This window comes from Pleurodeles waltl, chromosome 3_1 (genome assembly GCF_031143425.1).
Source record: "Pleurodeles waltl isolate 20211129_DDA chromosome 3_1, aPleWal1.hap1.20221129, whole genome shotgun sequence".
Taxonomy (NCBI): domain Eukaryota; kingdom Metazoa; phylum Chordata; class Amphibia; order Caudata; family Salamandridae; genus Pleurodeles; species Pleurodeles waltl.
This window is the reverse complement of record NC_090440.1, coordinates 1437145954-1437285320: the sequence shown is the minus strand read 5'-3', so window position 1 is coordinate 1437285320 and position 139367 is coordinate 1437145954. Positions and strand designations below refer to the sequence as shown.

The window sequence follows — 139367 nt, the reverse complement described above, 5'->3', positions numbered from 1 at the left end:
GAGCTCTGCAGGATATCTATTATCCAGACCAACTGAGTCCTGAATTACGATTTCTACGCAGTGACTACAAGCAAACATTGTTTACTTTCATAACCTTTTTGTAACTCAAAATGGCCTCAAACGTACGTTTGCTAGGTCACCATTTCCTGCTTAATTGCGTTGTTTTTTCATGGTAAATGCAGTTATTGTCAGATTTAATTGTTTTTTTGTGTCATGCCGGAAAATATTGTTCAGCTTTTCCAGGGTAGCATCGTTTGATCTACAGTAATGCTGTGAACAGCACCTGACACACTTCAAATCAGGTTTTTAATATGCGTTTTAGGCTGTTGTTAAGGCAAAACATGCTGTGTTGGTGGCCGAAATGGTTTGTTGGTGTAACAAATCTTATGTCACAGGGACATCTCCTTTCTCTGAAATGTGAGTGGAATTTTGTTGAGTGTAATATCTGCCAAAAAACTTTCACACTGCAACTGCAGAGCTTGGGGGGGGGGGGGGGGGGGGCGGGGCGCTACTGGCTGTTTTGGAGCTGTTTCAGAAATATATTCCCTCGCCTGTGTTCCTAAAATAAGTTTGTTTTTTGTACAGCCAAACTGTACGCTAAATAGCCATCCGGCCTTCTGTTGAACTAAGCATGTTGATGTAATACTCTTATGTAAAGTCTATATCCAAAGCACAAGGGAGAACATCGCCTCCCAAACCTGCGCTGGTTTGTGTTCACAGGGATCTACTGATATTGTGTTTATTCATTTCTTGGTCTCTAATAAAATAATTACTGCAAACGTCATACCAGTTTTAGACAAGAAAAAAAGTTGTTTAAAGGGGTGAAACGTCTGTGAAACAAGTACCTACAGCAGAGGTTCTTACCCTTTTGACTTGTGGGACCCCCAAGGGATGACTACTGGACGCTGGGGACCCCTATGTATTCAGTTTCTAGTATTTGAACCTCAAAACAATGTGCAAAACTACTGAAACAAGTATACATTAAATAAAATACACTATGAAATATTATGTTCAGTACACAGGCAAAGGTTATACAAAAATCAAATTAGAATTTTAATGGGAAGGTTTGAGTGTTCCAAAATTTGGATTTATTTCTAAAAGACAAAGCAATATAATAGGCTCTAGTATATTCCTTTGTCTTTTTTGCACCTAATGTATGCTTTCTGTCGGTACATATTAGTGCTTTAATTGAGCTCAGCAATTGTCCTTCCTACGGTACGCAGTATTTGGACTTCTCCCACGATTTCAGTTAAGGATACCAAATTAATATTTAGCTTCCAATTTCAAGTTCCTTCACATTTACAGAATGTTTTAAAATGTTCAGTTTTTTTATGTAGATATACTTTATTAATCACTAATATGATTTGGATTTTATAAAAAGTTTAAGATCCCCTTAATCGGTCTCACGTACCTATTTGAATAGGTGTTGCGGACCCCTAAGGGTCCACGGCCATCAGAACAACTGATCTGCAGGGAAAAACAAAAGAACAGCTGGGGGATTGAGATGAGATAAACAGAGTGAGTCTCAGGAAGGAGAGAGAGAACTTTTGCCACAAAAAATTACAGTGGGCAATTGTGTTATCACATTTGAAAAGCAATTCTCAACCCTTTCACAGGGGTCTAATTTTTTATATTCTTAAACTATACTTCGACGTAGAAGCATGTGGTTTTTAGTATAAAATTTTAAATTACAATATTTCCACAGTGTCAGAAGCTCACTCTTTTGCCATCCATATGTAATTATGTTCAGTACTCTTACATTGCGATTTAAGAAAGCATTTTATGGTTTGTGCATGATTTTCAGACCTGGAAGCAAAAAGGAGTGCAAACTGTGTTGGCTGAAATCACAACAGGCCGTTGGGTAAAAATTGTCTGCGATATTTACAGTGTGTGCAGATTTTACACTTCATCTGGAATTGAGGGCTAAAGAGTGCGCATGCTGAGCGCATGTGACCATATCTCTAATTCACAAAGGGATGCTCTTACAGATCCACCAACTTCAGACTACCTTTTACTTATGATGTTTCCCTCAAATCTCCAGGTAGAGCTCATTTAAAATGTTAAGATTTCTGTGAGTGTAGGAAATGTGTATCAAGACAGGAGACGCATGAATGTTATACTGTAAAAAAAACATTTTTTATCTTGGTATGACTAGTTTATTACAAGAAACTCCCCTCATCAGTACAAAACTGAGACATCAGTAAACTCATATTCAAACATAAACAATCTACTAGAGTATGCAAAGCAAGACTGCATACATGTCCTTTATTTTCTAAATTTTCTGCTATTGGAACTTAGGATAGCACTTAATTAAGAGAATTTTTAAAGAATATTGAGTAGCAGAATACGCATAAATATTGACATACCCTTGACAACCAAACTGGAAAGCTGCAGTCTAGTCATTCAGCAGAAGTAGGCCTCATCATTCGAAACCAGGTGGTCGCTCTCAACTGCTCCCAACATGTTATGGTCCTTTGAGATAAAATGGCTTCTGCTAGGGTTTGCCCTACATTCCAGCCATTAACAATGTGAGGTTCAATTCATGGAGCTACTAAAAAGTCCAGCTTTCATGCGCACACTGAAATCTGTCTTAGACTGGTATCTTAGGCTGAATATATCTGGATCAAACTGAAGTCAGCATGATTTATAAATATTTCCCTTGACTTTGTAAACGTATGTGTCTTCACTTCTTCTTCTGCTCCTTTCAAGGAAGTATGCCTACCAGTAACCAATCTGAAGTTTCACTCTGGTGGCCCCACGCCATACCAACACACATAGTGTACATTTGAAGACTGAATTTCTGTTGATTCACAGTGGGAGTACTGCACCTTTGGCTCACTTGTCCTCTGGGCGATGCAGGATGAGAGAGAAGGGTGGAAGTGTTGGAAGAAATAGGGTGAAATCAGATTAGATGTGTCTGCAAATTGAGGGCGGTAAGCACTGAGTGAGACAGGGAAGTAGGGAAGGAGTGATAAAAAGGGAAAAAGCAGAATAGTGAGAGGAAACAGGGGAAGATGAAAGAGGGAGGAGGAGAAAGGAAGAGAGCAAAAAATAGATTGATAAAAGGGTAGAGCAGATTGTTGGAGACAGAAAATTGGATGCACTAGGGATGTGGCAGTAATGAGAGACTGAAATAAGCAGAAAGAGAGAGCAAGATAATAGAAGAACAAGAGAAAAAATGTGGGACACAGAAAGTGAGAGAGAAAGTCAGAGAAAACTAGCAAAGACCAAGAAGATCAGAAGAGAAAGAGGATACAATAAAAGACAGCAGTGGTGGGGGGGAGATCGCAGAGCAGTTGAGAGAGTAAATGACTGATCTTAATGTTTAGAGAAGGCGGATAAAGTGTTTGCATTTGCTCTCGTGCTCTTCGTTAGACAATTTTTATATGTGCACATATTTTGTTTTTTGACTTAATAAGGATATACATAAATTAAAAATTATATTTAAGTAATAAACCTAAAATAGGGATCTGTATATTACAAAATCAGTGTGTATTAATCTGAAGTATTTACATCTATGATAAGTTGGTTGTCACTTTATTTTTACAGGATTAAGACATTGATATCACAATGTCTGTTTCATTTTCTGGATGGCAAAATATTTACGAACGCAAGCTAAAGAAGCACGATGAGCCTAAAAGAGGTGGTCAGTACATGATGTATCACGGGACACATAAGTCTAATGCAGTATCCATCATCACTAATGGCTTCCGACCATCCTCTGATGGACTTCTTGGGGCGGGGATTTACATCAGTCGGAATAAGCAAAAAGCAATGTGCTACCCATTGAACACCAGTGACAATGACCGAGTAGTCTTCAAGCTTAGGGTCAGAGTAGGCAAGGTAAAGAAGATCGACTGCAACAACCACCAGATGCAGAAGACTTGGCACCAAAATGGATATGATACTGCTTGGGTGCCACCTAACAGCAACATCTCAACTATTAAAAGTGGTCGGGAGGAGGACTGTGTCTGGGACCCCAAACGAATCACTGTTCTTGGGATCAGCCACTGCGATGATGAGCAGCTGAAGACTGAACTGAAAGGCCTGATTGCGAAGAAGAAGCGTGCCTCCAGCAGGGGGAAGTTCAAAAGAAGACCTTGTAAGGTCTGTCTGAAAGAAATGAAGGGCACCCATATTTTGCTGGAGTGCTGGCACTGCAAGAAGGCCATCTGTCCTTTCCTCTCTGTGCATAAGTGCAATGGAAAATAAATACCCCTTGTTTACTGATGACATCTGACCTCCATACTTTCACAATCAAAGTGTGGATAAAGATGAGGGAGGCAGAATGTTATGTCACACATTTATAAGGCATCTATTTACATGGAAACTGTTAGTCAAGTGTGTATGTGAGAGCCCTTCAAAACAATTTATCAGTTTGTAAATGTCATGCCCCTTTGGGCAGCACAATTTAGTGACAAAAATCAATTCCACCCTATGGACTAAATGTTAACTGCCACAAATATATGACTCAGTATTAATTGTTTTAGGGAGTAGGGTTGTTCATTCTGTTACTTTCAGCCATCCAGCTCCTGTAACAACCATAGTCTTGCTAAGGGCTTGGGTAGCCTACCATTCATTGATTTTGCTTCCCTGGACAGTGTGTTCTCCTAAATATCAATGCAACACAATTTCAACAAGGATGTCTTAAATTATAAATCTGTCCATATCATTTCACAAGATTTATAATTTTGCAGGCCATTACACGTTCTTTTAAGCTTCTTTAGAAATTCTGTTTTTGTGTGCAAAATATTTTGTTGAATGTAATATTTCAAAAAACAAATTAATGGGTTTAATTTAATTTGAAAACCAATATTTGAAGACTTATGTTAAACTAAAATGGAAAGTTTGCAAATCTCATGAGATTTATGATGTATTTTCATAGAACATAATGAATTTGGCAGGAATGAAGTGCTTCAATTTCCTTTCAGTCCTAATCTGTGAGTCCTGGGTACTTTTATAACTACACAGAGACTGTAATAAACTATTTCATAGACTCAGATGTCAAATATATGCCGCCATAGATTTTTATGTTCACTATGTCTTATTTTGCAGCTCGTATTTTATATGGGAAAATCAGTACAGACTCACTCTTAAACCTTTCTGTACGTTTATTCAAATTGACAGGCACCTCTGTCTGCAATTTACTTATTAAGATCCCCAGAATCACAACGAGCAGATTTATATGACTACAGATAGGACTCTATGGAAAAGAACATATGTCAGTTGGGTGTAGCTGTGGGTGAGCGGCAGGAAAATAAGTGTTCTCATGAAAGTCATAGCATAGTTGGCACTGCCAATGTGGTGAACACCTACAAATTGATGTGTTTGAGAGATTTACATACATTCCCTCTTCCTTTTCTTCACACTCTTTGAAATTCTAAACTATCTGCACTAGGTGGCCATGGTGCACAGTAATGTGGAAGTGACCAAAATACCCACCCAATAAAAGGTTCCAATAAGAAACACAGTACATATAGGCCTAAAAACATGAACTTGTAAAATATCACTCAAACATGAATCTGTCCCTAGATAAACATTGATCTATTTAAATTCCTAAATATGGCGACATTTATAGTAAAGATGTCACATGTATAAGCAATCTGTTTGCAATGCTGAGATTGGATCATCTATGTTTCTGGGCAGGTTTGTATGCATTGATGGCACAACAGTACTATTTTATAGGCCCAACCAATATTCTAGAGCCCATTAAGATACATTTGCCAAATGTCATTGTATGATAGCTCACATATCTCATACATGTATTTTAATGTTTGCCTTCGATAAGGAGAAACGCACCAGAACCAATCAAAATTTTGCCAAAACTATCTTATCTATGCAAAAAATGTGGCTGTATATGCACAATCTTCTGTGGAATGTTCATATCACATGTACTGTTGAATTAGTATGTGTCTGAGTGTGTCGAATTCTGTACGATCTTTATTTCATGTGAGCGTTGAGACGCTACAGATCTACATCTGTGTTTCACAGACATGCCTAACTAAGGCAGTGGGCAGGGTGCATTTGACTTAAAATAAGCATGCCCTATAAAAGCCCACGAGAGCAGAATCCATGCCAGCTTTTCAGGTTAAACAATAAGTATGTCAAAGATTTCAACTTGATGCAATGAGGTTATATTTTTAGCCAGGAATCAGCATACAAGAATGTCATAGTATCTCCTGTTATTTCTCGCATCATGTATGTATGATAAACTTAAATACAGTATTTGTACTCCTTGCCGTAATTTTGACAATCTCTGTAGTTCTACTTTAGCAACCAATATTGCAAGTTGGAGGGGCTTTCTATGTTTAAGATTTGATGATTGTGTAAAGATTTAGGACCTCATTATGAACACAGAAGTTTTCACCGCCATGTTCAGGCCGGCGGTCATTCTACTGACCGCCAGCCCCCCTGGGATCCTGCCGGCTGTATAATAAACATTCTGCTGGACCGGCAGGTGGAAACATTGTTTCCGCCTGCCGGCCCAGCAGAATGCCTGGCCGGGACATTGCTGGCGGCTCAACATGGAGCCGCCGTCAATGCCTCTGTGCGGTGGGTACAGCTGCACCCGTCGCGCAGATCACTGCCCGTAAATCAGGCAGTGACCTGCGTGATGGGGCACTGCACTGCCCATACCAAGTGCATGGGCAGTGTAGGGGCCCCCAGGGGGGCTCCGGAGCACCCCTTCCACCAGCCTTTCTCTGGCATGGAAACCTGCCAGGGAAAGGCTGTAGGAAATGGGATCATTATCCGAGGTGCAGCAGCGCTGCCCTGTCGGATAATGATGCCGTCCACCGTCAGGCTAGCTGTCGGAGGCAGCCTGGCGGTGGGTGAGGGCCGATATGGTGGGCTGAAGCGCCGGGGTTCGTAATGACCCCCTTAGTGTTGTTTGATGCTCCAACACATAAATTAAATCAGTAAATAAAAGCATTTCTCCATTAATTTCGCCAATTTTAGTTGGTGTCATAGATTAGCTGTCAAAACACTCATACGTTCATGAATTGTGTTGGTGCTCTTAGTAAAGCTGTCCTGCTCTGAGAGTTATGAAGTGTGAGGGTGGCTAGTGCAAAGGAATTTATTAAAATTATAGTGGGTAGGAACAATGAGCAAACAACAGAAGTATACCATAAATAAAACTGTTGATAATTCACAAACCCTTTTTCCCAAGTTGATCTAGCGCAGATTGGCAAAAAATGCATTTTGAAAATGCAAAAATTGACAAAGTGAACCTGTGCGTATATGTTATAAATGGGGTCCCTGGTTGGCAGTCAGTTTGCACTCTGTCGAAGCAGGGACCCTCACTCTGGTCAGGGCAACTGAGAAACACCCTTAGATAACCCCTGCGGTAATTACCCCCTTGGTAACTTGGCACAAGCAGTCAGGCTTATCTCAGAAGCAGTGTGTAAAGTATTTGTACCAAAATACACAGTAACACAATGAAAGCACTACAAAATGGACACCACACCAGTTTAGAAAAATAGGAAATATTTATATAAATCAAACGACAAACATCCAACGTACACAATTCAGGATATGAATTTTCAAAAGAATAAGAGTCTTACTCCATAGAAAACAATGGAAACGTTGATTTTACACAAGGTACCTGGTTTGCTACAAAAATAAATCCGAACAGGTGAGCATGCGTCGGAAAAGTCAGCAATACATTGATTCTTTACTCGCAAGTGAGGCCGTGCGTTGTTTCTTCTTTGGTCGGCTAGGCGATGTGTCGATTTTCTCCCTCGCAAGAGAGCAATGTGTTGATTTCCGGAGAGGGTACCTCGGATCCACGCAGGTTCACAATGACTTTGACGCCCAGGGATGATGTGTGAGAAATCCAGTTGCACGGTGTTAGAAAATCGCGCTGCATGGGGTTTGCAATGTTATCAGCAGCCGCAAGTGGGTGTTGCATCATTTCTCCAGCCACTATGCGTCGATCTCCCACCCGCGATGCAGGCGGACAGACAATTTTAGCCGCAAAGTGGGTGGCACGTTGTTTTATCCGCGTTGCAGGTGGTGCGTCAAAATTTACTCGCACAGCATTCTGTGCGTGGATTTCAGCTCTTGTTCTGCCAACTTCACCTTTCAAGGGCCCAGGGACTGGATAGAGCACCATTTTGCAGGGCAGGAGTCTCAGAAGGGAGTGCAGGTGCTGGCAGAGGAAGTTTGTGATGGCCCTGAGACTTCAAAACAGGAGGCAAGCTGAGTTCAAGCCCTTGGAGATTCTTCTTCAAGCAGGAATGCACAACAAAGTCCAGTCTTTGTCCCCTTTCACAGGCAGAAGCAGCAACTGCAGGATAGCCCAACAAAGCACAGTCACAGGCAGGAGCAGCACTTCTCTTCAGCTCTTCTCCTGGCAGGAGTTCCTCTTGGTTCCAGAAGTGATCTGAAGTCTCAAGTTTTGGGTCCACTACTTATACCCCTTTCTGCCTTTGAAGTAGGTAAACTTCAAAGGAAAGTCTCTATTGTTCACAAGATCCTGCCTTGCCCAAGCCAGGACCCAGACACAGACACACACCAGGGGGTTGGAGACTGCATTGTGAGAGGGCAGGCACAGCCCATTCAGGTGTAAGTGACCACTCCTCCCTCCACTCCAGCTCAGATGGCTCATCAGGATATGCAGGCTACACCTCAGCTCCCTTTGTGCCACAATCTAGAGAAGATTCACAAACAACACAACTGTCAGTCTGACCCAGACAGGGAATCCTCAAATAGGCAGAGTCACAGAATGGTTAAAACAAAAAAATGACTACAACAGGAAATGGACGGAATGCAGAACAAATCAAACATCCTCCCCCAGTCACAGACCTGGGCTTAATCCATCAGTTTTTTTGTTTGCCATTCCAGTTCAGACCCAGCCATATGCAAATCAGTCTTGACTCTGTTCCCCATGGGAACAGTCCAGCCCGAACTGCCAGGTCAGTTCCTCCCTGGACCAGAAACAAGCATCCTGGGACCGGTTTCAGGGTATCACCCTTCATCAGCCAGGCTATCTTAAATCTGGTGACATAGCAGGCACAGGACCCATGTCTGGCCATACCCTTCCCACTGGGGGCGACAAATGCAAAAACAACAGGAGATGGCGGAATGCAGAACAAATCAAACATTCTCCCCCAGTCAATGATCTGTGTTTAATCCATCAGTTTATTTGCTTGCCATGCCATTCCAGTTCAGACCCAGCCATATCCAAATCAGTTTTGACCCTGTTCCCCATGGGAACAGTCCAGCCCGAACTGCCAGGCCAGGTTCTCCCTAGACCAAAAACAAGCATCCTGGGACCGGTTTCAGGGTATCACCGTTCATCAGCCAGGCTAGCTTAAACCTGGTGGCATAGCAAGCACGGAACCCACGTCTGGGCATACCTTTCCCACTTGGTGCGACAAATGCAAAAACAACAGGAGATGGACGAAATGCAGAACAAATTAAACATTCACCCCCAGTCACAGATCTGGGTTTCATCCATCAGTTTTTTTGCTTGCCATGCCATTCCAGTTCAGACCCAGCCATATGCAAATCAGTCTAGTCCCTGTTCCCCATGCAAACAATCCACCCCGGACCCAGAAACTGGTCCCAGGAGGCTTGTTTCCAGACCAGGGAGGACTGGACTGTTCCCATAGGGAACAGGGTCAGGACTGATTTGCATATGACTGGGTCCAAACTGGAGTGGCATGGTGAGCAAAAGAATTGATGGATTAAACCCAGATCTGTGACTGAGGTGAATGTTTGATTGGTTCCGCATTCTGTCCATCATTTGTGTTTCTTTGCTTTTGTTGCCATAAGTGCGCCGGGTATGCCCAGGCATGGGTCCCGGGCTCACTGTGCCACTGGATTCAAGCTAGCCTGGCTGATGAAGGGTGATACCCAGAAACCGTTCCCAGGATGCTTGTTTCCGGTCCAGGGAGGACCTGGCCTGGCAGTTCAGACTGGACTGTTTCCATGGGGAACAGGGTCAAGACTGATTTGCATATGGCTGGGTCCAAACTGGGGTGGCATGGTGAGCAAAAGAATTGATGGATTAAACCCAGATCTGTGACTGGGAGTGAATGTTTGATTGGTTCTGCATTCCGTCCATCATTTGTGTTTCTTTACTTTCTAAAAGTGCCATTTTCAAACAAACAATCTAAAATCCAACATCACTAAAAGATGTATTTTAAAATCGTGAGTTCAGAGACACCAAACTCCATATTTCTATCTGTTCTCAAAGGGAATCTGCACTTTAAGAATATTTAAAGCAGCCCCCATGAGAGAGATTGGCCTTGCAACAGTGAAGACCGAATTGGGCAATATTTCACTGTTAGGACATGAAAAACAAATCAGTACATGCCCCTCCTTTGACATACACTGCACCCTGCCCATGGGACTACCTAGGGCCTACTTAGGGGTGCCTTACAGGTATAAAAAGGGAAGGTTTGGGCCTAGCATGTGGGTACACTTGCCAGGTCGAATTGGCAGTTTAAAACTGCTCACACTGCAGTGGCAGGTCTGAGTCATGTTTACAGGGCTACTCATGTGGGTGGCACAACCAGTGCTGCAGGCCCATGAGTAGCATTTGATTTACAGGCCCTGGGCACCCATAATGCACTTTACTAGGGACTTGCTAGTACATCAAATTTGCCAATCATGGAAAGGCCAATTACACATACATTTTACACAGGAGCACTTGCACTTTAGCACTGGTCAGCAGTGGTAATGTGCCAAGAGAACCAAAACCAGCAAAAACAGAGTCCAGCACACAGTCAGAACATGGGAAGCAGAGGCTAAAAAGACTGGGGAGACCACACCAAGGATGCCAGGTCTAACAGTATATGTACTGCATGTGCAGATATTACTGTGTGGAGACAGTAACATCTCCGTTCTGCAATGTAGACCATGTGTACTCCACCTGTACTGAAATCTTGGAGCACTGCAGTAAAGACGTTCTACCACTAAGGAGTTTATATGTAATTTTTAGGTCTGACATTAACAAAGACCTTTTGATTTTACTAAAATCTACAAATATATATTATAACTACACACCTAAACACACACATATATAGATAGATATACATAAACATCAAAACAAAACCTGTTCAGGGTTAGAGTGATTCATAAATTATGCAAAAAAGGAAGAGAGAACACTGCGCAGTTCTCAGGTTTGGGTGGAGAGCAGCTTGAGAAAGTAGCACCCTAGAACATCAGCAAAACTCATTTGCTCATCGAAAATGTCTGTTTTTTTTTAGCAAAGTTTTTAAGCATAGGATTAGAACTGCGCTATCCATTCCGAGATCCAAAGGCACATAGATCCTCATTATGAGTGTGGCAGTAGGAGTACTGCCACACTCACGGTGACGGTCAGACAGCCGCACTCCAGGTGGCCTGACTGCCACATTACAACCCTGGCGAGCAGACCCGCCAGGGGACTGCCATCTCAACAGGGAACCTGGTTCTTGACGGGTGACTGCATTCTGTTCTCAGCCAGGACGGCACTGAGTTCATTGCTGTCTGGCTGATTACAACTCAGCTTTCCACAAGCCTTCTCATGGCGGGGTCTCTGCCATGAGAAGGCTGGCAGAAAGCCAGTGCCACGGACCACAATGGGGCCCCTGCACTGCCCATGCACATGGCATGGGCAGTGCAGGGGCGCACCTGCCCATCATCGTCGGAATGTGCACTATCTGCTTTGCACATTCCGAGGGTGCTGTGTGCTATTATATCGGCCTCGGCTCCTTTAAAGGAGCTGAAGCCAATATCATGCAAAAACAACAGATGATGGACGGAATGCAGAGCAAATCAAACATTCACCATCAGTCACAGATCTGGGTTTAATTTATCGTTTTTTTTGCTTGCCCAGATCTGTAAATGGGGGAGAATGCTTGATTGGTTCCGCATTCCGTCCATCATTTTTGTTTGTTTGCTTTTGAAGCCAATATCATAGCACCGGTCCCGCCGGTCAACCTGACAGGAACGTGTATTGCAAAGTTCCTGCCTGTCAGCCCGGTGGGAACATTGACATATCCTTGTGGGAGGACGGCATGGTAGTGGCGTCCTCGCTGAGAATTTGGCAGCCCGGCAGTGGGACAGTCAACCTCATAATTAGGCACAAAGGGGGTTATTACAACTTTGGAGGAGGTGTTAATCTGTCCCAAAAGTGACGGTAAAGTGACGGATATACCACCAGCCGTATTACGAGTCCATTATATCCTATGGAACTCGTAATACGGCTGGTGGTATATCCGTCACTTTTGGGACGGATCAACACCTCCTCCAAAGTTGTAATAACCCCCAAAGTCTTTTGCCATTTGTATAGCAAAATAATTAAGTATCGGATTGGCACAGTGCCATCATCGCTGAGCTGAAAAATGACAAAACCCTTTCACCACTCAAGGCACAGTATTACAGTATTGAATTGTTACAAAAAACATCCAACCCAACCTGGAATGAGCAAAAGCATTTGTTATTTTATAGCTCAGAGACGATGGCACTGTGCCAATCCTACTCTTAAAGATTGCAAGGGGATAGGGTCCCCGGGACTGAATACAGTTAAAGGAGGTGGGCCATGTGCCCCTCCCATAAATAATTAAATTGGACCCCATGGAAGGAGCCCCCAGGGCCGAAAACCGCTTTTGGGGGGGACTGCTTGCCCCCTCCCTTTTAACATAAAATGCTGCCCTGGGTGAAGGGTCCGTGAGGCCCTAATTCAGCTGGGGAGAGGAGCCCTACTTACAATCCCTTCCCTTCCCTATATATATAAAAAATATAACATTTTTTTTGCTGTGATTCAGCTGGAATCATGTGAGATTGTGGCAAAATTTACCTCTTTTTTTATTTTGACCCCTGGGGGTCCCATTGAGTCTCCCCTATGGGGCAGGGTATACCTATGCTGCTCCCTTATATTATTATGTTTTTTTAAAGTTAAGCACAGAGGACTAAGCCCCAGAGTCCTGTAATGCCTTCCAGCATTATTTTTCCCATGTTACTGGCAGACAATCAGAGCGTGCACTCCTGCAGAAGTCAGCGAGATGGCCCAAGGGAAAACAATGTCCCTGTCCCAATCAAAATGCTGTATTTTTAAATTGGCTCTCCAATGAGACTCGAGAGAGAAAGACTCTTGCAGGCCCAACTGTCCAGATGTACCTTAATTTTTCAAAACTACTGAACCAATGTACACCAAATCATGAAAAGCACAATCTGCGGACAAAGGACTAGCTTTTTGCCAAATTTGGTGTAATTTTGTTCAACAGTTTTGGTGGTCGCAATTCTTAAAGAATTCTATAGAACGTGCAGGGGAATTTTGCATTTTGTGCATTTTGGGTCCCCACTTCATTTGGGCCCCTGCTTGACTGATCACCATAAAACTTTCCATGCACAAAGTAGGCAAAAAGAGCTCTTTTTTGGAAAGTTTTCAGAAGATTTTTCAAATGGTGCTAAAGTAATTAGCAACATAAAAAATGCATTTCCTATGGAAATGCTGACCTAACTACAACTACCCAGTGGCGACTGACACTAGGTCCCCACAGGGTAGTTATAGTTAGTATTGTGTTGCCATAGGAAATGCATTTTTTGTGTTGCTAATAAATTTGGCTGCATTTGTCGAATCTCCACAAAACTTTCAAAAGGAGTGCTACTTTCTGACTAGTTTACGCATGGAAAGTTTCCAGATGATGCATCAAGCAGGGGTCGGTAAAAAAGGGTGAATACAAATAATTTGTCCTCATTAATTTTTCCATAGAAACTTTAGACACCGCTACAGCCCAAACCACTGTACGGATTTACACTAAATTTGACAGAAAGCTAGATCTTGGTTCAGAAAGAGTGTTTTTCTTTTGTTTTTTAGTCTAAATGTGTTTAGTAGTTTTGGAGAAATAAAAGTAAAAAAATGCTGCAGAGGATTTGAGGAGCCAACCGATCGCACAATGAGGTCTGATTGGCTACCTCCACCTCAACCAGGAAATGGTGGCAGCCATCTTAGGACTCTGGACTTAGTCCTGAGTCCTATGAAAAGGCAAACAAAAAAACATAAGGGGGCAGGAAAGGCATACTCTGAGCCCCTAGGTCTGATGGTGGGTCTGGGCGAAACATGTATTTTTTTTTTTTATGTTGCTGCAACTTTGCAGAAGATCCATGAATCTGATACAAAATAAAAAAAAGAAGCATGATCTCTCCTGCATTTCTTTTTTAAACCCCCAAGGGTAGACCAGGGCTTGGGGGGGGGGGGAGATGCAACGCTATTTATTATTTTGGAGAGTAGGGCACTGTTAGAAATGGGGTCTCTAGTTGGCAGAGTTATACACCCTCGCCCAAGTAGGGACCACAATCCTAGTCAGGGTAGGTCACAACACAATCCAGGTTATCCTGTGCCCACCCTCTGGTAGCTTGGCACTGAGCAGTCAGGTTTAACTTAGAAGACAATGTGCAAAGTATTTGTGCAATAAATCATACCGTAATACAGTGAAGACACCACAAAAATACACCACACAGGTTTAGAAAAATAGATAAGATTTACCTGAACAAAATAAGGTCAAAACAACAAAGATCCAATAAACACAAGTTGAAATATCACTTTTTGAAATGTTTAAAAGAGTCTCAATCCTTGGAAATAAACAGTTGTCTCTTTGTTACACACAGTACTTGGTATTGGTCATAAATAACAACGCACAGAGACCGCAGATGAGAAGATGCGTAGATAATTGGGTGTTGCATAGAATTTTCCGATGCAGCACAGACGATGCGTCATTTCTTTCCATGCTGCAAGGAGTTTGCATAATTTTTCTGTGCGCAGTCTTGGATCCTCACTGTGATGCAGGGACATTTTGACGCCCATGGATGATGTGTTGAAAATCCTTGACGCGTTGGAAGAAGGCGTGGACGCTGCTTCGATCCGGTAGGTGATGCGTCTAATTTTTCATTGCAAGGCAGGCGCTGCATCGAATTTCCAGTTAGTAAGTCAGGGCTGCGTCGTTCCAGTCGACTGTGCAGTGATTTCCTGTTGATTTCTGCAGGCGTTGCATCGATTTTCAATGCACAAGGAATTTCTTGGAGAGGTGAAGTCTTTGTTGGCCCTGAGACTTCATAAAACGGGAGGCAAGCTCAATCCAAGACCATGGAAAACATTTTTGGGATAGGCAGAGTCCTTCTCAGCAAAGCCAGATACCAGCAGGACAGCAGTCCAGATGAGTCCTTTGGGCAGCCAGGCAGCTCCTCTGACATGGTGCAGGTGTGGGTCCAGAAGTGTCTGGTTTGGTGGGGCCAGAGACCCAGTTTATATACCCAACAATGCCTTTGAAGTGGGGGAGACTTCAAAGAGTGGTTTTGAAGTGCACAAGTTCCCCTTTCATCCCAGTCCTGTCTGCCAGGGTCCCAGTGGGGGGTTTATCAGTCCATTGTGTAAGGGCAGGCCACTGGCCTTTAAAATGTAAGTGTCAGGCCCTCCACCCTTCCAGCCCAGGAAGACCCATTTAATATGCAGATGACTGCAGATGTGACTGAGTGTCCTGCGTCTGTGGTTGTTTGAGTGAAATGCACAAGAGAGCTGTTAGCCAGCACAGCCGAGATGTTGATTGGTGACAGGCTGTAAGGCACAGATGGTTTTAAGTGCAGAGAAATGCTCACTTTCTAAAAATTCCATTTCTAAAATATTAATATTAAATCCAACTTCATCAATAAGCAGGATTTTCTATTACCATTCTGGCCATTCTAAATATGGCCTGTTTACCGCTTTCAGATCAGAATCTACCATTCAAAGGGTATATGAGGGCAGTCCTAAAGCTAGTCTATGAAAGGAGCAGGCCTCACAGTAGTGGAAAATTACTTTAAAACTTTTTCACTATCAGGACATATAAAACACATATGCACATGTCCTGCCTTTTACTTACATAGTACCCTGCCCTATGGGTTACCTAGGGCCTACATTAGCGGATTTTAAGGCTTGGCAAGTACTTTTAAATGCCAAGTCGAAGTGGCAGTGAAACTCCACACACAGGCCTTGCAATGGCAGGCCTGAGACATGGTTAAGGCACTACTTATGTGGGTGGCACAATCAGTGCTGCAGGCCCCCTAGTAGCATTTAATTTACAGGCCCTGGGCACATGTAGTGCACTTTACTAGGGACTTAAAAGTAAATCAAATATGCCAATTGGGAATGAACCAATGTTACCATGTTTAAAAAAGAGAACTTATGTACTTTAGCACTGGTTAGCAGTGGTAAAGGGTGCAGAGTCCTAAACCCAGCAAAAACAATATCAGAAAAGTGAAGGGAGGCAGGCACAAAGTTGGGGGATGACCACCCTAAGGCTGTCAGGTCTAACAGGCACATGTGGCCCCCTCCTCTGGCTGTTTTTGGCCCCTTGTACCCCATCCCCTGGGGTCCAACATATTTTAGGGGGAAGTGGGTACATGCCCCCCCCTCTCCAGACCATTTTCAGTCCCAGGTACCCCATCCCCTGAGGCCCAAAATATGTTTTCAGGGGAGGGGGCTCGCAGCCCCTCTGCCCAGCCTATATTGCGCTCCACGGACCCCATCCTGTGGGCCCCCATGTATTTTTTCAATGAAGGGGGGCCCAAGCCACCCCCCACACAAGCCTATAAGGGCTCCAGGGGCCACTAAACTATTTAAAAGGGCAGTGTAGTTTATGGAGAGGACGTTATTGGACACAGTTTGGTTTTCGTTACATCCTAATGGTGCATACAAAAATAGCATGCAGCCTGCATCTCTAATCTGGAATGTCATATTAGATTCTAGATGTCAGCAGTTGCTGCTGAGCTGTGGGTGCTGTTGGGCATCAAACTGAAGCTGGAAGAAAACCTTATTCACTTACCAGTGTTCGGAGTTTTTAAAGGTTTTGCTTGTTAGGATAAAGAGACCTGACATACCCAGACTCTTGACAGCCACGAAAAGGAGATGGTGGAAGTGCTCAGTTAGACCCAAGTTTAGGTGGCTCACATGGAATGTTAGTGGCATCCTTCATAAGGTCAAGAAGAGGGCAGTATTGAAAGAAGTGAAACAATATGTTACAGAAGGTATGATGCTGCAGGAAACATCTGCTTGGAAAAACTACATTTCTAAGTAGATTTAGATTCAAGACAGTGTTTCGTATAGGCTTTTAAAGATACTCTAAAGGGGTAGCAATACTTTTTATCTGACACTAACCATGTAAGGTTCATTGTGTCTGGGAAACAAATTGGCCGCTGCATGATGGAATTATGGACCCTATATGGTGAGACCATGATATTCCTGAATTTTTGTGCCCCTCATTCACTAGTAATAACCTTCCTCCAGGGATCAGAAGAAGCTTGGCTGGAGGCACCACCAGGGCTCACAATACTTGGGGGGGGACTTCACTGGGGAGATGGATAGAGAGGGAGAGAGCATCCGAAAAGAGAACGAGAAACATATTTACCCACATTTGCACGTACCCATCATTTTTGTAACACATGGAAGTGACACAACCTGGAACCCTTACCTACTTCTCTGAGGCTCATACGTCCCACTATTGCATAGATTACTTTTACAAATAAGCATTGAGGCAGATAGGGTGACAGAAACACAGACCTATTGAAAGGGCAGATGTTGTGTACTACTATAAGTGACCATTGAGGCAGACTGAAGAGATGACAGAGTTGTGCAGGTTAAAGACCTGGAGGCTCACATATGAAAAGCCATCAGAGACAAATTAGAGCAATATTTTTGAATAAACGTGGGATCTGTGGACTCCCCAACCACCCTCTGCGGACACTTAAGCCTACGGTGCAGGATACAAGCTTGGAACACATTACAAAAATCAAACAAATAAAGAAAGCAGTCACAAAAATGGAATCAACCATATTGATCCTGATAGGCAAATTCTGTGAGGATCCTTTGGAGGATCTACTGTTCCAAGTAGGCAATGCTAAACTCCAGTACCAACACAAATTATTGGGGAAATAAGAGGAATTTGGATGGCTGGCCAGAGCATGCTTTATGAGCAAGGAAGTTAGAAAGGATAGTTATTTCATTGACTTAGCCAACAGGAAAAGGTGGGTAAACATAAGGGGTGGGGGCAAGGAAAACTGAAGGGGCGTTAGTGGGGCAAATAGGGGTAGTGGCTGAAGCATTCTGCCATCTTATGATACAGTATGGCCCTAGAGAGGTATCTCCCCAGTGGAATTACATACATTCTTCAACAACCATCCATTTCTCAGGCTTGCCTGTGGAGAGGAACACTTAGAACAAGCCTTATAAATCGAACAACTTGTGTTAATAATGCCTCACATGTAACAAGGGAAAACTCCGGAGGCGAAGGAATTTCCAGAGGAATTCTTCAAGTACTTTATAGGATTGTTGACACAATAGCCCTGACGGCGAGAGATGCCTGGAGGTGAAAGGAGTTGGGGGAAGCAATTATCAGTAGCTCAGTCCAGAAGCCAGGGTGGCCAGCTACGTACTGTAGCTCCTACAGACCAATTCCATTCAAAACATTTTAGGTGAAAATCCTGGCCAGGGTTCTAGTGACAGAGGGCCTGATTTAGAGTTTGGCGGACAGGTTACTCCGTCACAAACGTGACAGACATCCTGTCCATCATGTTACGATCTCCATAGGTTATTTTGAGATTGTAATATGGCGGACGGGATATCCGTCACGTTTGTGGCGGAGTAACCCCCTCTGCCAAACTCTAAATCAGGCCCCTAGTTGCTAACGATGATCCATATGCTCATCCACCCTGATCAAAACAGATTTATGCTGCAGAAGTTCAACTGGTTCAGTAGAAAACAATTGTTTAATGATTCGGCACTGGGCAAATGTATCCACAGTACCTTGATAGTCTTGTTTCTAGACTTTGCGAAAGCCTTTCATAATAAAGATTAGAAATACTTGCTCCCCATTTTAAGATGGAAGAAAGTAAGTCCACACTTCTTAGGTAGGTCCTACTTATTCTTGCTGTAGAAAGACCATGGCCCTGGGGATGAGAGAAGCCAGGAGGTGAAAGAAGTCGGGGGAAGCAGTTATCGACTCAGTCCAGGAGCCAGGGTGGCCAGCAAAGTACTGTGGCTTTTACAGACCAAATTCACTCATAATTGTTTAGGTGAAAATCTTGACCAAGGTTTTAGTGTCTTAGGGCCCAACTCACAAAAGGCCTCTGCAATTGCAGCGGAGGCCTGCAGTTTTCAGGGGAGAGGGGGTCCTGCTCTTATGGCAAGACCTCTGCAATGAGAAACTTCAGTATGAAGGTCCCGCCATAACTACAAGTCCGCCGCAACAAACTGCGGGCCCTGCACCGCGACTGTGGAGGCCCTTTTTGAATCAGACCCCTTAGTTGCTAACGATGATCCCTGTGCTTATTCACCCCGACCAACACAGGTTTGTGCTGCAGAAGTTCAATTTGACTTAATCTAAAAAAAAACATTTAACGATTTAACTTTGGCAAAACGTATCCAAAGTTCCCTGATGGTCTTGTCTATAGACTTTGCTAAAGCCTTTGATAATAAAGATTGGGAATACTTGCTCCTCATTTTAAGATGGAAGAATGTACGTTCCCACTTGTTGGCTTACAGATGCTTGCTGTAGAGAGACCATACAGCAGGGATCTGCATAATGGTGTGTTATCCAAACCCTTTGCAATCGAATGAGGCACTTGAGAAGGCTGTGCCTTGTTGCCTCAGTTCTTTGAGCTAGCCTTCTTGACCTTGGCCTTCCAGTTGCACAGGGACAATTGATTACCTGATGCTTGTCAAAGAGCAAAAGCCCCTATCTGCTGACGACTTGTTACTGTATCTCAGCCACCCTACTAGATCAGGCTTGAGGGCTGTACAGATGCCTAAACATTTCAGTACTTACTTAAGTCTTGGGTGGAAGTAATCCAAGACAGTCGTGTTCCCTAGCACTTGAATGAATATTTTTGAGGAAAGGGTTGGCCTGTCAACATTGAAGGTTGAAATAGAAGGCTTTCATCAATAATGATGCATATAGTGATACAGGAGAACAATGATACATCCATGCTGCATAAACCTAAGAGGGACTTCCTCCAACGGGACCCTAAGCCGTGGTCACTGATGGAACAAGTAGCACTTGTTAAGATGGTAGCACTAACCAGGATTGTAGATATTCTCCAAAATGTTCACAAATAATATCCCTAACGTATATTCTTCAAACATGCAGTATTACTGATCTACACCTCCCTCTAGAGGAATGGGAAACCGAGAGTCTGACCCATTGAATGTTGTAAGTCTACTTTCAAGGGGGTCTGGGTGTGGCAAACTTTACATCATGCAACCAGGCTGCAAAATCATGATCAATGGCTGGATATTTGGTCTTATCAGGGACTCAGCATAGTGAAGTGGTCTGTTGGCAATGGGATCCTAGGAGGCTCTTCATTTCTTCACTTCCTTCTGCCTGGCGACAGCTATTATCCTGCCCTTTAGAATAACTTTGTAGATAGAGAGAATCACACTCCCAAATTAGCTTGAAGGCGCAAACACCTGGGCAAGCCTGCTTGTTGATTGGTAGGTGGCTCCCTCAGTGGTCGGTCAGGAGGTGTTTTAGAGCTGGGACAGAATGGAAATAATGATGGAAAATGTGGTTACCCAAAGTCACAGGAAATGTTATGGATTTTAGGGTGGCTACAGATCCAATTCTCCTGTTACCTATAGTGGAGGTATGCAATGTCTCCATACCTGTCAAACATATAGGAGTCACCAAGTTTAGCTCCTTGAAACCAAAGCTCAAAATATCAAAACTACCTTAAAAGAAATTCTCCCAGAGTCTATAATTATTTAATAATGAACATCCCAGATACATTTTATATGCTTAGGCAAGCCTATGAGAGAGACTTGGTAGAGATAGAAGAGGAGCATTGGCAGCCTGCATTGAAGGCAGTACACGAGGTTGCCATGTCAACACGCTACAGACTGATTCAGTTTAACTACCTGGATCACATTTACTTTACTAGGGTTAGATTATGGCAGACGAGAAAATACTCTTCTCCCACATTCCCCAGATGCATAGTGACTGAGTGTGAGTTCTCTCACAAGGTATGGAGTTGCAGAGTGATTCAGAGACTTTGGGACAAAGTGACACAAGTGATACGTTGTTTATGGTGCAAGGCCAACAGATGGAGCTTGCTCCCTGACCGGTACTTCTGACAATGCTAAACAACTTAGGGTACAGCAGCTACCAATGGATCTTTCTTGGGATGGGAATGATATTGGCCAAGAGAATTATTGCTCAGAACTGTAGACCAGCAGAAGACCCCAATCTTGGAAGGAAGGTCCAACCCACCATTGTATCCTCACTCACCTGATCTATGAAATCTACGTTGAGAAACACAAGAATATTTGGAAGAAAAAGATGTGCTACTAAGGAGACAAAGATTGGGTGGATGCAGACTGTGAGGATGGGGTCAGCTTGTTACAATGTTAACACAAACTCACAACATATGTGAAGTCAGTCTAGGCCGATACTAATGTAGCCCACATTTCCCAAGTTACAGGAAAAACTACAAGTCACAAAATGCAATGTGCTGTTGACGAACCTACCAGGACAGGCTGAAGGTGTTGCACAAGACATGGGTAGCTTGGCAGCTCTGAACATATTATCAACATGTTGCTGGCAGACCTGTCACTGAACGTGCAACCTAAGAGTGTTTTCGGTGTGAGCTTTTATTAAAAACGAGGGGGGATCAATTGGTGTGAATTTATTTGAGGCCGTTAGCAAGGTACAGGAGTGAAGAGGGACATTCCATCAGGATGAGGTTTCCTAGTCCACCCCTGTCATGAATTCATGCACACATGACTGTGGGACATAGCAAATAACAGGGAGCCTTACCTCACAGGAGACGTATTTGATGCCACTGGATGCTGAACCATTAATTGTAAGCAGCGAAGGGGCTCAGCCACCTGTGGCCATGACGTGGGTACATGGGCAACTCAGATGTCCTATTGATGGTGCTCAACTTATCGACTCCTTAAACCTTTTGTCCAACGTGAGGACGAATGCTGATAACACAGCAAAGAACAAACGTTATACTACTGAATTTGGATTACCAGCTGTGCACAAGGGCCTCAGGAACACCCTGCATAAAGGCCTGCTGCCTGAGGTGGTGTACTGGATTCTAAACATTTGTGCTTCATGAGAAATAAATAATCAGACAGCCCTCAAAGAACTAATCGGAAACAGTCATTGTGGGTGTTGCTTTCACTGTTGCATGAGATTAGAAAGCAGTACTGTGAAGCTGCAGTGCCTTTAGATTGTTGTCCTGTCAAGTAAGATGGCAGTGTAGACTTTGTCTAACGTTGACCATAGCCCTCTTATCCCCTGAAAGCAGTGAACATTTGCTATGCTATATCATGCGATGCTGTGCTATAGTACCTTATGCTGTCCTATGCCTCGGTTTTCTGTTGTGCTACTATGTTGCAATTAGGTGTATGTCATGACATGTATGTTGTGCTTCTTCATATCATAGTATGGTGTGCTATGACATGCAATCTTTTCTTATGACATATAGAGCCAGATTTACAAGAAAATGAAGGTGTGTGGCGCTGTGCCAAATTTGGCAGCGCCGCACACCGTCATTTTCAAATCACGTGGATCACTGTATTTACTAAAATATGGTGCACCCCTGTGTATCCCCCTTCGCTAAATTTATTGCTGCGCGTCAACGCAGCCACCCTTGCACCATGGTGCAAGGGTGGCTGCGTTGCAGGGGAGATTGTTTTTATGCAGGAAGGGACACCTTCTTGCACAAAAACAATACTAAAAGGCGATTTTCTATTTCAATGTGTGCTGCAGAATGCAGCACACATAGAAAGAGCAAAAAACGAGGAGAAATTAAAGCATTTCTTCTCCTTGAGCCATGCTAATGCCACCCTTGGGGTAGCGTTAGATTTTAGCACTGCCTCAGGCTTACAAAACCTCGTAAATCTGAGGCAGTGTCAAAATGCAATGGTGTTGCTGTGGCACATCCACAGCAACACCCATTTGCCCATATTTAGCGAAAAATGACAGAGTGCGACGCTACCCCAAAATTAGCATCGCCACGCTCCGTCACAATGCAGGAATGCGCCTTATTTAATTGAATACAGCGCACCCCTGTGTTGTCCCCTGTGCTGGAGCTAAATTGAGCTGCCTAGCGCCAATGCAGGCATCCTTGTACCATTGTGCAAGGATGTCTGCGTTGAGGGGTTTGATTGTTTATGTGTGGGAAGGTGTCCCTTCCTGCACATAAACAATCACTAATGGTGATTTGGTACTACTGTGTGTGCTGCACAATGCAGCACACACAGAAGTGCCAAAGCGTAATTTTGAAATGATTGTTTAGGTGCAGGAAGGGGCACCTTCCCACACATAAACAATCATGTCTGGCATTTTCTATGTGTGCTGCAGAATGCAGCACACATGGAAAAAGCAAAAAAACGAGGAGGAATAAAAGTATTCTTCCTCATTGCGCCTTGCTAAAGCCACCCCTAGGGTGGCGTTAGATTTTGGCGCTACCTCAGGTTTATGAAAACTTGTAAATCTGAGGCAGGGTCAAAATGCATTGGGTGTTGCTTTGGCATGCCCACAGCAATACCCATTGCACGCCCCTTCCACGCAAAGAGCTGCGTGTGAAGGGGCCGTATTTACAAGGTGGCGTTAAGCCACAAAAAGTGATGTGCCGGTGGCGATAGGGCCTTGAAAATCTGGCCCATAGTTCTATAATATATAAATGATTACTTTTTATGCAGTTATCTTGAGCATAAGTCACCGTTGCCAGTGGTCTTTATATTGTGGAAAGACACCCCTGTACAGTGCTTAATTTGAAAATAAAAAGGTGCCGGTGCCCAAAGCCCTTCTCTTAAACATGCGGCCTCTGCATTAAATGTGTGAACATGGAATACTGAGGCAGCTTAATCCTGAAGCCATCTCGGGTCTCTTCCAGCCATATAAAGCCACTCCCTGCACCTTCTGCTCACTCTTGCAGCTTTCTTTTTTCTCCCTTTTTGACGTTTTTTTGTTTTTCCCTTTATCCGTTTTTCCCATATATGTCTTTTGCTCGCTGCAATGGCTTGAGGCAGAAGAATAAGCCCCGGCCCTCAAAAATAAGTGCCGGTGCTCAGCACTGGAAACAACAAGCCCAAATTAAGCACCGCCCCTGTAAATGTATGACAGGGTGGGCACTAAACTTTGGCTAAGCGAAGCATTTTAATATGCCCCTGGGGAACACACATACATACCATGCTGAGAAACACTACTGGGATTTTGGTGAAATAAAACCGAGTGGTCCTGGTCTACTCCATTACAGGCCATCAGAAACATCTATCTTGTCACTTATGCAGTGGTGGCTGGTGACTGAAAGCAGTGGTGGGGCACAAATACAAGACGGAATTGCACCTTGTGAGAGAGCCTCACTACCCACGTATTTCCATTCACTTACTCACCCACTGCCTTTGGTCACCTACCCATTTACTCATCCACATTGTCATCCACTGCCATTCACACAACTCTTATACACAGACACCCACATTTTCTCAGCCACTCTGTCAAGCCCTGCAAACACATTCAAACAAACACACATTGCCTCACCCATCTAGTATCCAGCAGTTTCAGTGATAAAAGGTACACATTTATTTGAGCTGCAGATTACATGTTTAATATGACATATCACGTCATTAGCCTGCAGAAGAAATAAAACAATAACTAGCCATGATAAATTACTGGAACCATTACTGCCTTTGAGAGACGAAATCACCTACAGAGGCAGTGAAAAGAGAGGAGAGCTGAGAGAACAGATTCTTTTCTTATTGTCTGTAAAAAAGATAGAGCTCCAACTTAGTTGTGTGCAGGGTTATCTGGCATATTTATGACTTGAGGTTCTCAGGTCACACTCCTGTCTCCCAGAGAGCCCTGGATGGAGTTATTTATTGTTTTTATTCAATTTCTCTGCCAATGACTGGGGATTTTCTTTGTGCAATGCCACATTCTTTTAATAAAATGTGACCTCTGGTACGTAGACCCTTCTGATCACACCCCACCATTTGAGTAAATAGGAAAGGGTGGAGAATAATATCGGAGTGGCATGAAGTTTTCAGAAACCCGGGCTGAAAAACAAACGCTCCAGGCTGTTTACAATCAGGGCTTCTGGTGGAGGAGGAGATAAGCCAGGGACGTCGCTGTGTTCTGAGAAAACGTAAGGGTTTTGCGTGGGCAAGCCCTGTCAGCCCTACTGTGCAGCTTTCAGCCACATACTGACGCAGGCGCAGTGGGGCTTTTCAAAGTGCACAACTTTCACTCCGAAAATGTTGTGCAGAAAATGTTTTACTTAAATCATGTAATTAAATTTATGCTTCACTAGAGAGGCCAGAAAAGGCTAGGGGCGCAGCCCCTTAGCCCTTGAACACCAGCCGCCACTGCACTTATGTACCGACTGGGAGTGAGTATAGGGAATAGACCAACGGCCTCCGTGAAAAGGAAAGACGGTGTTTTCTGGTTATGGGTCTGATTATGAGCAAGCCCTGCAGGTGTTCGGAATGCAATATTTATCGCATTGTCAGAGTTTTTGGAGAATAATTAGCATGTGGGGTTTGGTGCTTAGTGCACTGAAATGATTTGAAATGAGTGAAATCTGCATATGCCGGTCAACTTTGCCCCTTTCTGCCTATTATATCTCATCTGCTGACATTTAACGAAGGCTGCAACCTTTACCACTTCTTGTAATTACTGGGTGTGACAATCATGGCACAGCGTGTAACTGCGATCCCTGATCGAAATGGGAGACCAAACTTGTCCTGATAAATGTAAAGTTAGAAACCTTGTGAAATGATAATAAGGTGACTTGTGAACATCTATAGAGGATGCTGGAATTCAGTGGCGAAGCGGTCCCAAGGCACGAGACGGTGAGCCTGCCTGATCAGGGGAAGTGGAAAATGGCACCGGCTGTCTTTGGTCACCAAAAAGAGTAAGAGAAAAGCATGGGCGTTTGAGAGGCAAGTAAGCAAAGGGATAGTTAGGAAGACGTGGGTGGGAGAAAGAATGGAGGAGAGTGCAACACGGCAACCTTACTAGTCTCTTTCTCTCGCTTGCTATTACTCGCGTAGTTTCTGAATCCAATAAACTGACGATAGAACAAATATTTGTGTTCCTTTTCAAACTCTGGCCGAAGCAATCACCCTCCATGGACCAGCTTTCTCACGTGAAACTTGCAGCCGAGACCAGACTAGAGTGGATCTCTGTCGCAGTGGAACCTTGGGGCATATTTATACTTGTTTTATGCCGAATTTGCGTAATTTTTTTGCGTCAATGAGATGCAAAGTAGGTGTTCCCATGCAAAAAATGACTCTATGGCCTTAGTGTCATATTTATCCCTCCGAGCTAAAATCACGCACGGGGAGGAGGGGTCAAAAAATGGTGCAAAGCTTGCTTTGCACCATTTTTTAACGCCTGGGTCAAGGCAGGCGTTAGGGGACCTGTGGGCCTAGTTCCATGGTGGAACACCATGGAATAATCCCTCAGGTGCCCTCCCCAGGCCCCAGGGACACCCACACCATAGGGACAGTGGAGGATGGGGGCCCCCATCCCAGGTAAGTATAGGTAAGTACTGGTAAGTATATTATTTATTTTTTTAAGTGCCATTGGGGGCCCTGAAATGGACCCCCATACATGGCACTGGGTGCAATGGCCATGCCCAGGGGACCCTGGTCCCCTGTGCTGGCCATTGGGGTGGTGGGCATGACTCCTGTCTTTTCTAAGACAGGAGTCATGTGGTATGAATGGTTTTGCATCAGAATATGATGCTAGGCAGGTTAGAGTAATTTGTTTTTACTCTAACCTGCCTAACGTCATTTTTTGGTGCAAACCCCCCTTCTTCCCTACCGCCAGCCCCAACCGGCTTTCATCATTTTTTTAATGCTAGCCTACCCTTTGCACCGGCTTGCACCATTCCTTAAATATGGTGCCTGGCTGATGCACAGAAACTGTGCAAGCTGGTGCTAAACTTTTTGGTGCAAAACTGCATTGGAGCAGTTTTGCACCAAAAAGTATACATCAGGGCCTTTGTGTGTGGCTGGCTTTAATAATCATTTTTAGACCCCCTTTCATAAACATTCGTTAATGCATACCGCAGCTCCCTCATTAGATGGCACGTTTAGGGACAATAGGGTGCAGAGACCATCCCCAGTGCTGTCTCACACGCAGTGAATTCCAGCCTTCCAACGAGAGGTTTGAGAGTCAACACAGCGTGCAGACCCTACATAGAACCATGCAGCTTGAGAAGAGGCGTGGGCCCCATTGTGCCAGAATCATTCCTCGCCAGTTACACAGCAGAGTGAGCGTACGCAGCCAAAAGCAGGCCTTCTTGTTTTTCCTCCTAAATATTAGTAGATTAGTTTTCAATACATGCACATCTAAAGAATTTTCCAAACAATGTTTCCCTAGATCATCCAAAAGTTGTTGCAGATCAATGATGATCCTATCAAGGAAGTCTATGTCATTTGTATATTGCAGTATAGACTAAGTCTTTCCTTAGAGTTTTGGTGGATATGTTTTTATCACCCAGGACTTCCCCTATGTGTATGTAATATACAGAAAAAAAGCAGGGACACAAGTGTGGCTAATTGTTTTAGAGACTGCTGTTTTACCTCATTGTACTCTCACCAATATGTAGAATTGTTGGTTGGCTTGCAAATGTTTTGCAAGAATATCTCAATGTGATAACATTGTTCTAAGGTATGATTTCCAATGAAAGGTAGTGGGCAAATTAATGTCTGTGGCAAGGTGCAGCGTTTGTTTCTCTTGGGGCAGTTCTGGGCCCCATCTGGCCCGCTCTCTAGATGCCTCTGCTCGTACTATTCATACATCTTCAACATGTCTAAAGTAATGTCCAATCCTGAAACAACGAAAAAGTATCAAAGTATCTCAGTACCTTCAAGCAATATTTCTGGGACTGATAAATCTGTGGTGATTCCATCACCAGCAACAAAGCACAATCAAATTTTAATCTCTTAGGGCCTGATTTAGAGTTTGTTGCAGGGGTTTACTATGTCACAAACATGGCAGATATCCCGTCTGCCGTATTTCATTTCCATTATTATGGAACTTGTAATATGGCGGACGAGATATCCGCCACGTTTGTGACAGAGAAACCCCTCTGCCAAACTCTAAATCAGGCCCTAAGTCCCTTAGCCTACTGCACCATTGTAACCATCCTTGTCTTCTTTAAAACCCATGTGTTGGACCTGGCCCTTTCTACAGGTACATCCCCAGACTTGTTGCCCTCCTCCTCCTATTTTGCTGAATTCGTTATTGTTGGCCCTAGGACTCTACACACTTTACCACTGCTAACCAGGGCTTAAGTGCTTGTGCTCTCTCCTTAAAACATCTTAGAATTGGCTTATACCAAATTGCCATACTTAATTTACTTGTAAGTCCCTAATAAAGTGGCACTACGTATGCCCAGGGTCTATAAATTAAATGCTATTAGTGGGCCTGCAGCACTGATAATGCCATCCACTAAAGTGGCCGTCCGACTGGCAATTGGAGAGCCTGTGTGCAGTTTTAAACTGCCATCTCTGCCATCTCAATTTGACAAAATAAACATTTTGCCATGCCCAAACCTTCCTTTTTAATACATAGACGTCACCCCTAGGGCAGGTCATGCACAGCACCAAGGGCAGAGTTCAGTGCATTTAAAAAGTTAGAAATGTATTTTAAGTTTCACTTATCGTGGAAGTGAAAAACTCTTAAATTCATTTCTCACTACTGCAAGGCCTATCTCCCGCACAGGATGACACTCAAGTTGTCTTATTACATTTTACAAGTGTAATTTCCAAATGGGAAGGAATGTTTAGTGTTTCTTGAATCACAATTTAACAGCTTAACTTTTTAGTGAAGTAGGATTTTAAATTGCTATTCTGAAAATACCACTTTTAGAAAGTTTGCATTTTCTTGCGTTAGCCATTTCTTGCATGTAGCCTGCCTTTAGGTCACATGACTCAGTGTAGCTGACGGTTGAGCATTGTGTATTCCTCTTCGACAGCCACACACAATGGGAGCATAGGTGTGACTTGAAGGGCCTTCACTGACAAAATGGGAGGGAGGAGCTGGGCACAGCCCCACATACACTTGAATAGGCTGTGCCTTGCCTTTATGCAAAGGGCTGCAAAGCCCCTGTAGTTAGTCTGGAGCCAGGGCAGGGAAGGCAGGGCATCTGTCCACCTCAAAGATATGCCTCTAGAAGCTTCCGCCCAACTCAAAGGCACAACTGTGTATAAAAGAAGGACCTCAGACACCACTACTACAGTACACTTCTGGACCTGTGGATACTCTGCCAGGAAGTAATACTGCTGTGCTGCTACAATGGGTGCCACTCTGCTGGACTGATGATCGGAAGGATCTGCTGTGCTGACCTGCTTCCTGCTGCTCTCTTGCCTGGGGAACAATAACTGGGCCTGCAACTTCATCCTGAACCTAGGACCCCAGAGTGACTCAAAGGGCTAGTCTGCTGGCCTCCTGATCTGAGCCTCAGGGATCCTCAACCAGCTCCTGAGCCCAACTGCAGCGAGTTCCTAACCCTCAATTGGTGCCTATCAGCTCCTGGACCTCTCGAGTGGCTCATGGGCTCTTTAAATCAAGCTGTTTAGGTTCTTTGTGATCGCAAACAGGCCAGTTTGCACCGGAATTGCACTGCTCACACCAAAATTTTGCGCAAGCTGCCACCAGCCCATCTCTTCACACAGCAAATATCGATCGCTCGTGGATGATCACCACCGCGAAGCACCAGCCCCCCCTTCTGCGATGCCAGGAGTGCTCTTTGCGTCACACCCACCACTGTCCACAACACTGTCTTTGCTTCCTGCGATCCTCTCTAATGTAAACTGGACTCTCGGCACAAAACTTGTAAAGGTAAACCTTCAGCAGACATAACTGGGTACTGTATCTGACCCAAATTGCAGTCGGCCTGAACTTTTTACTTTGACCTGGTACACCATGGGTAGATAGCCACAGTTGCTACTTTATGCTTTTAGGTGCTATATTGCACTTTCTTTTTTTTAAATTCTAAACTCCAGCCTTACTGATTACATTTTTGTCATTTTGGTCTTGTTTTATTTATTAAATTGAGCTCTTTATTTCTAACCTTGTGTTGGATCTTTTTGTGTGGTGTTTTCACTGATTCATTGTTTAAGTGTTGCACAAATACTTTACACATTGCCTCTATGTTAATCCTGGCTGCTCTGTGCCAAACTACCAGGGGGTTAAGCACAGGTTAATTTGAGTTTGCTTGTGCCTTACATTGACAAGGAGTGTGGTTACTGCTTGATCAGAGCACACACCCTAGTCAACCAGTAACCCAATTTCTAACCATGCCCGAAAAGGAAGTTACATATTAGGCCAAGACAATCAAAGCCTAAAATCTCCATAGGAAACATGGCCCAGTGATTTTCTTGAAGAAAGTTTCCTGTCCACTGCAGAGGCCGTTACAATTTCAAAGAATGGTCCTCTTTTAAGTGGTGCAATCCATGACTCCATGAAACATACCATTATTCCTTTCTTAAGACATCCATGGTCTACCTTCAGCGATTTTCCAATTACTAAACAATGTCAACCTTTCCTTTTCAAAGAAAGTCTTTTAAAACTGAGTCAGCACACAACTTGAAAGTATATGGAAAGGAACTTTATTTTGAATGGTAGAGTAGTTCTAGACTGTTGCGGGGAACAGCATCAGCACCAGTAAATATCATGAACTTCTTATCATGTTAGATGAAAGCCAGCAAATTCCTCTGCTTCTCCTAGACCTCTCTGCTGTCTCTGAAACGGTCAACTACACCATCCTTATGAGCAGGTTCAAATAATGGGCTTTGCTATTAGGGACGGCTCTTCAATGGATTTTCTGTTCAATTCATAACCATTTGAGTCAATAGGTATGCATAGGATCATCTGACTCTTCAGGCTGTAAAGTGTGTTGCGTATTCCCAAACTGATCCCCGCTCTCCTTGTCTCTCTTGAACATCGACAGGCTGCCTTTGACTTAAGGTCTATACCAACTTCATGTATCATTCCATGTCTACTTTTGGAAAAAAAGACCTACCTTTGCCTCAATGGATCTAAGAGGTAAAGCCTAAATGTAGCAGGGCTGGGTGCAAAGTCACCTTCTTTCAACTGCCTTTCAATCTGCCCAGCCTCCATACCTGATCACAGCAGGACAAATTCTGGTGATCGTTTTTGACTCTGACCTGTATATCACTCCACATATGAATGCATTGGTCAAAGGGACTAGCTTCACACTTTCCCACCTTTGAAAAATCCCCACAGTTCCCCACACTGACCAATAAATAGAGCACACACATGTAATGGCAAATCATAAAAAAATGGTGTACATTGGTCTCCCAACAAACGTGATTATCAGGTTACAAGGAGTGCCAAAGGAAGCAGTCTGAATGTCCTGCACATACAGAAACAAGTACAGATTAAATCACATTAAGAGCTTTGGCTCTCAGTTTACTTCAAGCTCAAGTTCAAAATAGTGTACCACGTGCACAAAGCATACTAAACAAATGTTCTGGGCACCTTCAGAACCTAAAGATAAATACAAAAAGGAGGCAGTAGTATATGGGTTGGTTACAGCACTTTCATAACCTTAATTTATATTTACCAAAAAGATAAAGCCATCAGGAAAAAGGTGAAGTAGGAGTATTAATCATCTCACCCCATTTTTAACCTTATCAGAAGACCCCAATAATAAAGATATCAATGAGGGGGGGAGCTATTGGGTAATTTGAATCCTAAATTGCTTCACTAGATTCCTTGAACATTATCCAGAGCTTCCTCTTATGTTGAGCCCATATGGATGAAGGACTCAATGATGAAGCATCCCACAAAAATTATAAGGGTGTGAGTCTTTTTAAAGACACATCATCATCTGAATCCAGGAACCTGTGATCCTCCTCATCCACTTGATTCAAAAATATTCCTTAAGGGCCCAATTTTGACTCTTGCGATGGCCCACTGTAACAAAATGGGTTCTGTCCACGTAATCCGGCTGGCTTTTTTGCTTTTTATTCAGCTGCTTTTTGGCCTTTTTACTGTTGGTGAGCTTCACAACTGGTGGCTCACCAATGGTAAACACATGGTAAATAGATTGCGTGTGTATACCACTAGTGCCCACCCTTTCAGTTAAGACTGCTGTGACGCAGCTGGACTAAGAGAAGACACTTGTCTGGTTACACAGGAACATGTGTGCACACACATGTGTACTGGTGTGAAGACTGCACATGTGAGACTACCATCATGTGCAGCCCAGTAACTGTGCACAGGTAGCCTAGGTCAGAGGGGGCTCTGCAGGATGTGATATTGATTGGAGTAGACCTTATAATGCTAGTGTGCACTCACAGAGATAGTCAGTGGTCAGTGTGGTTTGCTGTGATATTTTATTAACAACATAGGAGGAAATTTGCCCTAGAGTGCAATTTCGCTTCCCATTGGCCTACAAGGTTCAGTGACATATCAAAAGGGGGAGGAACTTGTGTGCTAGATCAAAGCTGTGAGTTCCAAGAAGGTATCTGTACATCTTATGAGTCATCTAGAAGTGTCATATTTCTCGGGTTCAGCTCAGGATCAGAGCCCAGGCCTTTTGTCACCTGCTGGGCTAAGTTAACTACATTGCTCTCCAGCAGCAGGAACAAAGGCCTCCCAAAACAAAGGGAGCAATTAACAATGCTTCACTCAGCTCCTGAGTATGACGGGTGGGGACAATCTGTATCCATCAATGGGCTGTCACACTGTACCAGGAATGGGACAGCCCAAGCCCACTGAACAAAGGAAGGAGCCCAGACTTCTTGAGCTAATGCAGGAGGGGGCTTCTCTTTGAAGTTTTGGTGGGAAAGACTCTGACAGTGACGTCAGCGAGGGGTGGAGCTGAGGCCTCCCAGAGGAAATGTGACCAGTAACTCCATTGTGATGCCATCTTGAATTGTCCCAGCATGCTTTGCAGGAGGGTTGGAACAGGGTCGAAAGGTGATGTGGCACCTTAGGACTGGCCAAAGGTGCCTGGCTTTTAGAAATCTCCACCCCCACTTAAAATGTCTTGCATAAGAGGGAGATGGTGTTTTTTGTTGCGGCTGGACATTGGGACTCGAGGTGGCAGCCATGGATGACTGGAAGGAGGAACCCTCCCTGATGCCTACCTAGTCTAAGGACTTTGACTACAGTTTACCCCAACACCAGTGGGTCCCTCCCCAGAACCAGGGAAGGTGGTCTCCTTACACCCCCTAAGGAGTAGTTGGGGGAAGAACTGGACTTCTGCACCCAGGAGGAGAGAAGCACCAGAGGAGAAAAAGTAGAAATTGTGCAGGGAGCAAGTAGAACTAGTTCCCTGCAAACTGTGCCAACTAAGAGGCCAAGAGGCCTAAGGAAAAGGCAACGGGTGGCTAGAGCTAGCCACCAGACGCGAAATGAGCTGAAGATCATACAAAATGGCTCACAGTGCCAACAAAGGAAGAACGATTTGACTTTTGAACCCCAGCGAGATCCCTGTGCATGTTGAACTTTGCTGCCCATGGTCTCTAAACCCTGGAGTGGGCCAGGGCTTTGCAAAGGACTACAATTAATTTTTATCCCTGGGAGGAGGGTGGGGGGAGAGAGAGAGTGAGCGAGAGGTGGGGGGAGTGAGGTGGGTGTGTGTGTGTCCCCAAGAGGCAAGAGTGGGGCCGGGAATCCCAATTCTAGGCCTTGGCAAAGAAATGGAGAGGGGATGGGGGGGCGCAGCCGCGCTCCTGCTAGCAGTGACAGTGCCTAGGGTAAGCAGGCAGCCACCACAGGAAGCACACCCTGCCCACAGGAGCAGGCAATGGATAATAGCTATCTGCTCCTGCGCCGGCAGCAAAGAAGACTGCTGGCTCGAGCAGCTGTGGGTGGGCTCCCTGGGGTGACCTCAGTGCTCAGAGGCATGCAGGGTACCCAGGTGGGACAAGCACCCCCAAGGGGAAAAATAGCCTGAAGATAGTTGAAAAATTACAAAGATTCAAGGTTTATGTTCAAATAATGCTTCATTGGAAAGTGTTATTTACAATGGTTTCAACAATGGTTTATTTAAAAGTATTATTCACATGGTTTTAAGCAAATATGTTATTTACACCCCTTATTTAAAGGCACTGTTGTTGCTGAGAGTAATACTATTACAAAAAAATTGCAATGCCTTATTAATGATAATGTGAGCAAATTATTGTAATGCTTGAGCACTCATAATAAGTGCCAATGGATTATGGTCACTGAAGTTAGTGAAGGAATTAGTTATTTTGACATGACTCTGGTTTTTAAGTGTGGTAATACTGACCTGATGTAAAGTGCCACCTCCCTCCCCTTATGTGGTTATGTGCTGTATTTTACTTGGGGAAGAGTACTGTAATTTTTTCGGTCATGATCATTTATGGGTCAAATGTAATGTTGCCAGATGTATTTCCACCAGCCTTATATGTATTTGTTAAGTTACTGTGTAGTTTTAAGTAGTGTGTGCATAATAATTGTACTTTTCCTTTTCTAAATAAAGGACAGAGACTGGACATTCATTTGAGTCTATTTAGTGTGTGCCCATGAGTGCTGATTACTAGCCTTGGAAAGGCCTTGAACTGCTCTGCTTTACTACCCTGAGAAAGTCAAGCACTACAATGGGGCGTTTGATTCCCAATGAAAGGATGAATGTGGACCCATTACTTGTGAAGACCACATAACTAATGGGTGTTTCCTTTCACCCAAAATCCATCCTTCGTCAGGGTGTGGTGATCTCTGTCCCTTCAGTAACAGACCCTTTGTGTTTGGGTACACCAACTTCAGAAAGATGACGGTCCACCTGAGTCATAACTAAGTGGGCAAAGTAAGGGTTTGATAGGCGAGGTACAGTGTCACGTTTGTGACTGAGAACTCTGTATGCAAAACTCTCAATCTGGCCCTAAATTATGGTGGGAGACCCATGTTGTTGTTAGGGTCAAAACTGTGGAACAGCCTCAGATCTCGACTGTTCACTTGATTCTGCTGAGAAGCTCCTAAAACAAACTTTTCAACAGTAATATTCCTAAAACCCCTGCATGAAAAGAAGCCCTGACTTAAAACTTCATTGTCGACTCTCCTTAATCGTTATTCATATAATATAATATTGCATAACAAACCAGCCATGGCAATGCCACATCATTCTTGCAAAACAGATGTGGCCGTTGGTCTCCCTCTAGCACCACCTTGTGGCTTTCGCAGTATCGGCTGGACTCTTTCTTGTTCCGAAAGAGACTTCCAAACTTTCTAAAAGCAAACATTTCATCAAAAATGTTTGATTTTTAAGAGTCTGCCCTGAACGAATATGGGCAATGGGTAAATAAGATTGTTTAAGTATCTTTTTAATACTTTAAGCGTCTGGCACTTGCTGTCCATGGAGCAACAGCCGTCAGTTTCTGTGAACAGGAAGTAAATATTGAATAGAAACCGAAAGGGAATTGGGAGTAAAAGGGCGCTTTCTGACGTTTTTGAACGGCGACGTAATTCTTTGCGAGGAACACAAGTGTATTCAAACGGTGAGTAATTCTACTGAATTCCAGTTGTGCAAAGGATGAAAACCAGAGCTGGAGGTGTCCGTGTTTTGTTAAATAAAGTGCTCAGATCTCAGGGGAGCTGTTTCTCTTCTTCGTTCGCTGATAAAACAGTCAGATCTCCTCACCCCTCTGTACACTCCTTTCTGATCCAGAACTCTTAAACCTCCTTCCCAGGTCTATGTGAGAGTAACTTCCCCAGTACAAAGCTTAAACTTTACATTGTCGGGGCCTGTAGTTTTCATTTTTTAACGGAACAAGCGGGATTAACATTCCCATAATGCAAAGCAAAAACCTGGTCTGGGTGAGGGACTCTAACATGGACTTGATAAACATGAGCTTTCTGTTGCCCTTGTAGCATCCCGTAGCAGTACGGTGCAGTACAAGTTATGTTATAGACATGATTTACATACAACTTTCAGATCTCTCAGGATTCCCAGTTCGAAACGTTTGCAGCTCTCCTAGTCTGTGTTTTTTCAATTTGCGTTGAGATTTGTAGTCTAGGCGCCTCCATTATAAAATCAGGACTTCGAGTCCCAAATTGCAAAGTAAAGCCCTGATTGAATGAGCTGCTGACACACGCCTAACTAGGAAACGTAGAGCTGCGCAGAGAGCAATTGGTATGTCCTGGAGGTGGTTCTCGTATCCCTGTGGTGACTTTCTCGGCGGTTCTCGTATCCCTGTGGTGACTTTCTCGGCGGTTCTGAGGCTGACGTCACAGACCGGTTCAGCTTATAAAGACGTGCCTCAAGTTGTATGAAAGGGTATTTATATCTGTGTGTGTGTGTGTGAATGTTCCATCTTTGGTGAGTAGTGGGTGAATATTTTGGGAGTTTGATGGCAAATACTGGAGTGCTGTGCCAAACCACTTCTCCATTCTGCTAAAAAATAATTGGCATGCCCGGCAGAAGGAAACAGAGTTACAACGAGAGGGGCAGGGCATGGGCCTGCCTGTGTTGCCGAAAGATCCACTAAAATACATAGTTTGATCTTCCCAGTACATATATATTAGGTCAGTAAACTTTCCACATGGAAAGATTTTACTGCCTACTCAAAATCCAACCCTCCCACTGACCCCCCAAAAATGTACAAAAAGGCAACCTTTTAAAATATATATTTTACTTCTGTCCTCAAACTTTTCATTATTGTGCAGACATTTTTTTATTCGTCAGGATGTACTTTTGCATTCTTTAATTTTTGTTAAAACATTTTATAATAACTAAGGGCAAGTTTTACATATTGGGGGTATGCACACTGCATCAGAACGGGGACGGAGTAGACATATTGCCAATATGATGGTCTGCACGCCCGATTTAAATTCAAGTGGACCTTCGTTTTGGCAACGGCAGACTACTTAGTCTACTACGGCCAAACTTCTCCCATGGTCCTGGGGAGTAAGGCTGTCACAAAAATGGCTACATGTCCACCCTCCCGATTTAGATGGGTGGACATATATTAAATATTTTTTACTGTCTCTCACCGACAGGTAAAGCCTGGCGGTAATAAACAATAAAATACATAAAAAGCACCACCTGCTATGGAAGAAGCCTTCCATGGTGAGGGGAACATTACTTTCTTTCTTTAAAAAAATAATACTGTTTGCTACAGGGCCAGGACCTTCGACAGTAAAATGCATTGATAAGAACTGCTGTGACAGCGGTTCCTGCCAATGCCTTTATAAATGATCGCCTGCTTGGCAGTCTTTTATAAATTAGGCGGGTGACCTCCCCCCACCCCCTATGGGGATGGGTAATTTACTACATTCCCATGGCGGACCTACAGACCATCTGCCTAAAAGTAAATCAGCCCCAACGTTTCTGAAGTTAGAAACTGGAACTCCAGCTCTTGACAAGAGACAAAATGATTCTGGTCCAGTCACATTATAGCCCTGTGTGTCAGACTGAAAACATTCAGAATTATGGTATCTAAAAAAACAGCTGGTTCCTTGTAACCTGACACCGCATTACATACTGCTCTACGTAAAACCAGTACTTCATGGTTGAAATGCTTCTGCTATTACAAAAAGGTTCTTTCTAGAGGATTGCTCGCAAGTGGCCGCATCCATGCAGGATAACCTCAACCAGTCCTTGCTTTTCGTGCTGGGATTTTTGAACCCATACTGGAAATGATAGAAGTAAAGCCACACGTCTTTGAATCTAGCGTACTCTCGGCTAAAAAGTGAGAACTTCTCCATAGTCCCAGCCGTTGATTAGGGTTGCATCTCATCTAGGGTGGCCACCTCACTTCAAGTCATCAAGGACATTGTATTATAAGGACTGAACTTTTCGCTTACAAATCATTTCACTCAAGTGTGTTCGTTTAATTAGGTAGCCGACAAACCACAAATATGTGGATTTAGCTTCATAGATGGTTCAGGAACCTCTGAAGCTCAGATGAAAGGTAGGTGAGCTAAGGTTGTGGTTTTTCTTCTGTTCCGTCTCTTACCTTTTTCCCTGTGGTGGGGGAGTGTACTCCACTCATGCAGCCATGCCTCAATTCTACCCTAGTGTGTCCTTGCTCACTCCATTCCTGCTGCACAATTCAAGTGGTGCCCAGTGTTTCGACCCATCACATTTACAAGGCCCTAATGCCAAGCCCTACTTATCGTCTATCTTGAGAAATAATATCTCCCCTTTTCATTTCAAAATTCTTCCTCTACCACTCGAAGATGATTCCCTTTCTTCTGGTCAGGGAAGTGGTGCTCACTGTCCAAGACAAAGATGAACAGAGAAATGACCTTCTTGGAGAAGTGTCCAGGGTAAAGATGAACAGAGAGGTGTAAGACGTGCCAATATTTCCTTCTGGGCATCCAGACTGCCAGCAACTCCAAAAGTGCATTCGATTATCACATGAAAGCCCAAGAGTGTGTTCAAAGTGGCTGTGATGACTTAGATAAAAGTGAACACCTTATTTTCATCAGGCCCATCCCTCCTTGTCATAATATGGTATGCACCACCATTCCTTTATCAGTTGCCCTGACCAGCCCGATCTATTGCCACATCAATGTTGAATGTATCAACAATATTGCAAGAGCACTGTGCTTGACGATGCAGTCAATATTACCACATAGAAGCTAGGGTGCAAACTTTTAATTACAGTTTATGTCCCATTTGAAGGTATTGTGTGTCTGTGATAGGCAGTTAGTATAACATACACGTAGCACTGTTGCACAGCCTTCACGATTCCACGTATTACAGGTTTTATACGTTTCACTACCATTTTACCTCATGTTTGTGTAACAAGACGGCACCATCACATCAGGACACTGTGTATGGAGTACTGGGTTTTCCTCCTATATATCGTTATCAGAGGTGTTCTGTGGACTCAGTTGAAAGGATTCCAGAATGTAGTTCCCAGAATATACTTGTTTGTGAAATGAGATAGACTATAAATGTATGATGTGCTACCCAGCATCGAGTTTGTCACATTGTGCTATCACCCCTTCGTACAGTCGTCACTTTCAGTATCCGGATCCAATTCAGCCTCCCCAAAAAGATTGACTGGTTCTACTTTCCAAAGTAATCATTCAAGCAATATTGTCAGCCACCTTCCTCAAACAGTTATCCAAAAGCACGTTTCGTTCTGGGTTTTGCAGTTTTGCCTAAAACACTAAAAACCATAACATAGACACTGCTGTAGGGTAAGTAGTAAGAGGTGGCTTGAGGTGTCACACATGACATGGACTATTGCACAAAACAGGACAACCTAATATCCCCAGGTGTATCTCTCTAACTAAAGAAAATCCGAAAAAGAGAAATTCCTCATGTTTTGTAACCTTTCTTGAGCTGGGGCCTCTAGCACACATATTCCATAGACTTTTTTTTATTATAAATACACTGCACACAGCCCTCTGTTTTTTTTTGTTTTGTTTTTTTGATAAAGAACTTTTTATTGATTTTGCACGAAAACAGTAATAAATACAAATCAACATGATGCCAACGGGCATTTAAACAATGATGGTCGAATCCTAGGTCCCCCCCACACTTTGTTGATACATACCATATACAATCCTAAAACCTAAAAGCTAAAAGCCTGCCGTGCCCTCCCACCTCCCCCATATCTTGTTATGTTTATTCAAACAACCTCTGGCCTCATATATAAGTTTCTCACGCTGCGCACACCAATCCACCCCCGTCTCCATTTAATCAGTGTCGGCGCATTCTTTGCCTTCCACTCTGTCATTATATCCCTCTTGGCCACCAGGCATGCCATCCCCAAAAAGGTCCGGTCTGATCTTCGCAGCCCAGTGTCACCCATGACCCCCAGGAGGAGGGGCACTGGCAACCTCTCCACCTCCTCTTGTAAGACCCCAGAAATCTCCTGCACAACCGCACCCCAGTAGGCCGCTATTATCGGGCATGCCCATACCATGTGGAAGAAGTCAGCTGTGGGGCTCCCACAACGTGTGCATTCCGCCGAGGAGCAGAGGCCCGCTCTGTGTAGTTTGTCGGGCGTGAGATACGCGTCATGCAGAAAGTAGGTTTGTATTAACCGGAGGCGAGTGGCCATTGTAAGAGAGCGCGGGGCCATCAGTGCTTCTGTCCAATCCGTGTCCTCCATGGGACCCACCCAATCCTCCCACCTCCTGCGAAGTCCTCCCAGGGGGCCCGCCGCGACGGTAGTTAGGGTGCGATATATCTGGGAAACCCCTCCTCTGCCCAGGTTTCCCATCAGAGCTTTGGCTTCCATGGGGCTATGCTCGGGGATGATGTCTCCAGTCTGTATGTGGACTAGTAGGGCATGGCGCAACTGAAGGTATCGGTAGAACTGTGTCTTGTTCAAGGCGTATTGTTTCTGGAGGTCCTGAAAGGACCGCATATGTGACCCTTCCCAGATATCACCCAGAGTGGAGATACCTATGTTGTCCCAGGTCTGAAGGCCATCTAGGCCTGCCACATGTTCCAACTGCCTCCCGTGCCATAGCGGGGTCTGTTGGGTAAGGCGTCCCCACCACCCCGTCACTTTCTGAGCTGTCCGCCATCCCTGTAGCACCACTTTGGTTACATCTGGGGTATCTCGAGGGATCGGATTCCCATAAAGGGTGCCGAAGATCTGTGGGTAGCCCATTGTTTGTAGTTCTAGTTTATATGCGGGGTCTGACAAACCACCTACCACCCAGTCATTAATTACAAGTGTGTGCATCGCTAGATAGTAGTATTGGATATTAGACATGCCTAAGCCCCCCTCGTATATGTCTCTCTGACATGTTTTAAGTGACAATCGTGCGCGAGTTCCGCCCCATATGAATTGGCGCGCTAAGGAATCCATCTCTCTGAACCATTTCCTGGGGACGGGAAGTGGGAAGTTCTGTAGGAGGTATAGGAGCCTGGGGAGGATCATCATCTTGTACAGCGCTATTCTGCCAAGTAGATTCAGGGGAAGCACCTTCCAGCGCAGGAGGTCGAGCTTGATTTTCTTTGTTAGTGGCGTGATATTAAGTTCCCATGCTAACTCAGGAAGAAGTGAGATATGTATTCCTAGGTATTTGAAGCTGTTTCTCCGAACTGGGATGTTTCGTTGCCAGTCTATACAGTCGCGAGAGCGGTGTAGGGGGACTAGCAGGGACTTGGCTGGGTTCAGGATCAATCCTGAGGCTTCTGCGAAAAGTCTCAGGATTTCTAGGACGCGCGGGCCGCTTTTGGGTGGGTTGGAGACATACAGAAGAACATCGTCTGCGTATAATGCCACTCGGTCTTCCGAACCGATGGGCCAGTGCCAGCCCTCAATCAATGGGTCGTTTCTCAGTAGTATCGCCAAGGGTTCTATTACTAGTGCAAAAAGTAGAGGGGATAGCGGGCATCCCTGTCGCGTTCCACGGCCAATGGGGAACGGGTCGGAGACTACTCCGTTCACCCGGACTCGGGCAGTCGGATTAGAGTATAGGAGTTTCACTAGTCCTCTGAATTTCGGTCCGAGCCCATTTTTATGCAGGACCTGTTCGAGGTAAGACCAATCCACCGTATCAAAGGCCTTTTCAAAATCAAGTAGAAGTAGTGCCAAGTATTTGTGTGACAGAGTTTGGCGGTGAGCCAAAGCCAGATGTAACCGCCTGATGCAGTGCCTGGTACTACGGGTAGGCATGAAGCCACATTGGTCAGGGTGAACCAGAGTGGGCATTACCTCCTTTAGTCTGGAGGCAAGGATCGAGGAGAGTACCTTAATTTCGACATTTAGGAGCGAGATGGGCCGGTACGCTGAGCAGTGTCGTGAAGGGGGCTGGGTTTTGGGGATCACCACAATTGTCGCTTGGTCAATCTCAGTGGGGAAGCGGCCTTGGTTTTCAGCTTCGTGGTACATATTAAGTAGGTGGGGACCCAGGATGTCCCTGCATTTACTATATAGTTCTGCTGGGAAGCCGTCCGGGCCTGGGGTTTTGCCCGTTGCCAGGCTAGATATTGCACTGCCAATCTCAGCAAGGGTAATGGCCTCCTCCATTCTATTTCTCGCCTCTGGGGACACCCTTGGAAGGGTAATATCGTTTAGTAGTGGGGTCTCTCTCTCAATGGGGGGGCGTGGGTGCTTGGCATATAGACGCGTATAGTAGGAGGCGAAGCTCTGTGCAATTTCTGCAGATGTTTTAACAAGGGAGCCCGAGTCCTCTAGGATCTCGGGTATAATTCTGCCAGCCATGGGGCGGGTGGCTAGCCAGTGCAGCAGTTTCCCGTTTTTATCCCCCCATCCATATATTCGGGCTGCTGAGGCTCTCCACATGTGTTTGGCCGACTCCAGCATCATATGCTTGATATCCTCTCTCACCCTAGTCAGTAGCCTCATGGTAGAGGCCGAGGCCGAGTTTACATGCTGGCGTTCCAGTCTTAGAGCCTCGGTTTCCATTACAGAGATCTGGGAGTTCTGGTCCCGCTCACGGGACCGAAGAATGTGTTTGGCGTGCCCTCTAAGAGTAGCCTTACAAGCGGCCCATATTATTCCCGGGGATTGAACCGAACCTACGTTAAGTTCAAAATATTGACTGAGGTGATTCCTGAGCTCCTGCATGTAATCTTTATCCTGCAGGTGCCAAGCGTTCAGGCGCCACATAGGCCGTTTGGTGGGGTCTACTCCGCCTAGTCGGATACTTATCGGCGCATGGTCCGAGACCCCTCGGGGGAGAATCTCTGCCCCGGTGATGTCTAAGAAGTCCAGAGCGGGCATAAACACAAGGTCTATTCTGGATTGCGTCTGGTGGGCCGCGGACATGTGCGTGTACTGGCGCTCTCTGGGGTGCCAGGTGCGCCACACCTCGCACAGGCCGAGGCTTTCCGCCCAATTGCTTAGGGCTGAAGCCCTCTGAGATCTATTGGTGGTGATTTCCCCAGATATGTCCAGAGTTGGATCAAGGACCGCATTGAAGTCGCCCCCCAGTAGGGTGGTCCCTTGGGGAAGTCCTGAGGTCACTCGGTGGAGCGAAAGTAGGAAGGTGTCAAGCCCCGCTGGAGGGGCGTAGGCACATACAAGGTTTAACGGGTGTCCCTGAAGAGTCCCTGTGGCTACTACGAATCTACCCTGTGGGTCGGACTGCGTGGCTGTGATCACCATGGGTAAAGATCGGTGCAGTAGGATAGCCACCCCTCTAGAACCTCTGGAGAACCCTGCGTGGTATACTCTATCATATCCTCCTTGCGCGAGCATAGGGCATCTGGATCCCAGGAGGTGGGTCTCCTGGAGGAGGACCACGGAGGGGGAATATCTACGGAGAGTGTGGAATACTGCTGATCTCTTGATCTTGTCCAATAGGCCATTTACATTCCAGGAAAGGACTTGGGTCATCAAGGGCCAAGCGTGAGGTGTGTAGGTGTTACGCAAGATTTAGTGTGTGGGTGTAAACCCAGGGACGACCATTTCAAACAATTAGGCGAAATCTTAAAGTTACAAACCAGGCTGACTAACTCGTAGCCCTTTAAACCCAACTCAAACTCCCCCCCCCCTGGGACTCCCCCCCTCCCCATACTCCCACCCCGGAAGCATCTGTCGCCCAAAAACCCAACCAAAACCAGACAGCCAGCATTGCTGTCGTTGGGGTGGAGTGGTGGACCCCTCCTTTCTTTCGGATCAGTTGCAATTAGCGGTCGCAAAACGAGCATTCAACACCATATTTTAAAAGGTCTCTGGTGTCGACAACAGCAGTCCCACTGGGGCCTGCCCGAGCACATCAGGCGCGGCCAGTCTCTTCCCGCGTCCAACAAGGGGGCCGCACACGACTTGTCAGCCGAGCACCGGAGATTGACTCAGGCGACCATCTTCTGTCACTAGGGCCGGTGTCTGAGGCCCCGGAAGAGCGTCCGCCGTGATCTCAGTCTGTGAGCCTGAGTCTTGGGCCGTCTCACCGTCCGCAGGAGTGTTCAGGTCTTTCCGTCTACCTCTTCGAGATCTGGTGCGTCGCCTGCTCCTCCGAGGTCCTTCTGAAGAGGGGGTTATGACACAAGGGGTTTTCCCGGCAGCCCCCGATGGACCCCTCCGGGCCCCGACGCCCTCCTCCGTCAGCCAGTCCCACGCCTCCTCAGGTGATTCGAAGAAGTATGCTTTCCCAGCCATGAGAACTTTGAGGCGAGCAGGGAAGAGGAGCATGTATGAAAGTTGCATTGCCCTGAGTTTTTGCTTAACTTGCTCATACGACCTGCGGCGGGTTTGGACCTCTCTGGTGTAGTCCGGAAAAATTAGGATTTTGTGGCTTTCCCATTGAAGATCTTCCAACCTCCTCGCTTCTTTAAGGATGTTGTCTCTATCTTTAAAATTAAAAATACGTGCGATCATTGGGCGCTTCGGGCCGCCCGGGGGGGGGCGAGGTGCGAGTGCCCTGTGGGCTCGTTCAACTGCGAACAGGGGCGAGAGGGATTGGTCCGGCATCCACGTTTTGATCCATCTCTCTAGGAACTCGGAGGCCCTGTCATCTTCTATACCCTCGGGGAAGCCGATAAAGCGTAGGTTGTTGCGTCTTGCCCGGTTTTCAGCATCCTCTGCACGGCGGTGAAGCTCGTTGGTTCGGGTCTGCAGTTGGGCCACTTTGATTTTGAGGTCAGACAAATCAGTATCATTCTGGGAAACTCGGGATTCCACCTCAGTGATTCGGTTTACTGCGTTTCTAAGGTCTTGTCTGATGAGGCCCATATCCACTCGTACTTCTCCGATTTTGGTTTCTACGGCTACCTGCGATGACTAAATAGCTTGGAGAATGGCGCTCACTCCGTCCAGGGTCGGGCCCCCGGTGGCTGCGTCTCCCCCTCCCCGCTGGCCCGCCGTCGTCGTGAACTGATCGATTTTTTGTTGGGAGGGTGGAGGCTGTTTGTTTGCCTTGTCTTTTCCCATCGTGGTGTCCGGGGCGGGAGCCGGGTGTGTCCCACTCCCTGTATTTATGTTTTCAAGCCCAGGTTTTCAATTTGTTTTCCGGTGTCTTGGACCAGGGAAGGTACCGCCGCGTCGCTCCGCGCAGGGATGGCGGGGTGTCACTGTCTCAGGGGCGTTGTCTGGACTAATTTACTCTTTCTTGGGCTCTATGGAAGCATCTTTTGCCGGTATCGTTGAAAGATCTAATCGTTGGCTCCCATCCGGTAGCTCCCCTCCTCTCACCCTCTTCCCAGGCGAAAGGGACTCACTATAGTTCCGGGCTCAAAGCCTCACCACACCCAGGATCTGGTGTTTCCGTAAAGGGCCCCGTTTCGCCACACGCTGGCCTCCACTTCTCAGATCTGTCTCTACAAGGGTCAATTGTCCATAACTCGAGGCCTTGGAGTTCAGGCTGTTTCAGGGTGTGTGTCTCCACTCCTCGGAACCTGGTCTGCTACCAGCTCTTGGCGTGGTCCTTGGCCAATCCCCTCTTGACGGAGATCTGAATGGGATTCGGAGGTGGGCCACCGCCTGTCCCCCTCACCGTAGCAATGACAGGGGAGGGGGGGTTCTTCTGACTCGTCGACCCCCTCTCCTTCCTTCTCCTCCACTCCCGGGCCCTGGGTAGCGTCTCCGTCCCCCCGGGCGGACCCGCCCGACCTCCAGTCGAGACCCGACCCTATTACGTACCAGGAGGGGGCCGCGGGGGGAACAAGCACCGGCGGCGGTCTTCTCGTCCAGGCCCGGCCGCTTCACTTCCGTCTCGCGGCCAGGCAGGATGGATGGGGGGTCCCAGGCCTCCCGGCCTGCACCCGCAGGTCAGTGCACAGGGCGGGGCCGCTCACCTGGTGCCTTCTTCCTCGGCCGCCCGGCAACAGGGATCCGCCGCCGGGGCCCGGTCCAGGCCCCCCAGGGACTCTCTCCGGTCTTTCAGCCTGCCACGCACGTCATCAGCTCAGCTATCGGCCTGGCCTCGGCCCGGCCCGGCCGGGCGCGTCGCGATCGCCATCTTGTTTTCCCTCCCGGGATCGGCCCGATCTCCGCGCGGGCATAGAATGCAGGGTCTCCGTTTTTTTTCGGCGTGCGCGACCCCCGCGAGACCCAGGGTCACAGGGGTGTCCGAATCGGTGTCTTTCAGCTCCCTTGGACTGTGCTAATTATGGGCGGATGACGGAGGGGTCCAGAGCACTCTCAGAGTGCGACCGCCATCTTGACGCCCGAAGCCACGCCCGTCCACAGCCCTCTGTTAAGCCCTGCATACAATGTAGTGCCCCCTGCTGGCTCCTGGTTGATAGTGGGGAGGCGTCCTAGTTAGGAAAGTTATGGTGCAGCCAGCAGACATGGGGTTTTTCCTGAAGAACAGGTGTTTTTTTCCTTTGATGGTACGTGGGGGTGATCAAAAGTGGAAGGCCAGACCAGAGAATGTTCTTATTTCAAATCTGGTTTGTTGAACTGTTTGGCAGAGGGAACAGAGGCCTCTCTGGAGTGCCCTCTGTTGCTTTTAGCCACTTCTGGTGTATTTGCCCACCTGTGCCCAGAATGGGAAAGGTGACTACAAGTATCAGCATATTCATCGTAATTGGCTGAAAATCCAGAACTGGCTAAATGCATTTTTCATGATATGGGGCGAGATGACACATATGTAGTGGGTGTGACCTAACATCAGAAACATAAACAATATATGGCCCCTGCCCCTGGTAGAATTTCCAGTTGACCAGTTATAAAGGGATTTTATGGGATCCAATAAGAAGTTGTTCAGTTTTTTACATATTATGGTTTTTGGTGCCTAACAGTGTCTGTTGGTTTTTTGTTTCTATTTGTTTCAAACCAATAAAACCATTGTTGTTGCTACTGGAACAGTGTAGTTCAATAGCCCAAAATAGACAGGCTGCAACTCTATCGAGAAAAAGCACTTGCAACTGAAATGTCTACCAAGGTTTGCTACTATAGACAACTTTCTAAAAGCCCACTTTACCATTCAGCATGAGTTCAAGATATTTTGATGTTGGTTAATCTAGTCAGGATGTATGTCATGCCTCTGCCAAATTAACTCCCATTTTTTCTTTTCAGTAACATTCATATTGACTCGTTCTACTGATGAGAAATCTACCGAGCTAGAAATCAGACAAAGCGGTTCAGCAGATGAAAGACTAATGGAATGTGAAGGGATATCGAGGATTTGCGATACTACGAACTGTAAACCAGTGGGGACGCGATCACATCACCAGAACAGAGATGAACAGACAATTAGCCATAGTAATTCTCCCTTCTGGGTGAGTAGTAGGTGGTGTTGGAGTCTCAAAGTTTTCCCCTTGTGAACATTTGGACGTTTTCCTTAAAATTGTGCATGCTTCACAAAGTTTGCAAAGTTTAAAAAAAAAATTTAAGGAAGAATATCCAGTGGAATTACAGTTGCAGAAATAAATATCAGGCAAGAAGGTTTCTACAGGAAATTTCTATAATGTGTGGATTTTCATTTATTGGCTTCATGCACAAAACATGCTGAACAGTATGAAGGAGTAATAAGGGAAAGGAGATGGAATGCCATCAATGAAACGTCATCCAGCTAATAGCAATGTATCCATTTTGACTGCTATTTGAAGCAAAATAAGGATTATTCTTGGCTAATTGTCAGTGGTAGCAGTTTCCATAGTTGGATATTTAAAAATAGGTGTTCCTACCTAGGAACAATAGAGAATGCAGGGAAAATGTCCTCTGTCTTCAACAAAGATTCAAATACTCTGTGCATTTACAATTATCTCCCTATCGCTCTTCCTCTTCCAAATCTTTACTTCATGAATATTTTGTCCACCTTGAGCCAGGTTACCCAATAGATATAGTTTGAAAGAAGTTTCTTTTTCCATACTAACAATGTGTTTCCTGCCAGTTCACCTTCATAACTCCCTTCTTTATCCAGGACATCACCTTGTTAAGAGCTGAAAGAACAAGCCCTGCCTTAAAGTTTATTCTGAAAAAGATAAGAAAGGGAAGAAGATTGTGGTTAAGAAGACTAGGACTAATAAAGGTTACCAGTATGTAAACTCGATGCAAGTCTGTGTTTCTGAGGTCAAAAGGATACATAAAAAAGGTGCGATTAATAATGGCCCCCAAGATCCTACCCGACGCACCCAGGCTTGTTGTTGGGAATGTTCTCGAAGGGTTTAGGTGATTCACCATTGCACCTGATGGTTGCTAAATTAATGATATTATATTCCGAGAGCTAGAGAGGGAGTGTGGTTACTTTTTTAAAGGACATTGAAGTGTAGTGTGGATCCTCACAGGATTAAAACACATAGGACTTGTATAACATACTTACTATGTCAAAACTATTAAAGATTAAATGTTTGGGAACCACAGTCTAGGAATCCAAGAGTGAGTACCTCCGATTTCCACCAAATTTACATTTTGTTCATAGCTTACTGAGCAAGATTTGTGTAAAGGAATGTGGAGACCTGAGAGGGCATTACCAAACGGAATTTCTTTGCCACATAAACTGGTCCAAGCCCTAGTAAACGTTTGAATGACTATTTTATAAAGAGCTCTGGCCTGCAAGGAAAGCAAGTATAAGGATCTCCTAAGGTGAGAGATAGAATCCTATTTCCTGAGCCTAAAAATTAACCCGTGGCTGCATTCTGGTGATGCTGTAGCCTCTGTGTTTGAGGATGAGTGACGCTGGTGCAAAGAGGTTGAAATCTAGGGTAGCTCGCACCACCACCTTGTGTGATTTCATTCGGCAGGAAATGAAGAACCCTGTGAAGTTTTCCAAAGCTTGAATTGAACCATCACTCAACGACAACAGTATCTGTTGAAGGATATGACTCATGTCAGTTCCATACAAACCCAAGCTCTTTCCTAGTGTCCCTATAATTAGTTGCGTACCTAATAAAAGTAAAATATTTTTTGCAGGTGTTGTGACCACAGATGACATTTTGCAAAGTTCCAATGCTTTATAGAGGAATAAAAATTTGGCCCACCCTGACTGAGAATGGGGTACTTGGACGATGCTTTTTAAAAATTCCTCAGGATGGTGAACAATAGGCTGTCAGGGTCTCTCTTGCTCCCTGTGAAAAGGACGCAATATGTATTTAAGGCTTAAGTCAATAATATTGAAAGAATCCTGAACTAGAAATGCAAATTAACAGGAAGGGGGTTGGGAGCACACTCCCTCACGTCCCAGCACAGTTAGCCCCTTTGCATCCTGGTAAATGCAGTTCACAGTTAGCGCTTACTTGAAAATTATCTGTAGTTTTTCACCAAAGTTGGTGCAGACATTGCTGTATATCTCTAGACTTGTGTTTCATAGAGTAGAGAACAAAGAAAATTCATCTGGGGTTGCTGGAAATGCTGCCAAAATCCTCTCAGGTCAAGGACCACTCACAGGCACACATGTGCATCTCCAAAGCTCATCAGCTCATTGGCTTAAGGGAGCCTTTTATACAGGAAGGGGGTTGGGAGCACACTGCCTCACATCCCAGCACAGTTCGCCCCTTTGCATCCTGGTAAATGCAGTTCACAGTTAGCGCTTACTTGAAAATTGTCTGTAGTTTTTCATCAAAGTTGGTGCAGACATTGCTGTATATCTCTAGACACGTGTTTCTGGGTTTAGCCCTTCATGAGTAGAGAACAAAGAAAATTAATCTGGGGTTGCTGGAAATGCTGCCAAAATCCTATCCGGTCAAGTACCACTCACAGGCACACATGTGCATTTCCAAAGCTCGTCATCTCACTGGCTCAAGGGAGCCTTTTAAACAGGAAGGGGGTTGGGAGCACACTGCCTTACATCCCAGCACAGTTCGCCCCTTTGCATCCTGGTAAATGCAGTACCCAGTTAGCGCTTACTTGAAAATTATCTTTAGTTTTTAACCAAAGTTGGTCCTTCCTGTTTAAAAGGCTCCCCTGCACCAATGAGCTGACGAGCTTTAGAGATGCACCTGCAATTTATTGTAAACGAGTCACTATTTCATGGCAATAAAATGGAGATGACTCTATTTCTCTACAATCAGAAGTAGTGTCAAAAAAATGCTCAGTATGTGTAATATCATGTTACTCATTAGTGTAGACCATCCTGAATTAACAGAGATATTATCCAAGCAGTTGCTTTATTGTATTTTAATATTATTTAGATTATTTAGTGATGTAATGAAAATGTGAATTGTTATTATCATCATCATTATTGTTTTATTATGATTAATAATAAGAATACAAATGTCATCTTTAACCACTCTTGTTGTCTCATGCAAAAGGGACATTTTTGTTTTTAGTGGTTGCATTTAGTGTATTACGTGGGGGATCAAAGTTTACCACATGACCTACGAGCAAAAAAGAATTGTTCATGAACCCCTGCAAAGGAGGCAAGGTGTAAATCATTGTTTGACAATACTGATTGTTGGTGTACAGACCCTGTACTAAGAAATAACAACTTAACATCTGCATATTGGAACTTTAGTTATTTTACTTGAGGGCCTGCTCATATTCTAATCGGCTCCACCTCCTTCCAGTGTTCTCTAAGCTGTTACAACTCCTGCTCTCTTCTTCAGGAAAGCAGGAAAGTAAGCAGCCACGCCTTGAGGTTTCGAGAAGTGTAACAGAAAAAGACGTGTTGTAGTGATGATAGGTAACAGTGACATGCTCATTTTAGGGAAATGTACATTTTCAATAAAATAGGTATTCTGGATATTAGATTAATTGTTTTCAATGTTTATAAAATCTGCAGTATCCGACTGCACAGCCTTGACAGCTATTTATCCTATATTTACATTGCTTATTTTGCCAGGTGGCTTGGCAGTTATAGCTATTTCTTTTCTAGCAGAGACCTCTTAGGTTCCTTAAGGTGGAGTAGTGAGACCACCCAATCACAGCAGGTAGTGTATGTACTTCATCATTGACAACCTCTCCCTACCCTGGTAGGACAGTGCCACCAGGGTGGACTTGACTTCCTGACGGACCCTGACAGGAGGGAGTTCTTATATAAAAACAATAACAAATCTAGTCTAATCGCTGAGTTATATCTCTTCGTACCAGTGGCTGAAAGTGGTCTCACTCAGGTGAAAATGCAGAGTGGGTCTTTTGACGAATGTGTGACTATAAAGGACATCGTTCCCCTCCCAGACAAGGAGCCAGTATCCTCTAAAATCTAGGGTTAATATACCTAAATCTACGCTCGGGTATGACTCGCCTGTTTTTTCTTTGGATTTTTTGGTTAGTAAAAGATATAACTCAGCAATTAGACTGCCTGAGTAAGTTGGGGATCCACAGCCCTGAAGAATGCCCCATACCTATTAAGGCACGTAGTAGGGCAGAAACATGTTGGCTAAGAGAGACGGGTTGAGCCACTGACCTCAAAAATACTGTCCCAACACAGTTTTTAGATATACCTGAGGTCTCCACTGTTAAAGATAACACACCAGGGCACCTCAAGGAATTTTAATCAATCTGAATCCCGCCTCTCTCCAGTAGTTTTTCTAATATAAGAATTCCCTCCTGTTGAGGCCTGTCAGGAGGTTGAGTCCACCCGGGAGACACTCCCAGCAGGGTGGGGAGAGGTTGCCGATAATGAAGCATGACACAAATATTTGTGTGAGGATTCCTCTTCCATAAGAATGATCTTCCCTTGTGTTTTGACAGTAGTCCTGTGACGTCCCCACAGACCTGTTTACCCAAATAGGGAAACAGTCAACTGACTTGGCTCAGTAGCTACTGTACCTGTTGTGATTGAGTGTGCTTAACTAGAGAGGATGTAAGGTCGCTATACCTCCCTCTCTCATGTGTGGGTATCTTCTGTGTCTGTCTGTTTGTGTCTGTCACTGCCTATGTCTCTGTCGGGGAGATAGTCCAAAACCGGAGTTGGGAGGTGATATGAGCTTGAGTATCCCAAATGAAATTATATGTATGTGAATTATATCCTATGGCACTTGTAATACGGCGGACCCGTTATCCGTCATGTTTCTGATGGGGTATTCCATCTGCCAGATTCTAAATTAGGCCATGTGAATCAGTCCTAGTTGGCTATAGCTGGGATCATAATAGAGAAGGAGGATCCCCCCTTCACCACATTCCTGTTGCTGTGCTCAGTGTCAGTGATAATTTCTACAGCTTTACCTTACATATTAAAAAAGAAACATTTTGAAGTGAAGGCAAGCCTAAAGCGACATCCTTGCAGCATAAAATCTCAAAGCCCCATCATATTTTACCGAGGATTTATGTTGTTTGAAACAGAAATGTAAAGTGGCGCAACACATGAAGCAGTACGTGTAACACAATGTTTCCTGGTCCTGCTGTGACTTCTAGTTGCAGAAAAAAATTGCTAACTGTACCATCTTATAAATTGCCAGAAAAGTGTTTCTAAAATACAAGTATTGGCAAAACCTTTAGCCTTCCTGCACAGCATCTCAAATGCTGTGTAGTTTGGCTAAAGAATTTTAAAAAAGTATTTGATACATACAGTCATGCCATTTTGTAGGTACATGTGTGCGCCTACAAAACGATGCAGCAGTGTTTTATTAAAAAATATATTTTTAGTTACTGGTTTATTTGTATCAGTAACAAAAAAATGTGTGATAGTGTTTTTTTGAGTGGGTGAGATGAGCAAAATGGGTGAAGAGAAGGAGGCGACACATGGGTCCAGAGGCAACATGAGGGACACAGATGGTTGGTGGTAGCAACATGGGGAGTGCGGGTGGGTACAGCTGTGCAGATAGCAAAGTGGGTGTTGGGGGGATTAGACAGTTGAGAGAGAGTAGACAGCTGAGAGAGAGCAATGTGGAGCTGGCTGGAAGAAGGACAGAGGTGAGAAATGTAGGGATAGTGGTGGAGGACCATGCTGGCAAGACACAGGAATACTGAGCGTTGCAGGTCAGGATGAAGTACACGAGGGAGAGAGCTGGAAAACTCATGTGGTTTGAAGGGGAAAAAAGCAGTGCCTGAAAAGCATACAGTAGACAGATACAGGTAATGTGTCCACGCCTTTTGTTCCTGCTATACAGCATGGGCATTGTCCTCTTTGGCTACAGGCATTGATTTGTAACCATGCTGGATAGCAGCATGACTAAAGATAGTAATAAAAACTAACTGATGCATCCAACGATAATGCACTTTTAGTTTGAAAAATGTGCATGAGCCCTACCACTTTTTAAAATTAGGTTTAGCAACATTGCAAAGCAACTGTTGTGCTGTACAGCCTGGCTACAAAACATTGCCAAGAGCTCTCTTGAGAGACCTATTGGTAATGCCAATACGTCTCGTCTGTGTGAGATCTATTGGCTTTTGTGTTGTAGAGTGGCATTGTGTGGTGTGGAGTGGAGCGCATTGTGTGTAGTGGAGAAGAGTGACAATTTGGTGTGGTGTGAAGTAGATATGTGCTGCGGGTACAGCTGTGCAGAAAGCAAGGCAGGAGATGGGGGGGGCAAATATTCAAGAGAGGGAGCAGCCGGTAAAGCGAGAGCAATGTAGTGCTTGCTGGAAGAAGCACATAGGTGATAAAGCAATGTAGGGGTAGCGGTGGAGTACTATGCAGGCAAGAGAGAGAGGAACACTGAGTGTTGCAGGGTGGGATGAAGTACACAAAAGTGGACAGCTGGAAACATAAATATGCTCTGAAGAAATTTCTTTAGAACAAAGCAATGCTTGAAAAGTGTACAGTAGATGGACACAAGTAATGTGTCTATGCTCCAGAGAAGGGAAAACACAAAAAGAGGAAGAACAGCAAACCTATGCTATTAAATAAGTTGCAAGCAAAGGAATGGCAATAAAGCCAATCAATGAGCAGGCTCGAAGTCCACTGTAAATTAACAATGTCTTGCAGCAGACAGTGCATACTCTGTCTAGCAGGTGAGCCATAAAAAGAAACATGGTATCAGCAATTAATGTTTGAAAAGGCCACAATGTAGCAGGAAAGAGGCGGCTGACTATGTCAGGTTTAGTTTAGCTTGTTTTATTTTTACTTCAAGCCATACCATGACCTTGAGTGGCATTACACTGTGTACCATAGCCATGATTAAAAGCCTTATTAGGAGTTTGGCGGTCCCACTGCAGTACTGCCAAACTTACGGGGAGGACACTACCACCATGGGGGTGGTGCCCCCCCACCGTTCAAGCGTATGAAAATGTTCCTGCTGGGCTGACCGGTGAGAACAGTGCTACGGTATTGGCCTTGGCTCCCTTTGGGGAGGCAAGGCCAATACTGTAGTACATCGCACCCTTGGCATGAGTACTGTCTGCAGTGCCGACAGTGCGCCTTCCGAAGGTGCTGGGCAGGTGGGCCCATCTATATTAAGGAACCTCTGCCATGCAGCTGGGAGTTCTTCAGCTTGATACACTTGAACAGGCATATCAAACTTTAATCATCTATCCAATGAGCCTTTGAGGCAATTTTTACACTACTAATAACCTATGATTGTTAAGGTCAGATGTACATTTTTGAAGAGGAATACCATTCTCTCCAGATCGTATAATAACAACAAAGTTATGAAAACTCTTTAAGTATGAGAATAACTCCAAAGTTATGGAAGATCTCATAACAATGGAAAAAACATTTTTTTGCCAGTGATGTTTTTCTCAGCAGAATAGTATTTAGTCTATGCCTCTCTGGCACAAAATGTTAGACGTTTCTGTAGAAAGCTTTGGGAAGGAAAATGTCCCTTGCATGGCTCTGAAGAGTGTTCACCCTTACCTCAATTTCCCATTAGCACGTAAGTTTGTGTTTGTTTTTTGCCTCACAATACAAGTAAGTGTGTGTGCTGATAGATCCACGGCACAGTGTGAGAACAAAAAAGGTGGCTAAGTAGGGAAGGCCATCTCGTGCTCTTGATATGGCTCTCCGCTAACAGCAGTCTCTCAACACCACCCACCGTCCTGCTGACATTGTGAGACAATGAATATGGCTGAACCAGTCTGGGAGGTACATGCAAAATCAGGGACTTTCAAACCTCCCTCACAAAGTACTCGAACTGTCTGCAAACTCGGCACAAGTATGGATCAGAAAAGACAGCACTTCGGTTCTCCAAAGTTGGAGTTGCTGACTGCAAACTCCTTTAATGTTGTCATCAGGAGTATAGAAGTTCTTCAAAATGCTAGGAAGATCTGCCTTCGCCCTGCTTCAGGGAAGGAGCTAACAGACCGCTGAGGAGAGGTGCTGAATGCTTCCTTGCAGGAACAAGACACTACTTAGACAAGCATTGCCAAAGCCACAGGTTTGCACCTTTTGAGACTATTGCCTCTGGCAATGCCTTTTGTTCCTGCTTTACAGCATGGGCACTGTCGACTTAGGCATCGGTTTGTAGCCATGCTTCATAGCAGCATGACTAAAAATAATAATAATAATAACTATGACATATCCAGCAGCGGTGCACGTTTAATTTGAAAAAAGCGCATTAGCCCTAGCACTTTCTGAAATTAGTTTTAGCAACACTGCAAAGCACCTATGCTGCTGTACAACATGGCTACAAAACATTCCCAAGGCCAAAAGCTCTTTCATGAGAGACCTACCGGCAATGCCAATAGGTCTTGCATATGCAAGATCTGTTGGCTTGTTTGTTGTAGCATGGCATTGTGTGTAGTGGAGTGGAGTGGCGTGTGCAGGGAAGATTGACATTGTGGAGTGGAGTGGAGTGGAAATATGTGTCAAGGTGTGGAAATATGTGCCATGCTGTGGAATTGTGTGGAGTGAAATTGTACTGCATGGAACTGTGCGGTTTGGAATTATGTGGAGTTGAGTGGAATAGTGTGGAGTGAAGTGGTAATATATAGAGTGGAATGATGTGCATGGACTGGAATTCTGTGGCATGGAGTGGAATTGTGAGATGTGGAAATGTGTGGTGTGGACTACAATTGTGTGGAGTTCAGTTATGTGGCATGGTGTGGAATTAGTTGGTATGACACAGACCTATGTGACATGGAGTGGAATTATGTGATGTGACATGTAATTATGAAGTTAGACATAGAATTTATGTGGGGGGAATTGTGTTGGGTTGCGTGGACTGAGATTATGTGGTGTGAATTGGAGTGTAATTATGTGGAGTGGAATTATGCTGCGCAGTGTGGAATCAACTGACATGACGTGGTATTCAGTAGCGTTGAAATGTGTGACTGAGTGGAGTGAAATTGTGGCGTGGAGGGAAAATATATGGAGTGGAATTATGTGGCGTGGAGTGGATTCGTGGTGTGGAATTGTGTTGCGTGAAGTAGAATAGAGAGACTTGGAATTGTGTTGCGTAGGGTGCACTTGTGATGCAGAGTGCAATTGTCTGGAGTTATGTGAGAAGTGGAACTTTATGGCATGGAGTGTAATTATGTGGTGTGGAATTGTGTTGAATTGAATGTAATAGTGTGGTGTGGAATTGTGTGGCGTGTAGTTATGTTGAGTGGAATTATGTGGAGTAGAGTGGAATTGCGTGGTATGTTGTAGAATTATGTGCCACTGAGGAAGTATATGGTACATGGTGTAGAGTGGAATTGTGGGGGAGTGGATTGATGTGTAATGGAGTGGAATAATATGGCATGGAATTACATGCTGTGGAGTGGAATTATTGTGTGGTGTTGAGTGGAATTGTGATATGTGGAACTGCGTGGTGTTGAATGCCATTGTGTGGAGTGGAATTATCTGGGGTGGGTTGGAGTTATGTGACATGGTGTGGCGTGGAATTGTGTTGCATTGAATAGAGTGTAATTATATGATGTGGATTGAAGTGGAATTATGTGGAGGACAATTTTGTAGCATGGAGTGTAGTGGAATTATGTGATGCAGAGTGAAATTATTTGCCATGGGGTGGAATTATGTGGAGTGGAGTTATGTGCCATGGACTTTCGTGTAATTGTGTGGGGTGGATGGAATTGTGAGACATGGAATTGCGTGGCGTGTTGTGGAATTGTTTGATGTGGTGTGGAATTTATGGAGTGAAATTGTATGGCATGGAATGTTGTGGAGTGGAACGTGGAAATAGTTTTCAAAACTTTGGGGGAAGCAAGACTAGGAAAGAGAGGATGAAGGCAATAAATATAAGTGATGGGAAGAAGAGAGTGGGTTTGTAAAGAAAATGTGTTTGTGGAAACTTGCGTCATGGACAAAGGATGTTTGTGACAATGACTGGAGGGATGATCTGAAATGAATGTGTCTGCGATGGAATGTGGCTTCAACATTTTGGAAACCCAGACAGTGGCACATGTGTGGAATATGCTTGTGTGTTAAGTAAATGAAAGAAGGCATAGGTTTACATAAAGGTATCCTGGCTGTTACAACTGAGAAGAGAAACTAGGGCAGCGTTGGAATTTGTCAAAGTGTCCGTGCAAGTACGTTTCTTGCAATCGGGTAACAGTTGTAGAAATTAGTCACACGGCCAGTTGAAAGTGAGACTGCTAATTTTTTTAATAAAGACGGTGCCGTGGGTGGGTTGCAGAGACAGTGGGCAGCAACACGGAAAAGTGGTGGGTCTAAGAAACAGTAGCTGGATAACGCGCGAGCGCAGACCCACTCTAATTGCAATCAGTCAATCTGTGCTCGGTCCTAGCCTCACACAAAGAAAAGGAAATGACAACTGGTGCGTTCTGGCCAGTTATGAGGCAGTAATGAAGAGTGGCAATAAAGCCAACGAATGACATGCACTGGGTGAATTGCAAGCCCCTTGTTGTGCACAGTAGTCTTGAAGAGACAGTACATGTGCTGTCTAGCTGAGACCTAAAAAGGAGCACTGTGAGGAGCTGAGGTGGGAAGAGAGTAACAATACCTACGTCCCTGGGAAAGATCTGCGCTACCGGCTGTGGTGAGGCCTTGAGACAGTGCAGCGTGTCCTGAAGTTGAAGTGACTGCCTGTGACTGCTTCCTCTCATGGAGATCGCAATCACATCTCAAGGTCTCCAAATCATGAGGCTGAGAGTCTGAACAACTATGTCCCTGGTTTGGGTTTCCTATGATCAAAAGCCAAGGCACATGGACCAGGTTGACACATACCACAATCTGTGGTTCCAGGGTCATCCTTTGAACACTTGCTGCAACCCAGGTGGGCTCTTCTTTTTTTTGGGCACTGGATTTGTGTTTGTGCCCAAAGAAGAACTATCCATGAAGATCCATCTGATCCAACTATCACTCTACAGTGCGGCCTCACTCTCCGTCCTGTGTCTGCGCACCGGATTCGAGGCTGCAGACACCTGCGTCTGTGCAGGGCCGAAGTAGCGCAGTTGTTCTTGGTGAGCGCTGCAGGACTGCAAAACAACGGGACATCATCATTGCCTTTAACCAATAGAAGTGAGTCTAAGATTTCTACATTTTGAATAACCAAAGGTATAATGCAAAATAGTGACTTTGTAGGGAGCGCTAAGGACTTTTGGGACCATTTTATGCACTGCCAGGCTGTAACCCTGACTAACCTTGTGCAAGGGTGGCGGGAACCTAGATGGGCATTGAGAGAATCATTCATTCCCCAGAGGGTGGTGTGCCCAGTCAGTCCTCTACTGACTTTATTTTGATCCAATACTTTGCCATTAGGGTAGCAGTCTGAGATAATCCAGGCGACTCCCTTCAGTTAGATGTGGTGCACTGTATTTCCGCTATGGGAATTCTTTGTGTACTTTTATTGTATTGTGCGTTAGAAGTAAAGTCCTTTTCCTTGCATGTGTAAGCACTGGCTGCAACCGCACTAACTCGATTATATGTTTCATGAAGTTTTGGGTTTCTACTCCACGCCACCTCCATATAAATTCAATATACCTTCCACAGGCGAGCCCTTTACTCACATGTATATATGTGTCCTTGACCCACTTATCAGTGTCATGAGCTCTTCTGTGCATGGCGATTACAGGGTGGAATGTAGTCTTCCTAGTATATGTCCCTCCCTATGACAGAAAGAGGTTAACGTCTGTCATATGATCCCCTAGGCACAGGAGCCCTCGTGCCACTTAAAAACGTGGATCAGGTTTGCACAAATAGTTATTGGCACATAGTACATTGTATCATATATAACAATGCACGTCTGTGGTTGAGTTGTGTTCGTGGCCAATCAGTGTGTCGCTTGAATGTCGAAATCCTGTGGTACTGACATAATTGTACTTTTGTTTTCATAGGATACTCACATCTGTGTTACACATTTTCTCTGTGATCATGGACGGGGCTGTAGATATTTGCCAAAGATTAAGAACAAACCAGGAACCTGAAAGCGGCAGAGAATATACTATGTACCACGGAACTCACAAGAGTAAAGCCCGGGGCATCATCACAGCTGGTTTCGAACGATCTCTAGATGGGCTCCTGGGCCCAGGAATCTACGTGAGCCGGGACAAGAAGAAGGCCCTGTGTTACCCCCTGAATGCCAGCGACCATGACCGAGTGGTGCTCACGCTTAGGGTAAAGGTCGGCAAAGTCAAGAAGATCGACTGTGACAACCACCCGATGCAGAAGACTTGGCATCTGAACGGGTATGACACTGCCTGGGTACCTCCAAATAGCAACATTACAACGATAAGGAGCGGCCGGGAGGAAGACTGTGTTTGGGACCCTGCGAGGATAACCATAATTGATGTTAGCCACTGTGAAGACCCGGAAACACGGGAGCGCCTAAGAGACCTTATCACAGAAGTCAATCAACGATCTAGACTCGGAAGGCCCGACATTATGCCACGAGGCACAGTCATCAACATTCCTCATTTCCCAACAGTTTATACTTTATTCAAGTTTATTTTGACTGTCATGCCCTTCTATTTACGTGACTGTGCTTATGCACTGTACATTTCCTTTTCTATCTTAGATTTGTTTTTCCAGTTCATCTGCGCAGAGCACGGCGTTCACCTGAAAGTGCTTTTGCTAAATCTACTGGCCATTTACTTTTGGATGTGGATTATTTTAAACAACACATTTTTTCTCATGTTTCTTTGCCTGGTTGTTTTTGTGGTTGTCCGCTTGAAGATATTTAACTTTCTTTAAAATCTTTAGAGGTTTATTAAACTGTTTTGCCATCTTTACGTTTTACAGCATACTTATTTTTTGTGATAATAATTATCCACATGGCTTCGGTTCTTTGGCGGTCTCTTCTCTATTCATATATGTGTAAGGTGCTATACTCTATATGTGGCTTGGTCAAAGTTGCTATTTCTTGATTCCCTATACACGTCTTACTTTTTAGGGTTGCGCCTGAGGTAGCATGCACTAGCACATGCATATCACTTGCGAGACACTGTTGTATTTAGAAAAGGAACTGGCAGTCCGCCTGTTGCTTATCACTTGTTGGCTTGCGTAGCACTCTTCTTTGCAGTCTCACAGTTTGTCACTGCTGGCATATCATCATTTCTGTTCCTGGACGTGGAGCAGGGGCCAAGCACTGATTGATTCAACGTAATTAGTGCCTGTCTGCTACTCCCGACATAATTGAGGAACTATTTTGCTTTTTTTAAAACTTCTAGTGCCCTGCAAACAGAAGGTGTATACCTGGCAAAAACATGCTCAGTAGGACAAACAAAATTGCAAAGTTGTTATTTTCTATAGTTAACGTTCAATCTACCCCCTATTCCAGTCCAATCTACCCCACACCACCTTAATCCATCCCACTCCAGTCCAGTCCATTCCACACCAGTCTAATCCACCCACTCCATTCCAGTTAATCCCACCCCAGTCCAATCCACTCCACCCCAATCCACTCAGTCCAATCCACCTCACTCGCTTCCTGTCCACTCCACTCAATCCAGTTCACCCCACTCCAGTCCAGTCCACTCAATCCAGTTCACCCCACTCCAGTCCACCCACCTCAATGCATTGCACCCTACTCCAGTCCACCCTACCACATCCCACTCCAGTACAGTCCACCCTATTCCAATCCACCCCACCCCACCCCAGTCCACTCCAGTCCAGTTCGCCTTAACCCACCCACTCCAGTCCAGTACACCTTAATACACCCCACTCCTGTCCAATCCACTCCACTCCAAACCACCTTAATACACTCCAACCCACACCAATCGAGTCCAACCAGCATCAGTCCACCCCACCCTGCCCCACTCCGATCCAGTCCACTCCACCCTGCCTCAATCCAGTCAACTCCACCCTAGTCCACCCCACTCACTCCACTCTAGTACAAACCCCTCCACCTCAGTTGAATCACCCATCTCCAATCTATTCATACCACTCCAATCCATCCAGCCCCTATCCATCCACCCCACTCCAATCTATCCACTCCAGTCCACCACACCCCAATTCGCCCCTCAAAACCACCCCAGTCCTGTCACTTCAGTCAAATCCACCCACCCCATTCCAACCCATCTCACCCCATTTCAAACCACCCCTCTAGCTTAATCCCCCACCACACCTCAATCCACTCAAACTTGTTCCACTCCACACCACTCTGCCACTGAACTCTGCCACCTCCACTCAACAACACTCTACTTCCTCGACTACTACTCTACAACATTCTACTCCACTGTACGACACTTCATGCCACTAACCTTTAGCCATGCTGAACAGCAGCCACACTTATGTATAACATGGCAAAACACATATCCAAAGCCAATAGCTCTTGTATAGGTGAGACCTATTGGCTTTGCCAGTGCTCGTTTTGTATTGGGTTTCCCTTGATGTTTTCCATACATTCAGCTTCCTGTGCACGCACATTGGTGGAAATTGTACAACCATCTGGGTCTTTGTATACTTTTTCACGATCCGTGATTACACTGCTGTTTATTCAGTGTTAATTCTCCTTTGACCAGGAATAAATATGATGTTGCTCTGGTGTAGCAGCACTGTTCTACATAAATAAAGGACGACCATGTCCAGTTCAGAGACTACTGATGTCAAACCCTGCCTTGCACATTTGGACTGTCACATTTACCGCCTTTAAGACTACCCTAGCTCATACTCCAGGTTGATGCCCTTTGCAAAGTTCCCTAATCATTAGGCATCTCATGTTTTTTTTTTTTTAAATATGTTTTTATTGTTTTATCAGCCAAATGGCAACATTCAAGTGAGATTAGGCATCTCATGTTAGTGTTAAGTCATGACTGTATTTCTTGTTCAGTCATCAATTGTTAATTATGCTCCTTTGTCAATAGCCAAATTAATTATAATGTTAACAAGTCATCTTCAAGCCTACCAACATGTGTTTCGCGAATGTGATGACTTCCACAAGGCAGATTTGTAATATGTATTGCATTGTAAAGATAATTTATTTAAAATACTTAAACATTCACAGAATTTGGTGATTAATTTTTATATTATTTTAAAGGAAAGCACGACATGGTTATCCCTTTCAGACCAGCTTGAAGATGACTTTTTGAAGATTGAATCCATTTGCTATTGATAGAATAGAATCAAAAATCCGTACAAAAGAAAAGGGCATAAACACGTCAATACAGAGTTGCCAACGATCCAGTGAGAGTTGCGCACTTTCTCCCTTGAATTAGATTTCCAAAGGGCTGCCTCGCAGTGGCTTCCCTCGATCCTAATAATCGTAGTACCAACCCTGGTTTCTCTTGCTGCTGTTCTCCCAGACTTCATCACAAAACTAACTGAACAAAACATTGCTCGCTATTAAACAAATACTTCTTACACAGGAACTGGTTGATTTCTCCTATGAATTAGTACTTATTTCCCAAGTTTTTTTTTCACTGGTGCAGAAATACTCTAATCGGTTTGTTACAAAGGTGCAAGGATGTTGTTTATCAGACCTCAAACTCTCTAATTTTGCAGAGTGTAGGACTCCTTTCTTTGGTGAACTCCATGTACTTGTGGTTATAATTGGACCAGTTGTGCGTCTTGTTTTCAGATGCATATGAACAAGGCAAGGGAACTGCGTCTGCAGGTGGTTCGTGCTACAGTAATTTGGGGAAATATCTTTGATGATGGGAAGATTTTCTGATTTTGTGCATTTAAATTGACTGTTTTGTTCCACATTATCACAACTCTCTTATTGTCCCCTCGACCCCCGATCATGGTGTCTGCTGCTGTCAAAATGGTTCTATACTGATTTTCATATATCTGGTATGGCAGTTTTGGTACATGAGCCAATATCTGATGAATGATCCTAAATCCATCCCTGTGGCACACACTTGAGTGTATTTTCTTCTGGGCTGAACCCACTTAAAATATTTATGTGAATTGCAAACGCTGAGATTGAGATAATCCTCGATTGAATGAAGTGCCACTTGAAAAAAGTAAACCACACATTCTTAACTTGTTTTTAATGTAAAAAAAAATGCAACTACATGCTTGCAAAACAATGCGTAGAAAATGCATTGATCTGCCAGGTCCGGTAGAGCTAAATTAATGTATTGTGGAAGTGGTGTTGAAGGATCTTCCCACTTCATATGCACATGGGCCCTTAGAACACTGAAGTGCAGAACAACCTATTGCTTTCTACAATTTTTAGCAGAGACTAATTAAGAGCTAAATGTGCCATCTACAACCAGAAAGGCCATTTCTTGAATTCTCCAAGGTGGGAGGAGGAAAGAGCAAGTCATTAGCATATCCCTGTGAGGCTTCGCTCTTTGTTCATCAGTAATTTCTAATATACAAAGGGCCAGATTTACAAGGCCCTAGCTCCACTGGAGCATCACTTCTTGTGACACTCTGGTGGAGCTGTGCAGTGCACCACATTTACAAGGCAGCTCTAAACCACTTTTTGGACCCTCCAATGCAGTTTTCTGCATCAGAGGGGCATGCAATGGGTGGTGCTGTGGGCGTTCCACCGCAACACCCATTGCTTTTGACGCTGCCCCAGATTTACTTAGAAGGAGTAAATCTTTGGCAGCGCCAAAAACTAACACCACCACAGGGGCAAGGGGCGCCTTCCTGCACATAAACAATCAATCCCCTCAATGTATACACCATTGCACTATGGTGCAAGGCTTCCTACGTTGGCAGTGACAGCAAAATTCAGTGCCGGGGAAACACAAGGGTGCGCCGTATTTTAGTAAATACAGCGTATCCCTGCATTTTTAAAGTGACGCAGCGCAGTGCTGATAATTTTGGCGCAGCACTGCGCTACGTCACTTTTTTTTTAACCTATTGATTTGCCAAATACTCCATGACATAGAGGATACATCCATTACACGTTTAATATAGAAATTGTATAATCTACACATCCATACGTCACCAGGCGAACATTAATAGGCAATACCTGTAATTAGAACTCCCACTCCCTCCCCTGAACGTGTGCATCTGTGGTATCTGGCAAGTATGTAGGTGAACATGTGTCAGAGCAGTTTATAGAGAGGGGTCCAGTAGATGGGGCCGTCAGTAGGACACTCGGGAAGTCTAGCTTCCATGGATGGTCAGCCATCCAATTCCAGGTTTGGTTGCAGAATCTCCAGATTATGGTTGAGATCATATAACATTGTTGCCCGCGCTCAGATTGTCCTCTATTTTATTGTCCGTGCGAACCCGCTTCATAAAGAACTCCTCCGCTACAGCCCATTTATTGACGTATTTGAGCTATGTGGCGTTTTGCCAGTGTCAAACAAAGGAGAATTAACTTTCTACTGAGTTTCTTTTTTCAAGACTAGGAATGAGGCCCACACTGCACCCCCCTGTAAATGTGGCCGTAAACATGTTAATTTTAACTAAATATTGAAACGAGACAATTGTTATATTCTACTCACTCAAGGAAATTCATCATACTGTGCAGTGACCCTACAGAGAGGGAATTCTTTTAAATCATTTCCATTATAGGGGTGTGTGGCTGCAGCAGACATTGCATTGGAATCAGCCAGGTACATATATTGTGCAGATTACAAGATGTTTATAATAGTACTGCAACTGTAGTTAATCCGACACTTTGTTTTATTTCACAAAGGTTAGGTTACAATTTTATAAGGCAACCAGAACGCTCTTTAATTTTAAAATGTTATGTACACCTCATAAAATAAAGCTACATACCTTTAAGAAGATGGTGCCGGAACAACCATTGAAACACAAATTAAAAAATAAAAAATAAAAAAATAAAAAACTCAGACTGCCAATGCGAACTTTCTGGAATAGCTGCTGAATACCGAAGGTACTAGTTTGATTATATACTTTTTGTGCAAAGTAGACCTATATACCTTTTTCCAAACTACCCTAGACCGAACAGAATATGCCAATGCTGAAATGTCTTTTGAGCAACAAGCTGCCCATCAGACTAGTCTTTCAGTAGTTGAGCATTGAGCAGTTCAAAGGCCTAGCCCGATATAAAAAAAAAGATTCTGTCTATATGTAAAGCGAAACAAGAAAAATAACAGCTTCCAGACCTGATCTGCTGAATGTGAACCTTTCCTTTCATACTACTGAAAGGGTACGCACGCCTTCTTTAAACTTCTCCTCTGCTCCTTTTGGTCGAGAAACTGAAAAGCCACACTCACTTAATTCAGCAACAGAAGTCGGTTTGCTAACTGAACACTCACCCCATCAGATGCATAGTAAATCTTCATCAAATCACTTCTAATCCTCTGACGTCTGTACAGTTTAGCTCAATGACTATCTAAAGTCATATTCGATCAATTTCAAAGTGTGTTGGACTATGTAGCCAAGTGGTTTTAACCATAACCAGTTTTACATTGCACTTAGCAGTTCCCGAATTATTTTATTACCTGCTTGTTGAATGCTTAGACTTTTCAAATGATTGACTAATTTTGCAACAAACTGAAATAATGTTGACAGTTCATGGTGTTAGGAAGCGGAGTTGTAAGAAAGAGGGGAACAGCTAGTTCGGTTTATGAATTTGGATTTGAAACAACATTCAGGCATTGGCGTTAAAAAGATCATAGGAACTCAAGAATATTTTACATAAAATCAAATAAGTGAGAAATGGTAAAGTAAAAAAAAAAATACTGCAGATGTAAATATTGTTTTTTTTTGTTTTTTTTTTACATAGCTCAGTTTCAAAGGCGAGCTCATACCAGTTTGCAAAATATATTTGTTGTGTGCGGTTTCTCAAAGATACATTTTTTGATTTTTAGATTTGAATACGTTTTTTAACATTTTTTCACCGCATTCAATTATCCTGTGTACCTCACATGCAGATTAGATAAACTTAGTAATGAACAACTTACAAACATCACTTCCCTCCCCCATCTTCTTTGGCTTCCCCGCCTAACCCTATGACAGTACCAAAACCCTGTAGTATCCCAATGCTAATGTTCTTGAGATTCCCTGACAGGCCCATTCAGGTCTCATTGGGATCCGTGATGTCCACGAAAGCTTGTGTAATAGTCCTCTAGCTTTGAGGGGTGTAAGAGTTTTAGTGCTCGAAGATGCCTTGGGCAAGTTAGCTCTCTAACGTCTCTACAAAGTAATCTAACAGCTAAGACCACTGTCTGGAGAAAGCCCTCTCCTCCCAAACTTTAATTTAGATAATTTCTCCATAGCGAGAATCCACCACAAACGCTCAACCCATTTATGTTCTGATGGTAGAGCTTGTTGTCCCTAGAGGCTTTGATTGGCTCGTTTCGCTGCTAGTAGGAAGGGAGGGATCAGTTTACGGAGTGGGTGAATTTCTAGAATAAGGTGTTCCAGCAGGATCACCTCCGCACATCAGACCAGGTCCAAACTGTTAATTTGCTTAATTGCCTCTAGTATTGTGGTCCAATATCATTGAAGTTAGGGGTAGGAGCATAGACTGTAGGTATGGTTGCCCTCTTCCAAGCACCCCCTTCAGCAATGAAAGGTGCCCCCATTCTGCATTCTCTCCAGGGTACTGGAGTATAGTGCCAGCGGTACAGTATCTGGAGTATGGTTTCCCTCCCTTCTGAGTGAGATGTGTAATTGATTGCCTGAATCAAGATCTCCCCCACTGGGTGTGGTCCAAGGTGATGGCTAGTCCCCCTCTCCCAGTCCCTCTGGTAGCTATGTTTGGTGTGGCTGTATACGATACTTAACATGTTACATATGGTGGATATGGCATGTTTGTCATCTGTTCATACACTGTAAGGGCCCTCAATCCTCCGAGCTTGATTTGGTGGTGGAGGAGCCAATGGTGTAACTAGAGAGAACGATATTGTTCTTTCGCAGAGATGTGGAACTTCTCCTTTATGTGTTAAAAAAATTTGATGGAGCCTTCCGTGTACCTGCCTCTTAATGTTTGACACCCTCCCCCCAGCCATTTATCGTATAGGGCCCAGGTCAGTACAGATGTGAAGAACAAGTTACTTAACTTTGGTAACACTGTTTCTGATGGATACAGTATCTACCTGTGCCATCAAATGCTGGTGCATTGGGAGTATTCAAAAGGTGAGGAATTCACAGGTAGACGTATCCATCAGAATTCTCGATACCCCTACAGGGGAATAAAAGGGTAGGGAAAAGTAGTGAGGTGCAGCCTGACCCCCACTCTCTCAGACCTCCAACCTTCGCCCTTGTGCTATGGGAGACATAGAGCAGATTCCTCCGATCAGGCTGAGGCTGTCGGGCAACTTCCCATAAGGGTCCCACTGTCACCGTATGGTCGATCATACACTAACTATTCTCTGTTTCCTCCCCTGCCCAGTGAATAAGGAAACATAAGTGGGTAGGTGCATAGTAATGGGCCAAATTTGGAACTGTCAAGCCCCTGACCATATGCGCAATGTGCTTTGTTTGCAACTGATTCGCCCTGCCACACAAAGGTATCACAGATCGTCTGGAGGTCAGCCATGTAGTCTTTCTGTATATAGGCCCATATTTATACTTTTTGACGCAAAACTGCGCTAACGCAGTTTTGCGTCAAAAAAATTAGCGCCGGCTAACGCCATTCTGAAGCGCCATGCGGGCGCCGTATTTAATCAATGACGTTAGCCGGCGTTAGCCGCCGGCGCTGCCTGGTGTGCGTGGAAAAAAACGACGTACACCAGGCAGCGCCGGCGTAGGGGGATATGGAGCTTGGGCGTCAAAAAATGGGGCAAGTCAGGCTGAGGCAAATTTTTCGCCTCAACCCGATTTGCGCCATTTTTTTCGACTCCCAAACCCCATAGAAATGACTCCTGTCTTAGCAAAGACAGGAGTCATGCCCCCTTGCCCAGGGGATTTCTGTCCCCTGGGCATGGTCATTGGGCATAGTGGCATGTAGGGGGGCACAAATCAGGCCCCCCTATGCCACACAAAAAAAAAAAAAAAACCTACCTGAACTTACCTTAATGTCCCTGGGATGGGTCCCTCCAGCCTTGGGTGTCCTCCTGGGGTGGGCAAGGGTGACAGGGGGTGTCCCTGGGGGCATGGGAGGGCACCTCTGGGCTCCTTCAGAGCCCACAGGTCCCTTAACGCCTGCCTTTTCCAGGCGCAAAAAAACGGCGCAAAAGCGGCCGTACGTAATTTTTTTTGACCCGCCCACTCCCGGGCATGAATTTTACCCGGGAGTGTAAATACGGCGGACATGCCGCGGAGTAAATTTTTTAGACGGGAACGCCTACCTTGCATCTCATTAACGCAAAGTAGGTGTCTACACAAAAAAATTACACAAACTCCATGGACTTTGGCGCTAGACGCGTCTAACGCCAAAGTATAAATATGGAGTTAGTTTTGCGTCGGAATTGCGTCAAAAAAAACGGCGCAAACAGAGTATAAATATGCCCCATAGTATCTTGGGTAGGATTGTGATTTTTTTTTTTAATGCAGTGATCTTGCCAAGGTCTGACAGCGATTTATACTTCCAACCATTGTGTTCCCAAATAACACCTTGTTTAAGGCATTGGAGGTTTATACTTTTATTTCTAGCCGGGGCAAGGGGCAAGGGCCAAGCCTAGGTATTGGATGTGCATAGTGGCACATTTGAGAGAAGTCAAAACTTGCACCTGTTGCACCACTGCATGTGGAACAGACATTGAGAATTTCAGATTTGGTGATATAGATCTTATACCCTAAGATGTTGTGATAATAGTTAAGCTCTTCGAGTACTCAGGGGGAGGGAGACTATGGGTTCCATCAGGGATAGGAGGATCTCATCAGCGAACATTGTCAGTTTTAATTCCTGATGGTCTTCAATCTCGGGGTATTGTGAACGTGTTGTGCCAGTGGTCCTATTGTAAGGGTACATGGGGGGGGTCATACCTGGTGTGTGCCATGCCTAACCTTGACCCAACTGGATACGTGGTGGCCTTAAACCCAAATCGTGGATCATGGGGCTTGATATCCCACAAAGAGCCAGAATATAAATGAGTCCCTCATTAACATCTCTCTCAACACATCTGTCGTGAAGCCCCAATCCACTCTGTCAAATGCTTTTTCGGCATCCAAGCTAACCATAACCGACTGGCTCCTGTGATGGTGATGTCCAGGAATTGGAGAACATTCTTTGTATTATTCTCTGCTTCTTGGGTCAGTATACAGCCCCATTGATCAGGCTGGATTAGATTGTTCCATTAGAGACAGAAGTCACAAAGGGGCTATTTTGGTAAAGATCTTAGCATCCATGAGTGGGAGATTGATCTGTATGACCTACAGTTGCTAGGATGTTTGTTAGGCTGTCAAATCAATGTTTTAGTGGGCTCATTGTGAGGTGACTCTACCAGTCTCCATAATTTCATGAATATAAATATGTAGCAGAGGCAGAAGCATGGGGCCAAAAATATTTGTAGAAGGCTGTTTTGTAGCCATCTGGAACCTGTGCCCTAAAGATTTGTAATCTAGATATGTCCATGAGGACTGACTCTTTTTCTTGTGGTTTGTCGAAAAGTGCTCGGTCAGTATGGCTCAACTTCATGAGTTGGGCTGTCGCAAGGTAGCCAGAGTGTTCTTTTGGCGGGGTGGGGGGTGTGGGGGTGTTAATTGTGCTCACCTCCATACACTTGAGTAGAAAGTGTTAAAACACTCGGCCTTGTCTCTGTCCCCATGTACATTTGCCCACTAGGAAGCTTAACCTTAGATATGGTGGCCTTGGATCAATACGACCTCAGCACATTTGCCACTATTGTGCCTGCTTTCTTGCCATGCTCATAGTATTATTATTTTTTAATCAGGCTGAGCTAAGAGATAGGCTGATCTCTATTTCCAAGGCTTGGATTTGGCCGAGGACCATGAGAATTTTCCTCTAGATCTTGGGAGAGTGAGTCATCTTGTGTAATGTTTCAAGCTATTCAGAGTTTCGCGCATAGTTTAGAGCAGAGTTTCTCGCAAAATGTTAAATCTACATTTTATCATTATTGACTGTCACGGAGTCCTGAAGGCACTAGGCATTGACATGTCTGGGTCCCCAGGTGCCTACATAAGTAAGCGTGGAGGCAGCTGGTCCATGGTGTGAGAGTGCGATCGGGTGTTGAGTTGCATCTCTCAGGGCGGCAGGGGATCTGCTTTCTATGAGGAGATAGAAGTTGAGTCTAGTGTGGAAGATTGATAAAGTGTGTGGCTACCTGAAGGTCTCCCAGCGGTGCAGGGCCGCCTAGCAGAACAATGGTCATTACTGTTGAATAGCTAGGTCTTTAAGAGCTCACTAGTAATTTACCGTATTCCCAGCAGAAGAGTGTTCTAGAACCAGGGGGCTAGCTAGTGGAAGGAACAGCCTCTCCAACGAGCCTTCTTTGGAAGTAGTAGTATCTAGGGCAGCAGTTCTCAACCTTCTGACTACAGTGGACCCCCACTGAAGCATTACTGGAATTTGAAGACTCCCAACTGAGTCAATATTTGAAACTGGGAACTCCCAGCCTAAGCGATTTCTATGATTTGAACTTAAAAATAATGCCCAAATGTACACAAAACAAATGCTCAAATATTGCTTAATTCACTGCTGGACCGGGCCCTTTTTGCAGCGTCATCCGCAGGCTTTTTGCCTCCTTCCACCTATTTTTTTCTGACCAGTTTTTGTTGGCTTTAGGACTCTGGGCACTTTACCACTGCTAACCAGTGCTAAAGTGCATATGCTCTCTGTGTAAATTGAGCTCCCAATTTAAAAATACAAAGTTGGTTTTTAGATTGTCAGTTTGAAAATGCCACTTTTAGACAGTAGGCAGTTTCTTGCTTAAACTATCCTGTGCCTCTGCCTGCTTGTGTATTGCACATCTGGGTCAGACTGACAGTTGGGCTGGTGTGAATTCCCTCTAGACAGTGACACAAAGGGAGCTGGGGTGTAGCCTGCATATCTTGATGAGTCTCCTGGGCTAGAGTGGGAGGAGCTGACACAAACATGAATGGGCTGTGCCTGTCCTCACACAATGCAGACTTTCCTTTGATGTTTGCCTACTTCAAAGGCAGAAAGGGTTATAAGTAGGGGACTAAAAACCCCAGACTTTAAGAACACTTCTAGATCAATAGGAACCTCTGCCAAGGAGAAGAGCTGGAGGAGTACTGCCCCTTTGCTGTGTGTGCTTTGCTGCGTTAGCCTGCAGTTGATGCTTCTGCCTTAGAGAGGGCAAAGACTGGACTTTGCTGTGTATACTGCTTGTGAAGTTTCTCCAAGGGCTTGGACTGAGCTAGCCCCCTGTTCAGAAGTATCAGGGCCATCAAAGACTTCCTCTACCAGCACCTGGGCTTTCTTGCCGAGACTCCTGCCCTGCACAGACTTCGGACTGATGCCGCTGCCAGATCCCGCAACACCACTTGCAACTGAAGCTGCGGTCCCCACTGGAATGCAAAGACCCTGACCCTGCAGGCCCTACACCAGCACAGCCTCGCTGAAGTCAACGACTCCATTAGTTCTGAAGTGCTGTGTCATTGACATCTGTGACACCCGACCCAACTGCAGTACCTGCAGCCTCGTGGCGTGACTGCGCCCCGTGAGGTCACTACACCATGTCGTGACCACCAGATATCGACCCCACTGGAAGTGCAAGGATCAGATGTTTTGCACAGACACCTCCACTGCAAGGACCCAACACCTCACACCAGCGTCTCAGCTCATTCACTCTGCAGCCCTGGAACTGGCACCACACTGGATCCATCGACGCCTCGATCCCAGACTCTGTGCACTGGCTTGTTTCCTCATTTTCACAAGGTACTGTACTGGGGGGTCCTTACGACTCCGTGACTGCCGCTATTGGTGTCAAATTGTTGGGAACGACCATCACAACACCGTGTTATCACCAATACAAAGCATTTGTGTTTCTAAGCACTATATTGAAGCTTAGACTTTAAAAAGTCATAAATTTGCTTGTGTATATTGGATTTCTGTCGTTTTGGTCTGGTTTTACTTATATAAATATTGGCTATTTTTCTGACATGCTGTTTAGTTCGTTTGTGGTGTTTTCACTGTATGTGATTGTGATTGTACAAATATTGTCCAGATTGCCTCAGAGAGAAGTCTGACTGCATGCAAGCAACCAAGGGGGGTGAACTGAGGTTATCCTATGTATCTTACCCTGACTAGGCTGAGGGTCCCTGCTTGGACAGAGTGCAAACTGACTGCCAACCACAGACCCCATTTCTAATATTCATAAATATAGAAAAAAGCTTTCACATTTTCAGCTTTGGTTCTTCATTTATATATACTCTAATCATTTTAATGTATTATTTTTAACATTATTAATTTTGTAACATAGTTGCAACCCCCAGGAGTAGGTCTTGGGGACCCTCTAGGGGTCCTTGGACCACAGTTCAAGAATCACTGATCTAGGGTGAGAGTGGTGGGTTCTCCATGCATCAACCAGACCCCTATCTTCCAGCAACATCATACCCACTGAAGACTGGGCTGTTGAGCCTCCCCTTCCCCTCTGATCAACATCCAGGGTAAGGGTGGGCAAGGTTCAAGTTGAGGTCTCCACCTATGACCAAAGAGGCAGTAGATCAAGCCAAAATGCCATGTAGCGCCTCTCTAAGGAAGAGTTCCTGCTATTGGTTGGTGCTGTAGACTGAGACCAGAGTAAGGTCTCTTATCAAGACCTACAAGGCCACCCATTTCCCATTAGTGTCTTGCAGTGTCTCTTCCAGTATGAAGGGGCAGGCACGGTGTATGACGATACCCACTGCTGCCGTTTGCTTGCGGCTAAAGGAGATATACTGACCCAGGACATCTTTTGATTTCAGACGAGAGTAACTGAGTTGCAGCAAATGAGTCCCATGCAAGAACCCTATATCAGCTCGGAGTAGGGACAATTCACAGAAGACTGAATGTTGTTTAATATTGTTGTCGAGGCCACAGACATTGTGGGGGAGAATCTGGAGGCCATTATTGGTTATAGTGTTGGCATGAAGGATATAGTCTCAGTACTTCGTAAGGTGTGGAGGGCTGGTGCGGATGATGTCAGAGGCAGACCCCCACCACCCCAGAATTCTTTGAAAAACAACTTAAGCAAGAACAAGCACTAAAAGAAAACAGACTCCAGTGAAATGGAAGACAAAATAGAGCTTCCATGGTGTCTCAGGTTCACACTATCTGGTTGGCGCAAAACAGAAGCAAAGTCTGTAGGGGAGAAGGCCACTGCAAAAACAGGGGCTGGGCACACCCACAGGCTAAGCTCCCGGGTTGGTCCTCATTGGCAGCCCTGGACAGACCCACCAGTCGCCTCAGTTTACTTGTGGGACCGTCCCTAGAGTTAGCCCGGCAGTGTCTTGTGCTCTGGAGAAGCAGTCTGCGACGTCATTACCATCTTGCCAGAGGAAGCACCGTGAATGCCTAGTCACTGCCCCTGCAGAGCCATGAGTGGTACTTACCACCAACAGCCGCCTTCTGCAACTCCCACGAGTGAAAGCTCCCAGGAACTTCGGTAGTGCAACTCCTGCAGTAGCATGCAACACTGATCGCAGGGGTGGAAGGCTACTGAACGTGTTGTGAGCCTGTGTTCACCCACCTGCATCTACTTTCCACAGAGAAGCTTTGGACTGCTCAGGCCACTCTCTTAATGAAAGTCAAGTGCTGAAGGGGTAGTTAGCGCAGTTGACCCAGACCCCCAGTAATTCAGGCTCGGGACATCTAAAGTAAAAGGTCTCAACTCCCATGTAGCTCATGCTTGCCCATGGCCCTCTGAAAGGGGTTCTAACAAATATAGTTATACAATTAGATCCATACTTCAGTATTCCTTAATTGATTCGGTTTGAAGCATGGTATAGCTGCTCCTCTTCCAATTATCACTTCATGCAGCTCGATCATTCCAGGTGAATATGGCCACTGATGGATTCTTTCTTAACGGCAAAGCATAGCACTTTAATTTCATAAAGTCCTGTTATTCGACTTTATAAGAGTGTCGGCTTACTTAGTAAAGTAGTTCAATTAAAAGCCTTTTTGCATTTCAGATGAGAGCTCACAGATTAATCAACTACTTATTTGTTGAATGCCCAATTCTGCTGAAGGCTTGCATAATTTAGCAACTATTTGAAACACAGCTGACAATTCCTAGGATTTAGCATGGCAAGGTGGAAGGAATTAAAGAGAGCAGGTTCCCCCTTCAGTTTGATACCTGACAACATCCACACAGAAATTAAAAATGTACATTATAGGAGCTCTTTTAATCATAGTGCTAAAAATATTGCAAATTTAAAATGAAGTAACTTTTTCATACTTTAGTTTAAATGGCATGTTCATGCCAACTTATAAAATGTGTTAAATGAACTAAATATTTTTTCATGCCTCTTCTCAACACTCACGCCAGCCCAGTCTCCCCACTTGCCAATGCGAGAAACTGCTTATTCATGATTTAAACCTGTAATTACAATAGAGAAAAGAAAAAAAAAGAAAAAGAAAAAAAAACCTTGATGCTGCTGAAACTGTTTTAAGAGATTTCACAACATATGGGTTTAGTAAATTTTGGCAGCCCTGTATTTCTCCTTTTTAGAAGCTTAAGAGATATCTTATTTAAGTTGCTAAGGTGAACCCCTAGCAAACGTTTAACAAATTCCTGCTTCACACATGCAGACAAGAAAATATAGTACGAGAAACGTATTTATTTATAGATTTTGATCTGTACTTTTGTATTCCTTTTATATAACATTGCATTTTTGCTTTTATTACAATCATCACTTTCTTGAGAGCAAACCATTGTAGGGCAAAACTGCCTCTGATATCTTCTGCCTCAAGGCCACTTTGTACTGGTGATACCCGCTACCTATAAACAGATGTGGAAAAAAAATCTGTAGAGCCCACAATTGGCCCACTACAAAAGTACTTAACATGGGCAAGAAGGAAGGCAGTAATCATAATGGTGGAGAGTTGATGAATCTTGCTAGGAGGATGCTTCATTAAGCTGACAAGCTTTAGTTTTCTTCTCACAGGCTAACCAAATTGCAACAGCTTGATAAAAACCCAGTTTTACAGAAATACTGGAATAACAATGGTGAGGTAACTTAATTTTACAGAGAGGTTTTCCGAAAATCATGCTGCACATGACATGAGGTGAGGACAGAAACAGGTAGCTTTGCTTGTAAATCACACGTGCCATATGGCGTTTATATTGTTCGTTTGAATTCACAATATGTTATGTTAAACATTTTGAAGGAAGTAGTTTTGACAGTAGGAAGAAAATTAAAATTGTTAATATAGTCTGTTTGTAGCACAGATTTCTTCAGTATGCCAAGTGTTAATGAGTCCCTTTCTGTACAATTTGGGCAAAACGATTTGTGATTGAGAGTGTTGTATCAATGAATCGGTCCACACAGTTGTTCAAACAAGTTTCTGTCCTGGAGTCCAACTTCGAGCCTGGTTTTTCCACACATTTGTCCCAGCAAGCATCCATAAAGTTATGAACCTGTATGCAAAAAAGCAAAAACAGAATTCTGATTAAGAGAATTTTTAACAGGTAGTAAAGTGGGGAAAAACCTTCTTAAGTAAAACAATCAGTTTAATCACTCACACTATTAATTACAGCCAGTGGGAATTATCATTATCTACGTCTAAAGAACCTTGGTACCCTGAAATGTTGTGTCTTTACCACTACTTCAAGATTCACACACTACAGACAGAACCACATGTACTTCACATTTCTTTCTGTAAAATGCTCAGACAGTAAAAAGGTGTCCTTTTTCAAAACACTGCCTATAACGCAAGTAGGGCAGTGGTTCGCAAACTTTTTCGACCTGTGGCTCCCTTGACATATTGGTAGTTGGCGGCAGCTCCCCACAATGTTACTTTTTTTGGCAAATGAGGGGGAGTGGAGTAAGCCCAGCCTCTGGAGTACTTTCATTTTATTCACTCAAAAATACTTGGTAAGAAGCTGGTAAAGGTATTATAACCATAAATGTAGCAAAATAAAAAAATAACAGTTATTTAAAAAATAAAAAATAAAAAGCTTTAATTAAGTTAAGAAATAAAACCATACTCTTCAGCACTGTGGTCAGCATATGGATTTTTAAAATCTTTTTAGTTTTTTTAAAATTACCTTTAGCATAGTGAGCTCTGCTACGGGTCATTCTAGTTGTTCAGAAGCCACTAATATATAAAAGAAAGCAGCGCCACTAATCTTAAAATTACGTTTTTGGTGTTTAACATATATTTAGTATTTCTCTCATACCACTTGTGTTGATGTCAAGTATGTTAATTAGTTGTCACTTACATGCATCTTACAAATTGTGACTTGCAAGCAGGTGCAGAGCTCTCACTTTCTTAAAACGTGTGGGTTATTGTTTTTAAGAATAATTAGAAATTAACTTGTCCCTCAAGTACAGAAATGTCAGGAATTTTAACAAGCCAAAGGGCAAATAGTTTGCAATTGCTGCAATTTTTGAAGGTCGTAAGGAAGCACTGGGAGGCCTAGCCTCAGGTAAACTGCTGAGGATATGGTCACTCTCAGATAGCATTTATCCACAGACAGTGATCCAACCTGGTAAATTAAACTTCAAAGCGACAGAGTTCCTAAATGCACACATAGCTTTTAGCTACAATTTGCATGAATCTTTCATGAAAAGGAGACCATTATAACTAACAGGATATTTCTTTAACAATTTCATACACTTCCGACTATCAATGAACACCTGCTGTGTCAATACTGGTTTACCACATGACGGGGAAAAGGAAGGTACTCCAGGTTTGTCAATTCCACTGGAGGGAACAGACAAAATAGCCAGAAATATAGCAAACGTTCGGTCTTGTTTTGGAAAAATGTGATGAGCAAGTAGTTTTTTCCCAAAGAATTTCATCAACAAAAGTATGCTGTGCAAACCTCTTCCCAGCTTTTGCGGGCAGGGAGAATCGTTAAGGAAACATTACATTTTGTTGTCATGTGTTTTCACTTTCGTGGTTTTCACCTACTTGCAGTTTGTGATTGACACAAGTGTGAAATCCGCTTGTGAACTCTGAGAACAATATATCCCGAAAAGTATTAAAAAAATCGAATTAACCCTTTCAGTGCGTTCTCTACATTAGTGCCTTCCAAATGCAAGACAGTAAGATAGGTTTGCTTGATACCTATTTTTCACCCTTTATATTTTACCAAATGAATAGCTGTATATCCGGTAAACAACGAAAACCCACTGCAAGGTGCAGCTTATTTATTGGCTTTGGGTACCTTGGGTTCTTATTGAACCTACACCCCTATATATCCCCACAATCAGAAGGGTACAGCAGATGTAACAGTATATTGCTTTCAAAAATCTGCCATAGTTGGAAAAATGTATAGAAGAAAACGTAGACATGGCTGGGTTTTTTTCAACTCAATTTCACTATTTCTGTTTTTCAACTGTTATTTTCTATAGGAAAACTTTGAAGGATCTACACAAAAGACCCCTTGTTGAATTTAGAATTTTGTCTACTTTTCAGAAATGTTTAGCTGTCTGGAATCCACCATTAGTTTCATACCCATTTCTGTCACTAACTGGAAGGAGGCTGAAAGCACAAAAAATTGTAAAAATGGGGTATGTCCTGGTAAAATGCCAAAACTGTGTTGAACATTTTTTTTTTTATTCAAGTCTGCCTGTTCCTGAAAGCTGGGAAGATGGTGGTTTTAGCACTGCAAACTCGTAGTTCATCTCATTTGCAGGGGGAAAAAACAGATGCTTTCTTCTGAAGGATTTTTGCCCCTCCCAAAAAAACAAATTTTAGCTGTATTTTGGCTAATTTCTTGGTCTCCTCCAGGAGAACCCACAAACTCTGGATACCTTTAGAATCCTCGGGATGTTGGGAAACAAAAAGTTGCAAATCTGGCTTGGATAGCTTACGTGGACAAAATGTTATGGGGGCTTAAGCACAAACTACCCCAAATAGCCCAAACAGGGTTCAGCACGGGGTTTGGAAGACGGCCCAGCAGCTAAGGGGTTAAAGTATGAAAAACAGAAATACATATTAATGTTTTCTTCTTTTGTTCCGGAGCCAGAAAGTACTATAAAGTTAGGTCGGTCAGACACGGTGGGTACAGGAATATTAAGTGTTTGTTAGCTGTCTAAAATCACTTGATACACAGAGACATTAACTAAGCTACAGTTTATAATTGTACCTCCCACGCACCAATTCATAAGAAGAAATCAAAAGATTGAACAAACATTGGAAAAGTCAGCATGTTTTGCCTTATGGCCCTATTGACCTTGTCAGTGCAGTTTATCGATGCTTTGCAGCACAGGCATAAGCAAAAAAAGACAATCACGATTAGGTGTGTGCCTACAGAATAATATGGGTGCCATTTTAATTTGTGTTTTCCATTTGCATATACAAAATGGGGGTTGCCACTCGATCAGTAAATAAAAACATTATTTTATTTTCGTTTTTTTAGTGTGAAAACATGAGAAAGGGCTTTGGGAAGAGCCAACAGAGGAGTTGAGTAGAAAGCAGTAAAGGAGGGCTATAGGACCGTGCATGAGCAAGCAACAAGTGAAACAGAACCATTGGGGTGCAGAGAAAAGTACAATGCAGAGCACTGAAATTAGGGGGTAGAGAAGGTTTGTATTTTTCCAATTTCTTTTTTTACATCTACTAAGGAAATCACTTGAATTCAGGGCCAGGGGGCTCATATGCTTGTTTGGAGTTTGTAAATAACATAAATTACAATGCTGACATAAACTCAACCACTATAAAAATAATGTAAATGTAGGTCCGACTGAGTGTATCCACCAAAAAGGTTAATGAAACATATTCTTTGAAAGTTATGGCTCCTAGATAAAGCCCTAGTTTGAGATGTTAATCCTAGCAATAGACCTATCTTTACAGAGTTGGTGGGTGAGACAAGTAACTTTTTTTTTTTTAACCTCCAAAAGGAAGATTTTTTTGATAAATAAGTGTAACACCATCTTGGTTGAGACTGCAGTTAGTAATAGCAACTGTTTTAGCATTAGTTACTATTTGGAAGGACTGTTCAGTTAGGACCATTCCACAGCTTAAAATGCCTATGCAAACATGTAAGACATGACTCAATGGCCCCAAGGTGACGTTTGATCACTATAGTACTATCAGTCTTACGGTACCCTGATCGGTATATTGGCAAAGGCACGGCCAGTCATTTCCTTCTCTCACCTCAAAGTCCTGCATGACAAAACAGGAATTTTCCACATGAGAGTTGAAAACCAGGACTAAATTTGGGTTCAGGGTGCTCAGAGGAAAACTCTAGAAACCAGGAAGGAAAAAAACTTGACATGTGCTATTGCACCAGTAGTGGCAAACTGTCAGCAAGCAGACAGGAACATGCACGTAACAGAAAGGAATGAGAAGACAGCCGACTGAAACAGAGCTGGCAGCGAGCTAACAACTGCACTATATCAGATGGGTGGTCAATACACAGTAGAATTCGGGGGGGAACTGCAATGCACTGAATCATAAAGCTCAGCTTCCTTTATACAAACAAGATCAAAAATGCCCTGGGAGGGAAATTCATGAAAAATTCTCAGAAATACCAGATTTCCAAAGTTATTCCAGGAACTGAAATTATGATGAAAGTAAAAACTTCTAAATATGATTTGAGGAAGGAAAAACAAGGAAACAAATGTGCCAGAACAACTACAGGCTCATTACAGCAAAATGGTCATGAAGAGAGGTTAATCTACTAGGAGTTAAAAAGCTTGCCTGGTGTCATGACAGTATGGGTGGATTACTGTGAAAGTCTCAGGAGAACAGCTTGGGACAACCAAATGCAGTGCACAGAGTAAAAAGTCTCTGCAGGCTGGGGATGAGGAGTGGATGTCTCTAGTAAAGTTTGCTGAAATAAGCGTGCAGAGGCAAGGCCGCCAAACTACTGATGGGAACTGCATTGCACAGAACATTGAACACACCCAAGGAGAAACAAAAATCACTTTGTGAAGTCATTAAATAGAGAGGTTGAACAAAACTACTTACAATGATTATACCTTGATCACAATCTTATTCCATACCTTGTGTACTCAAGGCTAAACTATCCTCATACGAATTGAGATTCTTGGAACCCATAAATAACTAAGAAGCCTTTTAGTTTGTTTTGAAAAACAAAATAACGAGACATGATCCCTGAAATCGTTCACACAGTAAGCATAGCTTCTCAGACAGCACCATCTTGTGAAGGGTGCCTAGTGGATACATGTGAAATTTAGATGAGGCAGGAAGTCAAACTAAAACCACAGTTGGCTTGCCCAACTATCGGTCTGTGGATACCAAATGAAAAGCAGTCTCTTCAAGATGTTCCACGTCTCTAGAAGTGTTAATGTCATGTGAACTTCAGGGATCGATCTCCATCTGAGATAATGAGAAGCAGAGTGTTGCATCTAGATCGAAAGGGACTCAAGTGAGGTGAGAACCCACAATTTCTAAATGTACTACAGAACCATACACATTTAAATTGCAGTTAACAGTTGAGGCAATGGAATTCCAAATTCAATTCAATTAGCTTTTATAAAACGCAACTACTCACCCATAAGGATCTCAAGGCACTGCAGGGGTTCAGTCCTCAGTCCTCAGTGATTCAGTTGAAGAGCCAGGTAACAATGGCGCCTGCTCGAGGTGAAGAGGCAAGGTGTTCCAGGTCTTTGCCACAAGATAGGCGAAGGATCTTCCTCTAGCCGAGGTCTTCCGTATGCGGGGTACGGTGGTCAGTGCCTGTTGAGCGGAGGAGAGAGGTCTGGGGGGAGTAGAAAGTGATGCAGTGGCTTAGGTAGGTCCCAAGTTGTGGACAGCCTTGTATGCGTGGAGTTTTAAGTTGATCCTTTTCTCCATGGGGAGCCAGTGGAGGTTTTCCGGGTGTTTTGTGATGTGTTTGCAGTGGGGGGATGCTCAGGATGAGTCTTCCAGAAGCGTTCTGAATGTGCTGTAGTTTCTTTATATTCTTCTGGGTGGTACTGGTGTTTCAAAGGTCCTAGGATGGTGGGATATTTGCAGCTTCTGATTGGGGTTTGGTGAACTTGTTGACCATGGTGAAGAGCTCGTTAGTACTGTGTGTGGTGGTGTCCATACGGTGCTGCAGAGTGGTTTTCCTAGTGGATCTGCTGAGGTGGTGGGGATGGTGGATTTGAAAGCCGCATGGTTCTCTGGAGTCTTGCTGTTCCTCCATCTTTTTTCTAGACATCTGCAGGTGCGCCTGGAGTCCTGGATTGCGGGGGAAATCCAACTGGCCTTCTTGGGGTTGTGTTTGCCGGAGGTCATTCGGAGTGACATCAGGGTGTTGGCATATTTGGAGATCAACTGGTGAAAGTTCAATGCTGAGATGTTTCGTCTGTGGCAGTTTAGGTGATGACCTGCTGAGAGTGCTGGTGCTATTGTACTGGAAAGAATTTTGTTTGGAATAAAAGCTACATTTTCAAGCACTGCTTACAATTATTTTTGCAGCACCTTCTAAAACATTTGACTTTGCCTCTGCCAAGTAACTGATGAATGGCCCCAGAATTTCTATCTTGAGAAAGTCTTAAGAAAGAATTTGATACTTAGCAAACCTTGAAAGTAGGATCTGATGGCTCAGTTGACTTGTGCACACCGCAGCAACTCCAGATTGACCTCAAGGTCACAGGTTCAAACCTCATGTGGTACACTCAGAGTTTCATGGTCCTGACATCAATAAAACTCAAACAATCCCTTATATTGTTAAACTGCAACACTGGTGACATGGAGTCATCTAGTAATCTCACAAATAACACAAGAATGTCATTATAATTTTTATTCATGTAAAAACAATTCCGTAAAAAAAAAATGAGAGGGCAGAGTCCTCACCACTGCAATCAGAAATATTAATAAAACAAAAGCAACATTTTTTAATTAAAAAAAATTGTTGTTCCCTACTCGCATGGACTGTTCAAAATACTAGCCTGGTAGCAGAAGAATCTTGCACCCTCCCCACCCTGCATGACAGCCATCATCTGGCATCACCCAAGCTGAATAACCCTGCAACGGGCATTAGGCATGAATAGTCAGCCTCAAAACGCGAGTTGTTGAAATGTAGCTTTCATCAAAGTTTTTAGGCTTCAATTCTTACAGGTGAAGGATCTTAAATACCTGGTTGAATAATGTTTGGCCCAGTGAAGTCATAAGGATTTTTGAGGCCCAGAGTAAGACATATTTTACGGGCCTCTGTTCACAACAACTGTGAATTTTATTTCCTACTGTTGGGCTAACCAACCTGCACAACTCTGTGATACCCTCCCAGGTGATATGAGCACCATAAAAATTGAAATAACCTAGCATTATGCCAAACAAGCATTCGGAGCTGGGATTCAGACACAAAAAAAAAAAAAAAAAAAAAAACACAAAAAAAAAAAAAGAAGAACAATGTCTTTCTGAGAACTCCAAAAATCCAAACAATATATTGAGCAAAGAGATTTATATGTTTCGGTAAGTGGCGAGAAGGAGAGCGGTTGAGATATAGAATTAGACAGAGGTGAGAAAGAGAGAAATCAAATTTACTTTCCTGGCGGCCCTTTTAAGGTGTGGACCTTGAGCAATGAGCCACTTTGACATTCCTTAAAACATCTTTGGCTAACATAAAAGGATCCGATTATGAAAAAGCAGTCTTCATGGAATCACCTGGTCCATACACCCCAAACCTGCCTTGCTCTTGACCCGTTCAGACCATGATCTCCTAGCTCTGTATTGAAACCATGTTTTTAATTTTGCTGAATGAGAATGATCTTTTTGTTCTGTTGGGGCTGTGAGGCCTATATGCTTCAGGAGTGGCTTTTTGCTAGCTAATTTGATTGTTTTGCACTGAGCACCCTGTCTCTCCCTACGCTAACACTTTGGAATCTCATGCTATTTAAAAATAATCAAGGGGCTTTGTTTGGTTTGTGCATGCTGCATTCGACACAGAACACAGCTGCATTGATTTGTCAGGCAACTGCTGTGAATTTTTTAGGTAGTTGCCTGCCCATCAATACTGTGCACTTGAGGCAGGAAGTCTGTCAGCTGCCTCCTTCGGTGTGTTTATTTTATATTTCTGTGTTGTTCGGCTGCAATTTTGTGGTCACTGTAATAATTTGTATTGTTTTGTACCTTTTATAGTGATTACAAAATCAAGACAAATATTGAGGCTCTGCCTATTTGCTTTGTAACTGACTTTTTAGCCATTCTGTACAACAGCATGAGTAGCACAAGGGGAAGCAGCACTCCTAGAGGAAGCAGCAGTCATGGGAAAAGCATGCAAGTGAGGCGCCGAGGATGAGCATAACATTAAGGGGGCAAGGGAGAAGCACACCGGCAAGATAGTAACACAGAGTGCAGTGGAGGGGAAAAGGGAGGTACACAAGGAAGTCAGCTTGCATGCCCATGATCAAAAAAAAGAAAAGAAGTACTGCCTGAAATGTAAGCAATGGAGGGGCATAAGGAAGGAGGGTATGCTGCAAGAGAGGGACAAACAAAAGAAGAAGAGGAAAAAAGCACAAGTTAGTGATTAAAAGGCACGTAAATTAGTGCCAATATAGGCAATCATTGGGTGGGCTCTAAGCCCACTGTAGGTTGTCAATAGGTCTGTTATGGTTTGTATACTTAGGTTGTGGGAAGGCTACATAGGAATGTAGAAGGCGGTATGTTATGCAAGAAGTTCCTTGCAGCATGCGGCACCGGCAAATCAGTGGTGTGTGGACACTAGCAACGGAGCATGCCCGCAGAGATCACGCACCGCTTTGGCACAGTCTAGTCTGGCACTTTATGTTTTGAAACATACGGCCCATCAGGTCACTCGTCAGGTCAGTCCGCTTGACGTATTTGGGAGCGATCTTGAAGGTAGTGTTGACTCCTAAAGCATAGCTGAGAGAGCTTTCATCGCTCGTTCCTTTGCACTTACTGCTGACCGTTTCGGGCATTTGTATTACAGGAAATCATGTATTACGAGGATATCAACCCCAAATATTTCAGTTTATTTATTTATTTTTTAAACAAATCTTTGAAGAAATTGCCATTTAAGACATTACCCTGGAACACTGTGGGTTGTGAAACCTTAAAAAAAAATTGGTTTTGTTTCTTTTAGAACTGTATTGATTCCATGTGACATTATTAACATGGGGCAGCAAAATTTTACGATCTGTCCTCCACATGCATTTTGGGTACCAGGAACGGAAGGGAACATTCTAGGAAGTGAGTGGAATGGAAGGAATATTTTGTTAATTACATTTCTGCAATTGATGAAGATAATGAGATGTCAGCTTATCACAAGAAAAGAGTTCTCCTCTACTCTTTGGGTCCTGCGGAGCTGAAAACATTAATTTGTATGCCGAAGGCTAGTCTGAGTGGGAATGTTAACGTTTTTGCAGCTACTTTATAAGATCTAAATAAATATTTTGGGCCGGAAGTATGTACTGGCATTACTAGGTCTACAATTTTCTAGCGCAGACAGATAAAAGGAGAATCTACTGAAGACTATGTGGCAGACTTGAAGAAAATGACAACTAAGTTTGGAGTCCTTCATGATAAATTGGTTTGTGATCAATTAGTCATGCATGCCAATAACCCAGCCATACAAGAGAGGTTATGGATTAATGGGGATTCTCCACTTGAGGATGTACTAGCTATAATACAGAAGGTGGATATTTCAGAAATACGTGCCACGGAACTGAAAAAAAAAATCTGATAAAGATCTAGACTGTATTTGCAAAGTGACGTCTTGAAAACTGGGGAAAAGATCAAAGGAGCAATGTCAAGGAGAAACGTATGGGTAAAGATAGACAGTTTTATCGCTGTTACAGCAAAGAACATCTAGTGTACTGTAAGACATGTCCTGTGCTTAAGAAGAAGTGCAGCAGTTGTGGCATTGTCGCCACTTTGCAAAGGTGTGTAAAAAGAAAATGAATAGTGTGAATTGAATCCACAAAGGCCCAAGTGAGAGTGGTACAGAGGATGAAATTACAAAGTTGGACAGCGTCATGAGCTTGCAAGAGAAGTTCGTCCTCAACATTACTGAGTGTAGTGCCAGAGGCAAGCCTGAGTGTTACATAACTATAGATTTCCCCATCTGGATATATGTGGATTCGGGATCATCCTTCACTACTGTCAATGAGTATGTATGCAAGAACAAGTGGAGAAAAATGGCACACACATCACCCTCTAATATTAATCCTGAGAGCTACATTGGTGAAAGAATTTGCATTTTGGGTTTCAGGTGGTTGTCTTTTTTTTATTTTTTTAAAGGAAGACATGTGACAGGTAAACTATATGTAGCAAAGAGGACCATCTATCCCCAGGTGGAATGACCACAGAAGGGAGTGTTACTGCTTCTGCCAGTACTGCGAGGTTGTCAATGAAGCTGAAGGCTTACATCTACCACGTGGTGTATGTGTCTAGTAAGGACAATAGGGTGAGACATTGTCTATCCAGGATGTTTACCCCTTAGAAAAGTGTGAATATGATCCATGGAATGACTAAGATTGCATTAGTACATGACTCTGGCTCACAGGCTATTAAAAGGAAGGATTGGGAGAAGGAACAGAAGGAGGATACTATATTGCAAATGATTCTGTGGTATATGTATGAGGGCTGGCCCAAGAAGGAACAATTGACTGAAGGGTGTAGACCTTTTTGGAGAGTTAGATCGGAGGTGTACATGGACAAAGAGCTGGTCCTTAGAGGAAGTAAGATTATTCCTCCTTGTGGACTGTGAGGTAATTTTAAGACTTTGTCATGAAGGACATTTCGGTATTGTGAGGACCAAATTAGTCGTCAAGGATTTATCTTGGTGGCCGGGAGTGGACAAGGCAATGGAAAGGCTTGTCGGAAAATGTGAAAACTTGTTCCTCTGCTGACAAATCCTTGTGTACTTTACGACCACCCATGAGTGAATGCCTTATTCCGGGACAACCTTGGGAATGTGTGGCAGTGGATTTGTTGGCTTCGGTTGGGCATCTGCAAGAGTATGTGATCATACTGATGGACCTTTTCTCTAAATGGCCTGTGATGAATATAGTGACGAGAGCTGATACTGCCACACTTATAAAGATTTTGGATGGACCTTTTGGTCAGAAGGCATACTTGCAGTGCTGTTGAGCAGTAATGGTGTGCAATTCGTTTTGAATGTAGTGAAAACATATTTTGAGAAGGTAGGTGTGAAACACAAGACAACATCCCTTTATAATCCCAGTGGGAACTGTAGCGTGGAAAGGTTTAACTGGGTGACCAAGAAGGTTATTCAGAGTGCAGTTCGGAAGAAATGTGATTGGCGGACTGCTGTGCAGAAGGCTGTATGGGCACATTGAGTGACCATGAACAACTATACAGTTTTGTCCCCATTTATGGTAATGAGAGGAAGGAGCTCCAGATATAAGTTCACTCCGTTGTGGTTGCATTACAGTGCAGTTGAGCAATGGTCACTGGTAGTTGTTACAAATAAAAAAAATTAAAACACACACATCCCAACAACAACTTGAAGAGACAAACATTAAGAGTAAGTCTTACTGCGATACTCCCCATGCAGTCAAACCACTTCACAAACAAAGTGGAGATTAGATATGTGTGAGGAAACCTAATATGGAATCAAAGGGTGAAAGCCACTTTTCTGCATCAGAATAGGTGATGGAAATTGTGCAGAATGCGGTCAGCCTTAAAGAGTAGTAAAGTAGGGAACCTTAAGCGTGTAGCTTTGGGTTTGAAGATCAGTGGAAGGGCTGTGATGGTAAGGTGGTGAATGGAAGTAGGGATTCCCTTTGGTTGAAGACATGGTTGAAGTTGCAGAAAAACAGTCAATGTCACCATTTGGTGGGATCAAATAAAGCCCTTTACATGTCAAGGGCAGTTTTGGAGAAGCATACTATGGTTAGTGAAAAGATTTAAGGTTGGTGCGCAAGAACCGGAAACTGTTGAGCCAGATTGTGATTGTGTGCAAAAACAGAAAACTATTGTGTCAGACTGAGAAGAGAAAGAGGGCATTACCTGGATGGTTGAAGGATTATGTTGTCGGTTAAGTTACTTAAGTATTGCTCATATGTAGTGCAGTGGCCATAGTGTAGAGTTTTCCTTTATAGCTTATTTTTTTCTGTCTCTCTCTCCATCTCCTTTCTGTATGAATGTACTTTAATTAAGTATTGGCAAGATGTTTTGTTTTATTAAGGGGAGTGTTATGGTTTGTATACTTATGTTGTGGAAAGGCTACATTTGAATGTAACAGGTCGTATGTTATGACATAGACAGATTCCACTGTCCAGCATCCTGTAGAGGACAGCTGCTGTGGCAGAGGAGCTTGGCAGACCGGTTTCCTGTAGGTCTCAAGCTTATTGATTAAAAAAAGCTTAGTTACATGTTCCTACATCCAGCCTCATGTTTGTGTGTACAGGGTAGTTACACACTACAAGGTATTTTTGTTTTGCAATGAGACAGCTGTCTTATAGGATAGTCCTTAAAAAGACTGTCAAAAACATGGTCATAAGGAGGTAGGAAAAGAAGCTACCATTTAAGGAGCTCAATCCAATGTCTTCACAAATAGCCCACGCTTCTAGTATCCATTGTCCCCCATCTTCCCAAATGGCGATGAAACAGATTTTTAGCGTGAGGTTTTAGGATGAAGCTCATTTTGGCAGTAGCTTAGGCCCAGTCACATTTATGCCTGCTATCCATAGCTGCTAAGTGGCTCCTTGTATTGTGTGACACTGAGCCTGTCCGGGCTAATTTGCCACTAAAAAGTTGCATGATAGGACTTCAGAGCTTTCAAGTTTCCCATGTCTCTTTTTAAGTAAAGGATTTTCATTATTCTGGAATGTGAAGTCCTGTGCATTGATAAATGAATATATAGTACTACACATGTCAGAATGCATAGACAAAAACCTAGACTGGGTGAGATACTTGTGCTTGGTCCTGGGAAATTTGTCAGATCTATAATTTTTGAGTCCATATTTACAATTCGAAATGAAACTACAAGTTCCAGAATGCAATGTTTTGTAAGCTAGAAAGGCACCGCTAGCTCAAGGCGTCTCATTATCATATGGGGCTGGCTGGCAGCTATTGTTGATGCCTGTGACAATGCAGGATCACACTTTATATAATCAGATTTCAAATGATCTTGACCGGTCCTGAAATGCCAAAAGCAGATATGCAAAGCTACTAGCATTTACTTGTTGCTGCTGCATGGTGTTTCACACATACATATGGCTTTATACAATCCATAATATTCTGCAAAATGTATGTTAACTTGTCAAAGTAGAGAAATAATGATTCAACAGAATGTGCCTCTGACTGCTGCTCAACGTACTCAGCCTTGCCATATGATTTGGTGTTGTATTGCCACATATTTCTGAGGGCAACAAGTAACATCTAAACTTGGCCTCCTTACCACACTGAAAGTGGGCGGGGGCTTTAAAAGGTGGGGGAGGGGCATCTTTGGTGTGCTTGATGAATCACACATTTAGATTCAATTATGGATGCGCAGTTGAAGGGTCTGCTGTGAAATCATCAATAATGGCAGCCTTTGAAGTCTGAATAAAATCCTTGTGCTCCCTCCATGGATAGGGAGGAGTAAAGGATTGAAGGCTTCCCGAAGCTTCGAACATCAGAGGAAATGTACGAGTATGAACCCAATCAAAACAATTGTACTGGTGCAGATTCATGCGTGACATCTGTGGGAGTGCAGACTCACAGTTAATGATTTCAAGTCTCTGTGCACAGGTTTCTGTAGTGACTAGCATGTAATGGAATGTAGCAGCAATGTGGAATCTAGAATGTAGTGATGTGGGGATGAGAAGGCTGGAGGAGAATGTGATGATTCATTCTTCTAGAGGTGTGTAGAGGCAGTTACAGCTCTGTATGTATCCTGTACAAATAAAAAAGGAATTTAGTAATCCTATCGTGTGAGGATTTACTACAGTTTCTAGGTGGTGTCGAGGGAGTTAATATTTCCCATATAATTAGGGTTATCTTATGATTCGTAAACACTGAGAATATATTGCTCCAGTCCTGAGTTTTTAACAATCTAATGCATCCTGGGAGTGGAAGTCCTGCTTCTCCACAGATAGACATTCCAAATGAGCGAACACATGAGAAGGCGCTGCAGAACAAACCCGCACAGCTCAACAGCATGCCTTGCTGTACAAAAATATGGCATACATTTATGCGGTCTCGCAAATAAACGGCAGCACTGGCCGGGAAGCAAATCTCTGAGAGGTCGAAATTAGCCTCGAGATGCCCGGGCCTGCCTTAGTATGCTCAAACAGGCACTGAAAGTGCAGATGCTTTCCACCAACATATGCCCGGAAAAATCCCACGAGCAAATGATTGTGGTAACATTAATGGAAAGTATGTTTTAGCCATGTATCTTCTTCAAAACTAAATCTAGAACCAAGAGGCAACAACATTTTCTGGGGAATAGGGTTGGCCTCAACCAAACATTTTCTTTGAGGCAGCAGTATTTGCAAAATGCCAGAGTCAAAACAGCTTGAAAATCACCAGAGTATGATGTGTGGGTGTTTCTAAACGAGGGGGAGCAAGGTAAACCAGAGCAAGCTAACAACGGGGAACATAGACGATGGTGTGGTATATAATCAATTGTAATATTAATGTAGATTGTTCTCTTTGCTCTGCTCTCAGGCTGATGTCATAGTCTGACATCATGTAGAATATGGAATGTTAGAAAGGTTTGAGGAGAGCAGAGCTGAGAGGAGAGTGTAGTTGGGATGCTCCAATAAAGGACCAGTTTTCATACCTTTTGGATCCTTGATTCTTCATTTCAACACTGGTGACGAGGATGGGATCATCTGGAGCATCTTAACACTATTTGTCAGGCTACTTCGTGCTGAGTTGTGTTTTTTTTTTTCCCTGACTTGTGACATTTTTTTTTTTGCAAGGGGTTGTATTTTCAGAATTCTGCTATATAGAAATCTTAAGGTATTGATTTTATTTTACCTTAAGGTTTGACTTGAAATCAGCTGTGTTTTTTTTTTTTACATCAGCTGTGGGTTTTTTTTCTAACATTGTGCGGACTACTCTTTACACGTTTAGTTGAATTAATTGAACGTGTGTATTTCAATTTTGGACTAAGGTTTTCTTTAGTTCAATTTTAACATTGTTTTCCATTCATGCTCAGGAGAGCGTGAAAGAATTATTGATTTTATGTCAAAACTGAGCTCAGGAGAGCAGTTTGCCTTGTCCAGGGAACAATTGTTTATTTTTGGTTTAACTGTGCTCAGCAGAGCTCGAGCAAGATTGTTGTTGGAAGGCTTTAACTTCGATTTTATTCATGCTCAGGAGAGCCTGAAAGAATTATTGATTTTATGTCAAAACTGAGCTCAGGAGAGCAGTTTGCCTTGTCCAAGGAACAATTGTTTATCTTTGGTTTAACGGTGCTTAGCAGAGCGCAAGCAAGATTCGTTGTCAGAAGGCTTTAACCTTGATTTTATTCATGCTCAGGAGTTATTGATTTTATGTCAATTTCAAGCTCAGGAGGGCTAATGTAACATTAATAAAAGGAAAACCGAGCAGTGAGGAGAAGAAACATTTGTTTATTTACAGTTTATTTGCGCTCAGGAAAGCGTGAGCAGGATATTTTTTGTTTGAACAGCTTTCACTTTGTTTTCCATTCATGCTCAGGAGAGCGTGAAGGAGTTATTGATTTTTTTTTTTCCTTTTCAAGTTGTCGCGCTTGTCTAAGCATTTTGTACTGAACCGTTTTTTATTGTGGTTTGAGTGCGCTCTATCTAGCGCGAGCAGGATTCCATGAGTGCTGCGTGTGTTGAGCTGCATATACGCCACTGAGGAATAGATTATTTAACTTTTGCTGGATATTCTCTAGTAAAAAAAAAAAGACAACTCACCTGACATTTCTTCAGATTATACCAGAGGAGAACTCAGTTTATTAAGTAGCAAGGGCTATTTCCTTTAGAAAGTTAACTAATTGTTACCAGTTATAAAACAAAATTGACTTTCCTACAAGTTTTACGTGTTTTATATTGTACTGTTATAATATCTGTTCTATTATAGTTTTATTGTATTTTTGTTTTTCTGTTTGGGGTTTTAGTGTTGGCAATATGCAAAGTGTTACACCGCCACCTTTCTTTTTGACAACGCCTGGTGAACCTTTGATAAAATGGTCGAAATGGAAGAAGACTTTTTTGCACTATGCCAGGGTTTGTGGTTCTAATTTAACGAATGAGCGTAAAACTGCACTACTCATGCACTGTCTTGGGTGTGAGGGTCAAGAAATATTTGAGAGTCTTCCGGATCCGGGTGAGGAAGCTACAGATCTCAATGAATTTGAACTCTGTCTTAAAAAACTTGATTTACATTATCTACCCAAAGTGAGCACTATATTGGAACGCTATAATTTTGGGATGAGGGAACAGAGGCAGGGTGAGAGTATAGAAGAATATATCACAGCACTTAGAAAACTTGCGTCAACTTGTAAATTTGGCAGTACAGTTGAGGAAAGAATAAGAGATCAGTTTATGTTGAGATGTATGAGTGATAAAATTAGGCAGGAATTATGGAGTAAAGATGACCCCACATTGCATGAGGTAATCATTTTGGCCAAAGGGGTTGAACATACACTGGCTTGTGTTGAGGAGTTGGAAAAACAAAGGAAAGTGGAAGTGAACAAGATTGTAATGAAAGGAGATTCTTCTAAGTGTGATATATCTCAACGTGAAAATGGGAATATTGATCAAATTGGAGATAACAGGTATAAAAATGCAAGATGTTTTCGTTGTGGGAATTTGGGACACTATGCTACTTACAAAAAATGTCCTGCTGTGAATTCCACCTGTAGATCCTGCAATAAGAGGGGACATTTTGCTAAGTGTTGTAAATCTGCAAAAAAAGAAATACCTGTGAAAACTGTTGAGGACTGTATTTTGTCTGTTTCACTGGCTACTGAAAAAAAAAAACATCCTAAGGATTTTGTATCTATTTTAGGAAAATCAACTGAGATGTTATTTGACTCAGGGGCATGGTTAACCTCGATTTCTAATGAGTTCTTTGATCAAAATTTTAGTCACAAGGTTAATTTGAAAAGTCCTGATCTGGTTCCTGGGGGGTATGGTGGTCAAGTCATTGATTTGAGGGGATATTTTGAAGCGGAGATTATCTACAAGTCTAACACAATTTTTGGGAAAATGTATGTTCCAGTCAAAGGAGGTAGTGTATTGAGTTGGCCTCATCAGGCTGGTTTGAAAGTCATCTTGGATCCTAATTCTCCTTCTCCAGTGATGGTTAAGGATGAATATGTAAAAGCTCTTGGTCAGGTATGTGAAATAAGTACAGGAATAGAGGAGTCTTTCCGAGAATTTGTTGATGAATTTAAAGATGTGTTCAGTTTGAAGTTGGGTTGTTTGAAGAGTTATGTTCATCAAATAAAATTAAGGAAAGGTTCAGTTCCTGTTATAGCCAAAGTGCGACCTATTCCTATCTCGTTGAAGGATGATGTGGAAAAGGAAATTAAGAGACTGTGTGATGAAGGTATCATCGAACCTGTAGAGTCTTCGGAGTGGATTTCACCCATTGTAGTAGCAAGAAAACAATCTGGTGAGCTGAGGTTATGTGTGGATTTGAGGAATCTCAATAAGTGTGTCATCAGTGATCAATTTCCGTTACCCAACATCACAGAAATGGTCACTTTACTATCTGGATCTAGATTTTATACGAAATTTGATTTGACCTCAGCATATCACCAAGTTATGTTACATCCTGATTCACGTGATCTTACTACGTTTATCACTCCTTTTGGTACATACAGATTCCTAAGAATGCCTTTTGGATTAGTCTCTGCAGCTGCGGTTTTCCAAAGGTTAATGTAGAATTTGTTTGGTTCCATGGCCGGTGTCAAGTGTTTCCAGGATGACATTTTGGTATATGGAAGTACAATGATGGAGCATGACGAGAGGGTTAGGAAAGTGCTTACCATCCTTAGAGATCATGGTCTCACACTCAAATTGAAAAAGTGTCATTTCAAGGAAACTGAGGTGGATTATTTAGGTCACAAGATTTCTGCAACATTTCTGCATCCTAAGAAGGAGTTAGTGGATAATATTCTGCATCTCCGTGCACCTGCGAAAAAAGATGAGTTGATGTCCTTTTTAGGAATGGTTGAGTTTCACGCAAAGTTTCTACCGGATCTTGCTTCAAAAACTGTGTGCATGCGTCAGCTCTTGAAAAAAATGTTGAATTTGTTTGGGATGATGCGTGTTCAGAGGAGTTTAAGAACATCAAGAGTATTTTGTCTTCTTTAGGGTGTTTGGAATCATTTGACCCCAAGAAGAAAAGTGTAATCATGACTGATGCGAGTGAAAAAGGTTTAGGAGCTGTGTTGTTACAAAAGAATGAGGATTTGATTCGCAAACCCATAGTGTTTTGCTCTAGGACGTTACGGGGACCGGAGTTCAACTACTCAACAATTGAAAAAGAGGCTTTGTGTGTACATTGGGCAGTTAACAAACTTAGAAATTTTGTGTGGGGGAGAAAATTTGAAGTTTTTACTGACCACAAACCTTTAGTTGAGGTATTCATGAGGAAAGGGTTAGATTCTATTTCAGGAAGGGTGAGTAAATGGGTGATCAGTTTACAAGAGTATGATTACACTGTGCATTATGTTCCCGGTTCGTATAATAGAGTTGCGGATTGTCTCTCCAGATTGAGTTCTAATGCGGAAGAGAGTTCAAGTGAGTATGGTTTAAGGGAGGTTTGTGTGCAGTGTAACAGGTGGTATTGTAGAACAGAAAGAATGGGAGAAAGCAGTTGCAGGGGATGAGGTTTTGCAACGAGTGTGTGAAAAGATCAGAGGTGGTTGGACACATGATGCCAAAAAGGATGTAGAATTGTGTGGCTATTGGAAGGTAAAGGATGAATTATCTATTCAGAATGGTTTGTTGTTACGAGGTCTGAGATTAGTGGTTCCTATGGTTTTGAGAGATAGAATTGTTACTCTTGGGCATGTTGGTCATCAAGGAATGAGCAGAATAAAGGCTAGAATTCGTCTGGACTATTGGTGGCCGGGAATGGATTAGAGAGTGGACAGGTTAGTGAGAGAATGTATTGAATGTTGTAATAGTGACAAAGTTTATAAAACAAGAGTACCTCCAATGTGTGTAAGAGACATGCCACTAAAACCATGGCAAGAAATTGCAGTGGGCATTGTGGGTCCGTTACATGGTAGGGGTGGCGTCACTTATTTGTTAGTGCTTATTGATCATTTTTCCAGATGGGCTGAGATTGGTATATGTCACAGTACAGAAACCAAGAGAATAATTGAGTTTCTCAATGACATTTTTGGACGTGAAGGTTTTCCTGATACTGTTGTCACGGACAACGGACCGCAGTTTGTCTCAAGAGAAATGAGTGAGTTCCTTGGGAAGTCTGGTATAAGGCACAAAAGATGTTCTCTTTACCATCCCAAAGGTAATGGAATAATTGAAAGATTCAACAGGTGCGTGAAAGAATGTATACAACTAGAGAATGCTTCAAATAGAGACTGGAAGGAAGGCTTAAAAGGATTTCTTTATGCTTATAGGGTGACTCCTCATTCTACAACAGGAAAGGTTCCTTTCGAACTTTTCAGAGGTCGGAAGGCTAACACATCACTTGCACCTGCATGGGTGCGTTGGAGGAAGGAAGTAATGGATCAAAACATAATGGATGAGAAGAATGTGCATGAGAGTGTTAATGTGCAAAAAAGGAAATTGTATTATGACCACAAGAAGGGTGTGTGCGAGCTTGATATAAAGATTGGAGATCAGGTATTGATCAAAAAACCGACATTGAGTAAAGGCAAGAGTAAATTCCAAGGACCTTTTGAAGTTGTTAAACTATTTAGAAATGCCGTGAAGATAAAAGATGGTAGAATATGGAATCTTAATAGAATTGTAAAATTCATTGGAAATTGTTAAGATTAGTGGGTTTTTTTTTATGCATTGTATTTTGTTATCTATTCTATTGTTAATTCTTTCAAACTGTGTATATAGTTGTCTGGAGCAATTTTATTTTAGGAGGGAGGTGTGTGGTATATAATCAATTGTAATATTAATGTAGATTGTTCTCTTTGCTCTGCTCTCAGGCTGATGTCATAGTCTGACATCATGTAGAATATGGAATGTTAGAAAGGTTTGAGCAGAGCTGAGAGGAGGAGAGTGTAGTTGGCTGTGGATGGGATGCTCCAATAAAGGACCAGTTTTCATACCTTTTGGATCCTTGATTCTTCATTTCAACAGATGGGAACCGCATGCAACGAGGGAAGAACATAAAAAGTACCTTAATAGGAGCACCAGCAACGGCAGAAAGTAAATAAAGACAACAGTCTGCACTTGGGCCAGGCTCCATTGAAGAGATGAACAAATGAAGAGGAAGGGACACCTACACATGCAGACCAATGAGACGAAAGGAAGTGAGTCACTATGAAGCCAATCGAGATAAGCAATGGGTATACTCTAAACCCCTTTTTGAGGTTATTTTTTTATATGACAATAGATTCGCAAGGACAGCACATTCGCTGTCCAAGCAAGGCCTAATAAGTAGCAAAATCTGGGGACACGTAGACATTTCAAACAGGGGAAGAACAGCTGTTGGCACCAAGGAAAAAGGGAAGGCAGAGACAAGGGAAAGATGAATGTGGGTTGAAAAGAATGGTTGAGTGGAATGGCCTAAGAAAAGTGAAGGAGAGAGTAGGGTTGAGGGAAAAAGTATAAAGTAAAGAATGAGAGAGGAAAGACTTACTGGTGGAAGTGAGGGGCAAGAAAGGGCTATGTTTCAGAGGATGAGAGGAGATAAAACTGCTCAAGAGAAGAAACAGGATTAAAAACAGTGATTAGCAATAGTGACCAATAAACAGCCTGATTCCGGGGTGCTTGGGATCCGATGTGAAAGTGTAATGGGAGGTTGTGCAGCAATACACTGCTCTATTTTGGAATTAATTGGGTCCGGTGTGACAAACTAAGGGGATTTGGTTACAGGATGACAGGGGTCTAGTGTGACAATCTAGTGGGACATTAGAAAGCAAAATAAAAAAAGTACCTGTCTGAGCTGAAGTCCGATTGGAGAAATGGATTTTATAGATGAATCCTTACAGTTGCCTGCAATTTGCACAATAAACTGTTGGCTCGGATATAAAATAAATAGTTGTCACAACATAAGGCTCAAATTAATGTGTAATCTAATTTACTGACTTTGCTGATGCTATTATATTAATTCCATTTGCAGTGAGACATTTTAATACATTTATTTGGCTTCACGCTTTGTCGTCATTGTTTCATGAGCTTGATTCCTGTAATATATATATAATATAGTCTTAAAGCACACCGTAGCAGGCTATACCGGCCATTAAAGGCCCGCTCCAGCAAGCCAAAGGAGAGGGCCTTTAACAAGGGAGTGGGCCTTTAATGGCCAGTATAGCCCACTACAGCAGGCTCTATGGATATAACTTTATGCACCTGGAGGGCAGTATGATCTAATTACTAAAAACAAAGGCCTCACGCTCTGCGAGGCCTTTGTTCACAGCAACTGCTGTGAATGACAATACTGGAATTTAGCCCATCCAGGCTTCTACCGGCCATTAGAAGCTTGAAGCACTACATTGTTTTTAATTAGGCTCCCTACTTTCCTATGTTCTAATTAACTGTAAAGGTTACATCCCCTCACTTCCTGTGACATCATGGGTTCCGAGACCTTGTAATATGAACCAAAAAAGTCCTACTCCCACGAACACTTTCCAGGATAACTCCAGCTACACTATCTATGTTCAAAGCACTCTGCATTGTTCACGGACTTCCCAAGAAAATGGTCCACTATACCGACAAATTACATTTCTGTACTACAAGTAAATTAGACAGATGGCTTCTCTTTTGCTGTACACACCACCAAGCTCTAACTCCTTGTAAGCCAAAAATCGAAGCATTCAGAAGCATTTAAATCCTGAAAAGAGGTGAAAATGTTCTTGATCCACATAGTTACATCAGCTGGTGATTCTGAGATAGAACATGCAACTATAAAGCCCTCCTATCACTTATAAGCTTCAAAGTGATGGAACAATGCCAGCCAGCCAGCACAGCACACCAAGGAGACAGAGCCCCTACCAAAACTGGGGACCTCTGCCCAACATAGTATCAAAACGGCCTAGAGCTATGGAAGGAATGTGATGTCATCCAAACCACACAAGAACTGCCTTGCAACGTAATATTAGAAATACCCACTGTCATTCTGCATCTGCAGATGGGCATTTTGCCAAATGAGGTAGGTGGCGCCTTCTATAGCCTCCCTACCTCTCACCCCGACACAAACACATAGTTAAAAATGTGCTATGTTCTACCACAAAAAAACAGAATGGAAGACAGTAACTTTAGTCTAATAGTCCTCCCAGCATCAGACCAATATAGTCTATATCATTATATGATATCATAGCAATTAACTACCAGATCTCTCGTTGAGCAATATGACAGGGATGTGATATTTGATAGGAGTTGTGGGACCTTGCTGGCAACTGTTATATTTTATCGCATTTTAAACAGTAACACAACTGTGGAATCATGTAGAATTACAGCACAAAGACTTGAATCCTATGAACGCCAGTACTCTCATGCCCCTCCTCACCAGCATCACTCCAGCACTTGTCCCTTCCAGATCAGCAGCAGAGTGCAATATAGCCAAAGCAATTAGGATCCATCCTGCTATTCAAGGTGGTCTGGCACAGTCGTTAGCCATACGTTTTTCAAGATACTTATACCACATTAGTGCCAACGGTGCACATCCGCCCCACAGTGTAAGCAATGCTAATGTGTCAGCCTCCGCCCTAGCCCATGTCAATAGATCCCTGGTCCATAGGGCATCTGCCGGGTGCATTGACACCTTCCATGGACTGGCGTTCCGCCTCTTAGTACTAGCGCCGGATCCATTAATCAGCACCCCAAACGGTTGGCCCTAGATTGAGCCATGAGCCCCACCAGGCAAAGCACAGGTGTACACGGGATAAGGCAGCTCACTATCTCAGAGGTGGTAGACATTACCTGCGCCCACACCAGCTACAACTACGAGCAATCCCACACCATGTGGTAGAACCCCACGTCCGCACCTTGGACAGTCCCTGAGAGTGCCCGCGACATGCAGTGTATTTCATATGGGGTGAGGAATGTTTGAAACATATAATTAAACATGAGTAGTGAAAGCTTGCATTCCAGGATAATCCGATTTATATGGGCCACTTCACTACTTGGGCGTAAAGACTGTAGCTAGGTAAGCCGCCCAATTCGCCTTGTGACTGAGTGTCGGCACCAACAGAAGGCTATACAATATGGTTACCACCTTCATGCGTGCCATGAGTCAGTATCCCCACCAACAGTGAGGAGAAGGGGGGCTTCCCCGTGAAGCCCTCCAGCTCTTGCGAATAATGTTCACAAGTGTGCTAAATGTGAGGAACGGACCCTGCGTGATCGTGCAGAGCTCAAACAGATCTTGGAACGCCCCAATCTTTCCATTCAGGAACAGTTCCCTCCCCCCACCGCCACACACAGAATGCTCCTGCCTCCCTCCCTACCTAGGTCTCGATCAGACATGCCAGATCTCGGGCCTTAGGCAATGCCCACAAGACTAAATGGGGGCACGGGGCAAGGCCCACGACCAGCGTGGACATATCATTGCCAGCAGGAGAGCCACTGTCATCAAGGCAGAAGTGGGCGCCCTCCTGCCAGCTGGCTGGAGTAGTCAAGTCATGAGAGGCACCTTGCGCTTTTCGTCAGTGGAACCCTCAACCAGCCATTTCTTCAGCTACTGCAGTTGTGACGCCTCCCAATACAGCAAGTAATTGGGAGCATCAACACCCCCCTCCGTCATAGAGCGCTACACTTCATGCGACGCCACCCTTCTTATGCCGCTTTATCGGATGAGATCCGAGAGGCCATTTAAGGTACAAAAAAAAACAAAGGACAGGGGAAGGAACCAACTGTAATGGCGTAAAGAAGTACAACAGCCGAGGCAAGATCAGCATCTCTGCAACCGCAACCCTCCACACGAGGGAGAGATGAAGGGAGATTCAGAACAGCACGGAGGAGTGAATCGAGCTCAGCACCTTGCCCAAGTTACCCTCTAGCAAGGCAATCTCAGTATGGTACACTTGCGCCCCCAAATACTTAAACAAGTCCTATTACCAGGTGAGCCGAGGGTCCCTCTGGGAATGTGGCTCCTTCAAGAGAACAAGCAGGACTTGGGTCAGTTAACATGAAGGTCCAAGAACTTCAAGCACAGACAAGGTCACTGCTGTGTCCCGTAAATACACCAGGGCATTATCAGTCTATAAGGAGAGATCATGTGCCATCGACTCATTGCCCAAATCCCCCACGTGGCTACCCTAGTTCGAAGCAAGCACGCCCTGGGCTCCATGGTCAATGCGAAAAGCAATGGGTACAGCGGACCTTGAAGACCTCCCATTGTACCAGTCCAGGCTGGGTCGACACTATCAGCAAAGTAGTCCACAACTTGAGCACCCACAGTGTCATGGAATGGTGCGTCGTGGAGCGCTTCCGGCTGATGCCTCCTTATAGGAATCATGGCCCTACATCTGCCCCAGTGCAATGTCAACTTGAGAGGGTTGTGGTTCAGAGAGTGAGGGTCAGGTACTCCATATCACGACCTTTGCCACCAGCTTGCCGGAACAAAGAAACAAGTCCAAACGCAAATGCAGCTGGTACGCCGGGAAATAGGAGAACTCCCTACCTGACAGATTCTGCGCCCACCCCACACACTGAACCTGCATGTCCTACACAAATGCCGAAAGGTGCCTGAAGTCGCGACCCGAGCAGTTTTGCAGAGCGGGAGTACAGTGATGCCTATTTGTGTCCAAGATACAACTAAAGTCCCCCCGTCCCCCACCATATGCACATTTTCAGTAGATCATGCCACAATTGGGGGGAGTGGGAGGGGGGAGAATGTTCATTCATCCCAGGAAGCCAGATAAGTCTGTGTTGGTTGCATAGATGGATGCTATATTCAAGGAGCTACCACCCAGTTGCCCTTCAAAGATGACATAACGACACTCTAGGCCCACTTTGTTGATAGGTACCTATAGGGGGACCCCTGGGGTCAGCCATATAGGTGCACCCCTGGCATATGCAGAATAGCAGGTGCCATATATCTACCTCCCACCTCTTACGCAGCTTCGCCAATTCCGCTGTAGTCAAGTGTCTCCTGGAAACAGGTAATCTGAATGAGACAGCATGTGAGATATGCGTATACTGAATGTAGCTTAATGGAGTGGGGATGTTTCATGTCAGGAAATTATAGTGGGCTGTGTTGTCAGGCATGTGTGTGCTATAATGCACCCTGGTAGCAGTCCTCCCTATACACAAAAAGGGTGCAGCTTGCACTGCTTACGCTTCACCACCTTCGCAGACGGGGCTTCGACACCCAGTAGGCAACAGTCCAGGCCTAAAACGTCATTCTAGCCCCTAGCGGTATATGTGCGCACAATAGGTAGCAGGCTTTGGGGTCAACCACGGACACATGGGTGGGCATTGCGCTGAGGCAGGAGGCTTTCACCGGTCCCATGAGGAGCTCGCAAGCTTGCGACTGCTCTGGCTCGACCTTGCTGGGAAGTGAAGGGCATAAATATAGGCTATATTGGCCTGCTTTATTGAACACTTGGTACTAGCTAGACTGACCTGCGAAGGTTTGACACCTAGTGCCAGTCACTGGAGGAGTCTTGGATAGTCCATCCGGCAGGTTCCAAATAGTAAAATACACCAAGCTCCAACATCCAAAAAAAGAAAAAAGGTTGGATACAACAGTGCATCTTGCCAAATGGCAATCATTGAGGAGGAGTGTAACAATCGATCAAGGCAGATGTCAGGCTCCACGGCTCGTTCTCTTCACTTATTACTTCTCCAGGATCCATAAGCTCTTCGGGTGGACAATGTGCCACAAGAGCAGGCATAACAAATCTGACTGAGAAAATAAAAGGAAAAATATACAATACAAAACAGGGACTTGCTAATCAAAGCTACCACAAACTATAAAAAAGCAAGTCTCTCTCAAACTTCCTAATGAATCAGGTAGACACTGCTGCGTTCCATAACAAGACAACCGATCACACCTAGATGGACAACCCACATTACATGGAAATATCCCAAAGAGAATCAATGCAAGACAACACACTTCCAACCACAACCTACAAGGTGCAGTGTGCTACTTGTGTGGCTAAGCACCACATAGCGACAGAAAGTACGGTACAAATGCCACACCACAATGTAATACCTATTTAGATCTCGCCTACTAGAGCTGTGTGGTTGCCAAAGATCTTCTGTAAACTTATAGCAAGGCCATGATTAATAGATTTTTGATTTATTAATTCACTTCTTTTAAATCGTGTACATTGAGCCTTTTTTCTTTTTACAAGAGGCCTATTTGATGCACAGGCTTGGCATATATTGCTAATATGTCTGCATATTTTAGTTCTAAAGACCCACACATGCTAAACTAAAATATATGGCACTGATTACTTTAGGCTTATAATAGGAATCTGTAGAAGTTGTATAAATGGTTTTCTCATAATTACGCTTAGCAAAAAACTGTAATTTTTGGAAAATTTTGAATTTTGAGTAACAATGTAGAATTCTCGAGATTACACAGGCGTAATTGTAATTACTTGTTGGCCTTAGTTTTTAGATTATGACAATACTTATCTAACTGGCTTACTAACTGCAGCTTTCATGGCTGTTCGTGTGTTATCAAAAGATTATGAATAGTGCATTATATTGTTTTTTTTAATTTTCTTATTGGTATGATCACAGGTGTGATGGATTCCACCTAAGCAATAATAGTTATGCAAATACACTTTAGAAAATTTTGTAGCTTTAAGCAAACGATTTTTAGAGGTTATTTTTTTTCCATACTTTTGGGTCCTCACGTCGATTGTGAATACAGCAAGAGTTTTTGACGCCTTTACTTTGAATAATCAGCAACATGCACTTCAAGACTTAGATAAATGCTGCTAAACATAACTAAAAGCAAAGCTTTTGTAGCCGCATCCTACCACACAGAATTCTAAATGATTACGTTTCAATTAAGCTTGTATTGATAAAAGCATTATGTCAATGTTTACCTTACAGACCTTTGCATTCCCATGAAAAACATCTGCATTAAAAGAAAACTGCCTGAGTAAACATTTTTTTAATAAAATGGGGGAAAAAAAGTTTGTTTAAACATGCGCTCAGTGTGTCTTCTCACTCCTTAAAAAGCAGGCCCAAGTTATGAATGGATTTCAATTGTTTTTATTAATTTACTTTTCTGCCATCCCACCTAGTAAGGTAGTCTGTAAGATGGGACAACCGTAACGCATTATCTACGTGCACAAAATTAATGAATATATAAATTTATTGGAACACTGCTGACAGTCGCTTAATAATCATAATTTAATCTTCATTCATTGTGAAAGAAAGTTTGTGTTTCAATTCGATTAAATTTGATTTTGGTTAGGGGTTAAGTGTTAGATTTCTTTATGAATTTAAGTGAGTGGTCACATGCCAAGTAAGTGTATTATGATCTTATAGCCTTAAAACCCGCTGTAGGGGTTTCTAATAAATGTTAATCACCATGAATTGTGTCAGGCCCAATACAATATTGGTTAAAATCTTTTTGAAGGGTCAGATCGATGGTCTCGGATATGTAAAAAAGTTGCTTCAGCTTTTCACTAACTTATTTACATGAATGCTTCTATTTTATTGTTAAAACGTGTTTTCTGTGCCTGGTAATTGAAAAGGTCATATTTAAGCATCTGTTACATTGCTCCTGTCTGCTTTTATGTGCAGAATGATAGAGGGATTTTACGTTTTCTATAAATTATTCCTTAACTTACTAGAATTGTTTCCATTCTGTAGTGAGAGGTGATTGAACATGGCTGTCCTCAGCCAATAAAATGTCAACCTGTGAACAATAGCTGAAGGTTTTTATTCTATACACGTGTTCAAATTTTCTCCAGCAGAATGAATACATATAGCCACTGTTCCCTGTGTCTCTTTCCAGCTGGACTTCTCCATACGTTTTTTTAGGTCTCCCTTAAACAGTGCCATTGGGCACAATTGCATGATATCCAATGCTTACCCACCTTAATATATTGTTTTTTTGGAGGGCCTGGTATCCTGCTAACATGCAGCTTACATGTGCACATTTATGTGGTATACCATCCAATCTTATTTTTTAATTTTATTGCATGTTCTTAGATGGCCAACAACCACTTGCAAATATAAAATTAAAAAAGTAAACTTTGGATGGGATACACAAAAATCCTTCAAGTACAGTCATGTGTCCGCAAACACTGACTGTCGTCTTGGAATGCATCAGCTCATACAGTATATAAAGAGTCTAGACTCAATGGTTTTGCTAATGCTTGTTTTTTCTTGTCAGCAGTGGGGACCCTAGCTGTAGCGTCCCCTCCTCACACAAAAATCATGCAGACAACAACAGAAGAGAGACCTGCTGTTGTGTGGGACAGAAAAACTTTTCAATCTCAAAAGAAGGGGGTGGGGTGACAGGGGACAGGATGTGTGCACGGCCCAGATTGCAAGCGTGCACGTTCCTGGTGAGTTAATATAAGAGAGTCTGCTATGCCACCACTCAGAGAAGAGCCACCCCATGAATAAATAGGGCTATAAAGAAATATGTGTAAGCCATAAATATTAGAATTACCCTTTTCTCTTTCAACTGTGCGGTGCATGTTGTTCTCGTAGTTAACAGCCATCTGGCTGTTATTCTTTAACAATCTGGTCTTTATTTTTAAAACCAGGCCCATAAAAGCATTGAAAAAAGCACTAAAATCCAGGATTTTCTCCACTCTGGAAACACATCTAAATAGAGGTGGGCAAGCCAACACATTTCCAACGAGAGCCAAGCCAACTGTCAAGCTTGGCACATAAGAGCCTTTGCGCAAACCAAGCCCTGGAAATGTTTGCCATGGAAATGATGCAACAAACATCACGTTAAAATATTATAATTGCTCTTTAAAATTCAAAAAATACATTTCTTTTACAAGAAAAAGCTTTGACATTGTTGAAGCAGATCTGCTAATCGAGAAAATTACTAATGATATATGTTATTACTAATGAGAAAACGTGAAGAGAAAATAATTGTAGAAAAATAATGTGCATGTTTGAAAAATGTGCCCTCGGTTATGATTACCATGTGTCCTAAAACGACTGAAAATGTGCAAAATAATGAAAATATGAGAAAATGTAATACTATGTCATAATGAGATGTATAACCTATGTTTTACATTAATTTGTAGTCTTAATTTAGCTGAACTAAAAGGCCTAGTTCCACTGGACCTCGCACTATCGAAACATGGAGAAACCGGACGCCTTGCAAAGGAATAGAAAACGCTGTAGAGAACCTTGACCCGTTCAAAGTTCAAGTTACTTAGCTAGAATTTTCTGCAATGTATCGGCGGACAGGAGATGATGAAGACAATTTGATACAAGTATGTGTAGAGCAAGCTAAATATACTTTGCCAGGACTTGAACAATAGAGGCACTGACTGGAGAGCCATATGCAACAATGTTGATACCTGAAGGGCCGGATGAGGAGGGCATCGCATGAAGAACCAATCCGCGTCTTGTGACTTGAAACATATGTAAATTAGTAGATTTGGTAAACACCAACTATAGGTTAAAGCAGTGGTTCCCAATCTGTGCGTCACGGCACCCCAGTGCGCCGTCAAAACTAGACAGGGGCGCCTCGCACCAAGCACATAGTTTGGGAACCACTGTGTGACATGAATTTGCCTGTAAATTAGATCTTTTCGAAGCCCAGAACTGCAGTTTCACTCCCTCAGCTCTCTCTGGCCAGGCCAGTCTCTGACAAGGGAATAATAAGCTAAGCAGCTGAGGCAGATGAAAGAAAACATTTCAGTCAGTAATGTGCAGTTAAAGTGTCAAAGCCAAGTTATTTATGATGCTCGGGTGCACTTGTCTCCAGTTATCACCAAAGAAAATTAATGAATTCACAATTACCAGTTCCATGCTACGTTTTAAAAACATACAAAGGCTGCCTGAAGTGTTCAAAATTCATAAAGGGAGGCAAGACATTTGCAGTATTCGGTGCAGGTTAATGTTTGAGTTCATTCAGTTTGCAAAAGAAGAAATAAGTCAATATGTTGATGCTTATTTCACTAAAAACAAATGAAAATATTCATAATCAATTCAGCAGATCAGAAACAGAATACCAAAAGCAAATGGCATTGGTTAGAAATATAAGTTCAGAACCTAAGGTAAAAACAATTGGCCAAAGGTCAGAACAAATGCACATAAATGTGGAAAAATATGCCCAAACTGAGGTCACTGGAAAAAACATTGCTAAAGGCAGAGTGTGTGGTGGGACCTGGGAGGGACACGTCTGGGACCCTATAGAGGGCCTGGCACAACACGGATGCCATTATCATCCGAGCAGAGAGAGGCGCAAGCACCAAAAAGACAGGACACAGGGGTGTCAAAGTCATTGGGGTGGAACAGTCAGGGAGCTCGCGGACTCAAAGACCAGGGGCAAGAGAGCAGACAGGAGATTCATAGCACAGACAATGTGTGTCCGCAGGTGACCTAAGGCGTGAGTGTCCACACACGAGGCTTGAAGACTGCGACATGAGTCACGAGGGTATGAGTCACGAGGGTATGAGTCACGAGGGTATGAGTCACGAGGGTATGAGTCACGAGGGTATGAGTCACGAGGGTATGAGTCACGAGGGTAGAGGTATGAGTCACGAGGGTAGAGGTATGAGTCACGAGGGTAGAGGTATGAGTCACGAGGGTAGAGGTATGAGTCACGAGGGTAGAGGTATGAGTCACGAGGGTAGAGGTATGAGTCACGAGGGTAGAGGTATGAGTCACGAGGGTACAGACAGGGGGCCTGAGGGCACAGACAGGGGGCCTGAGGGCACAGACAGGGGGCCTGAGGGCACAGACAGGGGGCCTGAGGGCACAGACAGGGGGCCTGAGGGCACAGACAGGGGGCCTGAGGGCACAGACAGGGGGCCTGAGGGCACAGACAGGGGGCCTGAGGGCACAGACAGGGGGCCTGAGGGCACAGACAGGGGGCCTGAGGGCACAGACAGGGGGCCTGAGGGCACAGACAGGAAGCATGAGGAGACAGACAGGAAGCATGAGGAGACAGACAGGAAGCATGAGGAGACAGACATGAGGCAAGGAACACACAGACATGAGGCAAGGAACACACAGACTATGAGGCAAGGAACACACAGACTATGAGGCAAGGAACACACAGACTATGAGGCAAGGAACACACAGACTATGAGGCAAGGAACACACAGACTATGAGGCAAGGAACACACAGACTATGAGGCAAGGAACACACAGACTATGAGGCAAGGAACACACAGACTATGAGGCAAGGAACACACAGACTATGAGGCAAGGAACACACAGACTATGAGGCAAGGAACACACAGACTATGAGGCAAGGAACACACAGACTATGAGGCAAGGAACACACAGACTATGAGGCAAGGAACACACAGACTATGAGGCAAGGAACACACAGACTATGAGGCAAGGAACACACAGACTATGAGGCAAGGAACACACAGACTATGAGGCAAGGAACACACAGACTATGAGGCAAGGAACACACAGACTATGAGGCAAGGAACACACAGACTATGAGGCAAGGAACACACAGACTATGAGGCAAGGAACACACAGACATGAGGCAAGGACACACAGACATGAGGCAAGGACACACAGGCAGTAGAGGCAGGATCACACAGACAGGAGGCAAAGACACACAGGCAGGAGGCATCAGGACACAGATAGGAGGCATGAAGGCACAGACAGTAGACAAGGACACACAGACAGTGGGAAGGAACAAGCAGGAACACACAGTCAGGAGGCAGTAACACAAGACAGGAGGCAGTAACACAAGACAGGAGGCAGTAACACAAGACAGGAGGCAGTAACACAAGACAGGAGGCAGTAACACAAGACAGGAGGCAAAAAACACACACAGCCAGTAGAGGCAGGAACAGACAGACAGGAGGTAAGGACACCACAGGCAGGGGATACAGTCAGGAGGCGTGAACACACAGAAAGGAGGCAAGGACACACAGACAGGAGGAAGGAACACACAAACAAGAGGCAGGGACACACAAACAAGAGGCAAGAACACCCAGGCAGAAAGCATGAGGACACAAGTCAGGAGGCATGAAGGCACGGACAGAAACAGGAACACACAGACAGAAGGCATGGGAACACAGTTAGGAGGCAAGTACATACAGATCGGAGGCAAGTACACACAGGAGGAATAAGGCAGACAGCATGCATGAGATCGCAGTCTGGTGTTAGAAAGGAGCAGACAGGAGAGTGCACAAAGCATGCTCATAAAGAGGAGAGAGTTAAAAGGGAGGAAGCCAGACAAGAGTTTACCTGGTGCCATCGAACTGGAGGCAATAATGTGCAAAAAAAGAAAAAACTAGAGGGCAGGCGCAGACCAAGGATCTGAAACAATATTCCTGTATCTATCAGGGCCTCACAAACCCTGCTCAGGAATGAGCTAAAGACACACCACTTTAAAAAGCACTACATCACAATGCAGTAAATGTTCAGTTCTCTGGGAACCCTGTGTCCCTCCAATCAGTCATTGACACTGCATGGGGCTCCGCAGTGGATAGGGTAGGATTTCACACATGATTATAACACCTTCACCGGCTTCATCCCAATTATTTTCAGGGAGAAAAATGGAAGCACTCCAGAGGCCGGGCTTTCATCTCCCCACCCACCAAAAAAAAAGTAACATAATGGGGAGCTGGTGCCAACAGGTCAAGGGAGCCATGGTTTGGAAAAGTTTGGGAACCACTGGGTTAAAGTCATATCTGAGAGACCCTAATAAAAAGTTGTGACAAGGGGCTAAGACATCAGAATTTAGGAGAATTGCGGGAAGAAATTGATGACGTCAGGAGACGCTGTCTGGGGTGCTGATATTGGGTTCTCACTCTGTGAGCCTGATGTGCAGCTGACTAATTGATGACCTGAAGACAAAGACTTGTTGCTGATCCATCCTGGACAGGTAGCTATAAAAATGTGACTGACTATTTTGTGCCTTTTCTTCTAGGTACCAACTGTGCTGTCTTATAGAGATTCTCACTTAGGTAGAATTTTCAAAATTGATGTTTTCTCTAAATTGTTTTTCGTATGAAGTCCCCCAGGCTAATGCTAATCTTGGTTAGGTAGGCTGTTAGGGGTGGCGTTGACAGTGACAAATGACTGACGAACTTAATTGCTGAATTACATTATTAATGCTGGTATTCATAGCCTATGGTATTGTATTGTCACATATGTGTTCTTAAGAAATAATGTCCTTAAATTGATGAATTAATAAAAGATTGATTTGAATAAAGATTGAACTAACGGATGATTTAGAATAGGGAATAAAAGTTGTTAACTCCTTTCTGAGTAGTGAGTATTATGGTTTGAAGCTGTTTTCCATAGAATGTTCCTTGATTATTGATGTTCGGTACTATTTCAGTAGTCACTGTACGGCTAGGATACTCCTTGCGATTCAAAAGGTTCATCAATTACACGTGTCCCCTTTTAAAGTTTACTTACTATGGACCAGGCGTGTTAGAACATTAAAACGTCACATTATATGACCTCACTCAGAGGATCTTATTAAAAAATGGTAGCTTTTTAACATGAACTTAGAACCATACTTACCCCCACCCGTCCCTGGCGACAACAGCATTAGTGAACTAATAATAAGCAAGTCAGTTGTCCTGCGAATCCTGAATGTTGCTCCGAGTTAGATGAGGCAACACTGCGGTGCATAAAAATAAACAACAAAATGTTTGCCTAAGGTCATACTGTAATTTAAGCGGAGGAAGCAGGGATCAATTTCAGGTTTCTGGTTTTACTTGGTACAAATCAGCCACTGGATAGGTATATATTTGTCTGTACTTTTTAACGCCGATATTAATGCTTTGCTTTCAACTCGTTGTGCCTGAGAGTAGTGCGAGAGGGGAGGTAAGAAGCCACATGGACGACTGGTTCGTTTAGGACTCAAGGTATGGCTCAATCTCTCAGAGACTCAACCACATCTACAGCTTAAACAGCAATTTAGCAAATATATCTGATACAACGTATTTATACGTTTTTAAATCGCTTCAGAATGATTATTAGAACAAACAGAGGCGAGGTAGATATGATACTACAAAAGAATGCTGGCAAGCTTACACGCAGTTTTTTTTAACCAACCAGCTTGGATGTTCCAGAATAGCAAAACGTGAACAAATGTCTGGTATGGTTTGGATTTTCTATGAAAGGTGGCAATCTTACCTGCAGTCCACCACCCCACCCACAGAACACCCACCCCCATGGTTATCGTCCTTAAATACCGATCACAGTGTCGGTTGGGGCCAATGATGGATTCTATTTCGCGGGTAGCGCCGCTCTAGAGCACGATTATTGTGCACGTGCCCCTTCCCCTCCGGAGGACCGTCTCTCTCGCACGCACCTGTGCCGTGAACTGCGCCTTCTGCTGCTCTACAGCCAGCATGGACTGCAGCTCAGCGTTTACTTCTTTGGACCCACTACCCGCAGAAAAGTCCATATCCGGGGAATACTCGGCCATCGTGCCCAGGGAAAACAGCTAGTTCAGGAACACGACCTTCACCTGCCACTCCTACAGCCACAGAAAAAAATCCACAGTTTTTTTTTTTTTTTTAAATAAAATACACGTGCGTGGCGGCCATTTTGGAACGGTTTAGTATTTGTGAAATAAATATTAGATGCAATGGATGGCACGTCACGATGTACGCATCTCCAGCATCCCAAGTATTATCTCGCAATAATGGAAATTGTCGTCTTGGATTTGGAGTCGTAATGTTATTTTGCCATGAAGTACCTTTATCCGCTGCCATACACTGATCACCAATGGAGCAATTCTGTGACAAATCACAAAATGCTTGTTTTGGGTGCCACATTAAATAAAATATAAAAAAAAAGAGGAGTGTCGGAAGAAGCGGAGTGCAGCGGATGTGACGTCATCCATTAAAGGCCTGTCAAACTTTCGGGCACGCCCCGTGTCCAGTACTTCCGGGTTGAAGAGGTAACCTTGGTTGGTGGTCAATTTGCTTCTCCTATCATGGCGGCGCTTCTGCGATTGAGCTGCTCCGTGGGTGTTAAAGGTCGGTGACTTAAGTCTCAGCATATTTGTCGAATAGACTGTGAAGGGGCACAGGGTGTAGGTGTAAGGGCTGCACAGTCCGGTGACTGGTAACCCAAGTCTATGAACCATAATTGGAGTTCTCATTAGCACTCTATCTCAAGCGAAAGGAGCAGATACTCCAAAAAAAGAATACGAAATGGATGCAAAATTTATAAAAGCCTGGAATACATTTATACAAAAAACATGCGTGAGGCTGCTTTTTTTGTTGAGAGTGATTACTTAAATATAGAAATAGGGTTAAATCTCAGGGCATGTAACCTAATCCTATGAAACGAGTGCCTGTGTTGAAGAGAACGCATTCAGTGACTCTCAGAGAGAGATAACCATGAGATGTCTTGTCGCCGAAGACCAAATTCTTCAATTTTAGTCTTTTCTTTAACAATTTATTGTTTTCAGGTATGTTAGTTAAAGTCAACTAATTGCCAGCTTCTGCACTGAATGTCACAAAATACACTAAGTTTCCAAATGAAAATTCTGATTTTGAACACTGCATTCATAGCTCCCCACTTTTGCTTTGTCTGTTTTAGTCTCATAAATTGTGTGCTGCAAAAAGGGGGTATAGTCTTGAGGGAGCAGCATCATAAGGAGTGAAGCCAATGACAATCAGCATGTGCATTATTTAATATTAATTGCGTCTTCTACTAAAATCAAGGAAGGTGATATGTAATAGTGAAGCTGCACAGGTTTACTTAATAAGCCACAAACAGACTGCATTGCTTAAGTAGTGCTATCAGTGGGTTGAAAAAGGTGTGGACATTCCCTGAAGAGCTTTTGTCCCGAGAAGACTAAGGCTACTTTGTGGTTGTGGTGGTGGTGGGGGTGGGGGGGTGCTCTATAACTATAGACACTCTTATACATTATTGGCCCAGTTTTAAATTGGCTGCCTCCTCATGTACTGCGGGCACTTTCCCCACCCCCTCACCCTGACACTCTTTTTCCTCCTCATCAAAATCACTAATGCCTACCTCCTACTGGTGCTGTTCTTGTCGTCATACTGCTGCTCCTGGTTTTTATCTTCCCAGGTCTCTTCTTGATGTTCTTACTGGTGCTCGTCCTGGTCTTTTTTCGTAGTGTTCGTTGTCCCGATCCTCCTTTCCCTGTTCATACTTCGGGTCCTCATTTCCGTGTTCCTGCTCCTCCTGGTACTAATCCTCAATCTAAACCAAATAAGTACACTGTTCCAGACAAGGTGAACACAGGGGACTGGAGAGGACTGCAGTGAAATTGTTGTAGGAGTGCCCTCAAGCATCACATTAGGATGTCAAGCATCATCATTGGGCTAACCCCTCGCCAGACTGGCACTGCAATGTCCGACGGGCCTCCAACCGAAGGATGGGGGCTCTTCAACCAAGAAGATGTTTAATCAAAGGCTGCAGCCCATAATGACAGGGGAAATGAAGGAGAGACAAGAATCTAAAATTAGCTCTAAACCTCTTAATAATTTTAATAATTTCAATAGGGATTAGGCCAAGGTTAAAAACACAACTCAGAGTATACAGGAAAACGATGTTCCCAATACTCCTTGAAAGCTAGAGAGGAGGCAAGTAGTTTGCTCCTAACATATGGTCGACATGTTTCGCGCCCTCACGGTCACACATGGATCCACTGGTGCTTCATCAGGACCGCTAACATTTTACTTCTCCTTGTAAAAACAGGACAATAAATGCTGGAAGGTCACTTACAGTCTGCCGATCTATTGTGTGTGTCAGTCAAATGATAAGTCGCCCATCCCATGTAGGTAACGGGCATCATAGGGACGCGTAAACCTCTTACCCAAGGAGAGTATTTTCCACTTCTCCCCGAGGTCCGTCTTGAACCTGCCCGAGGTCGCGTTCCTTCAGGAATGTCCTCATTTCCTTGTCGGCGCCCCTGCCCTGATCCTCTTTCTACACGTCTTCTACGTCCTTCTTAGACCTAGTTCTACTAGTCTTGGTCCTCCTGGTCCTCCTTCATGACCTGGTCTGCTACTCTGTACTCCTGGCCCAGGTCTGTCAATGTCCCACTTTCTCCTTGTGGGCCTCATAGCCTTAATCCTACATATGTCCGTCCTTTTAATCATTCATGCCGCCCCAAGTCATTCTTCTGATCCTCCTGATACTGGTCAACCTGGCCCTGTTCCACTTGGTCTTCATTTAGTGCCCCCCTGGTCCTTTTGGTCTTGATCACTCGGAGTGTGATACTCTTGATCCTTCTGGATCTATTTGACGTGTTTCCTTTGGTCCCAGTGTACATGGTGCTGTTGGTAATGTTAGACCCCATCATGTCCTTCCAGCCATCTAATTCTGTTTAGCCAGGTAATGCCTCCAACACTGTCATTGCGTTTTTTTTGTGGTTTCTGGATTGTTATTTTGGGATGGGGCAGGGTCAGTTGAAGGGCAGAAGCAGAGGGCTCAGCAAAGACCCTTCTCAGTGCTTTTTTTTTTTTTTTTTTTTTTTTACATATTTTTCTTTGATGGAGCTAAGCACTGATAGGATTGCATCTGCTGTAGAGGTCTATGTGTATCTATCAGATTTCAGACTATGTGTATCCAGCAGGTTTCAGAATATTATAGCAGTAGTTTAATTTTGGCGGATAATGCACCTGCTGGTACTATGCTGTTCTCTGCTCACAGATTTGAGTCCTCATAAATGAGCACAGATTGTTAATGGGCCTACTTCTGAGTACATGGTGTTAAGTGCAGGTGACAGATATGAGTTTTGTGTGAGATGGTGCAGTGGGTTAGCGATCTTATTTAGGAGATCTGTCTATGTTCGTGGTATTTGAATGGAGCATACGAATAGTTAAAGGCGAATATAGATCACTGTTGGGACAGGAGTCTCCCCTGCACTGAGTGCCCACTGCATGTGAACCTAGTATCTGTTGCTTAAAGGCCTAGGCTTGTCCCCGGTAATGAAAGGTCCATAACCCGTTTGTAGAGTGGAAGGGGGAACAAACCATTGGACTGCTGGACAGTGCTGTCCTGCACATCATATAGTGCTGTAGTGGCAGTATATAGTGTTTTTTCAATATTTAGGGTGACCAGACCATTTCCCACTATCAGTGAGAGTACAGTCTACTAACCCCTGTTATGTGAAATACATAGCCATGCACCAGCATTTCATATGCATGTTGATTGCAAGTGTGTTAGAATTCTTCACGTTGTGTGAGTTTGAGTATAGGTGCTAGTGGGATATCTTTTGGATTCCCCTGGTTTACCACCTCACAAGATGGTTTATATCGACAGCTGTGGTGACTGAGTTGTGTTCCATGATATCATCATTCATGGGACAAAGCTCTTCAGAGTCCCACACTCTTAGAACTCTGTTGTCAGTCATCTCCTTTGATTCAGAAACTGCCTCTTTATGTTCATAATCTCCTATATGCTTCCTATGCCTGCTGCCACTTTAATTTCACACTGGCCATGAGCCTCTACAGGAGGAGAGTAGGGGCACAACAGGCCAGAAAGCTCAGTTTTTAATGGTTACTATTCGCATGATCAGCAACCTAAAGATGATGCTGGTGTGAAGCCGGTATAGAGATACATTCTGTGAATAGTAAACAACCCCCTATGTTATATCTATAGAACGCATTGCTGCTATAAGGATATTCAATATATGTTTAAAAGACAGTGGTTAATTGGGGACCTATTATTTTAGCCTGGTGCCCACATCCTGGAACGATGCGCCTCACTTACTTCTTGATCACGCAGCCAGGGTTGGGGAAGAGACTTTTATCCTGTGCTGCTCTTGTCATCCCAAAGGCAGCGATCCTCCAGCATGCTCTGCACGTCATCTGTTTCACGTCCTTTGCATTTATTTACTGGTGTAGCAATGATCTGCTGTTTGTCACTGTTCTATCTCTCTTGCACATTCATTTTCCTCTTTGTGCTGTGGAAGACATTATTCAAGATACTTTGCTCCTGTGTGATCGGTCTGAGCATTGTCAGTGCCTTTCTTGGAAGAGCAGGGCAATCCACCAAAAATATGGGGGTTCTGGATCAAATCATTTAACACATATATACATACTGTAGATGGTGTGAGGTTTAGACATGACAGAAAAATATGCTGCATTACTACTTGAAAAATGAAGGTCAATTTGGTAATTTATCTATTCACGCGGTGCTGCGGGTCAAGGAAGACGTGGATGAATTTTAAATAGCCACGAAAAAACTTCAGAAGTGTTTTGAAGGACGTACAAGTTTAGTGGTGATAAGACCTTAGTTAATTTTAGGAGTATTAAATGTCTCAGGAAGATGTAAAGCATGTGAAAGCTGGTCTCTCCGCGTCTGAGGAAGCAACCAGTGTAAAACACCTTAACAGAAACGGAAGTGGTAAGAGGGCATAATGTTCGCTAGAAACAGCTTTTTAGCCTTGGACCTCTTTGCAAGCAAGTTGGTAGACAAAGCATGAAGAGAATGTGTCATAAGTGTGAATCCAGTACACATTTGGCTAATCTTATAATTTGTGCAACTCTCTGCATGAAAGTACTGTGGCGAGTTGGGCAGTTTGGTAGGGTATGAAGGAGCTCACAAAGTGTTGTGTTAGCATAAATGTTGGATGATGGCAAAGAAGAAGGCAGCAATTCAGCATTTGGTCATATGGACAAACTAGTGTTAACTGTCGATATGGTTGCTTCTACCAAGGACGTTTCTGTCAACACATTTAAAGATTCTAAAATTATTTTTTTTACCAATGATAGCTTAGGTTAAGATTTGTTACTAGATTAGGCTGGCAAGAATATATGTTTTAAATGTGAAATATTGCAAAGAAAACTGTTACTTCCATTAGATGTTCACAGTGGCTTTTGAAAAAGGCTGGATTGATATGTTGAATTATTGTTGGACAAACATCACTTTCAATGCCAAGACAATCAAAAGAAAGTTTATTGTGCAGAGGAAATGGATCAGTGTTCCAGGATGATGACGTTAAGCTGATTTGGATATGTATTGAGACCTTGAAGTACAAATCAAGTATTACTTACGAGTTGTGAAGAGTGACAGAATAATTTTGAAGATGTATTTGAAGACTCATTGGGTAATGTGTGTGCTGTTTTCCTTGTCACCAAGGTAAAGGATAAGGGTAAAAGACAGGTTATGATCCTTTGCCCAGAATTGAAGATTTCAGTGCTGCAGTGGGTTATGCCAAGTGTAATACTAAGCTGGAATTAAGAGACACATTTCACCAGGCCGTGTTGCACATTGATTTTTGCTATTTGACAGCATTTATTCGTGGTACTTACCAGTTTCGTAATATGTCTGTTTTGTGTGGCCTCCTTGGCATCAGTGTTTCTGAGGGTCATCAAAGAAATGTGGAAATACAGGATGATACCTACATATTTAAACACCTTGAGAAACATGATTATGCTGAAGAGAACATTCTGGCAATTCTAAAGGAAAGAGTGCCCCTTTGAAAAGACAAGCATATCCTTAGAACAAATGAGATTACAAACATGGTTCATGCACTGATAGGCAATAGTGTGCTAAACATTGAGGAGGCACCTCTGCCCGCCGACAAGGACCAGTTATGATCGTTTTTCGGCATGCAATATTTTTATGCCAGATTTGAAATTTATACTAGAATGCTTTAAACTGTGGCCAATGAAGAATGCAGAATATAGTTGGACTAAGGAGTGTCCACATACACTTGACAAGATCAAAGGGTGATTGTGAGGGCACCAACTTTCCAACCATTTGTGGAAGAAATGCCATATCACAGCGGAATGGATGCAAGTTCTTGTGGGCTGGGCGCCTTGTTAAGTCAGGTTGAGAAAAGCATTTCTTTGTGAGGTGTGGAATGGTGACACTCCGTTATAGTGTATGAGATGTTGGCATTTATTCAAGGAATTGAAAATTCAAATCTTATGAGGCCGTAACTTCATTCTTAAACCATCCACTTATGTGTGTGCTGTCTTGCCATATTGTGAGGAAAAATAACAGCTTGCTAACCAGACTGTCAACATAGCTACTTCAATATAATAAAGTTGCTGAATTTATTCCAAGAAAGAGCATTCTAAAGCAAATTGCTATATTCCTATTGATGAGAGTAGTATACATAAACTTGTTGCAACTGAATAATGTATAATTGCTGAGGTGAACATAGATGCAATGATTTACAAGTTTAGAAAGATGAAATGTTCAAAGATGCCTTGAAACAAGAACTTGCTGAAATGTATGGTTGACCCATAGAAAAAACTCTTAATGAAGATTTATAAACATCCTCGAAAATATCAGAAGAATTGTAATATTTTGAAAGATTGTTATGTGGAAGCAAATTGGTCTTCTACCAGCCTTAGTGAGAACATACTGAATTTTGGTCATGTGGAAAACTTGAGCATTTTCACCTACATACATGTTTATGACCATTAATAATGGTAATGCACAGGGGTTGATGTAGGCAGCAAGAGCACATGTGACAAATATTTAGTGACAAACATTACAAGAGGTAATTACAAGAGGGTAGTTGTATCCTTCCCTGATAGGGCATTAATAAGTAGGTTTAGACTTTTTTTGGGGAAGTTCACTTCCATCTCCGTTCTGTAATACATTGTATGTTTTCTCGGTCTGCATCCCTGAACCTACTGCTGTGAAAGTTACAAAGTTTCTGCAAGATGTTTGCCAAGGACACTGTGCCTGAAATAATACAGACAGAAAATAAAGTGCAGTTCTCTGTAGGAGAAAAAATTGACTTTTTAAAAAAACCTGGTGTTGCAAATTTACCCACATCATTATTAGGGCTTCTGATTTTATGGTATTTATTTTTTGACATTTACTTTTGTATTCATCCATATTTATTCTTTGCTGATTTTTCTCTGTATTTCTCCGTATTTATTTTAGGTTATGTGAAAAAATTAAGCTGACACTAGAATATTTTCCTATTAAATGAACATTCTTTTTCGAATGCCTACACGTTTTCAATGATATTAAGGCATGTAAATGATAAATCAATACACTTTTAAGAAAATATGAAACTTTATGTTATGCCTATATACTGCTCTTTAAACATCATGATTAAAATGCTTTTACTTTTTTACCTACTTGCCTGTCAATCTGCACAGCTATTGGTTTAACAGCCATGACTGACAACATTTAGAATTGTTTAGAAAAGATCCTGATTTCTATTTTATCCACATTTAAAATTAAATACGGGCAGAAAAATAAATGGCTTTCTGTCTGTAGTCATCTGTACATACAAAAAAGGTGTACACTGTTCCAAATGGAAAAATATAATCACTAGGGGAACATTAAAGTTCAGGATCAAGAGCCCTCATACATCCGAGAGGATGTCATGCTTCATCATCGGGTAGCTCCTCGTCAGACCGGCGCTGCAATGTCTGACGGGCTCCCCGTAAGGGGGCTCTTTGCCGGAGATGTTTTAGGTAGCAGCCGTGGTAGTGGACACTACAAGACCTGGTGTTGCGGTCAGGTGCTAATCCTGGCAGGAGAGTGAAAGCTAAAATTGGTTCCCAGTCTTAATAGGAGCGAGTCAATTTAATTAATCAATGGAATAAGACCGGGACCAAGATTAAAAACAGAAGGAAAGTGTAAAATGAGGAATAATGCTCAACCACTTTCTGCATGGTGATGGAGCTTAAGGAGATTATCGTCGGGCTCCTAGGACATGGTCAACATGTTTCACGTACAGTGGTCTAACAAGATCCTATGACGCTACTTCAGGACCAATACATAATAAGACTTCTCCTGTCTATATTACCGAAAGTTTGCAAAAATGTCAAACAAATCATATAGTCACTTACATTGAAGTTCACTAATTGTCAGAAACCTCTAATGGTCGCCCATCCCTTGGTACATGGGGGGCCCCTTGAGAAGTAGCATGCCGAAAGCGGTCACTATTTGTGGATGACAGCAGTCTGCAGGGGAACCTACCCTGACGTGCTCTCCCGAAAAGACCATCTGTAAAGATCAGTAAAAACGGGAAATAGGGAGCTTTAGTCATTATATAGACATCAGAGTAACGGCATGGTGAACGGTGTTCAGTGTACTTCTGATTTTGAAGAGACAATTTTGAGCTTTGGGAAATTTACTCTGGGTTTACAGCACAACACCTCATATTGCAACACGAATAGCAAGCTTCATTTGAGCTGCTGTGAGAAAGATTGGGTTTGTGGGAGGTTGTTTGTTGGAGACCGTAGAAAGCAGCAAATGGGTGTGTTGTGGAATACCTCTGCATTCAGAGCTCAATACAAGGCAGATTGTATGTACAAAAGATGACCACTGTGAATGATAGGTGTGGTGAAATTTGGAGAATAGGTGAGTGGGTGTTTAACAAGGATCCTGTGTAAATGAAGCAGGTATGGTGGAAGTCGGAGGAAATGCAGTAAAGCTGGACATGGGTCAGTGGTGACAGTGACAAGCGGTTTGGCCAAAGTGTCTGACAGCAGGCCTGCAAAAGTGTTCAGAGGCAAATTGAGTGCTTGCTTCAAGATCAGAAGGGCACATTTCAAGTTGAAAGCAAACCAAATAGTTCTCAACAAACGATGGTCAACAGAACAACTTGAAATACTTTGTCTTTGTCTCAGTGCCAGTGTTAGATGGCTTCCTAAAAAATGATCATACTGATCATGTTACTGGTCGTTATATTATTGGCTGTTGCTTAAATGCAAATTCCTGTGTTCATAGGTTTTCTTTGTTTTGCACTGTTTTATGAAATTAGTTTGTTTTTATTATGTGATATTTCACTTATGTTACGGATATTGGATGTGTGGTAATTGTGTTGTGTTTCAGACAGTACATTTAATATTATGGAAACAAAGCTTTTCATAAAAATTCAGCAAAGAGCAGCCTGTTAGTTCTGCCTAAGTACTACCATTTGGTAGATGGTAGGAGTGATAGCACAGATTGCAGTTTCTTTTGTTCAAGGTGAAGTGTTTCTAGGCAGGTTATGCCCATTTTTCCTCTTCCTTCTGATTACTGCTTGAGGAAGGCTGATGACAGCCAGGTGCAGAAATATTGCACTTCATTGTGCCCATTTTATGGATACTCCATCATGGAACTAGCCCCACCGTTACCTGCTTCTGAGAGACATCGACTTGCGCAAATGGTGTATCCGAGGAACAGCCTGACTGTGACATTTAAAGAGAACCAACCCAAATCGATTCTCAAGTCAGTGGTGCACAGGGCAATATTGGAATATTGACGTGTTCATATACCCTTATGTTGTCACCGCAAAGTGCCACATTCCGTACCACTTTTTTGATGGGATTACTCAGTTACTTTGGCATAAAATAAACCAATATTAATTCTCAAAGCACTGTAGCCTTGAATACATTTCAATTTATTTTCATTTTTTGTAGCATATTAAATTCTTTGCTCATATGTATCTTCATCCCAACGCATGTTTTGAGTGTATAATTGCTTCCACAGTGCAGATCTTGAACTCGTTATTCATTTGTAATATTCAGGGCAACTCTTGTTGATAACCCACTGCCTGTTACAAGCTTCCTGGCACATTCATCACATTTCATGGTCAGCAGTACATTTGCATTTCAAATTAGTTGACATTTCCCACATCTGCTTTTGTATCAGCAGGCACCGGGACACGAGTATCCCTTTCATCCAGCATAACTAGATAACTAAAGAATGTTGATAACTGCTATTGAGTTATTATATGCCTAAGTGACTGAGGGTTTCATCTAGCTCCCCTGTACAGAAAATGTTAATAAAAGTGTTATCCAAAACACCCCACAGTTTTTCTGTTTCAAGCCCTTTTTCACGGGGCGTGCTCAGCAGAGTGCTTGAAGAGCTACAGTTCAGTTGGGCTGGTGTCTGACCTACAGCCAGTCTCCCAGAATTGAGGGGATATCACCTGAAGTATAACTTTCCTCCTGTTGTAGTTGAGGGTCTTAATGAAGTGCTTAGCCTGCCTGTTGAGTGAGGGAAAGAGTGGGCCTGATCCTACAGGAAGGAGAGGCTTTCCAGGTGGAGAAGCCCCGCCGTTCTGGTGTTGGGAGCAGAAAGCATAGTCATGTGATGTGCCCTGAAGTGTTCCCCCAGTCTCAAGTCAGTTCCTAGGTCACCTGTGTTAAGGGGCATATTTATACTCTGTTTGCGCCGGATTTGCGTCATTTTTTTTTCACGCATATCTGAAAAACGTAACTCCATATTTATATTTTGGTGCTAGACATGTCTAGCGCCAAAATATAGCAGTTAATCATTTTTTGCCTGCGGAAAACTACCTTGCATCAATGAGATGCAAGGTAGGCGTTCCCAGGCAAAAAATGACTCCTAGCGCCTTATTTATCCTCACATGCTAAAATCACGCACGGGGGACATAAGGGGTAAAAAAAAAAAAATGGTGCATTATGTCTGGGTCAGGCAGGCGTTGGGGGACTTGTGGGCGTATTTCCATGGTGGAACACCATGGAATAATCCCACAGGTGCCCTTCCCTGGCCCCAGGGACACCCTCACCCACACCAGAGGGACAGCGGAGGATAGGGAACCCCATCCCAGGTAAGTACAGTTTTTTTTTTTGTTTTTGTTTTTTTGTTTTTTAGTGCCATTGGGGGCCCTGAAATACCTCCACCCTGCCCCCCCTCTCCCCCACAGCACCTGGTGCAATGGCCATGCCCAGGGGACCCTGGTCCCCTGTGCTGGCCATTGGGGTGGAGGGCATGACTCCTGTCTTTTCTAAGACAGGAGTCATGTGGTATGAATGGTTTTGCATCAGAAAATGACTCTAGGCAGGTTAGAGCCATTTGTTTGTACTCCAACCTGCCTGCTTGAACTTACTACTGTGTAAATGAACTGGGTAAAAGACATTGAATTGAATTGTGAGTGTTTTTAATGTCATCTGTATTTGTGCCTAATCTATGCCTATGACCGTAGTATGTTGGGGAATGTCGTTCTGGGATCTTGACCATAAGGGGGAGAGAGAGTACTGGGAAAGCTGTAGTGACTCACTGATAAACTTGACTTGGAGTACTACCCTACATTGGATTACTGTTGATCTTTATAGTATGTAGCTCTGCTGTAAGACCAAACTATGTTTCTGTATGTAAAATTGAGCACTGGACTGGACAATATGTTATTGTGTCTGTTAGTTGACTTTTTAGTTCTAAGCCTCGTACCCACTATCTCCTTGAGAAGCATGTGGTTGCTCATCCTTGGTACCCTAAGAGTCAAGTATGGAAAGGATTGTACCATCCTGCATGTGCAGAGAAATAGTTTGATGGACTCTATTACATCAGTGGCAAACTATTTCAGCTACCACGATTGGGGTTAAGCAGCCCCTGTTGTCCTCCAAACATGCATTTATTGTCAGTGAATGATGGGATGAGTAACTGGTAGAATGGAAGTGGACTGTTAAATTCATCAAGAATTTGTTTTTTTAAAGAGCTATTTCCTTAGTTAGTTCAAGTATTGGGTAGCCCTAAAGAATACGGTAGGTTGATCCATATCCTGGATTCGTAGATGGGAAAGATGCTTTGCCTTCTGTTTTTATTTTTTGACTTCATCTCTAGTGTGATGTTGCTGTGGCAAGAGCAGCAGGAGCTGGGAAGCCTGTCAGCCAGGTAGGATGTGCTGGCAGTCATGATGGCTTTGTAGTTGAAGCAGGTTTTGAAAATGATGCAGGGAGGCGCTAGTGTAGTTCCAACAAGGTGGTGGTAATGTGAATGTGTGTGTTACTTGCAGGTCACAAGTCACGGTGCTCTTTAAGTAACTGAATGAGGCATGCAGCACTTTTATAAAGCTCTTCCAGGGGTTAACACATTTCGTTATTCAAGGTGTGTTATAATGGGTTGTGTTGTATAGAACACATCTCTTATTAAAGAGCTCTTCCAGGGTTTAACGCACATTTCACTATTAAACGTGTGTTATAATGGGTTCTGTTGTATAGAACACATCTCTTATTAACTGCCTAGATTTCAGTATATGTTGCATGCTATGTAAAAATGGTTATTATGACTATACTTAAACATATTTGACAGAAAAATAGGAATTTCTCGCAGAGCATTCAAAGTTCTATGCACATATTGAGCTTCAGAAAATATGAAAAACAACTTTCAACCTCACAATGAATGTGTGCTCGCAGTGCTACTGTGTCTTTGTGTTGTTACACTGCAGTGGGACATAGCATAAATGTATGAGACTGGGCCAGTTTCCAAACAAGGCGCAGGAGCAGCTGCCAGGTCCAAGTCCTTCTGAATCTTCCCATATTCCAGTGGTTGTGGTAAAGCAGTTGATAAGCCCCCCAACGCTGCAAAATAAACAGATTTGCAAAGGCAGTGGGACGAGTGGACACTCAACAACCATCAAGTCAAGGCCATCTTGTGCTCTTGGGTGTCGGAGCTTAGTAGTTTCCCACAAAGCAAGAACATTGGTGCAGGTCAACTTAGGAAATTAGTGTGTTGGCAAAGGAGAAGCTTTATTGTCTGGACTGTCTCAATATTTAATGATAATGTCCACTATTAATTACGCCATCAGGTAACTAGTCTGTCAACAGACATGATGGCGACTGTATGGCAGACAGTTGTGTAGCTCTCACTAGCATATAGAATAACTTCCTAAGTGGCGTAAATGCTGGCAGCACTTCAAGATGTAAAGCTTTTTGCTTATCTGCTTCATATAGTGCAACCTTCTTCCCTTCTGTTCCTTGCTGGGGTATCTTCTTCAAGGCGGTATCTGGAGAGAGTTAGCATGTTGAAGCAAAATATGTTTACCTTTTTGGTGACCGATATTTCTAGTCCCACTGATTTGTCTTAGTGGTAACACAATTCCCCCATTTCTTCGCTTCACTACATCACCAGGTGTTCGGAGATGGTACTTGCATGCTAGAACTTCTGGACAAGATTTCGACTCCGCCATATGTAGTATGATACTCAGAAGCTAGTCGTAGCAATTATCAGTTACGATATGAATACAGAGAACGCGTTAAATGGGCCATTCAGTGAATGATTTACACTGCATCTCAAAACACTAGATAACAACAAGGTTCTAGACACCTTGTTGCTGAGAATTTTCTACCCCAGTGGTGAGCCCTTTTTTGTTGTTTGGAATACTTATTGCATAACCCTTCATAACGTTTTCTTTCTACAAAAGGTATTTGAGACAAATTGTGTCTTTTTTTTATCCCACATGTTATGGATCCGAAAGGTACCCAGGGTTGTGGGATTCCCCTGAAGGGAGGAGGAGGTGGAGGAGGGGAGGCAAGAAAATAGCCAAATATTGCAAAAGTTTGGTATATTTGGAAAAATAATAGAAAAAAATGTTGTGCAAAAACGTAACGAGCCGAGTTAAAAAAAATATATGTTTGTTACTACATTTTTTCATTTTTTTAAAGTGATAGTCAAACTACATGCAGCTTGTGGTGGAAATACCTGTGAAACCGAAGAGTGAACCCAAAAAGCTATACAGTGGAAAAAATGCCAAATTCACAAAGGCGTTCTATATATACATAGTCTGTTTAAGGTTTCACCAAAGTTGCTATTTATTAAAGTTAAAAAAAAAAAGTAGAAACAAAAAGCAGTTGGTGACAAAGCTTTTATCTGTGATTTGTTCTTTTTCTAATGGCCAATTGCCAAAAGTAATATACCAATACGTCCATCGTGCCTTTCAGGTTGTAGTGATATGTAATGTTTTTAATGATTTTTCATTGTCTACTAACCATAACGATATTATCATGGGTTTCAGAGGGAATTTGGCAAAATGTGTTCTTTTTTTCACGTGAGCTTACGTTTAAAAGCCAGAAATGGAGAGAAATTCAGTTTAAAAAAATGTTCAACAATTTTGTGTTTTCATATGTCTTTGGATAAAAACGGTATCCCACTACAGGAAAGGCTACATTAAACTTTTGTCAAGACATTTTGCCAGGCGACATTAAACGTTTTGCCCATTTTGGCAATTGGGGGGTGGGGGGGGGGGGAGTAGCTGCAGAGTTTGGGCCTGGGCTTAACTGGCACCTATGGAAACCTATCAAACCCAGACATTTCTGAAACAAAGACATCTACTGGAGTCCAGTGTGGTTTGACCTGCATGGATTCTGCTACCATTTTCTTACCCAGAATGCACATTGGTCGAATGCCTGGACGGGCCTTCTTCACTACATTGGGAGGCTATGAGGTTTGGAAAAGGCAGATCGACTGTTAGGCCTGTTCTGGGATGCATGGCTAGCCTTCCCCATTTCCCCCCTTTTATATGTGCTGTCTGGTTGCGTTCTTCTGCCGGAGATGGTGTGGGTGCAGAAAGACTGCAGGGCTCTTTCAGAGTTTGCGACAGAGCAGAATGGCAGGGCCCAATTTGTTTTTCTTTTTTAACATTCTTTTTCCTGGAATCTTCCTCATTACTTCACCCCAACCCCGTAACAAAAAAAAAAAACTGTATCTTGGGGGTAGGGCAGGGGCCTTTAGGGTAGAAAGCTTCCTGGGCCCCTTGTTGGTTGGATCACAGCCCAAAGCCTGAAAGGACCACCCCAACATTTTTTTTTTATTTATTTTTTTTTTTAATATCAAATGGTTCTTCTCTGTTCTCCAGTGATGTGAACTTGCTCCCTCCCGAGTGAAGGCATGGGAGGGGGCAGGTTGAGGGTAAACTTTTACTTCGATTTTTCAAATATGGAACCTTGCGGAATTGTTTTTTAATTACCTGGCAGCTATTTGTTGTCAGAAGAACTGTTCATCACATGATGTAAACAAACTTCAAATGCATATTTTCATTATTTGTTTTTTTCTTTGTTAGTGTGTGTGAGCGGACATGCTTGCATGCATCAATGCTTGCAGTTACTCACTGCTGCTCCTTATCAGCTCATATTCTATGCCACTTGAACCAGTTAGCAAAGCTAGCTTTCTTAAACACATTAAGCATGTGTTGATTACCATTTTTCGTACAGGTGATAATCTCAGTACTCTGTACACCCTCTTGTTTCAGCCCAGCATATTCTTTGAAAACATCCGGAGATAATGTGCTATATTTGAATGTTAGCAACCTAGGTGTTTACCACTACTACTTTTTTTATATTTACATTGTGAAAGTTCAGGTGTACAGAGAAAGTGTTTGCTCAAAGTTGCATAGCATATTGAAAATCAATTGATTAAATTAAAATCCACCAGTTCTTGACTTCAGTTGTGATGTTTTACGGCTGGGCCACACTTCTAAATGTTTTTTTCTCAGTAAAGGCCAGGATAGTCCGGTACATTGAATGGTTAGCCTCTTTCTTTATTTGAATTTTAAAGCATGGTGTGCATTGTGCCATTTATACAGCTCACCTCTTCAACAAAGCTTTGCTGAGAAGACCTGTCATTGCCTGTGCGGCTCTTCAAGGGCACCCTGCTGTGTTGGCATCTCAGATCCACGTGTCTCCAGTTCAACACAGTAAGTATAGAGTACAGTATTTTTTTTTTTAACTGAATTCCTTCTTAGCAAACTAAATTATTTACAGTTTAAATCTACCAAACTTAATTGTTGTGACAGAGAAAGAACGTGTGCATATCTCTGTAAAGTGTGCACACCTGCCTTAAGGTCCCCAGAGCAAGCTGTAGATTTTTTCTAACTCACCCTACCTTGATCCAGTGTATGCGCTGAACTGTTTTCTCTGAAGTGCAGTGAGTGCCAGAATAAGGCTGTTTGGTCAAGAGGGCAGACCAAGTGCCAGTCCCCTTTCAGGGAGAGTTACAAATGTCATCTCTCTGGTAGGTAGAGTACTGACAGTAGTCGGCAAAATAATTATAGTGCATTTGAAATACATATGCCAGTCCCTATACCTGAGTCACTTGCCCATCCATTCGAGCAAAGTATGGTGCTGGTGTGCACTGCAGATGTGTACATGTATCCGTGCGCACTGACTATGTTGTAAAGTGCATGTGGAGAGCAAGACCGTGCATGTAGCTACATCCACAATGGGCTCCATTTGTATCAGGCATACTCTGTATAGTGTGCAAGATGAAGGCTAGAGATGAAGTAGGCGACAGAGGAGCAAGTTAAGCAAAAGAAGAAGGGAGCAGGTGGGGGCACTGAGGGGAGCAACACAAAGACAGGGGGAAAGCAAAGAGTTGGGGTTGCACCCCTGGACGTGGGGAAGCATACAATGGAGACAAATACAGAATGCAGGAGGGGGAGCACGCACAGAGGAGTATTTTGGGAGGGATGAAAGAAATACAATAGGGAGAGAACTGGAAACATGCCCTCCGATGGAGTGCTTAAACAACAATAAAAATACTTTACTAAAAGTAAGCAGTTAAGACACAAGTCACAGTCAAAAGGATGATAGAGAGGCTGTACTGCATAGAAGGTACAAACACAAGAAAAAAAAAAAAAACATCAAACAGGAAGCAACCAAATGAGAGTAACAAAGCATACCAGTGTGAAGCAGTGGGCGTGCTCCAAGCTCCTTCGAGTTCCTGGTAAGCCCACGCACAATAGGTATTTCACAAACAGAAAGCACTGTCGGGTAGGCTCGACTTAAAAACTAAGTTTGTTTAATAGTTATATTAATTTGAATGTGAGATGCCGTTCAAGATTCAGGTCTGTTTGTCATCTAATAGAACGTTGCTCCATTGAGGATTTTAGTTATTTGCACATTGCATTTCTTTTTACAGGCGAAAAATGTGCTTGCAGGCGTCTCCGTTTGCAAAATGTCCCCCCCCCCCTCCCCCCCCACCCCGAATATGTTAGTTATTGCAATGTCATGGTTATGGTGATGTGACAGTTGTTTGACAAATATATGTTATCTTGTTCGCAAACTGTTATGGAATTCTTTCCAGTGCAGTGCTTTTGATGAGCAAGCAGGTACTGTTTTATCTGGACTATTTGACTTTGAAAAGTAGAGAACATGCACTTTTCTGCAGTGGGTGCAATTCTTTGAAGGGTAGAATAGCAACACTTCTCAGAAGCAGATACTGCAGTGGCGAGTAACAGCATTTCTAGAATTCCATTTCAAGCACTCTGCTATTGCAGAGGTCACCTCTATGTTCCAGACTCAAATTGTGATTCTTCTGCTGCAATACATTATTTTTACTGCAGAAATATAGTTATTTTCTTTTTTTCGTTTTTGGATAACACGGCCTCCCCCAAGTGTACCGGAATGCTGTACATGTAATCAAAATTCTTTCTGTGAGCAATACTGAGAATTTGCTGCAGCTAGTTATGGGTGCAGCCAAAGGGAAGCACAGGGAATATATTTTCGAAGTTATTCAGAAACAATTGATTGAAAAGTCGTGTTGAGTAATTTACAAACTAGAAAACCGAAGTGAAGCAATGTAATGCATCGGACACCGTGTGTTTCCGTTCTTGTCTTCATAGATAGAGAAAAGAAATAAGAGATTTATATTTTATTTGAACCTATTTTACCTTCCCTACTCTTGTTTCCCTAAATTCTTCAGCCCTAAGTTCTTTAAATGTGCTACAAAATATATTATAGTTGTAGGATGTCCCTCTTCCGTAGAGCAGTGGTTTAAAATGATCCTGCATCCATCCACTGCTGCACATCCATGGAGTGTTTGCGAGTTTGTCCATTCAAGTGGGCGGTAAAGCACTTATCCTTCCTGTAACTACAAACAGATTATCCTGAGCCATTCTGTGTTTTCCGAAGTATGCGCCTTTAGCATTGTAAATTTCCAACTTCTCGGTAAGAAAAAATATATGATTCATACTTAAAAGTACAAAGTCGGGAATTGCAGGGGGTTCTTTATTTTCTTAATATATGTTTCAGGCAGCTTAATTCTATAACTGCATTGAGCTGTTTCTGTTACAATTTTTTGTTCATGTTTGCAAAGCTAGCCTTTACATGGGTTGTTGCGACTTGTAATACGTACATATAATGATGGTGGAGGGATGGATTTTTTTGTTAGTTTATTATTTTAACATAAACCTGTCCCTTTTTTCCGTTATCCAGGTGGCTCCAAGTCGGCATCCCTGCACTGGACAGCCGAGAGGGCAGTTAGTGTTATCCTGCTGGGTCTGCTACCCGCGGCCTACCTGTACCCCGGTGCAGCTGTCGATTACTCTTTGGCAGCAGCACTCGCTCTCCATGGCCACTGGTAAGTCCGGGGGGACTGATAGGTTTTGGTTCTGCTATATTCCTTTGACTCGCTGTAGTTTTCCATCCAACAGTCCAGAGAATACAATTTACTACCTTTTCAGATCAGGCTGCCAATACATTGGGCATAGTTGTCTGACCTATACCCGTTCCTCTCCTCCCAGTTGTTGAACAGAAGCACCACTTTGTGGAACTGAAAAAGAGGGGGGATATAATATAGAAGGCATCTTTTTTGCCTCGACTTGTGAGGGAGAAATGTTCTGGACAATTCTTTTTATTTTCTTTCAGCATTTATTTGTTGAAAAAGTAACTGTACGGTGCCAACAAGAGAGTTAGGAATGCATTGAGGAGCATATGGTGTAGAAAGCACAGTAAGGTACAGTGAGATTTATCAAGGTGCTCCACTGGGGTCACTACAGAGCACCCGGACTGCTAGCATTAACAGCATAAAATATGAGAGACCAGGCTGCAGTGGGTGGATGATAACTGAACCCGCCTTGTGTAGAGGACTGCCTTTTCAGCAATTTCACCTTCTCCGGTGACAAAAGGGGCGCTTCAGAGAGGAGGGAAGTGACAGGAGAGAAACAAGCAAGCAAGGGATGAGGAAAGGAAGAGGAAAGACGTATAAGAGGGTGCAAACTGGATGGGGGTGAGTGCATACAGGAGCCAGCAGTGGCGCACGCATCCAAAACGTCTACCAGCCTCACCTGGTCCACATGGCCCCGCACTCTGATCTCCAACATGGCCATGAAAGGCCTCTATGTGGCTTCAAAAATGTGTGAATGGTCATTCAGCTTTTAAGTTGTTTTCTCGTGGCCGCTACACAATATAGTAAAAGTAGCCAAAATATACAGATATGCTTCACATTTCACTGTTCACTGCAAAAGTATATAACTTTGCCAACTAAATTCCCTTAATAGGATCTCTGTTTATTGGCTGTTATTTCAATTTAAGAGCCATTTATATAGGGAAGCAATGTGCGCTAATGCGTTTCTTCACTGGTGCTGGATGCACAGATGTAAAATTATTCAGCAGAAGGGACATGAACAATGTACTTTTGAGAAGTTGTTAATTTATTGATGTATCCTAAGGACACCAGTTGTCAATGTGTTTTCGTAGTGTTACTCTTGAAATGTGTTTCCTGCTATTAAATTACGTCAGGGCTAAGTTAGGTGAGCCACTTTAACAAAGCACCACTTTTATGCCTACTGTCCAATCCATTCACGTTGCATATAATAATTTTACCATGTTGCATTTTTTTTTTAACCCCCACCACCTCATCTCCTGGTATTACATAGTTAAGACAATTGCCCTTGCCCAAATGCTTACTCTTCGTGGTTGACAAACAATTCAAGCTCAATTTTACACTCTACTTTACCCTGCTCTTTTTAGCTGCCAGTAATTCCGGGAACACCCTCATATGAATGTTGTTAGAAATGGGGTCTCTAGTTGCCAGTGGTTTGCACCCTGTCCAAGTAGGGACCCTAAATCTAGTCAGGGTGAGGGAGTCGCACAGCTTAGATAACCTCTGCTCACCCCCTTTGTAACTTGGCTCGAGGAGTCAGGCTTATCACAGAGGTAATGTGTAAAGTATTTGTAAACCCCCAGTAACACAGTGAAAAGACCACAAAGTACTCCTGACCAGTTAAGAACAATAGGCAATATTTATCTGAGTAAAACAAGACCAAAACAACAAAAATACAACGTACATAAGCAAAGATATAACTTTTTAAAAAGATTAAATGTAATTGTAGCTACTTGAAATCAATGAAGGGCTTGACTGAAGCAAAGTACCTGAGATGCATAAAAAACCAAGACAATGCAGGCTGCAGGGAAGGTGATGCATCAACAGAGCAGAACAGAGCAGAAGACGGGTCAGTTCCTTACTGTTGCAGAGGAGGTGATGCATTGGTTCCTCACTGCTAGGCTGGGGAGCTGATGCGTCATTCGAGGCACAAAGCATCAGTTTCTTACTATGGTGCGTTGTCAATGGAGATAATGGTGCCCAGGGATGATGCGTTAATGAGGCGTTGTAAGTCAATTCGCGATGTGCCTATCTCACAGCAATGAAACAGGCGGTGCGTCTAAGTCAGGGTCGGGCATCATGGACTTCAGTGATGCGGTGCTCGAAACACACGCAGCAGTGACTCTTTTGACATCCTGCAGTGGAAAGCCGGGGCCTGTGTGGCAAACCATGGTTGTTGAGTCAAGTGGGGGTGAAGTGTCAAATTCTTGCAGCTGTGGATCGGTTCAGAGTGACAGTGAGTTGGTGTGGAATTTCTTCTTGCAGCACCAAAAACCTCCTTTAAGGGCCCAGACTGGATTTGGCACCACTTGGCAGGGCAGGGCTCACAGCAGAGGAGCCCAGGTGCTGGCAGATGAAGTCATTGATGTCCGTGAGACTTCTTAACTGGAGGCAAGCTCAACTCAAACCATTCGAGAACCTTGGAAAGCAGGATGTAGAAAGCAAAGTCCAGTCCTTTCACTCCCAGGACAGAAGCAGCAGGCCAGCACAACAAAGCAACAGGCAGAGTGGCAGTCCTTCCTGCAGCATCCAATTCTTCTTCCTGACAGAATGTCCTCAGTCCAAAAGTGTTATAAGTTTGTGGAGTCAGAGGTCCAGTACTTAGACCCATTTCTGTCTTTTTTAAGTAGAAGTCTTTGTAGTGTACAAGACCCTGCCTTCCCTGCCCTGGCCCCAGACACACTCCAGAGGGTTGGAGACTGTTGTGTAAGGACAGGCACAGCCCTATTCAGGCGCAAGTGTCAGCTCCTCGCACCACTCAAGCTCAGGAAGCCCCATCATGATAATCAGGGCACACTTCAATCAAATATGCCAATCATGGATAAACCAATTACCAGTACAATTTAGACAGAGAGCCCTTGCACTTAAGCACTGGTCAGCAGTGGTAAAGTGCCCAGACTCCTAAAGCAGGCAAAAATGAAATGCAGCACACAGTCAAAAATAGGAGGTCAGAGGCAAAAAGTCTAGGGATAACCCTGCAAAAAGGCCTGTTCCAACAAACGTTCTTTGTAACTGAAATGACACTTTGTGAATCGTCAAAATCTGCTCTTTAATCTGATAGTCTGAAAAGTTAACCATAATTGCTTGAGGATATTACTGGCTCGCAGGCTGAAGTGCTGGGACTTTGTGAGCCCCTCATGATTGTCAAATCGACCGGTGAGCCAACTAAGATATGCTTCCTAATAAGAGGGTCCATCAACTGAGGCACATTCTGATTTGACATTTGAGATTCACTCCCTTCCAGAATGCCAGTAAATCGAAGGTTGGAATGTCTTGCGTGACTTTTAATTTCTTCCAATGTACTTTCTAAATACCAAACCTTTTTTTGCTCGGCCGGAACATCTTTATTAGAGGACCCCACTTCATCTTCCAGGTCAGACATTCTTTGTTCTGCTTCATTTCAGAAGTTGGTCAAAATTCTTCTCTATCTTAGTCAACTGTTTCTGTAACATTTCATTTTCCTGTGCCTGCGGTTGCCTGAGCTTACAAATTCCTGCTAGAATCTTTTCAAACTAAGCTTTCATCGACTCAACCTGCAATATGGAGGAGTAATCAGAACTTCCTTTATTACTGACCACGGATTCCCCTAGAGGCAGCTAGACTTCATGGCTTCAGAGTCTGAAGAGTTTCTTCCCAAACTGACACACTTTACCTATATTGTTTCCTTCACTGAATGGATTGCTGCTTGAGGACCATGATGTATTAACTCAGCACTGCCTATCTGTTCAGCATTTATATTTGAGCTTGGAGTCCCTTTACTTGGTTGATATTTTAGCTTCATCTCTTTGTCCAGCTGGCTACATACTAATTTCTGAAACAATGAATATTCCATTACCTTAATTGCTCGGCCTGTGGCCGGAACAGACACAGTGGCCATGCCTCCTATAGCATTCCCCTCTTTCCTCTGCTATTGAACTTCCATAAATGCCTCTTTATGTATTTCTACACACTCCGATCCTGGCTGCATAATTTGAGAGGACGAACACATGTTGAACAGTCTTATTGCACTGGTTGAGCCAAATGTGTCCCTTGGCTGGGAAATAGGTGTTCCCCTACCATACCACCACTATCATTTTGCCCAAGAATGCTGTGGGCTGTTGTGGACAATCGCCCTTGGTTGGCTGTCGCTTTGCTTTCTGTGTTGGAGATCTATTTTGGCCAGTAACTGGCAGTTTTGCATGATGCTTCCTCATGTTAACTTGCCAAGCCTGCCTTAAATCCCTTGGATCGAGCCCTCCACAGTGACTTCTCGTAGCCGACGCTCACTTACCTTGGGATATGGGGTCCAGCCCGTATTAATATTGCAGTCCGCCTGCTTTCTCCTTCCCATCGTCTCACTTTTTTTATTGAGTGGATGCCTTGCCCTAGCCAGGAGCCCTGTCAATGCCGCCCTTCTGGTTCATAGTCTGCTGCATCTGCCGTTCCGTCTCGCTTCACTTTGGCAGAGTTTTCTGACAAACAAGCTGGAATCGCAAAGTCATGGAGATGCCATAAAACACAAGGAATGCCTGCAGCGATACTAGAGTAGTACATCCAGTCCGAGTGGCCTTCGCTCACGCACCAGATATGTTTAGGGGAGGAAATCAGAAAACGAATACTAGCAGCACCCCACCTGGGCTTTGCTGCTGCTCCCAGAGCAGATAGTCTTGTATAGGTGAAACCTATTGAGTTTTGCAGTGCTTGTTATTTTAAAGTAGTGCCAAAGCCAATAGGAGCCCATCATGCTTCTATTTGACCACCTTATTTCATGAGGGAATTGTTCTGACTATAGATCAGTTTTGTGACCGTTGGGACACTAAGGGCATGATTTAGAGTTTGATGGATGGGTTACTCAGTCATAAATGTGACAGATATCTCGACTGCCATATTATGATTTCTATGGGATATTATGGGATCGTAATATGGCAGACGAGATATATGGGATTGTGATACGGCAGACTAGACCCCATTCTTCACATTCCATACATATCAGGCTCTAAATCACTAGAAGTATTTACATTCTTTAGACTTAGGTCGTGCTGGCTAATTTCCTGTTTTTCTACGGAACCACTGGAGTTTATATCATGCATTTGATGCCAGTAGATGGATTTCCAAGTTGTATAACTGGTTTACAATTGCCTGGGTTCTTGCACTACACACTGCACACAGATTATGGGAGCATTCCCCAGGCACCTCTGTTGGCTAAATGCCAAGTGGCCATGGCTTGATTGAAAGCGCTCACTCTCACGTGGGCAAGATCAGGTTTCTGTAATAGAAAATATACTTAATTATACAACCTGTATCTCCACCACGGTGGGAGATATGGTCCTATTTGTGGGATTATCTTTTGAAAGCTGACAGTGAACATTGACAGCCTAAATAAATGCTAAGTTTGCTATAGACAAACTGTTATCTTTTTATTAAATCATAGCATGATTTTGATGCTAAATGTCTTACTGAACTATTTGTACTTACCTTACATTTTCTTGATGTGCTGGCCCAAATGACTAATGAACATTGCTATATTCATGCTGTACCTTTTTCTTTTCTGAGTATATTTTTTTGTAGCTCTGAATAACTAGGCACCTGTCGAGCTTTGTGGCCATTGGTGTGCCTACTTCGTTAAAATGTTGTTACTGGAAAAACTGAATGATAATGATAATATGGAATATATATAGAAATTAGAATGTATCTACATTAATTTGTGTTCAAAATAGATGTTTTCACCTTTTTGAGTGTTACTTTTTCTTTATTTTTCCAGGGGTCTTGGACAAGTAGTGACAGACTATGTGAAAGGAGACACGTTGGTCAAAGTGGCCAATACAAGCCTTTTTGCTCTGTCGGCCCTGACGTTCGCTGGTCTCTGCTACTTCAACTATCATGACGTGGGCATCACCAAGGCTGTGGCCATGCTCTGGAGCCTATGATGCAGAGTGGACTTGATTGGGAAAGGGATGTGCTTTAATTCTGTCGCTTGCGAGTGATACACAGTGGAACGAAATGGGACTTGGTCATAGAAATCCATGTTTCGTCATTTAATTCCATATGATTACCTATGTGAAGGAATCTTCTCTTTGTTCTGCAACAATCATATTGTTAACATATACTGCTTGCTACAAAGAAGACTTGGAGCATCTTGATGCTAAGATAGTGCTTACATTTTCGGACAACAGGAGTGGGGGAAAGGGGGCATGTGGGAAGAGTGGGGGGGGGTTAGAAAGTAATGAATTGGAGATGTGCGAGCATTACTTACCGTCCAAAAAGATTGTTAAAATCCCAATCTAAGTAGCTAATTACGTTTTCCCGCACTCTTGGCCACTAATATTTTGGGATTTCTTTTTTGTTGTTAAAACCACCGCCAAAAAAGGGAAGACACTTTTGTTCACTTTATAAAATAAAGGCTTTGTACAAGTTCAGACGATGCTTTGGTGTATTTTTGTAAAACCAGTGAAATTAATGTGAGGTCTAGTGTGACTCCATGTTGGAGGGTATTATTTGGTTATTGGTTAATTTGGATGAAAATTATGAACCTTAATGTTTGTGTTGCAACATTTATCATTATGTTTTTTTAGTATGATATTTGTTGGGTTTTTTCCACTTTCAGAAGAGAGCAATGTTCTGTCAACGTAGTCAACCATTTTAACTAGGGGGTGCACAACGTTTTTGTTTTGTTTTTCCTCCACCAGCAAGGTTTCTAAGTATTGCTATTCATAAAGGTGCCAAGTTTCCTGACTCACCTTTCCCTCCGACAGAGTAACGTTGTGCTCAGAAATCTCCTAAAGTAGCAAGGTAACCCTACATTACTAAATAAAAGTTTTTCCCCGGTTTATGCTGGTTTATATAAGATCAGATTGGTGCAATGTTCGATGCTGGGGTATAATCTATTACATGGAGTTTATATTCACTGCCTAATCTGGGAACTACATGTCATTTTGTGTGGAAATAAAAGGCTTATCACAATCATTAACCGTTTACAAACACTTAATATTGGTTGCAAGCAATATTTCCTAGTAACCGCGTCCTGGATTAAAACAAATGAAGAGTATTCTAGTCTACTTTACCCCTCAAAGACAGGTGTCTCATTTGGGAGCAGCTGTGGGCACAATCAAAAGAACCTTAAATAGGGTTGTCCATACCGCACACATAAAGGTTTTTTGAACTTTCATCTAATCACACCATATGTATTATCCAGATGTCTCTCTATCTGTATGTCATCCATATGTATCATAAAAGTGAAGCCAAATGGTTGAATTGGGCCAAGGGAGCTATAGGTAGGGCTTCATGAAAAGTACTGATGCACACTCTTTTTCCCGAGTTTAAAAGTAGAAAAAATGGAAGACATTTTTACTGTCTGTTTTCTATCTTGTAGCCAGCAGATAAACCGAGCCAAATCTTTATTCTGGGTATCAATTTCATGTTTAAGAGGATGTTATGTCAGATGGTATTGCAGCAGGGAGAGGGGCCAAGTAAGATTAGCTCTGCTCTTCTTCCCTCATAAAGCATCTAGTGACGTTCACGCCTAATTCAGACATAAACCTTCTCTGTATTATGAGGTGGTCAAAAGCTTGTTTGTGCTGGATCCAAGACCGTTTTTTTTAATCATCCATATGGGAAGCTGGCTCCACTTCAGACTGAAAAGTCCACTGAAGAGACTTCCGTGACCTAGCTTTCCGAATTAGCATCATCTATAATTATTGTCTGGCAGAGGTTACGCACAGTCGTCGGCTCCCAGTGAATCAATGCAAATGGGATAATTTTCAATATGCATAAAAAAATATACGTCACTTTATAGACTGTTGATCATGGGTTGAAAGAAATTGCAAGACCACACAGTGAGGTGGTGCAGAGTTGACAATGATCTCCAAATTTAAATTTGAGATTTATTTGGAAGAAAGAAAGAAAGAAAGAAAGAAAGAAAGGTAGTGAAGCAAGGTGAGGCTTCCCAAAACTATGAACACACAGTTCGAGGGGAAAAAAAAAATGGAGTCGATCACGACAATGACCACTAAATGGGAGGGTGTGTTATCGTCTTGCAAAACCAAGGAAGCACACTGGAGGAGGTTCAGGTTGAATATTGGTCAGTGGGCAATGCATGTATTTTATCAGCCGTTGTTTTGCCAATGCCAAAGCTGCAAACAATTTACGCTAACAGCAAATGGGGAAACAACTGAATCCCAAACCACTCATACGGAAGTGAAAATGTGATAAACAATTGAGACTTGAAATATCAATGCACTCATAAAAGGCTGTATTATCCATTCAGAAACATGGTGGATCTTTCTCGGGAATTGACTAGTTAAAGTAGCAAGCTTCTTTAGCCCTCTTTACTCTTGGAAGCTTTCACTCTTTGCTTCTACCTCGGCTCTGTTGAGCACCCTGCTGTCACAAATCACTTGTGAAATTCCTTCAGTTTTCTGCTGGAAGTCCATCTGATCCTTCAACCTAGTGTCCTTGCAGGTGAGCACATGTCCCTTGAGATTGAGAAGCACCTCACAGAGCATTCTCTATGGTTGCGTAAGCATATCCTTTATGTCTAGGAAGCTTATTAATAATCTTTCTATCATTTGTATAAGCGGGTGCCAGTGTTTGTTTTCACATGTCAGCTGTAGCCAGTTTGGTGTCAGGAGGACAATTCAGTGTGTAGTTGAAGAATAGGGATTTTAAGGATGTTGGCAAAAGGGAATACATGGAGATCCCTCGGTTAAGTGTGATGCACCTAATAATAGGGGGTATATTGATTGTTCTAATTTGTCTATTGGGACTATGGTTATCATGCAAAGTTAATAAAAGAATCCAAAGAAATTTGGCAAAACGAAATAAAAGAAAAGAAGAAGAAAAAGAAAAGGAAAAAATGTTTAAAGAAATTTGAGAAAAATCTCATAGGGAAGAAGAAATTGAAATGCGTACTCTGAAGAAAATGAAAAGTTGTGAAGGGAAAGGTTTGTGTGATGACAAGTGTCATCAGAGGAGGGACTGAGAGAGCGTAGCTTATATACTCCATAATTAACATGAAATGTTTATGAACTAATGTGTAATAATGCTGCATAGAAAATGTATTAATGTATTTTGCTAAACGCATGCTTAAAATGTGCACACGGGGAGTGACCGCCAATGTATACGGGGAATAACAAAAATGACTAATAATGATAAAATGTTATATTAAGGTATAGTTTTATACCAATAATTAAAGGTTATATGCTAAAGTTTTGCTAATAAACCATTAGGCCTTAGTTAGCATGAGTCGAGGCCTAGATGCCTGGCTTTCATATTAACTGTATTTTTCTAACATGCAGTGTGCTGACATGCTGAAGGACATGAACTCTTGTTTTTCCAAAGCTAGAAGATGAATGTAACTGTAGTAGATCCGTTCTCATGAAATTCGACTTGCTTGTAGAAACATTTTAGCTGAATGCAACAGTGTAGATTAATACCAGGTACAAGGTCGCCTGAACCGGTACAGACAATGTAGCCACTGACTGAAGATGTGCAAAAGACCATGAGAGGATGAAATCATACTGGAGATGGGCAAAGAAGAGAGATAAAGAGAAAGGTGACGGTACGGAACCAAAGCAGGCTAAAACCGCACCAGACACGGGGACAATAAAGATGTTACCAATGAGAGAAACAGCTGGAGGAGTTTTGGTTCGTGTACCCGTGGTCTAGAGGTGACATCCTCTCATTCACAAATGATTATCCCAGGTTGAGGGAGAAGCCGATAAAATGTTAGCTTGCAAAGTGTCTCTGGGAAGACTTGAATACCCTGTTTGAGATTATAGTTCCACCTGACTTATGGCTTGAGTGCAAGAGAGGTGTGGACTGGGCCGACAGAGGAGCCGGCAAGGGATAAGGTTACTGGAGCACAGTCTGCAGAGGTGATGAGGTATTATCATAAAGTGATTGAGTTTCTGAAGCAGAAAGTGTCGCCGAAAGTTACTGATTGGCACAAAATCGATCAAACCTCACAGGAGGCCAAAGAGTCGATCCATGCTTACTATGAGAGGTTGTTGAAGGCATTCAAACACTACAGTGGCACTGAGGTCATTGAGCCGAAAGATATGAATCATCTTGTGTTCAGATTTTTTAAAGGGCGGAGACCAGAGATTAGCCAGATGATTAAGAATCATTTGATCTGTTGGCAAGCGAAGCCGATTGATGAGGTGTTGCAGTATGTGAAATACTATAGTGACGAGATCGAGCTGAAACAGAGGAAGTTGAAGGAGAAAGTAATGGTGATGCAGATTAAGGCAGCGCAGGCAGGGATGCAGGGAAATGGAATCCAGCAGGTAGTACAGCAGCAACCGCAGGGAAATGTAATGTTTCAGGCGCAACCAAGAGGACGAGGTCGTGGAGGTTTTGTGAACAGGGGTCTCGATGTGAATACCGTTGTGGTTCAAAATGATGTACAGGGAATGAAAAAGGTGTCGCCATGTCACGTGTGCGGGGGCGTGGGGCACTGGAAGCGGGAATGTCCAATGGTGGTGCAGGATGGTGTTGTTCAACAAAGCAATGATGTTGGTACATTTCAAAATGTGAGGGGCCCAAAAGTGAGGGGTCACAATCAGAACTTCCAGAATAAAATGGTTCAGATACAGGGGTTACAACCCATGCAGCAGATACAAATGCCGCGTGTTCAACCAGCACAGGTGCAACAAGTACAACAGCAGATCCCCATGGTACCTAGACAACAAATGCAGATACCATTAGCTCCAATGGGACAGCAACAGGTGATGCTTCCTCAAAAGGTCACAGGTCAAACGATGAGTCAAAATAACACAGTACAACAGTTCCCATTGCGTGGTGAGGATGGAATAAACGATGAATGGTCGGATGATTGTTCAGACAGTGGGGAGTGCAGGCTTGCATCATCCCTAGAAGTAGATCAGAGGGGTCCCTATGTAGAGGGAAAGGTGATGGGACATAAGGTTTAATTCCTGTTTGACATAGGAGCTACACGCTCTACAGTCAGAAGTGCAGAGGTTCCAAAATTGCCGCTTTCGGGGCGTACCATAAGAGTGGTAGGAGTAGCAAATCAATTCCTGACAAACCCGGTTACAGATCCGGTTCAAGTTGAGATTGGTAATTTCCAGGAATTACATAAATTTGTAGTCTGTGATTCGAGTCCCGTATCCCTACTGGGAATAGACTTGCTGTGCAAAACGAGGTGCTCAATTACCTGTTCCAATGAAGGGATTGAGGTGCAGACAAACAGTGATGATGAAGGTGATGATGTTCAGATCTCTGAGCTAGAGACGGAAATGGCAAATGAAGAATACCCTTTGATAAGTTTGTTCTCAATGCTCACAGTAAATGACTTACCAGCTGATTTGCAGGGAACAGTGACAGAAAAAGTGTGGA

The 139367-nt window shown here is 43.3% G+C and overlaps 3 protein-coding genes across 3 annotated transcripts; 2 read left to right on the top strand and 1 right to left on the bottom strand.

Annotated features, from left to right (window-relative positions):
- Positions 1–3555: 3555 nt before the first annotated feature.
- LOC138285266 (uncharacterized) lies at positions 3556–6942 on the top strand. The gene has a single exon (XM_069224977.1). The coding sequence runs from the start codon at positions 3571–3573 to the stop codon at positions 4210–4212; it is 642 nt and encodes a 213-aa protein (XP_069081078.1). The 5' UTR covers positions 3556–3570; the 3' UTR covers positions 4213–6942.
- Positions 6943–74505: 67563 nt separating this feature from the next.
- Positions 74506–109523, bottom strand: TIMM8B (translocase of inner mitochondrial membrane 8 homolog B). Its single transcript, XM_069224975.1, has 2 exons — positions 109330–109523; positions 74506–75325 (listed from the first exon to the last, which is right to left on the bottom strand). The coding sequence occupies exons 1-2, from the start codon at positions 109444–109446 to the stop codon at positions 75158–75160; spliced, it is 285 nt and encodes a 94-aa protein (XP_069081076.1). The 5' UTR covers positions 109447–109523; the 3' UTR covers positions 74506–75157.
- A 329-nt stretch (positions 109524–109852) lies between these two features.
- Positions 109853–134428, top strand: SDHD (succinate dehydrogenase complex subunit D). The gene is made up of 4 exons (XM_069224973.1): positions 109853–110002; positions 125236–125346; positions 127865–128009; positions 133774–134428. Exons 1-4 carry the CDS (start codon positions 109960–109962, stop codon positions 133937–133939), a joined length of 465 nt encoding a protein of 154 aa, XP_069081074.1. The 5' UTR covers positions 109853–109959; the 3' UTR covers positions 133940–134428.
- Positions 134429–139367: the final 4939 nt, after the last annotated feature.

What these genes read in the sequence shown, in the direction of transcription:
- SDHD (XM_069224973.1), top strand. Translation starts at nt 109,960, where the DNA reads ATGGCGGCGCTTCTGCGATTGAGCTGCTCCGTGGGTGTTAAAG. An exon ending in CGTGTCTCCAGTTCAACACA is followed by an intron (nt 125,347 to 127,864) that starts GTAAGTATAGAG and finishes TCCGTTATCCAG; the next exon opens with GTGGCTCCAAGTCGGCATCC. An exon ending in CTCGCTCTCCATGGCCACTG is followed by an intron (nt 128,010 to 133,773) that starts GTAAGTCCGGGG and finishes TTATTTTTCCAG; the next exon opens with GGGTCTTGGACAAGTAGTGA.
- TIMM8B (XM_069224975.1), bottom strand. Translation starts at nt 109,446, where the DNA reads ATGGCCGAGTATTCCCCGGATATGGACTTTTCTGCGGGTAGTGGGTCC. An exon ending in AGGCGCAGTTCACGGCACAG is followed by an intron (nt 75,326 to 109,329) that starts GTGCGTGCGAGA and finishes TTTTGCATACAG; the next exon opens with GTTCATAACTTTATGGATGC.
- LOC138285266 (XM_069224977.1), top strand. Translation starts at nt 3,571, where the DNA reads ATGTCTGTTTCATTTTCTGGATGGCAAAATATTTACGAACGCAAGCTA.